At 41.8% G+C, this 144179-nt stretch overlaps 3 protein-coding genes across 6 annotated transcripts; 2 read left to right on the forward strand and 1 right to left on the reverse strand.

Annotated features, from left to right (window-relative positions):
- Positions 1-1649: 1649 nt before the first annotated feature.
- On the forward strand, positions 1650-57830 carry ACSL4 (acyl-CoA synthetase long chain family member 4). 4 transcript variants are annotated; one of them, XM_087728147.1, is made up of 16 exons: positions 1650-1728; positions 30518-30594; positions 32595-33104; positions 34743-34920; positions 35788-35897; positions 36507-36645; positions 38721-38871; positions 42952-43075; positions 43624-43695; positions 44901-45040; positions 46573-46745; positions 47735-47809; positions 49858-50049; positions 50781-50895; positions 53012-53169; positions 56900-57830. In XM_087728147.1, exons 3-16 carry the CDS (start codon positions 32754-32756, stop codon positions 57055-57057), a joined length of 2136 nt encoding a protein of 711 aa, XP_087584273.1. In that variant the 5' UTR covers positions 1650-1728; positions 30518-30594; positions 32595-32753; the 3' UTR covers positions 57058-57830. The 4 variants fall into 4 exon arrangements, with proteins under 4 accessions (XP_087584273.1, XP_087584275.1, XP_087584272.1 ...); XM_087728149.1 differs by having other exon boundaries at positions 1655-1728; positions 32865-33104; positions 56900-57829; XM_087728146.1 differs by lacking the exon at positions 1650-1728 and adding an exon at positions 2667-2796.
- Positions 57831-63779: 5949 nt separating this feature from the next.
- KCNE5 (potassium voltage-gated channel subfamily E regulatory subunit 5) lies at positions 63780-65855 on the forward strand. Its single transcript, XM_087727008.1, has one exon. The coding sequence runs from the start codon at positions 63805-63807 to the stop codon at positions 64165-64167; it is 363 nt and encodes a 120-aa protein (XP_087583134.1). The 5' UTR covers positions 63780-63804; the 3' UTR covers positions 64168-65855.
- A 4799-nt stretch (positions 65856-70654) lies between these two features.
- On the reverse strand, positions 70655-76482 carry NXT2 (nuclear transport factor 2 like export factor 2). The gene is made up of 4 exons (XM_014065899.2): positions 76256-76482; positions 73404-73490; positions 72657-72801; positions 70655-71224 (listed from the first exon to the last, which is right to left on the reverse strand). The coding sequence occupies exons 1-4, from the start codon at positions 76268-76270 to the stop codon at positions 71046-71048; spliced, it is 426 nt and encodes a 141-aa protein (XP_013921374.1). The 5' UTR covers positions 76271-76482; the 3' UTR covers positions 70655-71045.
- Positions 76483-144179: the final 67697 nt, after the last annotated feature.

A 144179-nucleotide genomic window follows, 5' to 3' on the forward strand; every position in this document is an offset into this window, starting at 1 on the left:
CCGGTTTGAATCCCTAGCGCGGTGTAATGGAGTGAGCTCCCGTTACTTGTCTCAGCTTCTGCTAACCTAGCAATTTGAAAGCATGTAAAAATGCAAGTAGAAAAAATAGGAACCACTTTTGATGGGAAGGTAACGGTGTTCTGTGTGCCTTCGGCATTTAGTCATGCCGGCCACATGACCACAGAGATGTCTTCAGACAGTGCTGGCTCTTCGGCTTTGAAACGGAGATGAGCACTGGCCCCTAAAGTCGGGAACGACTAGCACATATGTGCGAGGGGAACCTTTACTTTTACCTTACCTTATGTGTTTAAATATGTATATACACACAAACACATCCAGATGGATGGATGGATGGATGGATGGATGGATGGATGGATGGATGGATGGATGGATGGATATATGGACAGATGGACGGACAGACAGACAGGAGAGGTGGACAGCTAGTGATAGATAGATAGGAAGGATAGATGGATGGATGGATGGATGGATGGATGGATGGATGGACGGACAGATGAGAGAGGTGAATTGCTAGAGATAGATGGATGGATGGATGGATGGATGGATATATGGACGGATGGACAGATGGACAGATGGATGGACGGACAGACGGGAGAGGTGGACAGCTAATGATAGATAGATAGGAAGGATAGATGGATGGATGAATGGATGGATGGACGGACAGATGAGAGAGGTGGATAGCTAGAGATAGATGGATGGATGGATATATGGACAGATGGATGGACAGACAGACGGGAGAGGTGGACAGCTAGTGATAGATAGGAAGGATAGATGGATGGATGGATGGATGGACGAACAGATCAGAGAGGTGGATAGCTAGAGATGGATGGATGGATGGATGGATGGACAGACAGATGGGAGAGGTGGATAGCTATATATATACATTATATAGCTATATAGATAGCTAGATAGAGATAGATAGATAGATAGATAGATAGATAGATAGATATTGATATATATTGATGTATATTGATATAGATAAACAGATTAGATAAACAGATTAGATAGATAAATAGACAGACAGACAGACAGACGGCTGTTATGCAGCTCCAATCGCAGCTGATTCAACCGAACTCAGAACGGACAGACATTTCCAACGTGAAAAGAAAGAGCTCCGGAATTGCTACTATAGGTGAAGCCACACATTCTAGAAAGAAATACATTCATTTTTCCCCCACTTCCTTTCCCAGAATACTGCCCGATCACCTCATCGGATCGTTAAGCCTCGCGCCACCCGTCTTCGGGGCTTGATTGGAGAATGCCAGTCGATCCATGCAGTGGAGGATCAGCACCCCCGAAAGGTGGGCGTGTGATTCAAGGCTACCGAATCGGCGAAGGACGGGGGAGGGGGTGTTCTGGGAAGAGGAGAGAGAGGGGGCTGGGGGGGGGGGGAGAAACCGAGGCGAGGAGTAGTCGGGTGCCATCCAGCCCTGGCGATGGATGCTCGCTCTAGGCATGCCGTCCTTTTTCTGTTCTCCTGATTGGGGAGGGGGTTGCAAAACGGTTGCGGGATTGCGCTTTGCAGTAGCAGCATCTTCAGTCCCTCCACAGCGAGCTTGGAGCTCCCTGCTGGACTTTGGGGCGGCTGGCAAAGGTTAGGATAGAATAGAATGGAATTCTTTATTGGCCAAGTGTGATTGGACACACAAGGAATTTGTCTTTGGTGCAGATGCTCTCAGTGGACAAGACAAGATACATTCGTCAAGTATCGTAAGTTACAACACTTAATGATAGTCACAGGGTACAAATAAGCAATTAGGAAACAATATCAATATAATTTGTAAGGATTCAAGCAACAAAGTTACAGTCCTGCAGTCATAAGTGGGAGGAGATGGGTGATGGGAACGAAGAGAAGACTAATAGTAATAATAACGCAGCCTTAGTGAATAGTTTGACAGGAGTGAGGGAATTAATTGTTTAGCAGAGTAATGGCGTTCGAGAAAAAACTGTTCTTGTGTCCATTTGTCTTGGTGTGCAGAGCTCTATAGCGTCATTTTGAGGGCAGGAGTTGAAGCAATTTATGTCCAGGATGCGAGGGGTCTGTAGATATTTTCACAGTCCTCTTTTTGACTCGTGCAGCGTACAGGTCCTCAACGGAAGGCAGGTTGGCAGCAATGGTTTTTTCTGCAGTTCTGATTCTCCTCTGAAGTCTCCGTCTGTCTTGTTGGGTTGCAGAGCCAAACCAGACAGTTATAGAGGTGCAGGGGTGCAGTGGGTGAGTGGGGGGCGATTGCACGACGATGCACCTGGCCCACTTAGGGGTCGCCTAAGGAGGATCCTAAATAAACTAAAATAAACTAAATGCTGCAACGGGGCCTTTCTTGCATGGAGGGAGATTGCAAGGCCATCATCCCCTCCCGCCCCTCTTTGAGATGCAACAGCCGGTCCTCCCCAGCCAAGTTCTCCTCCCCACCCACACCCCCAAGTCCTTTAAACCCACCCACCCCCACTCCCCCCGCTTCGCTGCCGGCGCCTCCAATCGCCGCGGCTGCAAACCTCGATTCTTTGACGTTTGCATAAAGCCGGCTTCTGGCTCTCGCCGGTCCAGGGACCTGCCCGCCCCGCCCCTTTCTCCTCCCCAGAGGTCGGCGGGAACGTCCATCAACGCGAGCCCCCGCGGCGATTGGCCCCGCCCACCCACCTCGCGCACTGCCTCCCTCGCGCGCCCTCGCTCAGCCATTTTAAACGGCGCGAGGCGGCGCCGGTAGCGGGTGAGGGGGAAGTTTCGCATCACTGCCGCTCGAGAACTGCGCGAGGGACACGGCTTTTCCCTTCACGGTGAGTCCGGGTTTAAAGACGGAGGGCGGGCGACGGGAGAGCGGCGCGGCCGCCGTTTCCGTCTCTTCCCACCCTCGCCGCTTCTCCCGAGGTCGTCGGGATGGGGCAGCCGGCGCTCGTCCCCGCGTCTTGCGTCGGGAAAGAGCCCGGTGGGGCTCCGGCTGGAGGCCTTTTCCGGGCAGGGCTGCCTCCTTTTCCTCCCCTCCGCCTCCAGCTTCCCCGGAACCGGCTCCTTTTCCGGAAAGCCGAGCTGATTCACCTGCGATGCCGGGTCCTGGAGCGGGTGCACGTGGGGACTCGGCTTTTCTCCCCAGGGGCCCGAGAGGATCGGTGTTTATGAATGGGCAGATGAGCCGTCTCGTTCTCGGCAGAAAGAGGAAGATTCCTCCCTCCGTCTCTCTTATTTAGCATATGGCAGATGTCCCCTCTCTTTTCCCTACCTGTAGAGGCTCCGATCGCTATTAGAAATACAGGCGGGGACCACACAGGTGCAAATGCCTACAGAGGTAAAGCAGAGGGTGTGAATTGCCAGGCAAGGAAAGTGTTTGTATGCACAGTGACGTGTGCGGTTGTGTGTATTCTATTTTACACACACACACACACACACACACACACACACACACACACACACACACACACACGACATGGTGGTCCAGTGGCTAAAACGCTGAGCTTGTCGATCAGAAAGGTCTGCAGTTCAGCGGTTGGAATCCCTAGCGCCTTATAATGGAGTGAGCTCCCCTTACTTTTCCCAGTTTCTGTCAACCTAGCAGTTCGAAAGCACATAAAAAATGCTAGTAGAAAAATAGGGATCACTTTGGTGGGAAGGTGTATAGATATAGATACATACATACAGACAGACACAGACACACAGACATATACATACATACATCTATCTATACATACACAGAGAATAGAATAGAATAGAATTCTTTATTGGCAAGTGTGATTGCACACACAAGGAATTTGTCTTTGATGCAGATGCTCTCAGTACATATATAATTTATTCATGGACAAACTATCTCTGCTGTGTAGGAGTCGAAACTCCTTGATGCATTGTAATTTTTTGTTTAAAAAATTATAACTCTTTTATACGTTTAACTTTTTTTTTTTACTGTCCTGTATGCTGCCTTTCATGACCTCATGAGATGGACAGCCATATGAATTTGACAAATAATGTGTATTTATAAATAAACCTAGTAATACCTGCTCTTCTCCCAATATTTGTTTATTTTGGGTCTTTTATCATTTTAAAGCCATTACTAATACCATCAATTATCTTGTAAATACTGTTTTTATCTTGATTGTATGTGCCCAGAGTGACTTATTTATTAAATAAGGAGAGGGGGGGGGCGAGAGAGGGAGGGAGAGTGGACAGATTGGGGGAGTGGGGAGAGGGGAATGGAGAGAGGGAGGGAGAAAAAGAGAGGGAGGAGAAAGAGAGAGAGGGAAGGAGAGGGAATAGAGAAAAAGATGCCTTGTACAAAATAATATTTTATGGATGGCTTTTAACCCCTTTAGTGCTAAAAGATCTGGCCATGCTGAGGCAAATATCCATAGTTAATGAGCTGAAAGGCGTAGACTGATGTCCATCCATCTCCTAAGAGTCCATTTCATCCAGATGCAGAAAGGTAGAGAGTTTGACTGTTACCTGAAGAAAGAAACTTTTGAAAATCGGATACAGATGTTGGATCTGTTGTCTGTAGTCTATTGCTTTGCTGGTGGAGAACCTCTCCCTCACAAAGGATTTCGAGAGAGCTCAAATGTGTGACAGCCTTGGAGATATATTAGTTTTCTCTCATCACAGTATCTGAGAGAAATCTGAACCTTTTCTTGAAGGTTAGAATCTACTTGTGATAAGACATGACTTTGTAGAACTTGTTCCTGTCTGTCTTTGGAGAGCAATTTCAAAAGGGTTGAGGTATCTGCAGAGTTTCTTAACCTTGACCACTTGATGATGAGTAGACTTTAGCTTCAGGAATTTCCCACATCATCCAGCTTCAAAGGTTGAGAAATGCTGATTTATTGCAACAGAAATGTTTTAAAAAATACTGTGATAATTTAAACTGCTAATTCATCTTGGCATTAATATCCAGGATGTGCTAATGTGTTAATATCCCAACAGATCAAAATATATCTGATCATTTTGAGGGGACGCACAGTGTCAGATGTTGCCATTCTATGTATATTTTTATTTAGAATACTGTACTAGTTTTTAAAATTGGGGAGGTTTTTTTTTGTCAAAATTGTTCCTGCAGTTCTTCCCTTTGCATGCTTAGTTGAAGATAAAAGCCCCATGCAGGCAAGTCATTGACATAGTAATCTACTTATAAAATAGATCTTGCACTTACAATTTTTGGCAATATGTATAAGTATAATCTTTATTGTCATTGTACTTAAATACAACAAAATTGGTTATTAGAAAATGTGCAGATGATGTATGGGTGGTACATTCAGTGTGACAATCTTACTAAGAAAAGGGTACCAAAAAGTACAATACAATACAAGACATGAGGAGAATGAATAGGTTTGTTCTTCTGTCTTGCAATTGAAGAATTGGTGGGGAAACAAGTTTTCTGTTCCAATAGGGCATATACTTAAAGTAACAGTATAGGTAGTTCTTGACTTACAATAGTTCATTTAGTGACCATTCAAAGTTACAACAGCAATGATAAAAGTGAGTTGTGACCTTTTTTCACACCTACAACCATTGCAATCACATGATCAAAATTCATATGCTTAACAACTGGTTAATACTTATGACCGTTGCAGTGCCCCAAAGTCATATGATCATGTGACCTTCTGACAATGAAAATCAATGGGGAAGCCAGATTCACTTAGCAACCGAGTTACTAACTTGTAATTGTAGTGATTCACTTAGTGACTTTGGCAAGAAAGATCGTAAAATGGGGGGGATTCACTTAGCAAATATCTCACTTAAATTTTGTTCTCACTTGTGATTGTGATTTGAGGACTACCTGTATAGTGCACTTAAATGTCAGAGAGAAAGCTATTGTGTTAGAGTTATGTTTTATTGTTTGTTTTTGTTTTGTTTACTTTATGTCTCATCACCTGAGGCTTTCTTTTAACTCAGGAGACTAACAGCTGAGCAGGTGCCTACTTAGAAAGCAGGCCTGGCTGGTTCAGTGGCATCTGGTCCCATTGAATGGTCATGAAGTAACCAGGTGCTGGGCTCCAGGGGCCTTCATTTTTGTGTGCACCTGGGAGTAAGCCCCACTAAGCCAAGAAATGTTAGTTCTGAATCAATACATAAAATCATTTGTTGATGTTCTTACATTTTAATAATCTATTCAGGCTTTGTTATGGCTTTGAGAAGGGAAAATAAATATATGCTACCTTCATAGCAGTATGGTTGATTGAGTATTCAGGGACTAAAATAAACTCCTCCCTTGTTCTCGAAAGGGCTCTTAGATTATTTGATAATAAAGTTTTTAAAAAAACAATGATAGGAATGTTCAGTTAGAAAACAATGATGGGAAATGAGAGATGAAACAAATGGACAGACGAAGAATCTAATACCATCTCTAAAGATGTGAAAACTGGAGGAAGACCAGTTCTTTGAGAGGGAAATAGAACAAGAAAAGCAAGAGAAATAAAGGAAGGAGCAAATCTGACAAAGCCCAGGTAATCCTTAATTCATGATTGGTCACTTAGCAACCGTGCAAAGTTACAACAGACCCCTCATCCCTCCAAAAGATACTTATGACCCCATTTCAAATTTACAGGTGCTGCAGTGCCCCAGCCATTCGTCCTTATGACTGACTACGAAGAAGCTGCAATAGACTCCTGCTTATCTCCCCCATATTCTTTACCTCAGGTCCCTGCAGGCATGGGCCCTGCTTTCACTCCCTCACCAGATTTACTTAACAACCCCGCTGTGGGGTTCATTAAGCAAGGCAAACATGTGGTTGCTTCACTTAATAACTGTCACAACTTGTGACCACAATGAGCAGGCTCCATTAATACTCAAGAACTACCTGTACTGCAGGAATAGAAGATAATTGATAGTCTGAGAGAAGTAACGAGGACCAGTGTAGGCATCATATAAGGAGCAATGCTGGAGTAGGGATTGCATTTTAGTTGTAGGGGATGCCTATGATGCTCCTCCAGGATTGGTGCTGGTATTTCTAGATCTGGCACCAGCTGCTTTTCCAGGTGATTTCCTGATCATGTGTATGTGTGTATGTATGTATGTGTGTATGTATGTGTGTATGTATGTGTGTATGTATGTGTGTATATATATGGCCTTTATTGTCATTGTATAAAATAAATACAACAAAATTGGTTTGTTTGCAAAATCACATTATTGCAAGCAATGTATTCTTGTCAGTTATGAAGAACACGAGCAGATGAAGTTTAGTTTAGTTTGTTTAGTTTAATGAAATTTGTATGTTGCCCACTCCCATTGGGACTCTGGGCGGCTCACAGGCAAGATAAAAGCATTTTTAAAAATTTAAAAATAAGAAATACAATATTAAAATTAACACAACATCTATTCTGTCCAAGAGGGGCTGGATATTAATCAACAGCCCCAGGCCTGCCGGAACAGCCAGGTCTTGGTGGCTTTACGGAAGGCCGGGAGAGTGGTGAGGGTCTGGATCTCTACGATGAAACAGCTGTTTTCTTTGTGGAAGAGAAACGACATCATTATGGAAAATAGAAATTGATTGGGAAATCTTGCCTATTGCTTGTGCTTTAGATATGGCACGAAGCATGCAAATCAGGACTATTTTTTATCTTAGACCTCATTCATCAATTTCCGTGCCTTGCTGCAATAGTTATTTTTCCTTATTTTGCTGGACTTTATTCAGTTGCTTATATTTTCTTCTATACATTGAGGCAGGGTCTTAATTAGATTCCAGATTAGACCCTCCCCCTCTCCCAAAATGAGCTGAACTGGACTTCTGTTTTTTCATTCCTAGGATCTCAAGAGGGATGAACCCATTCTTTGTCATCTTTAGAGAGAGTCACATTTGTCTCAGTTCAGATGAGCTGGCCCCCTTGTGTCCTTAGTTGTTCATGGCGCAATCGCTTCCTTTTCACTCCCCCTTCCTAGACGCAACTCGGGAGGCTGGGCTCCCGGATGTGGCCTGATGCTGATGTAACAGGCTGGGGAAGAAAAAAAAAAGACCTGGAAAATGTGATTCACTTCTTAGGAGAATCCAAGGTTGTATATTCCATCTTGTCAATTAGGATAAGAAAGAACACTGCAGATTGAACAAGTGGGAGGCACTTCCTTTCTCCAAGGATAAAAGAACATATTTTCACCTTTCATTGGAAACCAATAGATTCAAGTGATATTTTTGGATCTGGCAATATAAAATTTCAGTTTAGCATACATGCTGTATTTTGGAAAAGTGGGTAGCAGCACAATAGTTTAGTTTGTGCCAGCATGTTATTAAATATACTACCTTATCTCTTGCATCGCTAATGAACAGTGTGTGTTTTTTGTGTTTTATTACTCATCTTTGTCGTCTTTAAGAAGCATCATCCAAATGTTATTAAAATAAAGGTGTATTGCAATGTAAAGACAGGCAATTGAACATGTCTTTGCAATAAACATGGTCTCCTTAAGCCAAGATAATATGGAGATGATCATATAATTTTCATAATAACCATATGGATTTTTTTTCTTGCCTCCTGGGATTCCCCCCCCCCCCCGGCTTTTGAGTGATCTATAGGATTGGAGTGTGTGTGTGTGTCCTGTCCAGGTAACAACTAAATCTCATCATTCTTAGCTTTTGGGGGGGATTCATCAAGTTTGGTTACATGTTGCTATCGAGTATGACATGAGCAGCCTGGTGGCCTAATGGGGAAGTGCTCGCCTCTCACTCAGAAGGTTGACAGCTCAATCCTAGGTAGCTGCTGATGTTTCTTTCCTAAGGGGCAAAGAAACTGCGACTTCCATGTGGGGTCAGGAAGGGCATCCGGCCAGTACATCATCCAGTTGCCCGACTCTACCTTAAACTAAGAGATTACAGGGTTGTAAAAAAAGGAGTTGCTATCTAGTATGACATGTCTCGGAACATAGGAATTAATTGCTTTAAAAAATGTTGTATTGTATTGTATTCATAGGAGTTGGAGCACCCAATATGTAAAGAAAGCCTTAGCTCTCATGTACAAGGTCCTTTCCAACTCTGTTAATCTGATTTTATGTGAGGAGAGGTGTGTTTACACTTCGGTGCATCATAAGGATATAAAGAAAAGGTTGAGAAAATCTCAGTCCTAATATATAGACATTGATACACTAGCTGTACACTGAAAATAACTTACTTGCAATACTTCTTGTGTCATTTACAGCTTTTATCTTTGCTAGCAATTTGGGTTTGATAATGTGTAAAATATGGACATAATACAGTAGCTAATTATGGAGGGAAACATTCTTTTTATAAAATATACAGATTATAAGTCTTAATTCTTCAAAAAAAAAACCAACCCGCTGTTCTCTAAACCTTTTTCCAAAACATACGTATTTTATCTCAGGATGTTGTTTCCTGTTTTGCTAGATTTTTATGTAAAATAAATTTGAGTATCAGATCCTGTAGGCAAGCTGAACTAACAATACCATTATCCTTCTCTTGTTGTTAAATAGCTGAGGTGATTTGCTTCTGGCTTGTTCTCAGTAGCCTTAACTGGTTTTGTAACAAGCTCGACTGTGTGAGTTGACAGATTACTCCTGTTTTTTCCTAGGACATGCTGAACCTGTTAATGGAAATATTCAAATGTTCTATGTTCAGGTCCTTTTGTTTCCTCTGTTGATTAATATTTTTTCTGCTCTGTGTTTGACGGACAGAGGACTTGGCACAACTGTTTTTCAGAAACATTTTTATTGAATAGCATTGAGCAGCAGGTAAATATTTGGTTAAGTTAGGGTTGCGTTCGTGTTTAAGAAAGGATGGGAGCCTTTTCAACTCTGGGTCATTACTTTTTAGAAAGTATTGCATGTATTGAAATATGTGGAGGGACAGGCCAGGAGTTTGTATAGACGTTTTAAGTTTTGATTATTTGCGCTATAGTTTTACCCTGCAAAAGGAGCATTAACATTCTAACTTTGGTAAATAATAATAAAAGAATTAAAGCGATAACAAAACCATTAACCAACACAACTAAAACAGGAAAAAACAAAGCCATAAACCATTTGGTATATTTATGATAGTTATCAGCTACTCTTACACATCAAAAGCATGGATATTAGAGTGTTGTAAACTGCAATTGAGCTCTTGAGAGAGAAAAAACCTTAATCCAACATATTCTTAAAGAGATGGATTCGTCTTCTGTCACCAAATTCTTGATCCATGTTTCCTCTGACTCTACTGTCATGGTTGTGTTACAGCACATCATATCAAAAGTTCATTGGGGCTGCAACATGCTACCAGGCTATGTGGGGCTTGTTTGGAACTGGGTTGTGGAAGCAGTCAGAGCATGTGCGTGCCACTCATGTAGAACCACCCCCAACCCGGTCCTCAAAGCTGGAAATGTTTGAGAACTCTGCATCAGGCCATGAGTTGCAAAAGGCAAGCTTGCCCAAGAATGCTGAGGCTGAGCTGAGGTACAGGTAGGCCTTGAGTTACGATCACAATTGAGCCCAAAATTTATGTTGCTAAGTGAAAGATTTGTTAAGTGAGTTTTGTACCATTGAATGACTTTTCTTGCCACAGTTGTTAAGTGAATCATTGTGTTAAGTGCAACAAAGATGATTAGGGGACTGGAGGCTAAAACATATGAAGAACAGTTGCAGGAACTGGGCATGGCTAGTCTAGTGAAGAGAAAGACCAGGGGAGACATGATAGCCGTGTTCCAATATTTGAAGGGCTGCCACAGAGAGGAAGGGGTCAAGCTATTTTCCAAGGCACCCGAAGGCCAAACAAGGAACAATGGATGGAAACTGATCAAGGAGAAATTCAACCTAGAAATTAGGAGAAATTTTCTGACCATGAGGAACAATCAAGCAATGGAACAGCTTGCCTTCAGAAGTTGTGGGTGCTTCATCATTGGAAGCTTTCAAGAAGAGACTGGACAGTCAGAAATGGTGCAGGGTCTCCTTCCTGGGGGCGGGGTTGGGCTAAATGACCTGGTTGTTGTGCGTCTGGCTTTCCCATTGACTTTACTTGTCAGAAGTTTGCAAAAAGAGATCACATGACCCCAGGACATTGCAACTGTCACCAATATGAACCAGTTGACAAGTTTCAGAATTTTAATCACGTGGCCATGGTTGTGTGAAAAACACTTTTTTCAGTGCTATTGTAACTTTGAATGGTTACAAAAATGAAGTGTTGTAAGCAGGGTGGATATAATCAATGATTTTTTTTAATGAAAAGAATTGGATTTTTAATAGTGAAATCAGATTTTTTTTTACTTTCATCAAACATAGTTTAATAAAATGCTTTTGGAATAAAAATCTATCTAAAGATAGTTTTCTATTTAAGATACATTAATAATTTAGTTTATTCAGAATGAAATGGAGCTTAGTTACATAGCATAAGGCTGTACATTCTGCAATATTTACATTTCAGGTAAACTCATTCAATGGAACCAAGCTCTGCAAGCTAACATGCACTGCATTGATACATACACACAATTTCACAGTAACAATGAGATAAATCACTAATAATAATAATAATAATAATAATAATAATGTTTTTATCAAAGTCTTAATATGATACACCAAATACATCAAAAGTGAAAAACCAGAAAAGCAGGCCACAGTTGAATTCTGGAAAGAATTGTGGGAAAATGCAAAGGACTACAACAAGGAAGCAAAGTGGATACATGACTTTGAGAAAAGCATTGGCAACAAACAAATGCAAGTATTAGAAATAACAACTGAGATGATCAAAAATCGAGTAAAAAAGGTAAAGAATTGGACATCACCTGGAAAGGACCAATTACATGGTTTCTGGCTCAAATATCTGACCAGTTTACATGCAATATTAGCCAGGCAACTGAATGAAATTTTACAAAAGGGCCAAATTGATGAATGGTTGACAACTGGAAAAACATACTTGATTCAGAAAGATCCAACTAAAGGAACAACACCTGAAAACTATAGACCAATAACATGCTTGCCAACAACTTTCAAATTACAGGCATTATTGCAGATAACATGATGGATTATTTGGAAACAAACAACATCTTGCCAGTAGAGCAAAAAGGCAACAAAAGAAGGAGCAGAGGCACAAAAGATCAGCTTCTAATTGATAAAATGATATTAGAAAATTGTAAGAACAGAAAAACGAACTTGAATATGGTCTGGATTGATTACAAAAAGGCATTTGACTCACTGCCACATAGTTGGATCATAAAATGCTTAGAAACAACTGGCATTAGCAAAAATATTACATCCTTTACTGAAAAGGCAATGAAACAATGGAGAACTGAGTTGGCAGTAGGGAATGAGAGCTACGGAATGGTTAATATCAAGCGAGGAATTTTCCAGGGTGATTCACTTTCACCTCTTCTCTTCATCATCGCAATGATCCCACTATCAGTAATCTTAAAAAAAATGAAATTAGACTACCAAACAGCCAAAAAAGCTGAAAAAATTTTGCATTTACTATATATGGATGATTTGAAACTCTATGGAAAGTCAGAAATAGAAATCCAATCATTGACAAATACAGTCCGAATATTCAGCACCGACATTTCAATGCAGTTTGGCATGGAAAAATGCGCCACTGTATCCATAAAAAGGGGCAAAATCACTGCATCTGAGGGAATTGAAATGCCCAATGGCTAACTAATTAAATGCAAAGAAAATGAAGCCTACAAATACTTAGGCATTCTGCAGTTGGATAACATCAAGCATGGAGAAGTAAAAACTATTGTCAGGCGAGAGTACACCAACAGAGTTAGGAAAATTTTGAAATTTAAATTGAATGGTGGAAATACAATCAAGGCCATAAATACCTGGGCAATACCAGTTATAAGATACACAGCTGGTATAGTTAACTGGACACAAGCTGATTTGGACCTTTTGGACTGAAAAACCAGGAAACTAATGACAATGCACTACAGTTTACATCCACGTGGTGATACTGATAGACTGTACCTGCCCCGAAAATCAGGTGGCAGAGGATTATTACAAGTGAAGCAAACAGTTGAAGAAGAAAAACATGCACTGGCTGATTATTTAAAAGAAAGTCAAGAACATCTATTAATCGAAGTAAAGAACAAAAATCTACTGAAGGCCCAACAGACGAAACAAGAATATAGAAAAGATGGGATAAAATCAAGAATGGAGAGTTGGCAGAACAAAGCACTGCATGGCCAATTTCTGGAAAAAATAAAAGATAAAGTGGACAGTGAACAAACTTGGTTATGGTTAACAACAGGTACATTAAAGAAAGAAACAGAGTCACTAATCCTGGCTGCGCAAGAACAAGCTATCCGCACAAATGCCATTAAGGCCAAAATCGAAAAATCCTCTGATGATGCCAAATGCAGACTTTGCAAAGAAGCTGATGAAACTGTTGATCACATACTCAGCTGCTGTAAAAAAATCGCACAGACTGATTATAAATTGCGGCACAATTCAGTAGCACAAATGATCCATTGGAATTTGTGCAAAAATTATAATATTAAAACAGCAACAAACTGGTGGGAACATCAGCCTGAAAAAGTCACCGAAAATCAGATGGTCAAGATCTTGTGGGATTTCCGTATACAAACAGACAAAATACTGGCGCATAATACACCAGACATCACACTGGTTGAGAAAAATAAGGTCACAATCATAGACATCGCAATACCAGGTGATAGCAGGGTCGCCGAGAAGGAACATGAAAAAATCGCAAGATACCAGGACTTAAAAATCGAAATTCAACGACTATGGCACAAACCAGCAGTGGTAATTCCAGTGGTAATTGGCACACTGGGTGCTATTCCAAAAGCACTGGAATTACATTTAAAACAGTTAAAAATTGACAAAATCACCATCAGTCAAATGCAAAAAGCCGCACTGCTTGGATCTGCACGCATATTAAGAAAATACGTTACGACGTCCTAGGCCCCTGGGTGGGGCCCGACTAGTAACCAATGCCAAATCCGGTGAAACAACTGGCCGCTGTGATACAATTGTATAATAATAATAATAATAATAATAATAATAATAATAATAATAATAATAATAATAATAAAAAACAATGGAGAACTGAATTGGCAGTAGGGAATGAGATCTACGGAATGGTTAATATCAAGCGAGGAATTTTCCAGGGTGATTCACTTTCACCTCTTCTCTTCATCATCGCAATGATCCCACTATCAGTAATCTTAAAAAAAATGAAGTTAGGCTACCAAACAGCCAAAGAAGCTGAAAAAATTTCGCATTTACTATATATGGATGATTTGAAACTCTATGGAAAGTCAGAAATAGAAATCCAATCATTGACAAACACAGTCCGAGTATTCAGCACCGATATTTCAATGCAGTTTGGCATGGAAAAATGCGCCACTGTATCCATAAAAAGGAGCAAAATCACTGCATGTGAGGGAATTGAAATGCCCAATGGCTAACTAATTAAATGCAAAGAAAATGAAGCCTACAAATACTTAGGCATTCTGCAGTTGGATAACATCAAGCATGGAGAAGTAAAAACTATTGTCAGGCGAGAGTACACCAACAGAGTTAGGAAAATTTTGAAATTTAAATTGAATGGTGGAAATACAATCAAGGCCATAAATACCTGGGCAATACCAGTTATAAGATACACAGCTGGTATAGTTAACTGGACACAAGCTGATTTGGACCTTTTGGACTGAAAAACCAGGAAACTAATGACAATGCACTACAGTTTACATCCACGTGGTGATACTGATAGACTGTACCTGCCCCGAAAATCAGGTGGCAGAGGATTATTACAAGTGAAGCAAACAGTTGAAGAAGAAAAACATGCACTGGCTGATTATTTAAAAGAAAGTCAAGAACATCTATTAATCGAAGTAAAGAACAAAAATCTACTGAAGGCCCAACAGACGAAACAAGAATATAGAAAAGATGGGATAAAATCAAGAATGGAGAGTTGGCAGAACAAAGCACTGCATGGCCAATTTCTGGAAAAAATAAAAGATAAAGTGGACAGTGAACAAACTTGGTTATGGTTAACAACAGGTACATTAAAGAAAGAAACAGAGTCACTAATCCTGGCTGCGCAAGAACAAGCTATCCGCACAAATGCCATTAAGGCCAAAATCGAAAAATCCTCTGATGATGCCAAATGCAGACTTTGCAAAGAAGCTGATGAAACTGTTGATCACATACTCAGCTGCTGTAAAAAAATCGCACAGACTGATTATAAATTGCGGCACAATTCAGTAGCACAAATGATCCATTGGAATTTGTGCAAAAATTATAATATTAAAACAGCAACAAACTGGTGGGAACATCAGCCTGAAAAAGTCACCGAAAATCAGATGGTCAAGATCTTGTGGGATTTCCGTATACAAACAGACAAAATACTGGCGCATAATACACCAGACATCACACTGGTTGAGAAAAATAAGGTCACAATCATAGACATCGCAATACCAGGTGATAGCAGGGTCGCCGAGAAGGAACATGAAAAAATCGCAAGATACCAGGACTTAAAAATCGAAATTCAACGACTATGGCACAAACCAGCAGTGGTAATTCCAGTGGTAATTGGCACACTGGGTGCTATTCCAAAAGCACTGGAATTACATTTAAAACAGTTAAAAATTGACAAAATCACCATCAGTCAAATGCAAAAAGCCGCACTGCTTGGATCTGCACGCATATTAAGAAAATACGTTACGACGTCCTAGGCCCCTGGGTGGGGCCCGACTAGTAACCAATGCCAAATCCGGTGAAACAACTGGCCGCTGTGATACAATTGTATAATAATAATAATAATAATAATAATAATAATAATAATAATAATAATAATAATAATAATAATAATAATAATAATAAAAAACAATGGAGAACTGAATTGGCAGTAGGGAATGAGATCTACGGAATGGTTAATATCAAGCGAGGAATTTTCCAGGGTGATTCACTTTCACCTCTTCTCTTCATCATCGCAATGATCCCACTATCAGTAATCTTAAAAAAAATGAAGTTAGGCTACCAAACAGCCAAAGAAGCTGAAAAAATTTCGCATTTACTATATATGGATGATTTGAAACTCTATGGAAAGTCAGAAATAGAAATCCAATCATTGACAAACACAGTCCGAGTATTCAGCACCGATATTTCAATGCAGTTTGGCATGGAAAAATGCGCCACTGTATCCATAAAAAGGAGCAAAATCACTGCATGTGAGGGAATTGAAATGCCCAATGGCCAATTAATTAAATGCAAAGAAAATGAAGCCTACAAATACTTAGGCATTCTGCAGTTGGATAACATCAAGCATGGAGAAGTAAAAACTATTGTCAGGCGAGAGTACACCAACAGAGTTAGGAAAATTTTGAAATCTAAATTGAATGGTGGAAATACAATCAAGGCCATAAATACCTGGGCAATACCAGTTATAAGATACACAGCTGGTATAGTTAACTGGACACAAGCTGATTTGGATCTTTTGGACCGAAAAACCAGGAAACTAATGACAATGCACTACAGTTTACATCCACGTGGTGATACTGATAGACTGTACCTGCCCCGAAAATCAGGTGGCAGAGGATTATTACAAGTGAAGCAAACAGTTGAAGAAGAAAAACATGCACTGGCTGATTATTTAAAAGAAAGTCAAGAACATCTATTAATCGAAGTAAAGAACAAAAATCTACTGAAGGCCCAACAGACGAAACAAGAATTCAGAAAAGATGTGATAAAATCAAGAATGGAGAGTTGGCAGAACAAAGCACTGCATGGCCAATTTCTGGAAAAAATAAAAGATAAAGTGGACAGTGAACAAACTTGGTTATGGTTAACAACAGGTACATTAAAGAAAGAAACAGAGTCACTAATCCTGGCTGCGCAAGAACAAGCTATCCGCACAAATGCCATTAAGGCCAAAATCGAAAAATCCTCTGATGATGCCAAATGCAGACTTTGCAAAGAAGCTGATGAAACTGTTGATCACATACTCAGCTGCTGTAAAAAAATCGCACAGACTGATTATAAATTGCGGCACAATTCAGTAGCACAAATGATCCATTGGAATTTGTGCAAAAATTATAATATTAAAACAGCAACAAACTGGTGGGAACATCAGCCTGAAAAAGTCACCGAAAATCAGATGGTCAAGATCTTGTGGGATTTTTGCATACAAAGAGACAAAATACTGGCGCATAATACACGAGACATCACACTGGTTGAGAAAAATAAGGTCGCAATCATAGCCATTGCAATACCAGGTGATAGCAGGGTCGCTGAGAAGGAACATGAAAAAATCGCAAAATACCAGGACTTAAAAATCGAAATTCAACGACTATGGCACAAACCAGCAGTGGTAATTCCAGTAGTAATTGGCACACTGGGTGCTATTCCAAAAGCACTGGAATTACATTTAAAACAGTTAAAAATTGACAAAATCACCATCAGTCAAATGCAAAAAGCCGCACTGCTTGGATCTGCACGCATATTACGAAAATACGTTACGACGTCCTAGGCCCCTGGGTGGGGCCCGACTAGTAACCAATGCCAAATCCGGCGAAACAACTGGCCGCTGTGATACAATTGTATAATAATAATAATTCAGGAATATTCCTTTATCCCATTGTTTTGCGAATCTTGTACACTACAAACTGTACGGTTGTTTGAAGAGAAATGCATCTGTACCACCAGGCTCTAAGTGTGAGGAGGGGTTCCACCACAAAAGCGCGTAGGACAAAATCGCGCTCGACAAAAGCGCGCTGTGACGTCATCACAGCGCGACGAAAAAGATCGAAAAAATGTAAAAATAAAGGTAAAACCTTCCCCTAACCCCCCCAAACCTAACCCTAAACCTAACCCTAACCCTAACTCTTAACCTAACCCTAAACCTAACCCTAAACCTAACCGTTAAAGTAACGAAAAACGTAACGCTAACCCTTATCCTAACCCTAACGCTAACGCTAACGCTGTAAAGCTAACCCTAACCCTTACCCTTACCCTAACCCTAACCCTAACCCTAACCCTTACCTTTATGTGAATCGGCTTGCTTTAATTTAATTTTTATTAATTTTTATTTGAATTTTTCGATCTTTTTCGTCGCGCTGTGATGACGTCAAAGGCGCGATTTTGTCGATCGCGCTTTTGTCGTCCGCGCTTTTGACGGGTCACGGTGAGGAGGAAGGCCAAGCAGTAAAAATGACAGTGTAACATTCTAAGCAGCTTATAAGTATAAGATTAAAGAGCACCTGCCATTTCAGATCCATCATAACAGCGCCTATTAGGGGTATCCACTCACCTGCTGCCTGTCACCTCCCTCACCTTGTTGTGTCACTGCCGCATCACCAGCTGTCCAACTAAAGTGAATGGGGTTGTCAATGAGTCAACAGCGGATCAGAAGAGGAACTGCTGCGGAACAGAGATGACAGTTGCTCTTTAAAAATAATCATTTAAATCGAGTTGATTTAAATCAACCCTTTTTACTAGTGATTTCATTCATGATTTCAATCATGATTTCAATGAACTTGATATAAATCAAATCCATCCTGGTTGTAAGTCAAGGACTACCTGTACTCAAAGCTACTATAAGGCCAGTTGTGTTTATGCCAGTTTTTTTAGGGAAAATACAGAACCTGACTGGGAAAAGACACTCTGTGCAGTTCCCACATCCAAACGTCACTTACAAATAAGATTTTAGCAGATTTGTAAATAGAGTTATTAAATCAATTTGAGCTAATTGCGTTACTGACTTACGGAGCACAGATGTAATCTGTGTTTAAGTTATAATGAATTGGAGGCAACATTCCAAATTGTGGCTATGCCAACTGAAGAACTATTGCAGGAATCTGTGTGGTTAAAAAAAAAACTCTTAAGAGAACAGTTATAAGGGAGGCTTTCCCCTTTTAAATGCATGTTAGTGTTTTTGCATGTGTTGCTCTGTTGATGTAATTCTACCTTTGCCTCCTTCAGTGGTGACACACTGATGCATTGTTGCATTGTCACACTTGTTTTGGCAGCCTGGCTCCACCAATCGCCCTACAGAGAGAGCATCCTTCCCTCCAGGTTTGCCCCATGATGCAAGAAGCTTATGAAGTTTCTGGAATAAACTACTTGGTTGTCAGATGTTAAGGAGATATCTTAGGTTTATAATTATAGCGATAAACGAATTCATCTTTTTTTAAGATGAATCTTTCCCTCCATAATGATGTGTATTTTCAAATATGGGAAGGTGTTCATTGTGTATTACTGTATTTCCCTGAAAATAAAACAGGGTCTTATTTTCTTTTGATCCCCGAAATAAGAACTTGACCTTATTTTCGGGAAGGTCTTATTATTTTTGAGGTGCAGGAGGTGGTGAGCGTGGTCACCTTATGGCTGCTGCTGCGTTGCAATATTTTAGCGCATGCTCTCAAAAGCTCGATTGGGCTTATTATCCGGGAGGTCTTATTTTTGGGAAAACAGGATAGTATACAAAAAAACCCTTTTTTCTTATCAATTGCTTTTTATCTAATGACTGTCATTGTTTTATTACATTTTGTAAATAGTTATAGAATTATAATTGATAAACCCTTTTAGAAATATTTAAAAAGCATCAGCGGGCCCTTGGTTTTTGCATCAGTTCCATCATAGTACAGTGTTAAATTATGATAATAAAAAACCCTCATATACCCATAATTTTAAATGGCAGTGGCAATGTTCTGTTACGAGCATTTGTCCTAATTTTTAACATATCTGTACAGTTATTTTGGTAATAAGAGGAAAGACTCCTTCCTACAGCATTGGAAGTTGGTGTGACAGTTTCATTTTCAAAGTATTCTTTTTTTAAATCTCCAAATGGATTCTTTATTGTTACTTCCTAACTGGGACAAACATTTTGTATCTTCAAAGTAGCCAAAGAGAACAGAAAGAAACTTGGAGACAATTGATACAATTATAAAAACACAGGAGGCTAATTCTGAAAGAGAGAAAGGATGGCAACTTGATTTCTTTGATATATTTTTACTGCTATAATAAAGCAAAATGTTATAATGTGAATTGGAATGAACATAGATCAGTTTCTGGGAACATCAGAGAAATAATATGCTGTTTTATTAAAAATGTGTCATGTGAGAAGGTTGCCAGAATTTCTCAGAAGAACTAGGAATTAAACCCAAGGGCATGAAATTGTTGTGCAATCTTATTGAGAAGATCGGAGTGGCAGAAACACTTTAAGGTCTACTATAAGGTGGTTTTAGTCATTCTCAGCAATATGAAATCAATCAGAACTGGAGGAAAAAGTATCTAACAGATTATTAGCATAGCAATTAAAGGTTAGTCAGATGTTGTGTTTGTGAACAGGTGGCCCTGGGGTAAAGCAATACTCTAAAAACAAACAGTTTAAAAAGATCCCTTGCCACTGGTTTAAACCATATGAGAATTCTGATCAAATATTGTTTGGGTCATGTTCATGTTATCTTGACTCTGCCTCCCAGCCTTTTAGGGAGGGCAAAGCATTCTGTCCTGAAAAAGAAATGCATCCTTCCTTTAGTTAAAGGATGCTTTTAACAATTAGAAGTATATATTGCCTACCCAGTCTTAATTTCCTTTCAACTGTTATAACATTCTTATAGTAACATCTGTTACAGATTTTGCAGCCAGAATCACTGACTGGTAGTTTTTAATTTGAATTTAAAGTTATTATTTAAAAGCATTTCCTTCTTATTAATATTGATTTCCTCAACAGGTTAACAGTCTAATTTGCCTTTGTATATTTATTTGGAAGAAAAGCTCCCTGGGTGAAAAAACTATATATGATTGCAGTTTTAATTTGTGTGTGTCATATGTACCATATATTATTGAATACAAGTGAGAAACTTTTCTTGTTTCACCCTAATAAGTGTTATTGAACTGCATTTTGAAACAAGTTGACACAAAGAACTGGAAACTTAGCTCTTAAAACAAATACACTTTTGTGGGTCACAGTGTGCTTGTGAACAGTGGGAGTTGATCTTTGCTTCATCCCTGCAAACTATACCGTTTGTGAACCATCCCATGTAATGAGCAACTGGCCTGTCTTGTTCCAAGGTTCAGCAGAAGTGACTTGTTGAAAGGAAGAAGGGGTGAATGGGTCAAGGGTGGCTGTACTAGAGAAGGTACAAGGGGCAGGTGGGCGGGCCAATAGTAAATGTCTAACTGTGACCTAGAATCATAGAATCACAAGGCTGGAAGGGACCTTGAAGGTCTTCCAAAGTCCAACTCTTTGCCCCAGGCAGAAGACCTTCAAACCTGGCAACTTTAAGACAGAATTCTGGGAGGTGAAGTCCATAAGTCTTAAAATTGCCACGTTTGGGGATTCCTGGCTTATATCATCCTGGACAAATGGTTGTCCATTCAACAATTTTAAGACTTGTGGGCTTCAACTCCCAGAATTCTGGGAGTTGAAGTCCACAAGTCTTAAAGTTGCCAAGTTTTATAAAGTTGCCTTATATCATCCTGGACAAATGGTTGTTCACTCTTTTTCTGAAAATCTCTACCCACAATTCGAAGGCAAGTTGTTCCATTGATTAACTCTTCTCTCTGTCAGGAAATTTCTCCTTAGTTCCATGTTGGCTCTCCCTTTGATGAGTTTCCACCTGTTGCTTCACGTGTTGCTGTGCTCGGGTGCTATGAAGAATAATTTGACCTCTTCTTATTTGCTTCTTAGCCCTCAAATATTAGAAGATGGCTAACATGTCACTCCTAAGCCTTTTTGTTGTTAAGCTAAACAGACCTAGTTCCCTTGAACGTTCATCATACGATTTAGCCTCCAGGCCTTTTCTCATATCTTGTTCTTCCCAGTCATTTTCTAGAGTCTCAGCATCTTTTTTTTTTTCATCTTGGTGACCAGGACTGGATACACAAGTGTGGCCTCACCAGTGCAATATAGATCGGTACTGTAACCAGTACCCAATATAGCTTAGTGCTGAGAAAGAGAAGGAGAACATGTGGGATCTGGGGCTGAGAGCTGCTTTGTCGGGCAGGGGGAGAAGGAGCATCATACTTGCCCCCTCTGGATTTTGTTTTCTCCAAATCCAGCAACAACAGAAATGTTCTGGGTGTCTCCTCAACTATGGCTGGCCGAAAAATCGTTTGTGAAATTTCCTCTTGGTTTAAAGCAGAGCCTTTTTCTCTGTTCATGTGTATCTCTTCTCTTTAATTTTTTGATGTCAGTTTTGCCAATGTGCCAATGTATGGCTGGTTTTCACAACATTGGGATGTTCAAGTTTGCATTAGCAATAGCACTTAGTTTGTAAACTGCTTAGAGAGGGCTGGAAAGCACTGTAAAACCGTATATTGCCCCCAACAATTTGGGTCCCCATTTTACCCACCTCGGAAGGATGGAAGGCTGAGTCAACCTTGAGCCTGTTGGGAATTGAACTGCCAAATTACAGACAGACAGCAGTCAGCAGAAGTAGCTTGCAGTAGTGCACTCTAACTGCGCCACCAAGGCATTGTGGGTGATTTGCCTTTCTCAGAGAACGATCTGCACCACACAAAATCTTGGCCAGGAATTCCCAAATCCCCAAAACGTGAATGATTTTAATCTTCATGTCACAAAGTTTATCAAACTTTTGTGCAACCGAAAGAGGAACAATGAACAAGTCTGGTTTTCCTGGTACAATTTCTTTGCCTGCGGAAGTTTGATATGGTTTTTAAAAAATGGTGACTCCCAGGAAGCCCTACTTCCCATTTTTTCTCTCCCCCACCTCAAATAATTTTAATAAAAACAATTCCCATGTTTTTTCCTCCTTGGCTAGACGCTGGTGTCCTGTCCTCAAACATCTTTAGGCTCCTAGATTGGGAAAGGAAAGTTGGAAATTGATAAATGGCACTTCTTCATTTAGATCTTGTTCCATCCCCATGATATTTAAGAACTGCACCAATCTCTTAATTGAGTTGCTTAGTGTTGCTCTCTTTCAACTTATCCCTGTTCAAGGTCCTTTGTGGTATGAACATCTGTGCATTCGAAGAAAGGCAGGATAAGTTGTGTATTTTTTCCTCCCTTATGTTCAGTTTTTCCCCGCTTTTATGTCAGGCTCTTTAACTTATTAATGAAAAAATTTCTGTTTTTAACTGTTGATTTTGGATTGATTCCACTCAATTGCAGTTGTAATTCTATTAAAAACAGGCCTATTGCTAATTTATGATCATATGCCATAGCAATCTTTGGACTACCATACTTTTTGGAGTATAAGATGCACTTTTTCCCCCCCTAAAAGAGGGTGGAAATGTTGGTGCGTCTTATACAACGAATTCTGCCATTTTTGGCTTCTGAAAACCCCACTCCGCACATCCTGTTTTTGTCAAAAACAGGCTTGTTTTTCACAAAAACGGGGCGCACAGAGGGTTTAGGAGGCCTACAGAGTGCTCCTAGGGGCTGGGGAGGGCAAAAACATGATGCACTGGGGGGAGGGGTGTTGGGAGGTGAAAAAAGGGCCTGGTTTTGGCCACTCAACCCCCTCCCCCAAGGGCTATTTTTGCTCTCCCCAGCCCCCAGGAGCACACTGCAGGCCTCCCAAACCATCTGCACACCCCATTTTTGCAAAAAATGGGGTATGCATGGGGTTTGGGAGGCCTGCAGAGTGCTCCTGGGGGCTGGATAGGGCAAAAACTTTTTTCCCTTTTTTATCTCTTTGAAATCTTGCTGTGTCTTATAGTCCGGAAAATACAGTAACGCGTCATTCAATGCCAAAATTCAAGCCTGTCTTAACATGCAGGCGCTTTCAGCATCTCATCCAAAGAGCAGAAATGGGGGTTATTCAAATGGGGGTTCTATGAAACCGCTGACTCCTTTCCCCTCCAAGAAGCAGGTTTTGAAACTCATCTCTGCTTTCAGAACGGTGGTGCCATCTCACCTGATGTGGAAACTGCTTCAGAAAAAAAAGTGGTCTGATTATTTTAAGGCCGCATAACTGGTTTTGCAGTTTGTATGTTCCCAGCATGTGTTTTTGACTGAAATGTGCAATTATGTGCCGTGCTGGAGTGGAGGAGAGAGTGCAAATGCAAAGAGTGAGTTGAGAAATGGTGGCGCAATCTGCATTAGATGGTTTTGTCAATTCACACATCAGTTTCCCTAAGTTTCCAGCCAGATGCGGTTGTGTACTGTTAACGAGAAACAGCGAAGCCCCAATAATGGGGAACCTCCGACATGAGAAAATGAGGGTGGATATCTCTGGTCAGAACAGAGACCTCAAGCTCCGCTCTCAGAAATTTATTTTGTACTATTTTACAACATTTGATTATTTGACTGTGTATTGGTGTAGCCGCATTTCTATCTGAATAATTTGCTTACTCACTTCCTCAGCTTGAAAGGTTATAATAGGACATTGCTAAGACACGACCGTGCAGATGGAAGAATATCATCAGCATATTGCCGGTGAACAAGTATCTAAAATTACTAGGAACAGCAGTGGGCTGTTCTAAAGAAATCTACATGCACCCTATTTTGAGTAGCCTTAATGATATCACAGCTGGATCATTTAAAATAATACCATTAATCCAAGGTTAGGATTTTTTTTTCTCAATACACAACTTAATGTACCCTCCCCACCACATGTTAACTGTTTAAAAACACAAAAGTGATAATTGTTTGCAACAAAAACAATCAAATCAAGATGCCAGATTGGACCTTTATATATATATAAAGGGGTTGTGACTTTAAGTATATATATATATATATATATATATATATATATATATATATATATATATATATATATATATATATATATATATATATATATATATATATATATATATATATTTATATATATTTATATATATATATATATATTTATATATTTATATATAGTATATATATAGTATGTATGTATGTATGTATGTATGTATATATATATATATATATATATATATATATATATATATATATATATATATATATATATACACTATATATATACTATATATAACTATAAAGCCCTAGTAAGACCACACCTAGAGTACAGCATCCAGTTGTACACACTAAAAGATGTTGAGACTCTAGAAAAAATGCAGAGAAGAGCAACCAGGATGATTAGGGGACTGGAGACTAACTCCTATGAAGAACAGTTACAGGAAGTGGGCATGGCTAGTCTAGTGAAGAGTAGGACCAGGGGAGACATGATAGCAGTCTTCCAATATTTGAGGGGCTGCCACAGAGAAGGTTCAAGCTATTTTCCAAAGCTCCTGAAGGCCAAAAAGGAGTAATGGATGGAAATTGACCAAGAAGCGATTCAACCTAAAAATAAGGAGGAACTTTCTGACAGTGAGAACAATCAACCCATGGGACAAAAGTTGCTTGCAGAAGTTGTGTGAGCTCCATCACTTGAGACTTTCATGAAGAGATTGGACTGCCATTTGTCAGAAATGGTGTAAGGTCTCCTGCTTCACTGGGAAGTTGGACTAGGTGGCCTATAAGATCCCTTCCAACTCTGTTAATCTGATGTCTGGGTGATGGAAAGTTCCCTGGATGTCCTTCTGTCAGCCTGCTGGGCCAGAATGGGGTGATGGGGTGATTAGAATCGATCTTACCTTGAGCCTGTTCCCCTTGTTCACCATCCTGGATTGTCTTCGAAAAGGCAGAGATGCTATTTTTTGATCCTTTGGTAACAACTAAACATGTATTCTGTTTTTGATCCTGAAAATTGAGTACAATTTGGATACTCTTCTGTTTATTAACAAATTAAATCAACATGACAGATTAGTTTATGCCCACCTGATGTGATTTAGATGCAATTAATGTGCGGTTGATTTTGAAGACGTGTTATTTTAGACTCTGGAACAAAGCATCAAATGCCCTATAAAAATAATGAATAAATAAAAATAATGAATCCTATGTAAGTACAATATTATGCTACTTTAAGTTCAGCTGTTCCTGAAAGTGATGAGTTTATGTTATACTAATGATTGTGCACTGTTGCTGTGACTCCAGGCATTTTAAAGATGTTGTTGCTGTTAGTTGTTTAGTTGTTGTTAGTTTAAAGATGTTGTTAAAGGATAACTTGCAAGCTGATTCTGGATTTTTGAAAGAAGGACCTCATTGCTCAATTAGAGACCTAAAACCCGCTTCAGGCCAAGCGGCGGAAGCTGAATCTGGTCTGCCCGGACAGGCAGGTAAGGAGCGCTTAGCTTCACCTGCTCAGTTTCAAAACGTGAAGCCCCATTTGACTTGGATTTTTGGTTTTTTTATTGCTGTTAGTTGCAAAGTCATGTCCGACCCATTGCGACCCCATGTACAACGTTCCTCCAGGACTTCCTGTCCTCTACCATCCTCTGGAGCCAATTTAAGTTAACACCTACTGCTTTGGTGACTCCATCCAACTACCTCATTCTCCATGGTATCGACGGGAGAGTCCAGGATGGACTATTCTAGCTTGCTGGTTTGTTGACTGAATTGAAATTCTGAAGACACGCCTCTCTTCCAACGGTCCTCCAGTCTTTCAATTCAGTCTCAGCTCTCAGGACTGGTTTTCTTGAGCTCTCAGCTCAAGTTGGAAAATTGTTGGATAATTCCTTTGAAAAACGTCAAAAATTAATTTAAATTGAAAGAGGATTGAAGCGCTGTAGTGAGAAGCACTGCGTTCCCTTCTTCTTTTGCCCTCAGTTGTATTAGGTTCTTCCCCAGTGAGTCTTTCCTTCTCATTAGATGACCAAAGTACTTGAGTTTCCTCTTCAGGATCTGGCCTTCATTTTGCTCCTAGTAGTATTTTTAGCTTTATGGCCATAAAATGTATATTGAACAACGCTATTTGAACCTGAAAGTAGGAAAAGCCAGAGTAGAAACAAAACTTGACACAAGAAAAATTGCTTATTGGGAAACTGGCTGAATATATAAATGTGTCAAACTTTCCACCGAATAGACAGTCAAGTGTTTGGCTTTTATTAGCCATCCACTATGAAATTTTTCAGGTTTTTTTTTCCTTTTCATTTGAAGCCAGGAAAGGTGCAGGCTAAGAAGTTGGCTAGGAGTTTTATTTCCAAAACATAGGCAAACTTGTTCTAAAATAATTTTTAAAAACCTGATAATATAATAGGAAAATGTTATTTACCTTTTCTGCAGACAGTTAAACGTTTTCCTTCCCGTTTTCCATAATACTTAAAGTCGTGCAGAAATAACCTTGCTTTGACGTCTTGTAAAACAATTCACATCCGTAGGTCAACTCTAAATCATTTCCCCCAAAATGTTTGTAATTCCCCACAGAACTTTTCTGAAATTGTATAAAGAAACATGTCTCTTTTTTTGCTTTCGTAGCTTCTGAAACGTGTAGACTTGCCACCCATTTGAGGAATTCCCCCCCCCCCGCTTGAATAGCTGATCTTTGTCTTCATAACCATTTGCAGTTTGGCATGAATATCCAAACATCTTTGCAGCAAAGTGTCCTGGTCACTAAAATATTCTGGTTTTTTCTGCAGTTATTGTTTTTAAAATACTGTTGGGCTATATGCGCTATGCCTTCCAGGTCATATTTTTAGCCAATTCTTGTATATCTTATAGATATATTTAGCTATTGGAAATATAAAACATCGGCACCAAGTTATTACAGGGAGTCCTCAAGTTATGACTGCCATGGTTGTAACTCACTATGCTTGTTGATTTTACCACCTTTTCTACTGTAGTCGTTCATGGCTCTTAAGCGAACAGGGGGTTTGCTATGGGCATTCCCCCCCCCCAAAAAAAACCCAAAATAAATGCCAGTTCTCCATCGGGGGAAGGGAAGAGAATCCAGGAATGGGTGTTGAGCCTGTCATCTTTTTTGGGTGACGTCTCCTTTGACTGGTGACTGCCTAGTTTCAGCTCAGTATTCAGCCAGTCAAGACGTATTTTTGGAGATTTCTGCTATTCTGACATACAACAATTCCTGGATTCTCTCCCATCTAGGCAGTAAGGAGAAGAGTGGGAGAATCCCTCGATCCCTGCTAGTTTGTTGACTGAATTGAAATTCTGAAGACACGCCTCCTGAAGACACGCTAGGAAGCAATCCGGACAGCTTTCCAGTCCGCTTGGACTGCTGCGCCCCGCTGGCTTTCCTCAAAGCCATTCCCATGCCACAGTGGAAGGGGGCTTCGGCTTCTAATAGTATAAAAATTCAGTCATATGATCGCAGGACACTGCAAACAGCCATAAATGGGGTCTTGGTTGCCGAGCGCCCAAAGTGAAATCATGTGACCGCAGGGGAAGGTGGCTATTAAAATGGATACTGGGTCATAAGTACCCCCAGGGAGGTCCATCAGAACCAATAAAGGAGAATATTTGTAGTCCAGGGTTGAAATGAGGACTCCTTGGTGCTCTCTGAGCTCGCTTGTTTTCTTGCAGACATTTTATTAATCTGATACTGATGATGTTACCTAGTTTGGGTAATGAAACATCTGCAAGGAAACAAGCAAGCTCAGAGAGCACAAGAAGTCCTCATCAGAACTTCAAACAGTTGTTAAGCAACTAGTCATAAGTCAAGGACTACCAGTACCATAGGCTTTTAACAACAAACATGTTCATGCTGTTTTAATACACGATAGAAATGGAATTAGTTGGGTAACTACACGGTTAAATAAGACACAGAAATATTATTATTGGCTTTTTGAAAAGTGAATAAACTAGTCTAGACAGCTTACATTCTGATTATTACATGCTCAAGGCAGTAAAAAGTGCTGACTCAGATGGAAAAAATGCAGTGGGATCCTGAAATGAACTTAACTTGTCAGGAGTTAGTGATTGTAACTATTCCATTACAGTATTTACAAGTGGGCAGCTGCTGAATGTCCGTATAGTATTTTTTTTCTCTTAATTTCTTTTCTCATTTTCCCATCATATGGTCTGTGTTTGTCTAATACTGCATTTATATGAATGGTTTATTCAAATGTTTGCTTGCTATATTGAATCACACTGTAACCACCAGGGGTATCAAACCTCAAGGCCTGCGGGCCGAAAGCGGCCTGCAATGTGGTTGGATCCGGCCCATGGGGCCGTCCTGGAAAATGTAAGAGCCTGGTCTACATCGCTTCAGCCTGGTCTATCCAATGCAAAGAGAAAACATGCCAGCAGTTTGGAGAATGGCGTCAAGCTGGCCATGCCCACCCAGTTGGCCACACCCACTCAGTCAGCCATGCCCATGAGTAGCATCAAGCTAGCCATGCCCACGCAGTCAGCCATGCCTGTGAGTAGCATCAAGCTGGCCATGCCCACCCAGTCAGCCATGCCCGTGAGTAGCATCAAGCTGGTCATGCCCACCCAGTCAGCCATGCCCGGCTGGCCCCCTGAGGTCAACCACAACCCTGATGCAGCCCTCAATTAAATTGAATTTGACACCCCTGACATAGACTGATCTAGTTAAACTTGCTAAGGCCAAAATTGTGTGTGTGTGTGTGTGTGTGTGTGTGTATTCCACATATATAGTTCATGAACAAGTTTTAGACGCACAAAACAAAGTGTAACACTTGACAATAGCACAATAATGTTACCAATATCTAACTTTATTGCATATGGGTTTTCCCCCCTATAATCAGGTCCATGTATTCATTTTTCTCTTAAATTGGGCCTCTAATGAACCTCTTGCACCATTTTAGCATTCCTTTCTTCCTGAAGCTGAATCTCTTATAGCTTTGCTAACTGTTATACATTGTGTGCCTCTCTGTGTTTGACAAACAGAAGAAGACAAATACAATGTTATTGTTCTTTTATGGTGCGGTGAGGTTAAATGTCATCATGACATTGTTTTAACATAGCCAGGGTTGCTTTTCCCAAGATTTGGTTTTATTTGATTTACTTTATTAACCCTAGTCATTTACTGTAACACTGTAGGGTTGTGTACTTTTCCTCTGCCCTTCTGAGTTTAGTGTTAAATTTGAAACTGAACACGGATTAGAAGCTTCCATTTCTAATCTAAGGACGGTGATTAGTGTTGTTAGTTCAGATGAGAAGTATGTGAGCATTCTCAGTTGTTCAATAACATTAATAACAAATTGGCATGTTTTCTGCTCAAATAAAGCTTGGATAAAGATGTAAGTAGAAGTCTTTAGTTTTGTCACTTAATACAGTCCTATTTCAGATTTGATACGGTCCTATACCTTTACCTTTACCTACAAGTCTTTAGTTTTGCCACTTAATATGGTCCGATTTCAGTAACAACTAATTTATATATCTTTCTGTACTTCTGGTTTCTAGTATGTTGCTGTCTTATAATTGATTGAAGTTATTTGTATAACTGATCTGATACGTGTGTAAAATAATCCATGACAGCCCTTACAAACCCTGTCTGCTGTCTACCTCACATTAATCAGTAATCTAAAATAGTGGGCAAATGGCTCCAAGTGAATTGATTATTACTGGGTAGAATATCATAGAATCATAGGGCTAGAAGGGACATTGGAGGTCTTCTAGTCCTGGAGGAGTGGAAGAACATTCCAGAAAAAGACAGTTGTAATCCTCTTCTAACCTGCTGCAAAAGAACTCCTATCCACGCATCGCCACTGAGACTCAAGGGAAATAATTTTTAATTTTGAAACTGCCTTGACCCAACATTTTCCAAATCAACATGAATGCTCAGAACAGAATGGCAAAGCCAGAAAGTTACTAACTTGCTAACAGTCAAGGCAAAGTTACTAATTTTTACATAAAACTTTTTCTTATCCTAGAAACAAATACTGCCCATTTCCTCATCCTTGCTGTGAATTGAATTTGTTTAGAAGACTTGAGTTCTCTTGGAAGCAATGTAAGTAGAATATCAGTTTTCTTTCTAATTGGAGCCTGTCTTTATTCATCTATTAATTACTCATATAACTCAGCAGTCTTGCTTTTGCAGAACATATCAATGTAATATATTGTGTTTTCTAATTTGGGGAAATGATGAAGAAAATAGGATGTTTTAAAATAGGATTTGAGTCTGTCTGGGAGCTGCTGCTTATCAATCCAAATGAATGGGCAGGGAAGCTGATTTGGAGCTGATTCTGTGAATCATTGTATTCTTGCACATTTTGCTTTTTCAGAAACTCTTAAGCGCTTTATTCTTAGATAATACTTTGTGTTATGTGTTATGTCAAGCATTGATTGTAATATTAACATTTTTCTGTGCATATTCTTCATGTGAAATCTGCTTCTGGAGTGTTGAACAAACTGGAAAACATTATCAAAATAGCATGTAAGGAGCTACTCTAAGAGAATAGCAGGCAGATTCTGGGGGCAGAGTCAAGAGAGGAATCATCCTGGAGTCCTTATGTTCCCACAAATGGTCTAAATCTAACCCCTTACATTCATTCTTATCTAGTGCCAATTTAAGGCTGACCTTTAGTTGACTAGATTCTTGTGTATAGGCATGAGCAATAAATCAACATAACTGGAACTTAGCATGTGGTCCCTCTCTCACCTGACAAATACTTGGAATGATTAAGCACAATTAAGAATAAAGACTTTTCATTCCAGTAGCTGGGATTTAAATCTCATGTCGTTGTTTTCAGTGAAGGCCAATCACTGAAGTCCCCTTGGAAACTTACAGGGTGTTAATGGTTAATGCAATAATTTGGGCACTGTAACCAAATATATAAATCTGCTGTTGTGCCAAAAATAAGTTAGTTATTTTTAACTAGTAAACAACCTCAATACTCAGAAGAAGTCTAAAACAAACCATATTTCATTATTGGGATGGGGAGAATCCAGGCTGCAACCTGTAAGTATTTTAAGATGGAACTGGTTGCCTAGACTTTAAGACAGTGCTTAAAATATTTCTTGAGCTTCATTACAGTTTCCCCCTGGAAGTGCCTTCCTGTCATATGTGCCCTCCAGATGTTTTGCCTTGTCCTTGGGAATTATGAAAATTGCAGTCGAAAAACTCTGGAGAGCATTAGATTGAAGTAATAGTTGACAAATAGCTTATTTCCCTCCCCTCCCCCTGTCCATTTGATTACCCAGCTTAGGGGAAAGTTCTAGATAACATGTCCTCCTTTTCAGAGGCTTCCTCTTCTGAATATTGACAACATGAAATACATTGATCATTGGCAGAGGGCTGAAAATAGATCATCTTGACATTATAAATATTGACATTGATTCCAATGCTCCTAATCCAACCCTTGTCTTGTCTTCGTGCTGAAGGTCTTGTCTTCCTGCCTTTTTATTAACTTTAATCTTTTCGTTTGAGCTGCCTTGAACATTTACTTAGAAGGATGCAATTTAAAAAAAAGTCGGCTGAAGTTAACTTACTAAATAATTTGTGTAATAATTAACAGATTTCTTAAGTTTGCAACACACCATTTCCCTTACAATAACAAAAATCCTGCCAATAACCAACAAAGAGGAATGTTTGTCGGAATCATAAACAGCCTTAACTAAATCTTTGTTAGCCCTTTGTGGGGGTGGGGAAAATCCATGGACTTTTGACCATAATGATGTAATGGTCATATTGTCAAATTGGATTAAAAGCATAACATTTTAAGAGCAAAATGTTTACCTAATTCTCCTAAATATTTAGAGTGGGGCAAAGATCCATTGAAGAAATATGCTTCTTTCCGATGCAGTGATTTAAATTCAATGACACTGTTTACAAATGTCAGAACTGCTCCATTGAATGTCAGGGTCCAGCTGCATGTTGAAATGAAGCCAATCAAAGACTGACGCTAACAAATTATTGCTGTTTTTCTAATGCTCTCTGATTAGCCGTGATCTTCAAATAATTTGCTGCTGCTTATTGCTGATTGTTGCTGATCGTTTCTAACCCTTTAGCGATTCTTCTAATCTTCAACCACCTAAAGCCTTCGTTTCTGCTTTTGTCTGCTGCTGCTGCTGCTGCTGCTTCCTCCTTGAGGGGGGAAAAAACTTAAGAAACTTGGATTCCCCAAAAGGACAGTTGGCAGATCTAAAAGAAAAAGAAAGCCGTCCATTATGAATCTTAAAGAAAGACTGTGGACCCTTGTGTGGTTCCCCCTGTATTTTTTGATAAATGTGTACAGTGCCCTTGTATTCATACCCTGGTATTTTCTTACAAATGTTAAGAAGAAAAAAGCTATGGCGAAGCGCTTAAAAGCTAAGCCCGTCTCCGACAGCCCCGGAAGTCCGTATCGGTCCATTTCGCATATGGAATCATTAGCCAATATAGACTTTCCTGGAGTGGACACACTGGACAAATTGTTTGAACTTGCTGTGACAAAGTTTGGGAAGAAAGACTGTCTGGGAACAAGAGAGGTCCTGAGCGAAGAGAATGAAATGCAGCCAAATGGAAAAGTATTTAAAAAGGTAAGTGACTTTTGAGCAAGTGTAAATCATCCTTCCCAAAAGATTTTCGGGAGGCATGAAAAGATAAATGCCTTGGTTTCCAACAGGACAAGAAGAAAACTAGAATTAGTTCTGAAAGAGAGGTACAATCACAATTGAGCCCAGAATTTCTTTTTCTAAGTGAGATGTGTCAGAGTTTGTTGCATAAATTCAAATCTAGAAAGCACACACAGATAACTGATTCGGCTGGATTCATTAACTTCTTTATATACATAAGAATAGATGAATAGATGTACAATACCAATAGGTGGTTCTTCCAAGTAAACACAAGGCAGGAGAGTTACAGGCAAACACAAGCAGTTAGCTTTATTTCAGCAGACAAGCACAGACAGACTGCTAGTTTACTTCTCAGAGCAGCAGACTGCTTAAGTTTCTGTTTCAATTCTCTGCACAGACTCAGATCTGTTTAAGCTCCCATTGGCTGGCTTAGTTGCTATGCCTATTCATTGGCTGACCTTGTTCCCATGTTGCTCCCAGTCATGAATATTTTAACAAGATGGTTGCTATGTTTTGCCCCATTTTAAGGCCTTACCTGCCACCGTTGTTAAGAGAATCACTGCAGTTTTAAAGTTAGCAACATGGTGGTTAAGTGAATCTGGTTTCCCCATTGAATCTGCTTGTCAGAAGGTCGCAAAAGGGGATCACATGTCCCCGGGACACTGCAACCATCATAAATATGAGTCAGTTGCCAAGAATCTGAAGTTTGAGCCATCTGACCATTGGGCTGCTGCAACAGTCGTAAGATGAAACACAGTCATAAGCAACTTTTTTCAGTGCCATTGTAACTTCAGACGGTCTCTAAGTGAATGGCTGTAAGTTGTAGCTGACCCATTTCCTTTTGAGCATTTCTCTGTTCCCAGTGGCCATCATGAAAATATGGATTTTAGATTTCCCTTTCATTATTACTTTGCACTGCTAATACAGGCAGAGTGCTTTTAATCACACCTTCTAGAGTAGTTGTCCTCTAGATTGGAAATGGGCCATTACATGATAAGAGGTTTACCATATTTTTCGGAGTATAAGACGCACAGAAGTATAAGATTGCACCAAGATTTTGAAGAGGCAGACCTCCCAAAAAAAGGCCTGTTTTTTTGCGAAAAAAAGGGCATGCATAGCCTTTAGGAGGCTTGTAGAGTGCTCCTGGGGGCTGGGAGGGGCAAAAACTAGCAAAAAACAGCCTGCTTTCACTCATTTCTGCCCTCCCCAGCCCCCAGGAGCACTCTGGAAGCCTTCTAAAGGTTATGCATGGCCATTTTTGCAAAGGGGGCGGGGTTTCAAGAGGCAAAAAATGCTGTATTCAGTGTATAAGATGCACCCAGATTTTTACCCTCTTTTTTGAGGGAAAAAGGTGTGTCTTATACTCTGAAAAATACGGTAAGTGCTTCGGGGGAGGGATTCCTTTTATTGAACCAAGTGAGTGAAGCAGAACAGGGAAATCTAGGGTGGCTTGGACAGTTTCTTAAACAATAACGAAAACTGATCCAGAATATAAATTGATTTATATCAGCGATGGTTAAACTGTTTAGTTTTTAAAGTCGTCTTTCTTGTTTTGATCTCCTTCCTTTAACACTAACTGATCAACTGTTTAATCTTGACCAGTTAATCCTAGGGAACTATAGGTGGCTGAGCTATGAAGAGACTAACCAGAAGGTGAAGCACTTTGGGAGTGGGTTAGTGGCGCTTGGATTGCCGCCCAAGAGCACTGTGGCTGTATTTTGCGAGACGCGAACTGAATGGTTTATTGCCGCCCAATCTTGCTTCCTTTACAACTTTCCCCGTGAGTATCCGTGCTGCATTTCACCCCCCATAAACAAGGGCCATAGTCCTGATTCTCTGCAGTGAGTCACCACTCCTAAAAATTGCTTGCCCTCAGTGGCATGTCATCATCCAGCACAAAGATATCTTAGAAACTGGTGCCTGTGTTGAATTAGTGACAATGTTTATACATATTGTTCAACTATATACAACATGAAATAACAAAATGATTTGTTTTAAGACCAAGGAATTTATTAGGGCACAAATCTTTACAGTTGTAACAGTGTATTCTACTTCTTACGTTGTTCATCTTCTAAAAGTGTTGGTACACAGGGAATCCTTGACATAATTTTCTGTTGCTAAGTTGTTAAGTGAGCTTACCACAGTTACACTGTTGTAATAGTGTATTTACATACTTTTAAAAATTTGCAAAATCCCCATTCCTGGGGGAAGGTTACTGCAAAATCCCCATTCCCTCCTGATCAGCTGGGACTCAGGAGGCAAAGAATAGATGGGGGTGGGGCCAGCCAGAGGTGATATTTGCTGGTTGTCCAAATTACGCAAAATTTCTGCTGCCGGTTCTCCAGAACCTGCTGAATTTCACCCTGATATGATCTCAGGACATTGCAACCATCATAAATACATGCCAGAGGCCAAGCCATCCAAATTTTGATCACATGACTATAGGGATGCTGCAGCGGTCGTAAGTGTGAAAAAATGGTCATAAGCCCTCGTTTTTTTCCAGTCCTGTTGTAACTTTGAACAGTCACAAATGAATTGTTGTATGTTGAGGACTTCTGTACACAAAACATAAAATGAACGTGGAATATTTATTGCTTCAGCTGAATTAGTTTTTGAGCTACTTACTAACTTCTTGCTTTTTAAATAGTTGTTACACTATACGCAACCCTTGGAGAAGAGGCGGTAACCTATGGATTAAATGAATCCGAAGCATCATTTCTAATCACTAGCTTAGATCTTTTGGAAGGCAAACTGAAGGTAAATCTTCTATAAGCATGATAGTAAAATTAAATATTAGATCAAAGTAAAATTAGATCAGAGCTGACTTTTACTAAAAGATACAGGGAATAATGGGGTCTAACATAATTTAATCTGTAAAGTAAGCCTACATTTTATTTTTAAAAAAATAATATTTGCATTATGTATAGTACATCATAGATTCTATTGACTAAAGAAGATTAACATTTTAAAGTTCATTAGGCTGAATTTCTGAGTACACTATAAAGGTGTAGTCAGTGGTAATTTGCAATGAGACTGTAAAATATGTATGGTCATACCCTTAACAATTATTTGAAAATTGTCAGAAATTAATCATCGCAGACAAACAACTTGCCCAGCAGCTATAATTTCTGTATTTAATTTTGAAAACCAGCCATTTTATTTTGCATGAAACTTCTTTGCCTTGGAAATGTTGTACCTGTATAAATAAGATTTCCTCACATTTCGACGGTTTTTGAACAGTCAGAAGTAGGAAGAATATATTATTACAACAACAAACTTTCCCAATCATGAGAAGTAAATATGCCATGTATTGAACATTTTTGCTTGGGTTCCTACAATCAACTCTCAACTATTTTTGTTCCTCAGAATGTACTGTCAAAAATTCCCTGCCTCAAATACATCATTTATGTGGATAATAAGACTATCAATAAAGCAGAATATCCTAAAGGGCTGGAGATCCATAGCATGCAAGCAGTAGAAGAACTTGGAGCCAAACCAGAAAACTGTAAGTAGTGTCAGAGTTCATTGCATAAATTCAAATCCAGAAAACACACACAGATAACTGATAACAGTCCAAGTTCAACCCCTTTTGAACTCCGTTGATCCTTATCTGGCGTTGATTTGAACTTTATGTCAGGGTTCCAACTCCTTGACTTAATGACCATAATTGAGCCCAAAACGTCTGTTGTTAAATGAGACATTAGTTAAGGGAGTGTTGCTTCTTTTACCACCTTTTTTGCCACAGTTGTTAAGTGAATCACTGCAATTATTAAGTTAGTAACATGGTGTCAGGCTTCTAAGTAACAACCCTGAAAGTTTGTCTCCAAGTCTTGAGTTTCCTCAAAGTTCCATTTTATTAGAGATGTCATTTTGATACATTTGGGGAAACCCGAATCTGAAAGTTTCCAGATTTTCCCCACCCAAAAGAAAGTCCAAGTCCCTGCCCAGCACCCACATCCCATGGTCCAATCAGATACTGTCCAAAAATGGAGATGCTTCCCAGTCATACTATCACAGCTTCAGGGCAAAACGTCCTTGACTTTCTGAGAAAGGAATATTATTAAGACTATATATCTCCCATACTCCATATAATTCCCCCTCCCATTTTCCCACAGCAGAAAATGTAGTAGGCCTGAAAGCCCAATGTAAAAGATGGCTTCCAGGCCTGACACGCGATTGTTAAGTGAATCTGGCTTCCTCATTGACTTGTCAGATGGTCACCAAAGGGGATCACATGGCCTTGGGACACAGCCACGATCATAAGTATGAACCAGGTACCAATCACCTGAGTCTTGATCACTCAATCATGGGGATGCTTCATTAAGGTCGTAGCTGTGAAAAATGGTCATGTCACTTTTTTTAGTTTCCACTGTAACTGAACGGTCACTACCAGGCTGTAAATTGAGGACCTCCTGTAGTCTGCTTCTCTAGAAATTTGCCCTGAATTTTAAAGGGAGCTGACCCCAGTCAAAGGGCTTCTCTGTCTTCTTCAAAGACAAGTTGGGGATGTCATAACCCACGGAAAGAGCAGCTGCGGCTTTTGAGATTCTGTCTCTAATCTCCCTGGAGAAACAAAGTGGAGTGTGGCTACTGATGAGCAAGAGAGAGAGAGAGAGCTTATCAGCAGCTGTAATCTTGCTGTGCCACGAGGGTGTGCATCATCCTTGTGTTTTGAGACTGTCTGGAATGAGAGAGTTCTTTCAAGGTGCATCATCATCACCACCACCACCATCATAAGCTGCTGATTCTCATTTGCCAGCACTAGAAGTGAATAGGGTAGAATAGAATAGAATAGAATAGAATAGAACAGAATAGAATAGAACAAAACAGAACTCTTTATTGGCCAAGTGTGATTGGACACAAGGAATTTGTCTTTGGTGCAGATGCTCTCAGTGTACAAAAAGAGACAAGATACATTCGTCAAGAATCATAAGATACAACACTTCACGATAGTCACAGGGTACAAATAAGCAATCAGGAAACAATCATTATAAATCGTAAGGATACAAGCAACGAAGTTATAGTCCTACAGTCATAGGTGGGAGGAGATGGGGGATAGGAACAATGAGAAGATGAATAGTAGTAGTAATGCAGCCTTAGTGAATGGTTTGACAGTGGTGAGAGAATGATTTGTTTAGCAGAGTGATGGCATTCGGGGAAAAACTGTAAATATACAGTTTTTTTTACAAATAACCCTTGGCCTTCTCCATTCAAGGATTTTCATAGATGATGAAACTTCCAACTTAATGGAAAAATCTTAAGAATTTTTGCTGTCCGACACAAACCACAATGATGCTACAAGGATGTAAGTGGCACAACTGTGTCCTGATCACACAGCCACTGAATACCTAAGCCCCATAGCTTCTTTTCTCAACAGTGATCACATTTCCTCCCCCCCCCTCCATTTTCAACATTTTACTGTAATGTGAGCCACAAGGCTTAGCTCTGCTTGGTTTTCAAGTCTGTTTGCACTTAGCTGTTTTCCCCCCACAGTATAAAACTTTTTATTAGTTTTAGTCTCAGTTTTATTTTCTTCTCAAAATTCTAATTTAACTGTTTTGCCTCCTTATCTTTATCTAGTGAGCATCCCTCCCTGCCGCCCTCTTCCTACAGACATGGCCTTAGTGATGTATACCAGTGGCTCCACAGGAAGGCCAAAAGGGGTCATGATGGTCCATAAAAATCTCATAGCTGGAATGACTGGACAGTGTGAGCGAATTCCTGGCCTGGGGTAAGCGATTCCGGCCATTAAATGTATGCATTTGTTTATAATTCAATTTTTTTCCACTAACACGGGGAGATGGGCTAAGAATACTCATCTCAAATGGTCTAAGTGCCAGAGCCCACTATTACAACATTGCAAAAAAGGCATTAAGAGTTGTTAACCTAATTTTACATAGCTTCTTCTCCAGTAACATTGTATTGCTAACTAGGGCATACAAAACCTTTGCTAGACCAATTCTTGAATATAGCTCATCTGTCTGGAATCCACACTGTATATTGAACTTTAATACGATCGAGCTGGTCCAGAGGTATTTCATGAGAAGAATCCTCAACTCCTCTGCTCACAATAGAATTCCTTATGCCACCAGGCTTGAAATTTTGGGCTTGGACAACCTAGAACTACGCCGACTAAGGTCTGACCTAAGCGTAGTACACAAAATTATCTGCTACAACATCCTACTTGTCAACGACTACTTCAGCTTCAACCACAATAATACACGGGCAAACAGTAGATACAAACTCAAAGTAAACCATTCCAAACTTGATTGCAGAAAATACATCTTCAGCAACAGAGTGGTCAATGCCTGGAATGCTCTACCTGACTCCATTGTTACAGCCTCAAACCCTCACAGCTTCAACCTCAAACTGTCTACCATGGACCTCACCCATTTCTTAAGAGGTCCATAAAGGGGGGGGGCATAAGCACACCAGTGTGCCTACCGTCCCTGTCCTACTGCCCCATCTATTTGTATTCATTTCTTTTGTTCATATCCATATTTATATTTATACCTGCTATCTTGTACATGTTTGACAAACTAATAAATACAAATAGAGAGGATGCAGCAGGTGACATGTCTATGGAGATTCTCAATCATCCAAGTCATGGTTGTCCCAAAGATGCTTTTTCCAAAAGGCAACTGGGCTTTCTTACTTTTTTTCTTGGAAATGTATTGATTCTCATCCAAGAAGCTTTTAGAAGTTACAACTAGAAGTTAAAACTGAAGAAGCTCCTGGATGGGAAGCAAAAGATTTGCAAAGAAAAAAACCAAGAAAGTCCGGTTGCCTTTTGGAAAAAGCACCTTTGGGGTAGCCGGTGAGAGTCCAACAGGTAGAAACCCAGGACCATCCATTCCCTGGTGGATCTTCCCAAATATGTGCTACCTTTTCCAGCTACGAGTGTTCATGTCCTGTAAACAGAATGAAGTTGCAGAGATTAAGCTGGCCCAATTCTTTTATCATCCTCCCTGATGCTTGGCAGTGACGGCAATATATGCGAAGAGATTAAATCAGGGATGGAATATTGCCATGTTCCCACGAACCTGTTGGACCTATAATAATGCCAGTAACCCTCCCCTTCCCATTCGTTTGGTGTGATAATGTCACAAACATTGGTCTTCCGTGCAAAGCCTTAAGATATAATTGACAAATCTTTTGTTATTTTTGACCAACTTGCATAATTTTGAGGAAATGGGCTTGGATTGTGGTTAGGACACAATAACATCTGGTACTAGGAGGGTTATGTATTACTGGATTAAGGTCTTGTGATCGTAATTGCATTGAGGGAACTTGTTGGTGCTCTTGTTTGTTTCCTTGTGGATGTTTCGTTACCCAAACTATGTAACGTTATCTGTGCTGATGAAGTTACTTAGTTTGGGTAATGAAGTGTCTTCGAAGGAACAACCAAACTCAGAGAGCACCAAGGACCCCTCGTTTCAAGCCTGAGCTACAAATATTCTCCTTTATTGGAGCCTTGGCATTGATCCATATTGCTATCTAGCTCTTTCTTCCCTGTTTACACACCACTATCATATCCTGCCCAGCCCATGCAAGAAACTTTGTGGTGCTCATTAATGCTATGAAGAATGCTACTCAGCATGTTCAGAACTTAATCAATGACCTATACCTTAAATACTGATCTATAAACTTAAACTGATTAATAATCAAGATTAGAAATAAGTATATGTATCTCGAAGAGATAACAAGGTTCACTTGCTTTGGAGACACAGCTTATTCTCTTCTTGGTAATTTGCTTCCCGGGGAGAGTTTCTTCCACTCTTTGAGCAATAAAAGCAATAAGGTTAATCTTTATATAGCGGTAAAGATAAGTCTTCCCCTGTTTTTGCTGCTGCAAGAGAAGCAGAAATATGCAGTTACACTGCTCAAGGAGTGGAACAAACTCTTCAAAGCTGTACTCTACTTTTATTGTTTGATTCAGTGCAAATCCACGATGGCCTTTCAAGCTTTACTAGGCCTGTTAATTACACAAAAGTCAAGCAGAGAAAGCATTGGTGCTCTTGACTGCTAGAACTTGGAGGCTGGAGTGAGTTAGTGTGTTTGTGCACAACTTATTCCTGGATTGCCTGCTAACTTCAACTTTGAGCATTGTACACAATTGTTTAAAGTATAATCTATAGAGGCTTCAACACAAAATAATATGAGCATTCGGGATGGTAATGAATCATAATACGGGTAGCTGTCAACGTACGACCACGATTGAGCTTAAAGTTTCTGTTGCTAAGTGAGACATTTGTTAAGTTAGTTTTGCCCCGTTTTACGACATTTCTTGCCACACTTGTTAAGTGAATCCCTGCAGTTGTTAAGTGAATCTGGCTTCCCTATTGACTTTGCTTGTCATAAGATCACAAAAGGGGATTGCATGACCCTGGATATGAAACCGTCATAAATATGAGTCAATTGCCAAGCGTCTGAATTTTGATCACGTGACCATGGGGATGCTGCAATGGTTGTGTGAAAAATAGTCGTAAGTCACTTTTTTCAGTGCTGTTGTAACTTTGAATGGTCACTAAACAAATGGTTGTAAGTCAAGGTTTCAGGGTTCCAAATAACATCCAAAAATAAATCAGAGTCCAAGGCAAAGTATTGCTCAAAGTTCCATTTTATTAAGAGAGTCATGTTGGCACATCTGGGAAAACCCAAATCTGAAAGCTTCCCGGTTTTCCCCACCCAGTTGAAAGTTCAAGATCTTGCCCCCACACCCACAAGTCTATCACATGGTCCAATCTCCCACTGCCATGCTGGCAGTTCCATCCATCCAGTTCCAGTCAGGTGCAGAGGTGCAGAGAGAAAGAATGACCTTGGCTTTCTAGAAGGAATTTTGTTTTGGCTATACAGTAGATAACTACGTACAATCCCCACTCCCATTTTCCCACAATAGAAAATGCATAGTAGAATAATAGAAAATGTGGCAGGCCAAAGATCCAAAAGAAAGCTGCAGGCCTGACTGACACAAGGACTGCCTGTATAATAAAGTGTAGCAGTAGAATAATCTGGGATTTTAACACACCAAAATATCAACGTATTTCAAGTATCTGGGAGACAAAAAAACTGCAGGATAAGCTCTAAGCAAACCTCTCCCAACAGACCATTCTACAGACTGGAGCCCTCACTCCAGGACTGACCTATTCTGGCTTGAATGACATAAATTGCATGTAGAACATAACGTTTCTGTTACCCTAGTAACTAAAAGGGACAGGTATAAGGTCTGTCAAAGCAGATGGAGACAACAGCCTTCTTCAATCTGGGAGTTGTCCAGCTGCGTGGACAGCTTCATCCCTGGAAGCTTTCAAGAAGAGACTGGACTGCCATCCATCAAAAATGGTGTAGGGTCTCTTGCTTGAGCAGTGGGTTAGACTAGATGATCTACAAGGTCCCTGCCAACTCTGTTAATCTGTATCCGTAACTGAGCAAGTTGAGATCCTTACTTCTGGAGGTCACACAATTTATCTGAAGTTGCATTTTAACTCAGTTGATCCAAAGTGATGTTTTGTCAACCTGAATGTACAGTAGACCAGCCTCCAACCTTGGCCACTTTACGACTTATGGCTTTCAACTCCCAGAATTCCTCAGCCAGAATTCCTCAGCCTCAACCAGGCTGACTGAGGAATTCTGGGACTTGAAGTCTACAAATCATAAAGTTGCCAAGGCTGGAGACCCCTCCACTAGACTGCAAGGATTCAGTTGTCCCCGGTTAAGAGACAAAAACCCAAACCATGCTCTGTGTTTATTTAGACCAAGATAACCCGTGACTGCCATATTGAAACAATTTACCATACATTTTCTCCCTTAGACCCAACGACACGTACATTGGTTACTTGCCTTTGGCTCATGTATTAGAACTGACAGCAGAAATTTCCTGCATTACTTATGGCTGCAGGATTGGATATTCCTCACCACTCACCCTGTCAGACCAGGTAAGTCAATGGATGGGAGATGCTTTGTATATTGTTTAGGAAGAAACATGTTCAATTAATGCCAAACATTGGATAGAAATTCATTTTTTTTGTTTGTTTATTTTTATTCCACCCATCTCCCCTACAAGGTGACTCTGGGCAGCTTAAAAATTGTAAAAGAAGTAAAAGGTTATTACAATATTAAAGCATTAAAAACAGCACAGATTAATATACTATTGTATAACCTTAAAGTGAGAAGTAAGCTTGCCACTACAATAATCTGAGCCAAAGTTATGGGAACAGATAAGGACATCTCAAAACTGTATTCCTGAAACATTTCTAATTTTCTCGATTGCAAGTTTTCCGTGTTCTCATCAGCTTTAGAATCTGATCAGCTCTTTGACCCTCAAGCACTGAAATACAATCAATGCTCTGCCTTTCATTCCTTCGGCTTATTATTTCAATTTGCAAAATTCAATCGCCCTAAGCATCTTTGTATAGTTTTATTCTTCTGTGAAAATAATTGAAATTGAAATTGGGTTCTTGCTCCCACCCTTTCTTTCTTTCAGTCCAGCAAAATTAAAAAGGGAAGCAAAGGAGACTGCAGTGTTCTGAAGCCCACCTTGATGGCGGCTGTGCCAGTAAGTATCAGTAAAGATGAGATACTTGTGAAATTCTGCGTATTCCATGCGGTAACTTTATTAAAAATGGCTTAAATTTTAAACTTTAAAAAGTATAGTCACTTATTTTTCCCAATAGGTTTATATAGATCACCCATCTTAAACCCACAGGTCAAAAAAAACAACCTACATGTTGGATCTTTTAATAACTAATTTCAAAATTTTATTAGTTTCTTAAAATATAGTATATATTATTATATAAAAGTAAAGTTGAACTTTTATGCTCTTACCTTATTTTACTGCACACAAAGGAGTCGGAAGTAACACTTTTTCCTTCCTTGCCTTTAGGTTTTTTTGTATATTATATTTTGAGAAACTAATAACATTTTGAAATTCGGGATCTTATAAAACCAATTGCAGGTGTGCATATATCTACAGCTTTGTTTGCTTGAAACAGTCATCAATGCTCATGTTTCATAATGCACATTTTGAAAATCTGTTTTCTTTCCACCTTCCCTTGTCAAACCCTGTTAAGTGCATCCAATAGTTAAATAAAATGCAACTGGCTACAAAAAAATTAATTTTATTGATGTGTGTGGGTGAGAAAGAAATCTAGCATATAATTTGGCAAGAAAACAGATGTTTAGAACATTTGAGAACATCTTAGTTTTGTCCTCAAGTTCCCAGACTTTTGACTCATTCGATAGATTCCTGTTATCCTTTTGCTCACATGATGAGAACTCTATTTTAAAATGTACAATCATTTTTTAAAATAGCTTTTATTTGTATAATTAAATAGAAAAGAAAGCAAAATCTCATACATGTACATAAAGTTTCATGCTATGGTTTCAATAAAGATGACCATACTACATTACAACCATCCATACGTAAGCTATAAGTAACTTCGGCATAAGTTGTGAGTAGCGTCAGATCTTCATTTCACTGAGTAAATGTGGCCACAGATTTTTTTTCCTGACATTGCAATGGGTCAAAAGGAGAGGGGGCTCAATATTTCCATTGCTTTCCGCTGAATGCCTACGCAAATAACCCCCAGCTAAAATTGACCGCCAATAGATTAGCCCGATTACATATTAAGGATTATACAACTAAGGAAATAGCTAGCTATTTAAAATGAAGGAATTTCTCCTTCCTGTTATCCTTACTCACAGGTCTGGGCTGGTATGAACCGGTTCAGGAATAAAATGTTTCCTTTAAATCGTTTGTAGGAAATCATGGATCGAATTTATAAGAACGTTATGAGTAAAGTTCAGGAGATGAACTATTTCCAGAAAACTTTATTCAAGATAGGATATGACTATAAATTGGAACAAATAAAAAGAGGTTATGACGCACCTCTCTGTAACTTGTAAGTATAGCTGATGTATTTTAATAATTGTTGCAGATATGATTGGGGATTACATTTGAGTAAAAAAAAACAAAAAAAAAACAGCCAGGGGTTCAACAGAATTGAGCGGACTCTTTGTCTAAATCCTAACCTTCCCTTCAGGTGTACATTCATTCCTCATGGAAATCAGTGGTTCTCAAATGTAGGTTTTGAACTGCTTTTTAAATGGCTGTAGTGAGATCATTTATCTTGGGGTGCTTTCTAAACTAACCTTTGCCAGACTGCTTGTTGTTAATATATTGAGCACCAGCTCCCAAAATTCCTGGCCATTCAGACAATCACCATGCTAGGTGGAGATCATGAATGTTGCAGTTCAGGTTATCTGGAGGCTCCTGGGTTTATCTTTGAATCTTGCCATACAATTAACCCTTGGGTTAATATAGAATATTTTATCCTATAAAAAATTCAGCTCCTCATCAACAGAGTCTCAGAAATATCTGAAAAATATGGCTGGAAGCTTAACATCTCAAAAACCAGGATCTTGGTCAAACAACCCATTAATTTACCACTGATAAATTCAGAAGGAATGCCACTAGAAAAAGTTGAAAGGATCATGTACCTCGGTTTTAATTTGCATGAAAGCTGGGACATGATCATGAAGTAAAGGATAGGGAAAGCTTGAACAGCATTCTTCAAAATGGAAAAGGCCTTCTGCACTCACGACATGAGCCTGACTGAAAATCAGGATTGTCAGATGTTACATCTTTTCTATCCTGCTCTAATGAGTAGAGAGTTGGTCCCTGACAGAAAGCAACTTGAAGAAATTAAAAGCATTTGAAATGTGGATTTATAGGCAGCTGTTACATATAAGGTGGGTTGACAAAATCAGAAATGAGGAGGTGATAAGCCCCCTGGAAAAGCCAAGGGAAATCATCAAGGCCATTAAAAAGCGAAAGTTAGAATATTTTGGACATGGGATGCAACACCCAGAAAAATACGGCGTCCTTCACTTAATCCTCCAGGGAAAGATTGAAGGCAAACGAGGTCCAGGCAGAAGAAGAACATCATGGTTTCAAAACCTAAGGGACTGGTTTGGACGAAACTCAGCAGCACTTTTTCATGCGGCTGTTGACAAAAATAGGGTTGCCAACATGATCGCCAGCGTCCGACGACAAGAAGATAAAAATTTCCTGAACTTCCAGGGAACCTCTGATGGATATGTTCAGATCTCCCTGATTTGTACCTAATCGGATTTGAACTAAACTTCTCTGATCTGAAAGAGATCCATATCTATTATTTGGGGGGGGGGCAATCATTTCAACGAGTCTACTGCAACTTCAACTGAATCTAGAACCCGCACATTGAAAACCAGGTTCTTGTTCACTTTTGAACAGAGCAGAAAGACAATCAGATCTATAACCTTGGGCTGAATCCACAGCAGGTGGATTAATAGGTGTGTCTGGGAGGGGCCAAAGAGAGTCATGCACCTGCTGTTTATAAATCCTCTTAGGGTGCCCTTCCATTATGTCATTGTGGAATTCTTTTCTTTTAAGACTGCTATTTAAAAAGGTGAAGGCCCTGTTGGGAGGGAATGTCCGTATGATGCTTTCCGGAGGGGCTCCTCTCTCATCTCAAACACAGAGGTTCATGAACATCTGCTTCTGCTGCCCTGTTGGCCAAGGCTACGGCCTGACGGAAACCTGTGGAGCAGGCACCATTACTGAAGGTAATCCTTATTTGGGGTTAGCTCCAAATAATGAAAGGTGTTTTGGGTGGAGCCCTTGAGAAACAGCCTGCAGTGCTGTCTAATCCAGTCTGCAATTACAGTAAAAGAACTTTAAAAGCATTTCTATAGAAGAGTAGGCAAAGCTGGGGCGGTAGAGTTAAGCATGTCATCAGTTTAGAGTAGTTACATTGCCAAAAACAGGCCAAGTTAAACCCCCGTTGAATTCCATTGACCTTTGATCTGGCGCCGACTTGAATTTTATGTCAGGGTTCCAAGTAAGATCCCCAACGAAAGAAGACTCCCAGGCTTAAGTTTCCTCAAAGTTCCATTTTATAAAGGATGTCATATTGGCACATCTGGGAAAACCCGAATCTGAAAGTTTCCAGGTTTTCCCCACCCAAAAGAAAGTCCAAGTCCCTGCCCAGCACCCACATGTCCATCCCATGGTCCAATCAGGCACCAGCCAAAACTGGAGATGCCTCCTAGTCACACCATCGCAGCTGCAGGGCAAGGTGTCCTTGACACTCTGAGAAAGGAATGTTATTTAGACTATATATCACCCTTACTCCATATAATCCCCCCTCCCATTTTTCCTCAGCAGAAAATTTGGCAGGCCTGAAGGCCCAATACAAAGATGGCTTCCAGGCCGGACACCTTAGTTGACTAGATTCCTGTGTATAGGATTGAGGGATAAATTTTCTGAACTGCAGCTTAATGTATGATCCTGTTCTTTTTTGCCTGACATTAATGTAGCCGCAAAAGATCACGACCCTACATTAAGTTGCTCAAGCCTATACACAATGATCTAAATTTTAATACTAAATGAGTGCCAAATAAGGGTCAGCAGAGTTCAAGAGGAATTGGACCATTTGTGGCCACATAACAACTCTAAGCTGATGGCATGCTTAATTTCACCCTCAATTCTCTCTGCTCTTCTCTTACAGTTTGATTCTTATCCCATTCCTTGTTTCCTAATGTTTTCTATCTAGTAACTGACTACAGTACTGGAAGAGTTGGAGCTCCTCTTATCTGCTGTGAGATTAAACTCAGAGACTGGCAAGAAGGTGAGAAAAATCCCATTATTCCAATATACTTTAACCTGTTTCCATGCTGAAATAGGAGTGTGTATCATGCCCGTGACAAACTAGATAAATATGTGCTTGTTGGAAAGTTATTTCATCTCTAGGTTTTTCTCAAGAAGACTTTTGACCCATCTCCAGCCATTTCTCTTTTTTGGGGGTAAGAAAAACAGACCCATCTGGGAAACCTGATTATTTTTGGTCCAGGGTGTCCCAGTTCCGAAACTGGTTTCCCCTTGTGGCGCGCTTATGGGATGAATGGTATCCCATAGAAAATAATTAACCTTTAAATCGGTTGGCTTAAGAGGCCAATGGCTATAGATACATTTAACTAGTATTGGTTAACCCAGGGCATTTCAATATTGGCAACTTTAAGACGTGTGGACTTCAACTCCCAGAATTCCCCAGCCAGCATTGGAAGTCTGGGAGTTGAAGTCCACACAGTTGTCAGTGTTGAAAAACTCTGTTAATTTGATCTGTTAGGTGTATCTATTTCCTAATAAATTGCATTAATTGGCTGAGAGAAGCAGCAATCCTGTATTTGCTTGACTTTGGGAAGAAGCCCGCTACATTTAGTGGTATTACCTCTGAATTACCTGTAAGGGACGCGGTGGCTCAATGGCTAAGAGGCAGAGCTTGCCGATTGAAAGGTTGGCAGTTCAGTGGTTTGAATCCCTAGCGCTGTGTGACAGTGTGAGCTCCCATTACTTGTCCCAGCTTCTGCCAACCTAGCAGTTCGAAAGCATGTAAAAATGCAAATAGAAAAATAGGAACTACCTTTGGTGGGAAGGTAACAGCGTTCCGTGCGCCTTTGGCATTTAGTCATGCCGGCCACATGACCACGGAGACGTCTTCAGACAGCGCTGGCTCTTCAGCTTTGAAACGGAGATGAGCACCGCCCCCTAGAGTTGGGAACGACTAGCACATATGTGCGAGGGGAACCTTTACCTTTTAGTTATATCAGAACTACAACTCTCAATATACCTGGGCCAGAGCTGGTCTGTAGGTCTCCTTCTAGCCACGACTAGATTTGCTGTACATGAAACAGAGTCCTGACATAAGTTTGATGGCTATCAATAAAATAGGGATAAATAATGTAAACCACAATCTCTACTATGTTTAATAGCATTTACTCTGAAGTTACTATCTTAAATGCTGAAGCGAATGAAACGGAGATGAGCACCACCCCCTAGTGTCAGGAACAACTAGCACATATGTGCGAGGGGAACCTTTACCTTTACCTTACCTCTGAGTTGTTTGTGTCTCATGCGTACCTGTTATGGTCCAGCATGATCTGGTTGAGCTGCTGATGGACTTGCGAGGAAGCATATGAGTCTACCAGGAAAGATGTGGAGGACCCTGGGCAGGGTTCAGACTCAGAGCAGGGACCAGAGAGGCTGGTTGGCCACCAGGAGGTGCCTGAGGCATGGAGCACTGGGGAGGATCAAAGGCAGTTTGTCCCTAACGCAAGATTAAGAAGGGCAGAGAAATGGAAGCAGCAACTCCGTAGGCAGACTCATAGACGATGATTAAACCCAGGTGGTTGTGGCTTGGCCCCTCCCAAGAGAGTATATAAGTGGAGAAGTTGGGAGGGGGCATTTGCAGGAAACAACCGTATTGGAAAACTCTTGTCTGTCTTCTATCCATGTCTGTTGGATTTGGGTTGCTGCTAACTATTCTTGCATGTGAGCCTTCAGACAAAGGAGTCGATAACTCCATCCAACCTTGGCAACTTTAAAGCTTGTGGACTTCAACTGCCACACTGGCTACAGAATTCTGGGAGTTGAAGTCCACAAGTCTTAAGATTGCCAAGGTTGGACACCCCCATTTTAGATTAAAAGGTTTTTTTTTAGTCCTCAGAGTTTGTGGTCCTAGTTGGACCTAATGCATCAGACCATTTTTCAGCCCATATTAACTTAGTGACCCAACATAATTAATTAACATGATCCTGCCATTCTTTCTTGATGACCATTTTGACTTGATTTAAAGGAATTGTAGCCACCAATCGATTTTTTCTTTCTGCTTTTTTTCAGGAGGCTACACAACAAGAGACTTGCCCCATCCCAGGGGAGAGATTATAATTGGAGGGCCCAATGTCTCCATGGGATACTTCAGAAATGACGAGAAAACAGCCGAAGATTTCATTGTCGATGACAAAGGCCAGCGATGGTTTTGCACTGGAGATATTGGAGAATTTCATTCTGACGGCTGCCTCCAAATCATAGGTTGGCAGAATATTTTGGTTTGCTCACCAAGAAACCTGTCCCTGCTTTATAAGAATAAGCTATTTCAAGCACATAACACTTAACAGCCATGTAAAACAGTTGCCTTATTTTATAACAGTCTTCACTTTTTGTAACTGCATTTTAAAATTTTGGTTCTAACAGTTGCAAAGGTAGAAGACGTTATCTCAGCAACTGGTCTTGCATGAAAACTGGCATCATTGTGTCTAAACTAGAAGTTCAGAGAATGCCGACTGAGGGTTCCTTCTGAGGAAAGGAGGGGGGCAGTCTCTCAAACCCCAAATTGTGTGTGTCAGGCCTGCAGCCATGTTCCTTTTGGATTTTTGGCCTGCCACACTAATATTCTATTCTACAACACTGTTGCATTAGTGGGGAATTGGGAGGGGGGATAATAAGGAGTAGAATGTGAAGTTGCCAAAATAAAATTCCTTTCTAGAAAGCCAAGGTCATCCTTCGTCCTTGCACCTCTGCATCTGACTGGAACTGGATGGGTAGAACTGCCAGCATGGCAGTGGGAGATTGGACCATGTGATGGACTTGTGGGTGTGGGGACAAGATCTTGAACTTTCAACTGGAAGCTTTCAGATTTGGGTTTTCCCAGATGTGCTAACATGGCTCTCTTCATAAATTGGAACTTTGAGTAATACTTTGCCTTGGATTCTGATTTACTTTTGGATGCTATTTGAAACCCTGACTGTGATTGTTTCCCCCAGATCGTAAAAAAGACTTGGTGAAGTTGCAAGCTGGAGAATATGTGTCTCTTGGCAAAGTTGAGGCAGCCTTGAAAAACTGCCCCCTGATTGACAATATTTGTGCATATGCGAAAAGGTGAGTTTACATCTATGTGATCTTTCATACAATTTCATGGGAGGTTTTTTTTAAATGCCAACTTACATCAAACAGGTTGGAAAGCAAGAACCTCGTGCTCCACTTTCTAAAGTCATTGATCCGGCAGGATTCAAATTGCTGGAACTATCTAGGCCCATTCCAGCAGGTGTGATATACATAACTCAGTGCTTCCCAACCTGAGGAATTCTGGGAGTTGAAGTTCATGTATCTTAAAGTTGCATATGGTGGGAAGCATTAGGTGCTATAAGGCAGCGGTCACCAACTGGTGGTCTGTGGACCACTGGTGGTCTGTGAGAAAATTTTGGTAGTCTGCAGAAAAATCTTTGCATTTTTTTAGATTGCACTAAATCAGGGATCCTCAAACTATGGCCCATGGGATGGAAATGGCCTACTGAGGCAATTACTCCCGCTCGCTGATGGGATGGTGTCCTTCAGGCACTTAACTTGGCTGCTGTTTAGTAACTCCAGCCCTTCCCTCCCTCCATGGGAGTCCAGGCGCTTCAGTGAGCAGTGGGCTAAAGTTTGGCCGGGCTCTTTGAAAGATAGAGTTTGCATGGGGCCGATCTAACACCCGGTTATAAGACAAACATTCATTCTTGGCAGTATTTGAGATTCCTAGCTACAATGGACAGCAAACCTAAGGTTGATCCCGGACGCTTCTCTCCGCTAACAGGCGGCCAAGTTAAGTGCCTGAAGGACCCCATCCCAATTCATATTAATAGTCCAGGGGATTTAAAATAATGAATGTAGTGGTCCATGAGATCCGAAATGTTGGTGACCGCTGCTATAAGGGACCCAAGAGAAGGTTGCCCTATATATCTTGAGTGAGGGAGCTGACCAGCCTACAGATGATGCTGAACTGCATTCTGTACCTCAGTAAACCAGTCATAGTAAAGGACACTTGGCATTTCATTCAGAAACCCTTTGAGGGTCACAGGTATATGCCCACATTGCTAAAATCATTCTAGATCTAAATATTCGTACACTAGGTACAACAGTATTCTTTTGGTTTCGTCTAACCTTTTAGCTATTATCTATCTATATACACATCAAGTAACAAGTAACCATAGAGATATGGTGCTGCCTATCAACTTGCCTGCTGTTTTATGGAAGTCCCAGGGATCAGCTTCTGAAATCCCCCTGCGGGGAGACCGGCAAGCTTCCTTGGGCAGTTGGTTGGCCACTGTGAAAGCAAACTGCGGGACAGATGGGCTGGAGGTCTGACCCAGCAAGGCATTCTTAGGTTCTTATGATCTAAGTATACGTAGTTGGAGCAACCTTTCTCATATCTGTTTTTATTGTGAAGGAAATAAATTGAAATAATGTTCAAGTCTCTGGGAACCTCTGCATAAAAGTTACCATATTTTTCACAGTATAAGACGCACCTCCCCCCCCCCTTTAAAGAGTGTGAAAATGTGAGTGCTTCTTATATACCACCTTGCAGCAAACAGGGAAAATGGGGCTTGTGGAGGCTGCAATAGGTTATAGCAATCCCTGCAGCCTGAAACAGCTGATGATCGGGAGGGTGCTTCAACTGAAAGTTGCTGGGAGGCAAAAGTGTTTTTTTTTTCTTGTGCTAATCAGGCTGTTTGCTGTTTGCTGCAAGGAGGTAAGTCAATAATTACAAATGCCTATAGAATGTTCAAATTATTAGACTTATTTTTTAAAGATTGCTTTATTATTGTTCAAGACAGGTTAACAAAATGAAGATGCTTTTTAAAATAAATGTTTGATCTGAAGAGACCCAGTGCTATTGTATTTTCTTTTAGATACCAGAGAATAAGTATACTTCCAGAAAGCACATCAATTTTAACAGCATCTGTACAAGTATAGTCTGAAATGTAACAACACAAACAGTATATATCATCTGTACTGTTTGCTGTTTGTTGCAAGGAGGCAAATTGCTGGGAGGCAGAAGCAGATTCCCTCTTATAGTCTGCAGCTAGCACATGAAGTACATCCCCCCCCCCCTAAACGCAATTTCTCCCAGAACCCCAATTGTAAAAGGCTGGGCTAGAGTAATTTTCAGGGTAAAAATTTTTGCTTGTCAAGGGTGACTAAAAAGTAAATTGTGTTTTCTTGTGTTTCAATCTAGCAACCAGTCTTACGTTATCAGTTTTGTGGTTCCCAATCAGAAGAAACTAATGGCACTTGCTGAACAGAGGGGCATGACTGACAGCTGGGTCAACATCTGTAACAATCCCATCATGGAATCGGAAGTCCTGAAAGAGATTAAGAACACGGCTAACAAAAGTAAGCAAATGAAGCTTTTTCTCTGAACCGTGGTAGTTACAACTCACGTTCTTATTTGCAGCAGATACTCTGCTCGAATATCATTCAGTATCTCACTAAAGAGGAAAGTGTTCACAGCTTCTGCAACCCACTTCTCTGTGACTGCATCCCCCCCCCCTTTCTCCTATAGTGCCTGGAAGGCAAGAGGAATTTTCAAAAAGGTGGCTGCAGGCACATGATCCAAGTCCCATCCCGGGTTTGTTTTGCTCATGTGATCCTAGGCCAATGATGGTTAACCTTTACGGCACCATGTGCGGAAATTGGAGTGCAAGCGCACGCCAGAACACTGGAACCCGGAAGAGAGCAGCTGGCCGATACACATGCATGCCGGACCACATGTCTGGTGCGCATGCGCGAGACATAACCCGGAAGAGAAGATGACAACGTGCCCACAGAGAGGGCTCTTACATAGCACATACAGCATTCCATTCCTTTAGAAAGCAGGAGAAGGGCTTTTTTTATGTACGGCCTGGGCAAAGATTAACGGCACATGGCCCGTCCTGCTTCGTATGGAATTGTATGTCGTAGCATATGGTTACTCGACCTTAGAATTCTCTGGCTGGCTGGGAGTTGAAGTCCACACATCTTAAGAGTAGCCAAGGCTGGGAAACCCTGCCGTATCATCTGGGCCTGAGAAGCTAGCATCATTTAGCCAGCTATCTGATCTTCATAGGTAACCTCTTTATAAACTCTGGTACTGTGGAAGAGAGGAAAGCAGTAGCTCAGTGACTAACCCGCTGAGCTTGTTGATCAGAAAGGTTGGCAGTTCAGCGGTTCGAATCCCTAGTGCTGTGTAACGGAGTGAGCTCCCGTTACTTGTCCCAGCTTCTGCCAACCTAGCAATTCAAATCCCTAGCGCCGCATAACGAAGTGAGCTCCCATTAGTTGTCCCAGCTTCCGCCAACCTAGCAGTTCGAACGCATGTAAAAAATGTAAGTGGAAAAATAGGAACCACCTTTGGTGGGAAGGTAACAGCGTTCCGTGTGCCTTCAGCATTTAGTCATGCCAGCCACATGACCATGGAGATGTCTTCGGACAGTGCTGGCTCTTGGGCTTTGAAACGGAGATGAGCACCGCCCAGTAGAGTTGGGAACGACTAGCATATATGTGCAAGGGAAACCTTTACCTTTACTTTACTGTGGAAGAAAAGAAAATAAAGAGTATCATAAAACATCAAATGTTCAATAATGCAAATATAGATTCTGACAATTTAAAACCCCCATCCTCTCCTCAAGTATTAAGGAAACATTTGCCACGTGCGGAGGATTTAAAGGTAGGCAACAAGTACTTTGAGTAGATTCAGGGAAGTATTTTCAGATAGATGATGATCTTAAAGGCCTTGTGAAGCTCCATTTGTTATTGTACTGCCATCTGCAGGCCATGAGGAAGAATGCACTTGAGAAGAGACAGAGCACAGGGTATCTTATTAAGAAACACGTTTCATTTAGGGACTGTTCAAAGTTACACTGGCATTGAAAAAAGTGACTTACGACCGTTTCCCCACACTTATGACTGTTGTAACATCCCTGAAGTCATGTGATCAAAATTCAGACGCCTGGCAACTGGTTCAGACTTACGGCGGTTGCCGTGTCCCCTTTTGCAACTGTTTGACAAGCAAAGACAATGGGGAATCAGATTCACTAAACAACTGTGCCACTAACTTAACAACTGCAGTGATTCACTTAACAACGGGGGAAGGTCGTAAAATAGGCCAAAATTCACTTAACAAATGTCAGCTAACAATAAAACGTTAATTTTGTTGCATTGTGGTCCTCGACTACCTGTATTTAGATTTGAAGCATGAGGGGTCTCTGTCAGGCATGAAAATAGCCTTTTCTCCATGGTATCGACGGGCGAGTCCCAGATGGATGGGTTATTCTAGCCTGCTAGCCTCTTGACTGAATTGAGATTCTCAGAAAATAAATTTTTATTTTTTCCCTTTCATATTCATTCAGAGATATACATTCTTATAATTGCTATTTAACATTTATCTATTCATCATTAATCTCTATACTCATTTTTACACACACACACACACACACACACCAGTTTGGATCACTTTCTTGCCACCCTGTGCCTCCATCTTATTTTGCAGCAACCTTACTCCTTCCATTTTCTCAACCTCCCTTCTCTGCCTTCTTCTTTCCTCCTCTCCTTCCTCCTTTCTTCTTCCCCTCTCTTCCCCCTCTCCTCTTCCTTTCTCCTCTTTTTTACCCTCTCTCCTACTCTTAATTCCCCATCCTTACTTTCTCTGCTTTACCCTTTCTTCTTTTCCCTCCTCATCCCCCCCTCCTTTCCGTTGTTGCCCTCTCTTATTTACTTTCTCTGACGGGTTGTTGAGGTAACCCTAGTCCCTGGTAACGCTCTTCAGTCTTTCAATTCAGTCTCAGCTCGCAGGACTGGTTTTCTTGAGCTCTCAGCTCAGTGTTGCTAGAAAATTCGTTTTATTCCCTGAACTGATTGATTTTGCCACTAACAAAGAGAGGAGTGGAATTGCTTCTTTGTGCCATGAGTAGTGCCACAGCCATGGGGCTTTTTAGGCACTTTCCAGCATTTGACAGACTTTGCACCTTCTACTGCCTCAGATAATTCCTCCTGAACTTGTTTGGAGGTTGGGGCAGGTTTGAACAAATGTGCCTACAGGTAGTCCTCAAGTTACAACTACAGTAGGGACCAAAAAAGTTGTCGTTGAGTGGCACAGTTGTTAAGTGGGGCATTGCACGACCACACCCAATTTTAGAAGCTTTTTTACTGTGAACATGAAGCGAGATGTCACACAACTATGACCTTCCCTGCCACCTTCCCCCTTGGCTTGGCGGAAGCCAAGTAGAAGGTTGCAGATGACGATCCCATGACCTTGGGACACTGCAGCCGTCGCAAGTGGATGGTGGTTGCCAAAGGCCGGAATGACAACCCTAACCCCACAGATGCTCTGATGGTTGTTAAGTGTGAGGACCCAGCCCTAAGTCACCACGGTAACATTGAGGAGTCTCTAAATGAATGGTTGTAAGTTGGAGAATCCCTGAAATGGAAAAGTGAGACTCTGAAGAATTTAGATCACCGGGGCTTATTATCCCTTTCATTTCGCAATGAAAAGCAATCAAAGTAATCCATTCTTGATGTTCTGGATTTCAGTGGTTGATAAGTCAGGTTTTCCAAGCATGGTCTGGAGAGTCTCTAGACAGTAGCAGTCCTGCAGAACTGCTCTTGTCCAGTTGGTCTTAAGATCATAGAATAACAGAGCTGAATTGGACCTCGGAGGTCTTCTAGTCCAACCCCGTTGCTCAAGTAGGAAACCCTACATCGTTTCAGATGAATGGTTGTCAAATCTCTTCTTAAAAACTTCCAGTGTTGGAGCATTCACAACTTCTGGAGGCAAGTTGTTCCACTGGTTAATTGTTCTCAATGTCAGGAAATGTTTCCTTCGTTCATAAGTTGCTTCTCTCCTTGATTAGTCTCCATTCATTGCTTCTTGTTCTACCCTCAGGTGCTTTGGAGAATAGGTTTGACCCCCTCTTCTTTTTGGCAAAAAAAGAGATTTTGAACAGAAAAAAACCCCAAGCCTACTGCATTTGTATATAAATGAATAACATTTGTAGGTTGTGTTCATCTCCCTGGCTCCTCTCTCTTCAAATCCTGATCTCTGTTTTCTTCCTTCTTCACCCTCACCCCACCCCTGTTGGTCTTCCAGTGAAGTTGGAAAGATTTGAAGTGCCCATCAAAGTGCGTCTGAGTCCAGAGCCCTGGACTCCCGAAACAGGCTTGGTCACCGATGCTTTCAAACTGAAAAGGAAGGAACTGAAGAACCATTACCTCAATGACATCGAGCGGATGTACGGAGGGAAGTAAGGCCTCCCAATCACCCTGCGTCAGAAACCCTGCGTTGTCTCCTTCTGGAATTGAATGAGGAATGAATTTCCCAAAAGCTGTGTTTTCATAAAACAGTTGAAAATTTTCTCTCGGTTATCCCAGAAGAAACGGCTGCGCTGGCTTTCTGGCCTGCAGTTTTCCAAGATGCTGTCAAAAACACCGACCCACTGCCATGGTTTCATGAGACCACTTCCAGTTCCAAATGGCTGCGTTCGTATGGACACTCCCCCCCCCCCACTAGATAAACCAATATTTCTACCTTTCTCTTCCGGCATCTCTCTCTGATTTGAAAGCTGTGAGATTACCTTGACTGAGTCCAGGGCGATGTTTTCGAAATGAGTTAAAGAAGCCGGTTGCAAAGGTGACACGGAAGAGGTGTTGGAAGAGGGTGGGGCAGAACCGAGCCCTTTCCAAAATGCTGCTCCGGAAATGGCTCTCTCAGGTCCTTTGCTTGAATGGCTCATTTGAAGGTGACTGTCGTTGGAGGCACGGAGAGAGGAAGAGGGGTTTCTCTTGTGAAAACGGTACTTTCACCCAGCCGTAAAAACTGACAGTCCAACGCAACAACACCCAATCGGGTCCTTGAACCACGTGCCAAGTTTTTCCTTCCTTTCTGCAAGACCATCCTGCCCATCTCTGCCGTGAAATTATTCCTGCAATTTCTGATTATTATTTTTTAATTACTCATTCCAGAAAAAAGGCACTCTAGCCCAGTGTTTCCCAACCTTGGTGACTTTAAGTCCTGTGGACTTCAACTCCCAGAATCCCCCAGCCAGCTATGGGGGCTGGGGGATTCTGGGAGTTGAAGTCCACAGGACTTAAAGTCACCAAGGTTGGGAAACACTGCTCTAGGCTGTTTGGCCATAGTTTCCACTGCTCAAGAGATTACTTGGCGGTACTTTAAAAGTCACATTTGCTGCTGCCTTGGGAGTGGGGGGAAAAACACCCTTTCACTGCCATTGGTGGCCACAGATAGATTCTCTCATATTTATTTTTCTTTCTTTCAAACGGTTGTGTTCCATACAAAAAGAGGGAAGAAATGGCTGGTAGTATTAAACGTTTCGAGTGCCTAAAAAAAAGAAACTATCCTCGCAGACGATCAGAGGTAAATTAAGACATTCCAATCAAAACATTTCAAGCCGTCTTTTGGAAGAAGACAAGGGGATGACTTTGGCCGTGTCTAGCATCACTTTGGCTTGTACTAAGAGCGCTGGCATTACTGCCACCAGTAAGCCGGCATCTTTTCTGATCATTTATTTATTTGCACTCATTACCTAAAAAAAAAAAAAATCAGTGGAACAAAACAAGTCCTGTAGCTAAAGTACTCTCTGCTTTTGCAGAGTGTTCTGCTTTTTGGGATGTTTGCGCCGCGTCTCTAAGCACATCCCCACCACAGATAAAATATTTGGTTATTGTTGTTTGTTTGTTTGTTTGTTTGTTTTAAAGGGGCATTTTAATTTATCTTTTGACTATATCACATAAAACAAAATCTTATATTAAAATGAATTTCTCTTCTATGCGAGTGATGGACGTAGCCGTGGCAACTTTGTGTTTTAAAGTGTTTGCAAAGGGATTTTTTTTTTGTCTGCTATTTTTATTTAAAAACTGGAACTCCTCGATGTACGGCGAGCGGGAGGGAGCAGCAGTCTGCTCTGTTGCTGTGTGCATTATTCCACAGAATGTCTCTTGTGCACTGGGCTTCTCTATTCATGCTAGTAGTTCACACTTGAAACAAAAAACGAGAAGAGCGTGGCAACGATGGGACGCTGTTCTACTGTGCACTTTTGATCTTTTTCTGTGTGTGGCTTCCATTTTTGTACAAATGTGGCTCTCGGGTGCATTGTGTTACCTTTTGGTGGCTCTAAAGTATTTATAAAATAGATTCTCTTTTATTCATTATACTTTAATGTGTATATTACGGTTGAAAAAAGAAAAATAATTGGATATTATTTGGAGAATGAAGGAATTTTGTATGAGATGTTATTCAATACACAGCGGTTTTAAATGCGAGTTGGAGACTTTTTTTCCCCTTTTGCAAGGTAGCCATGCGGGTGAGCCAGCTTCTACAGCAACAACAGATCATAATCCTGGTGAATCTTACTGCCTGATCAGAATTGGTTGTGCATGAGGAGCCATTTTTAAGCCATGAGGAGTATTTTTGAGATTCTGTATTTTTCGGGGTAGAAGACGCACCAAGATTTTGAAGAGGCAAATTTAAAAAAAAGGTTTTGTACTCTGAAGACCTCCAAAAAACGGACCGTTTTTCGTGAAAACAGGCCCATTTTTTTGTCAAAACGGAAGAGGCTTGTAGAGTGCTCCTGGGGGCTGAGGGAGGGCAAAAATGAGCAAAAAATGGCCAATTTTTCACAAAACAGCCCTGTTTTGGTCAGAAAAAAGGCATGAATAGCCTTTAGAAGGCTTATAGAGTGCTCTTGGGGGCTGGGGGGGGGGCAAAAAGGAGCAAAAAACGGCCTGGTTTTTGCTCATTTTAGCCCTCCCCAGCCCCCAGGAGCACTCTGGAAGCCTCCTAAAGGCTATGCAGGGCCATTTTACAAAGGGGGCGGGGCTTCAGGAGGCCAAAAATGCTGTATTCAGTGTATAAGACGCACACAGATTTTCTCCCTCTTTTCTGAGGGAAAAAGGTGCGTCTTATACTCCGAAAAATACAGTAGTTTCTGGGCACGCCTATTCCTCTCCTTTTGACTGAAAATAGAAACATTCAAAACAAGTCCAACCACAAGAAAATACGGTCCCAGAGAAATGCCTCTTAAGAGCTCAACCAATCACAGATCCTTATTTACAGAAGCAACAAATGTTCTCCCTACCATTTATTCCCTCCCTCCCCCGCCGCCAAACAAGTTCATTCAGCATGGGATAAAACTCTGAGATAAAATGATATTTTGATTTAAAGCATAACAAAAGGTTAAACAGAAAATGCAGAGGAAATGCCGAAGGTGAGATTTCAGCAACTCACACTTCCTTTATGTATCTGCATTCAAGGTACTGCCGCCCTGTGAGATCTTTCTCTTCTTGTTTCTTAACTAGCATCATTTTCAGACGGGGCGCAGGTGCTCTCGGAACAAACTTTCCAAGATGGCGGATGACCTCAGTAGAGAAGGTCAACAAAACATGTTTTCTTCTCTTTATTCACATGGTCATTAAGATGGTAATTTTCCAGGATTTTTCCAAGTCTAAATATGTGTAGTTCATTAGTTAAAGTACATTGCTGTCCCATAAGTAAGCTAGGTCAGTGATGGCGAACCTTTTAGGCACCAAGTGCCCAAACCGGAATGCACATGTAAGTGTGCGCATGTGCGTGTGCCAGAAACCTGAAGACCAGCTGGCTGGTGAGCACATGCCTGTTTTCAGTTTATTTTGGGGGGCTGTTTTCAGGCCGTTTTCCGGCACTCCGGCACCCACGAAGACCAGTTGGCTGGCGCATGTGCCTAGAGAGAGGGCTCTACATGCCACTTCTGGCACACGTACCATAGGTTCGCCATCACAGAGCTAGGTTATACAACCATACTCTTACTGTGGACAAGTTTTCTAGAACTGGGAATCACATCTCTGCACACCAAGGCGCCTGCCTTTCATTCTCCTATCGGAACAAATTAATACCACACTCTCCTATCAAGAGATGCTAAGCAACAACTAGAACAAGGAAGTCATCCCATTTCAGAAAAGCTAGAACGGATTTCAACTTTCAGGTTAAGTTAGAACTTCCTCATTTTCAGTTAGAACAAGTCAAGAAAGTACCATACCTTGAGAAAATATCCTGTGTGTCTCCTCTCATGAACTAGTTTCTCAGGCAAGCAGGACTAAGGATCTAACTATAATATGTACAAGTGTGCAATTCTAAGATGAGCAACAAACTTATTTGCATAAATTCACTAAGCCCGACAAGAAGTGACTTCACTGGCCATACTTTTTTTTTAATGCCACCTTTATCCCAAACACCAGTTTTATAAGAGCCATGATTGCACAGTGATTCGAATACAATATGGCAGGCTAACTCTGCCCACTGCCAGCAGTTCGATCCTGACCAGCACAAGGTTGACTCAACCTTCCATCCTTCCGAGGTTGGTAAAATGAGGAGTCAGATTTTTGGGGTCAAAATGCTGACTCTGTAAACCACTTAGAGAGGGCTCCTTTAAAGCACTAGGAAGCGGTATATAAGTGCTATTTTCATCTTGTGCAAAGTTTTAAAACGTAACAGTTGGGCCAGAATCAGACCTGGTATTCTTTGCAGTTTGACTAAAACAAGATAGAATGGATCTAGGATCATCTTAAAGCAGCCTGGAAGTTGCTTTCTGGAGACATCTAACAGATCATATACCTTGTGATTCACAAAGAAGAGAAACTACCCCAAGGACTTTTAAAGCTCTTGTGTAATTGTTCTGTGGGAAATGGCAAAACTCTTGAATCTTCAGCAGTGCAATTTTGGAATAAAAATAAAGATGGAAATGAGAGTATTTACTGTTTATGAGGGATGTGGTGGCTCAGTGGCTAAGATGCTGAGCTTGTTGATCAAAAAGTTCAGCGGTTTGAATCCCTAGCACTGCATAACGGAGTGAGCTCCTGTTACTTTTCCCAGCTTCTGCCAACCTAGCAGTTTGAAAGCACGTAAAAATGGACGTAGAAAAATAGGAACCACCTTGGGAAGGTAACAGCGTTCGTGTATCTTCGGCGTTTAGTCATGCCAGCCACATGACCACGGAGACGTCTTTGGACAGCTCTGGCTCTTCGGCTTTGAAACAGAGATGAGCACTGCCCCCTAGAGTCGGGAACGACTAGCACATATGTGCGAGGGGAACCTTTACCTTACATTACTGTTTGTGAGGCCTCACTCCTCCCAAATAACTTTGCCTGAAGCATCCATAAAATAAGATTTCCTGCTTGCTGTCAACTTTTGTCAACATGTCCTTGGCTCACATCTCTTACTCTTGCTGAAACAGGGTGGCTGATTGCCAGTCTCATCTCTAAAATGTATAATTAATAACGCAATCCCATCTATATCTAAATCATCCAGAGTTGAAAATATCCCTAAAAGACTGCTGAGCCTTTCTGTGATTGTGGCATCAAACCATCATCCACCTCCATTATCCAGTGTGGAGCCACTTCAGGCTCAGTTCCTGTTTTGGAAGCCGGACAAAATAAAAACCCACAATTGTGTATTCGGATTAGCTCAAGAAAGATGTCATTCCTTATAGGAAACAGATTCTAGCATGTTTTCAGCCTGAGCCTTTTTTGGTCATTCTGGGTTACTTGTTTTGAGTGGAACAACTCTGAATTGGTTGACGGAAAACAGATCAAGCTGACCTGTTCTTCTTTGATCATGTGCTCTAAAAATCCCACCTCTCTTCTACCACAAACATACCCAGACACCCCCCCCCAAAAAAAACGATTTCTCAAAGGAAAATACGGGGATATTACCCAATTACATCAGTAAAATCGAAGCCACCACTTTCTGTTGAAAAGTAAAGGCATCCAAAAGTTTGGTGGCTCTTCCTGCATTGCTTCTCAACTCCAGGCAGCCCCCTTAAATTTTTATTGCCTTTTAGTTATGTCGGGGGACAAGGTGGCTCAGTGGCTAAAACACTGAGCTTGTCGATCAGAAAGATCAGCAGTTCGGTGGTTTGAATTCCTAAAAAAAAACCATGGTGCTGAAGAATCAACTAAATCTTGTTTTACAACATAATCCTTTATCATAGTTCCCATTCCAATCCAGCAGCTGTTCCCAAACCAGGTAAAGGTTCCCCTTGCACATATGTACTAGTCGTTCCTGACTCTAGGGGGCGGTGCTCATCTCCAGTGGTGTATTAACCATTAAGCACGTGCTTAGGGCACCAGGCCCAAACGGGGAACCACAAAGTTGAGAAAGAAAGAAAAAACGCCAATGAAGATTTGTACAGTTTGTACAAAGGAGGGGGACACCCAAGATTTGTCAGTGCTTAGAGCACCAATGAGCCTTAATGTGCCACTGCTCATCTCCGTTTCAAAGCTGAAGAGCCAGCTCTGTCTGAAGACGTCTCTGTGGTCATGTGGCTGGCATGACTCAAGCACCGAACGCTGTTCCCTTCCCACCAAAGGTGGCTCCTATTTTTCTACTTGCATTTTTTACATGCTTTCAAACTGCTAGGATGGCAGAAGCTGGGACAAGTAACGGGAGCTTGCTCCATTACGCGATGCTAGGGATTCGAACCAATGGTGAAATTCAATTTTTTTTTACTACTGGTTCTGTTGGCGTGGCTTGGTGGACGTGATAGGAAAAGGATACTATAATCTCCATTCCCACTTCACTCTGGGGCCAGCCAGAGGTGGTATTTTCTGGTTCTCCGATTTTCCCGCTACCAAGTTCTCCAGATCCTCTCAGAACCTACTGAATTTTCCCCCTCATTCGAACCCAAACCAACTGCAGCGCTGCTTCAGGCTCCTCCTGAGACACCCTCCCCCACAGGACAAAGCCCAGATGGCATCCCGCCCCCCACCCCAGCTTTTCTTCCAATTCCTCCTTGAGGAGGGGGTCAGAATCCCTCCCAAAGCAGCTCAGGTTTCAGGATTTCCCATTAAGGAACAAAGGCGCCTCCAGGAGGCGGAGAAACACCTCCCACCCTCCAAACCCGAGGGAAGGAGGGGGCGCGCCCTCGGCTCCTTGCAAGCCGGCAAGCGCAGCATCTGCAGCCTTTGTCTCCGACGGAGGAGGAAGCCCCAGGCGCTGCAGGAGTCATGCAAGAGGAGCCGGAGGCCAACTGCAGCGAGACCCGGCGGCTGCAGCGCCTCTTGAGCCGCCTGTGGCAGGAACTGCGTGGCGGGGGCGCCGGGGGTCCCAACCCCGTCAGCAGCGCCCCTTCCAGCCCCGCCGCGCGGGCCCCGGGCGAGGACGACGCCTACCTGTACATCCTACTGATCATGATCTTCTACGGCTGCCTGGCGGGCGGGCTGATCCTGGCTTACACGCGCTCGCGCAAACTGGAGTCCAAGCACGATCCCTACCACCTCTACATCGAGCGCGACTGGGAGGCAGCCGGGAAGGGGGTCCCTACCAGCCCGAGCGAGCGCAGCAGCAGCGGAGAGAGCGATCCCCAGTGAGAGGGCTTGGGGGAGGCAGCCAGGCCAGCCCCCCTGCCCACCACCCACCACCCCGGCTGGAGGGGACCAGCCTTCCTGGGTAAGACTCCGACCCCTTGCAAAGGGTGTGGGGCTTCAGGATTCAACAGGACTCCTCGGTGTGGAGAAGGCGGCCCCCTGGCTTTCGAAGCCCCCCACCCAGGAATTGCAGCATTAGAGAGATTGTGTGTAAAGAAGACCAATAGGTTGAGTTGAATATGGCTCTTGCAAACACACACACAAACACCTCCACCCCACAAACCATGGGTGGCTTAGAAAGAAGAGACCCTCCCCCCAATTCTGACTGCTTCCCACCCAACCTGCTTGCTTTGTCTGGCTCTGCTCTGCAAAATAGGTGAGTTCTCTAACTAGCACCTTGCTCATCCATCCGTTTGGGTTTTTAAGGCACCTTGTCTGCCAAATGTATATTCTGCAATGAATTTTGGCTAAGGAGGAGAAACAGCACTAAAGTGGGCGACTGAGGCAATGGAAGCTCGCTCTTCTTCATCCCTGCCAAGGCTGGATTTTGTCAAAGGAGGCAGAAAGAGGCCATGGCTGCATCCAGAAACTGGGTGAGAATTCAAAGGCTCACCTTGCAAGAGAGCGCAGAGCCTTACGGTTCCAAAGGGTGCCATTGTTTTTTCTGCTTTCACAATCGTAAATCAGTGCGCCTCCGTCACAGGATGTAGGGCAGCATCTATTTAAGGCAAGAGTGGGCCAGCTCCAGAGCTGAGGATTTCAGAATGCTGTAATGCTGGCTTTCATCAAACTCAATCGTGCGAATGCTCTCAAATCATCAGAAAAGGACAATCTCAAGATCTCAGGATAAGACTAAAGCAGGACTCTTACACCTGGTCTTAAGAATTGCCTCAAGCCTCATCCACAAGTCCCCTAATGGATCCAGTTGGCTTCTCATTGTTTTTAAGAGGAAAAATTTAGGTATGGGAGGACAAACCCAGGTGGAAGGATCTGTTTGAAAAGTAGGGCTGATCCAAAGCCGAATATTTAGGATTTTGTGTCATTGGCAGTGCCTTACCTGTTTTCTTACTTTAAAAAAAAACAACTTTAGATGATTATCAAATCCCATAAGCAGTATTTGGTTGGAGAGGCCATTTCTGTAATGAACCAATTGTAATCAAATAGAAATCTCTTGTTGTTTAATTTAGCAAAGGTGTTGCCTAGATGTTGCCTCAAATAAAATAAATGCTATCACTTTGTTAACTAAGAAGTCGAGCTAATGAAAACAATCGCCATCTTTTAATTATTTTTGAGAGGTAGATTTCCAGTATAAATAAAATAATGTTTAAATGAACAATTCTTGTTTCTAGGGTGCGATGAATCTTATGCCGATAGGACCATGAGGTTGAATCTATGGCACATGTGCCCAAAATGGCAGCCAGAGCCATGTCTCCTGGCACGGGCAGCCTTGTCTGTTTGTCTTCTGGGCTTCTGACATGCATGTGCATGCGATGATCAGCTATCCTTCACCTGTACAGCACTGCCAAAAACCAGCATGCACAAGCTGATTGTTGGGTTTTCATATGCGCCAGGACCTGGAAGTTCGGCTTTTCTGGAGCGTGATCCCTTTGCGCACACAGCAGTGCTGAAAACTGGGGTGCGCATGCACGCCAGCTAGCTTATCGGGCGTGCGGGCGCATTAGAACCTAGAAGTTCGGCTTCTCTGGAGAGTGGCCCTGACAAGCGGGTGCACACGAGAGCAATGTTTCCACATGGCCGTTCGCCATCACGACATCCCATGTTCTTGGGAAGGGTTTGATGTGTATGAAGGTAACAACAGTTAAAGAACTGGTAGTTGTGATTTGCAGTCTTAAATATATTTGTGCACTTTTGTGGTGATCAGGTGCTTGCTCAAGTGCAGAGTGACCTCTCATCACTAGCACTGATGATGTGACCCAGTTTGAGTAATGAAATGTCTGCAAGAAAACAACTTCAGAGAGCACTAAGGACCTTTCCCATCCCTGTTAGAATAGCAAGTAGGGTCTTCTGAGAGGCAGGTCCCATTTTCATCCATCCACAAAGGGCCTTAATATCCCTGTACAAATTTCAAACCCCGCCAACAAAACTTCCTTTGCAAATGCCTCTAGGTGGGAATATTTATTGCAATGCAGCAACATTTGATACGCTACTCTCCCTTCTAAATGTTTCCCTTCAGCATTGATTAATCCCAATATTACAGAATAAATTTCGACCGGAATGGAAAGAGGCCCCTTCACAGTTGAGCAGATGGCTCAGAACATGTTTGCTTTCCCAAGATTTTTTTAAAAACATTACAACTTTTGCCTTCTTTAGACCTATTTTGTTTTCATTTTAGTAAGGATGCTTTCTTCTTGCACCTTCAAAGGCATTCAGAGGGACACAGTACAATTTCTACATAAGTGCTGTCAGTGGTGGGATTCAAATAATTTAACAACTGGTTCTCTTCCCTAATGATTTCCTCCAACAACTAGTTCACCCAACTGCTCAGAAAGTTAACAACTGGTTCTCCCAAAGTGGTGCGAACTGGGTGAATCCCACCGAGTAGGGTATATGAACATATGGCAGGGTGGTGGTGGTGGTTAAAGATTGTAATAGCTACACACTGGAAATAAAACCTTAAAATGTGCCTGCAAAGATCTCTTCATGGACTGAGTGGAATCCACTGGTAATAAATACCTGAGTGGTTTATAGTTGCTGGAAATTCTACCAACGCCCGGGGATGTCTCCCAAAGCTCATATTGGCTGATTTCAGAAAGCTTTCAATGCAGCCCATTACCAATAAAGCTTTGCTGCTTTGGAGTAAGGATGGGATATGAAATGATATTTAGGTATTTATTGCCCTCAGATCTTTTTTCCTGTTAAGAGTAGCAAGAACTTGAAACCTCTGCTTGGAATGCAGCTGAGGTCAGTGATGGAGTTTCTATTTAACTATCACTCTGTATTATGTGCCCTTCCTCTCCATGGACTAATCAGAGCAGGTGTCTCTTTTGCTGTCTTTCTGCATGCCTGCTTTCCCTTTACCTGGTATGTGGATCTCTGAAAGTTGTGCATGCCAGGAAGCACTACCATATTTTTTGGAGTATAAGACGCACCAAGATTTTGAAGAGGGACGTTTTTGCACTCTGCAGGCCTCCCAAAAACAACCTGTTTTTTGTGAAAACTGGCCCATTTTTTTTGTCCAAAAAAGGGCATGAACAGCCTTTAGGAGTCTTGTAGAGTGCACCTAGGGGGTGGGAGGACCCAAAAATGAGCAAAAAACAACCCATTTTTTGTCAAAAAAAAGAGGGCATGCATAGCCTTTAGGGGGCTTATAGGAGGCTTCTGGGGGCTGGAGGGGCACAAATCAACCTGGTTTTTTTGCTCATTTCTGCTTTCCCGAGCCCACAAAAGCACTCTGAAAGCCTTCTAAAGGCTATGCATGGCTATTTTGCTGAAGGGGATGGGGTTTCGGGAGGCAAAAAAATGCTGTATTCAGTGTATAAGACACACCCAGATTTTCAGCCTCTTTTTTGAGGGGAAAAATCTGCGTCATACTCTGAAAAATACGGTAATTGTCAGATGCACTGCTCTGGGTCATGGGGCTGGGGCTTAGAAAATGATGGCAAACCTTTTTGGCACTGAGTGCTGAAAAGGGATTGTGCGCATGTGCACTCATCAGGGATGTGCCCCGAAAGAGAAGCTGCCAAGTGGGCCGGCGCATGTTGGGAAATGAACGTCCAGTTTCCGACACACGCATGTGCATCAGCTAGTTTTCTGGTTACTGGCACGCATGCAAGTGCAACAATCAGCTGGCATGCGCACAATGGAAATCGAAAGCGCAGCTCTTCTGGTTTCTGGCACTGCCACAAAAAACAGCTGATCGTTGCGCACACATGCGGCAGAAATATGGAAGAGGAACAGGCGACACCGTGCCTGCCAGCTGATGTGGCTCCAGGTGCCACTTCGGGCACACGTGCCATAGGTTTGCCATCACAGTCCAGCAATATCCCAAGATACTGCACAAATAGCCTACTCTAAAGAGAAGCCCTGTGGATCTACTTCCTGTATAGCCAGGGGTGGGATCCCACCAGTTTAACAACTGGTTTGCTACGCGCATGTGTGCAGTTTTGAGAAGACTTACCTTCCGCATTACTGCTGGGGAGGAAAACTGGAGGCGCGGCAATCTACTTCATTGCACCACTCGGCTGAGAAGATAAAGGTCAATAAAACTCAGGGACAAGCAGGCGGGCCCAATTGATTGTCGGAGGAAACTGGTTTGCTCCCAGTTGATCATCGGAGCTACCAATTCGCCAGAACCGGTAGAATCCCACCCCTGTGCATAGCCCCCTACCAATTTCAGACTGGGACTTTCCTTAAAGTGTTTCCTTTCCTAAAGCGTTAATACCACTTTATAATGCCCTGGTAAGGCCACACTAGGAATACTCTATCCAGTTTGGGTCGCCATGATGTAGAAAAGATGTGGAGACTCTAGAAAAGAGTGCAGAGAAGAGCAACAAAGATGATTAGGGGACTGGAGGCTAGAACATATGAGGAATGGTTGCAGTATGTCTAGTTTAATGAAAAGGACTAGGGGAGACATGATAGCAGTGTTCCAATATCTCAGGGGCTGCCACAAAGAAGAGGGAGTCAAACTATTCTCCAAAGCACCTGAGGGTAGAAGAAGCAGCAATGAGTGGAAACTAATCAAGGAGAGAAGCAACTTAGAACTGAGGAGAAATTTCCTGACAGTGAGAACAATTAATCAGTGGAACAGCTTGCCTCCAGAAGTTCTGAATGCCCCAATGCTGGAAGTCTTTAAGATGATGATGTTGGATAGCCATTTGTCTGGAATGGTATAGGGTTTCCTGCCTAGGCAGGGGGTTGGACTAGAAGACCTCCAAGGTCCCTTCCAGCTCTATTGTATTGTATTTTGACGGCTTTCCTCCCAACCTAATTTGATTCTGTTCCCGTTTTGTTTTGGGTGAATTGCTCACTGGTTGGACAGTGTACCAAACCCCTTTAAATAATAACTTCTCAAGATTCTGTTGAATTGGAAGGCATATAAAAGATAGGCCCTGCAACTATGAAGGTGTAGACACAGCCTTACGTGAAACATGTTTCTATGGCACTAATCAGATTAATTCAGAACTTCATTTTGGGAAAAGGCACTTTGCAACTGCATGTTTATAAGTGCCATGGAAACAGTCCAGCATCCTCTTCAGAAAAGCACCAGTGCGTCTGAATAAGATCCAACCACCAAAACAATCTGGATCTTATTTCCCAGTATGACCTTTGCACTACAGGTAGTCCTTGACTTATAACCACAACAGAGACCAGAATTTTCCATTGCTAAGCAAGATGGTTGTTATGTGAGTCGTGCTCATGCCACCTTTTTTTTTTTTTGGCTACAGTTGCTAAGCAAACGCCAGTTAAGCGAATATGCAGTTGTTAAATGAATCTGGCTTCCGCCATTTGTTGGAAGATCACAGATGACAATCACATGACCCTGGGATGCTATAACTGTTGCAAATACATCCCCAGTTGCCAAGTTCCCAAATTTCAAACATGTGACCATAGGGATGGATGCTGCAGAGGTCATAAATGCAAGGACTGGTCATAAATTGTATTTTTCAGTGCTGTCGTAACTTCGGATAGTTGCCCAATGAATGGTTGTAAGTCGAGGGCCACTTGTACATAGGGATGAATGAAGAGTCTTAGCTGATAAAATCGCAAGAGGCCTAACAGATTCTAGTGGAAAGCTTTCAGTGTTAATTTTCTTCCTGTAATGCTTCTTACCATTCAAATTTGTGGCAAGAAGGGGGAGAATTAATGTTTGACATTTCAAAACATTACACAGGAAGCTCTTAACCAAGATTGTCCCATTGTCAAAGAGAGCGAAGAAGATTCTGGGATGCCAAGAGAAACATTTTCAAGGAGAAAAAAAAGTCCAGTTGAAAAGCAACATTTGGGACAACCATGACCAAGATTCAAAGCCACGACTGGATTTGGTCATAACAATGTTGTGGCATGGGAGAGCAGCAAAACAAGTATTGGGCACATTTCCTACAGATTGGGAAAAACTGGGGAACAAATGCAAGATTGAACAGAGTAACGTGGGGTATTTCCTATCCCATTAAATTTATTTATCCCTAACTGCTCAGAAATGTTCTGACTTTTCACTGTGAAAAACGACAAACGAAGAACGTTTTAGAGAACAAACAAACAAACAAACAAAAAAATCCCTGAGATGGATTTCCCCTTTTAATAAAACCTTTTCTCTCTCCCCGAATATCGAAACCTGAAGCAATTACTGCTATGGAATAGTTGAAAAATGCAAACATGTATAAAAACAGCATAAACACAGAGGGAAATCCCACAGGAATAAATCAACTACATGCTCAGGTTTCACCCAACCTGTAGCAAAATTCTTGTACTTGTTTTAGCAAGGCCCACAAATTCCAGAAGATCTCATGAATCACAGATACAATCTAGGTCTCTTCCCACCATCATTTTAATTCTCACTGAAATAAACAAAAATTTTGCCTAATAGCATTTCTCCCAAAATATTCAGAGGAGAAGAAAGGTCCGTCATGTGTTAAATCTAAAATTTGTTAAAGTCGGAAAGTGCAGAGAATGCTTATAAAAATGTGTCCATTACCACCTAGAGGTAATCAAGTAGAGTTAAGCTTGGCTGTGATGCAGCCTAATGAAATCTTGAAAACAGGAAAGTTCTTTCATTAATAAACAACATATGCTATAACTGTGAAACATACAAAGAGATGCGCAGGGACGGGTGAATTTCCATACTCAACAGGCTCACCCACAAAACCAAGGCTATTAAAAATAACAATAATAATCCAGAAGAAGATATCTTGCTCCTCTCTCTAATGAGGGGCTTCTTGGAAACGGAAAGAGTCACTCATGACTTTCCAGACTGTGTTATTATTTGTGGTCTGTTCTGTTAGCAAGAAGTTCTGGTTGAAGAAATGTTGCTTGTTGCCATCAAATTTGACAGTCCCGCTGGTCACAACAAGAACAGTAGTTTGATTCTGGGTCGCTTGCTCTTGAAAAAAGAAAGAGAAAGATGCTAGAACACAATTGCTCCTCAGGAGTCTATTTGTAAATACAAGCATGGACATTTCTAAGAAAAGGTCTTTTTTAAAGGCATTCAATCTCATTCCAAATCTTTCCCGGCACTTAGAAGTCATCTATTTAGCAGTTCAAATGCATGCAAATGTGAGTAGATAAATAGGCACCACTTTGGTGGGAAGGTGATGTCATGCTGGCCACATGACCGTGGAAATGTTGGCCTTGAAACACAGATGACTACTGTCTCCTATCCCGTGTTTCCCTGAAAATAAGACAGGGTCTTATTTTCTTTTGATCCCGAAAATAAGCACTTGGTCTTATTTTGGGGGAGCTCTTATTATTTTTGCGGTGCAGGAGGCGGTGAGCGTAGTCTGCTTCTGTATTGCATGGCGCTGGGCCTGCCACTCTTTTTGCGGTGGCCATTAACATGGCAGAATAGGCTAGGGTTGCGGGAGCGGCCATTAGGTAAGGGTGTGTGGACTGCATGGAGCTTGTTCCCCCTCACTCCAGCCTCGCCGCCTTACCTCGTGTTGTTTGTGCGGCAAGCAACCAGAGGAAATGGCAGGGACCGGCTGCACATGTATTTAAATGTTTTGGGTGAGGGCTTATTTTGGGGGGGGAGGGCTTATTTTAGCGCATGTGCTCAAAAGCCTGATTGGGCTTATTATCTGGGGAGGTCTTATTATCAGGGTAGTTGGCAATGACCAGTGGAGTAAAATCTACAGGGATTCCCTTATCTTTACCCTACCTACTTAGAAGAAAATTCAGCAGCTTTTTTTTTATCACATTATTCATCTGAGCAAAGAGATGTCTACATTGCAGCATACATAGGGACGCACCTACCCAATTGCCTGCCTTTTTAAAAAATGCACCCCCACCCATAGGTGCTGCTGGTATCCCCTGCCTCTTTCGTTCAAACCTATCAAAGTACATCGAAGCTAGCAATTCTGTTCTGCAACTGCAAGCATTTTGTGACACATTCTTGAGAACCAATAGTTCAAACCACATGCTGTTAACCTTCAGGCAAACTGAGGAAAAGAGGATTTCCACTGCGGACAAAGACTTATTTAATTTATATGCCGCTCGTCTCACCCTGCCAAGAGACTCTGAGCGCTATGAGAAAGTTCGTTCCTCAGTTGGAGCAACATGCAGAATTGGAGGCTGCGTTCAAAAGGACTAAGCAGGAGGGTAGTCTACTACGCTACTTTCTAAAATCTAAAAGAATAAGTAAGAATCACACTAATGATGTGGAAACATTCAGACAGCTCCTACCTATACAAATTCAAATGTTTTAATTGCATTTCAGAGTAGAGCTATTTGTCCTTCAGGTTATGGAAAAGATTACCCATGGTACTGCATATTAGTAACTTTGTGGATAGTAGCACTCTCTTCTTAAGTTATCTTACCATGAACAGGCTGGCAATCAAACGTGTTCAGTTGAAAGTCACTAGATGGTAACATCTCAAAGAATTTAGCAAGGGCTTCTTGGCCAGATACGGCATTCCCATTCCAAACTAAAGTTGCATCATCAGTGTACAGTCTGGTTAATACCTGCAGAACATTAGAAAACATGTGAAATGCCAGCTGGATTTGCCTTTTCCAGTTGCAAACCCTCATTGAAAAATCTGCTTTGTCTTACAGTCAACCTATTGCCTTTAAAAAAAAAAACATTCAAAGAATTCTTAAAGAGGTTCTCTGGGAAAACTCTGCTCAGTTAAACATCTGCCCCCAATAAACTGATAGATAAGAACTATGCAACTAAAGATAGGAAGTGTGCAAAATGTTTCTAAATTAGAACAGGTTGTTTCAATTTCAGAACATCTCCAGTAAAAAGAGAACCGGACACTTCAACCGATTTTTAGAGATGGCTTGGATGAGTCTCTGCATTTTTCTTGGCAAGGTTTTGCCATCCTTAGGGTTGAGAGAAAGTGACTGGTCCAAGTCACCCAGCTGACTTAGTGCCCAAGATGGGACTACAATTCATGGTCTCCCAATTTCTAGTCTAATGCCTTAACCACTACATCAAACTGGCTCTAGTTGACTCTTAGTTTAATATAAACAGTGAGGCATTTCTAAAAGTAATAAAGGAAAGGTAAAAACATATGAATCCATGCATTCCTAACTCACAAAATAGCTATTAGAAATCTACATACCCTTCTTCTTTTATCCATGGTTTCATAATAAATATTTGCAAATTCTTCTGCTGCTCTACATGCTTGATCCACATAGACTTTGAAGTCCTAAAATAAACCCACAGAGTGAAATGAAATTATCCTCAAGGGACATCAATAGTATGCTAGTCAGATTTAGCCATTCTACTCTGCCAAGTGCTACCTGACCCGCGTTCAATTGTCAGAGGGCATGTGGGCCTTTGTGTCACAATTTGACTCGCGTGGGTACAGAAACCCCGTCACTTACTAGCTTGTAGCCAACATAGGCTGCTCTGTTGCCAAAAAAGGCCATTGCAACTGTTCTGGAAATTATCTAGATCCTAAAATGGGTTCCAAATGATCCAGCATACTGAACCTGGTACAGATTGTGACCTCGTTTTCTGCTACTAAGAAAGAGAGAAAACTCCCATTTTACAACCCTGTAAAAAACAAATATATATAGGTACAGTTGTGATGCACACACCTTTGAAAGAGCAAATTACGGACACATCATCATGGAGAAAACCTATTTATGTGGGCGCTGAAAATTTACACCAACTTGATGGCATATAATCAATAAAACCCCTTCATGGATTACTGCCTTCTTGTGGCGAAGGGGCTTATGTAGCTCAGTGAAGCTATGAGCTATGCTGTACAGGGCCACCCTAGACAGACAGGTCATAGCAGAATTCTCTGACAAAACATGATCCACTGGAGAAGAAAATGGCAACACACTCCAGTATCTTTGCCACAAAAACCCCATGGACAGTACCAAAAGGCAAAAAGGCCTGGAGGAACGTTGTCCATGGGGTCACGATGGCTCGGACACGACTTAGCAACTAACAACAACAAATCAGTACAAAAAATCAAACAAAATTAAATGATTGCAACATAATGGGTTTTCTGGGTGATTCTTAGTGGGTTTTCCCCCATTATGGTTTTTATATAAGATCGACCTTAAACAATTGCTGGACAATCAAGGCAACAGTGTTTTCAATGCAACCAGACTGCATTCCTAGATCCCATCTCCTGGGATCTGAATTTCCATCAGGTACTCCAAAGCGGGTGTTGGTGGAGAGAGAATGATAACTCCTACCAATAAGGTTAGTTTGAGATCACCATAGATTATTATAGACATTGCTGGGTCAAAGTCAAGGGATTCCCTGGCAGTGTCCCTTCTAACCACTTGTGAGGCAGTCTTTTTAAACTTTTGAACCTGCCGAAGGTTAGGCAGATGCTGCCACCTACTGAAACCCTTAACAAAAACTGTTTGAAAGTTTAACATGGATGAGACCTAACCAACTACACTGGAACCTCTGGTCACGACCGTAATCCATTCCAGGACTTCTGTTGCAACCCAATTTGGTCATGATTGGGAGCAAGACTAACTGCGCATGTGTGTAAAAAAAAATGTCATGGCAGGGGAAATTGACGGGGCTGTGTTTGACTGCACTCGATTTGGTGGTGGTCAGAAGCGTTTGTGACCTGAGGTTCTACTGTACATTCCTCATATTATTAACTGTTTTTGATATCCTGTTTTTGAAATATCATAATCTATTTTCCTCTCTCCTTTAGCCATCCTTTGCTTCTTTACTACATTCCCAATCAATGAAAAGAAAAACTGCAATGTAAATATGTATAATTTCAACACTCTCCTCCTTCATTTTTAGCTCCAGCACCATATAAAAGTTGTAGAAAACATTCTGATTCTTTTCACACAAAATCCAACATTATTATATAATTTCATCATTTTCTGAACTCACCATAATTTTGTGGCTCAGTACAACACACACACACACCAGTTTATTAGATTGCTTATTAGTAATCTATGCCAATCAGTAAGTGTTATACTTTAGGATTTTTGACGAATGTATTCTATTTTATTTTTATTTATATACACTGAGAGCATATAGACCAAAGACAAATTCCTTGTGTGTCCAATCACACTTGGGCAATAAAGAATTCTATTCTATTTTTGCTGGAAAAAATACATTACTTCATAAAACAGATATTTCTATGTGCTGGAGAAGACTCCTGCGAGTCCCTTGGACTGCAAGGCAATCCAACCAGTCAGTCCTAGAGGAGATCAACCCTGGCTGCTCTTTAGAAAGCCAGATGTTTTATTGTTTATTTTTTTATTCACGTACTGTCTTATGTTTTGTCTTGCGCACCCCCTCCCATGAATTGTAAGCCGCCCTGAGTCCCCTCAGGGAAAAGGGCGGCCTATAAATAATAAATAAAATCTAAAAAAAAAATATCTAAAGATCCTGAAGAGGAAACTCAAAGACTTTGGCCACCTAATGAGAAGGAAGGATTCCCTGGAGAAGAGCCTATGCTGGGAAAGATGGAGGGCAAAAGAAGAAGGGGTCGGCAGAGAATGAGGTGGCTGGATGGAGTCACTGAAGCAGTTGTCATGAGCTTAAATGGACTCCAGAGGATGGTAGAGGACAGGAAGGCCTAGAGGAACGTTGTCCATGGGGTCACGATGGGTCGGATATCACTTCGCAGCTAACAAAAACAAATGTTTTAAATATCTTTATTTTTTGTAAAACAATTTTAAAAAAATTAAAAAATAATCTAGAGAGAGCGAGAGAGCTGAAGAAGCTTCTTTGGAGGAGAAGCGAAACGTCTTAAAAGAAAAAAAACCAGAAAGTCCAGTTGCCTCTTGGAAAAAAGCCCTTTGGGAGACACGTATATAATAAACATAATATATGGAAGACATTTCATCAATGAAAACCCAATTTCGCTCCTCCCGACCTTCGCGCTTTCCCCCGCTACTTCGGACCACAAGCCCATCCTCCGCCCCCCCCCCGGGGAAGATGGGCATCGTAGTGCGGCGCCCGGGCTTCTCTTACCACGAAGGCAGACATGACGGCGGCGTCTCCCCGGGCGGCCGCCCACAAGCGCCGTCAGAAGCCGAGCGGCCCTCAGGTCAAGCGGGAGAGGCTCCCCAACGAATCTGCTCCCCCTTCCGGTCCGGCTCCCAACGCCTTCCGGTGAGCCTCAGGTGCCCACTCCGACAGTTCCGGCTCGGCTTCGAACGCGCAAGATAGATTGAAACAGCCTCAACGCAGAGACCGGAGCCACGGTCCAGCAACTCTGCGTAGGATCCGGCGAATAACGAGCGAACCGAGCACGGTATCTCCTGGCTTCGGAAGGAAAGAAGGAAGGAAGGAAGCGGTTCCGCCATAGAGTGCTGAAAGCTAGAGCGACGACGCTTGGAACTCCTGGCGGGCCTTATGACCACGGCGACTTCCGGCAATGGGCGGAAGTGGGAGCCACGTGTCGCTATGAAGGCTGGTAAGGAAGGGCGCCCCCCCCCCCAAACTCAAGAAGGGCCTGGCCTCTGTGTGTGTGTGTGTGTGTGTGTGTGTGTGTGTGTGTGTGTGTGTGTGTGTCAGTCATACATACATTCTTACATATACATATGATATTTGCATACACACACACATATAATATGTGTATATGTCATATACGTATGAGTATAGTCACACGTATACATGGAGATGCTGAAACGGTTGTGTGAAAATCCGTCTTCAGTCACTTTTTTTCAGTGTCATAAGGTCAAACGGTCACTAAATGAACTTGTAGGTTGAGGTACATTTCTCCCTCTCTCTCTCCCCTCCCTCTCTCTCTCCCCCTCCTCCCCCAAACCATAACTATGTACATATAGTCCTTGACTTGGAGTCATAATTGCACCAGAATTTCAGTTGCTAAACAGGGCAGTTAACTGAATCACACACAGTTTCATTGCCCTTTTTGGCCACAGTTAATAAGTGAGTCACTGTGTGGTCATTAAGTGAATCCTGCTTCCCCCATTTACTTTGCTTGTGCAGGTGGTGATCACCTGACCCTGGGAAGCTGCAACTGTCATAAATACAAACTGCTTGTCAAGCAGCCAAATTTTGAACATATGACCAGGCGATGCTGTGATGGCTATAAGTGGGAGGACTGGTAACTTTTTTCAGTGCTGTTGTAACTTCAAATGGTCGCTAAATGAGGAAGGACTTGAAGTGAGATGGAAGGATTGACAGTGTAAAATCCTTCTAAAAAAGATGTAGAAATATTTTTGCATGGTAAAAAAATGACATGTTATAGGATGTTCTGTATCCGCTGTGGGCAGTAAAGAAGTCAGTTAGTCTTGACAAACAGCATAAATGCAAGATTTTCTGCTTGTTTTTTTCGTTCAGTGAGTCCTAAAACTCACATTTATGAGTTCCATGTTTAACTGGGACTTCAGTTGCAAACTGGCACTTCTGCAGAATGTTTCCATTCTTCCCAGTGCTTCAAGGTATAAGGCTACCATGTTTTCCCGAAAACAAGACAGGGTCTTATTTTCTTTTGACCCCCGAAATAAGTGCTTGGCCTTATTTTCGGGAAGCTCTTATTTTTGGGGTGCAGGAGGTGGTGAGCGTGGTCACCTCATGGCTGCTGCTGTGTTGCAATATTTTCGGGGAGGGCTTATTTTAGTGCATGCGCTCAAAAGCCCGATTGGGCTTATTATCCGGGTAAGTCTTATTTTCAGGGAAACAGGGTAAAAAGCCGACCACCTGCATTTTGATTTATGTGAAACTGAAATCCAGATGTAGAGATACGGAGCTGTAGATTTTTACATTCCACCTCAAGTAACTAGTTTTTTTACTCAGTGCTCTGAGTAATTCAAACAATACCTTCTACATGAAAGTCCCTGTTTGTTCCTTAAAAAATTTCCACACTGAGAGACCTAAATTCTGCCATAAATATGGACATTTCCATTTACCCTTTCGTCATAATATAAAATAATCATGCAGTGTTGTGTACAATTGCTATAATAGAAAATGTGTCCCATTTGCTCGTAGAAATTAAAATATGCTTGAATTTTTCCTTTTTCAAAACTTAAAAAATATTTTCACCCTTTCCTTATTTTATGGTACACTTTTCTATTTCTGCTTTACAAAAAGCCTGCAGGGGGAGCACTCTTACTCTTATTGAACAATAAATGCCTTAAAGTGATCCATTTTAGCTTAAACCACAGTGGAGAATGTGATTCTGTTGAAATTCAAAACTGCCTAATTAAAAGGAACAGGAGCAGAAGTGATCAAGTTTGAGGTAATATCTGCTTTCCAGTCCTTTGTTGCTGGAATTGCCCACCTCTTATTCTTGATCCTTTAATTGTGATTTGATTTGCAAGAAATAATCTATGAATTATTTGATATAATTGGCTTGTTATGATTACTGTTACTAATATTCCAACAACCACAGACCTTTGGTCCTCCAGGTACAGTTAAACTATAATTCCCAGCATGCTTTGCTATCAGTCAGGTTGGCTAAGAACTGTGAAATGTGTAATAGGAAGATGACCATGGATTCCTTATCTTTACTCAGGCCAGAGCCAGACAGATGTGTTAAAGTGAAAAACATCAGTCCTTGAGAAAAATATCCAAGCTCCATTCTACGCCCAGCTGAATCCATCTGCCTTAAACAGGAAGGCAGGCAAAACTTTAGGCTGTCAAGGCACTTAAATAACTGCCCTAAACTCTGAAAAGCCCCAGTACAAGAGGATCAGGGCTGCTTAAACAGCTACAAGTCCTGTAGAATAATGGACTGAGCCAATATATTATTTATTTGCATCCTGCCTTTATTGTTTATGACAAAGTGAAAAAAATAGTGGACCAGAAGAATGCCATTGATATAATTTATTTGGACTTCAGTAAGGCATTTGATAAAGTAGACCATTACTACTAGATAAAGTAGAAAAATGTGGGTTAGACAGCATCACCACCAGATGGATTCCTAACTGTCTGACCAACTGCACTCAACATGTAGTCCTCAATGGAACTGCATTTACATGGAGGGAAGTATGCAGTGGGGTACCCCAAGGCTCTTGTTTTAGGCCCAGTACTCTTCAACAGCTTCATGATTTGGATGAGGGGATAAATGGGGGAACTCATCAAATTTGCAGATGACACCAAGCTGGCAGGAATAGCCAACACTCCAGTAGATAGGCTTAAGATACAGGAGGATCTTGACAAACTTGAACATTGGGCACTATGTAACAAAATGAAATCCAATGGTGAAAAGAGTAAGGTTCTACATTTAGGCAAGAAAAACGAAATGCACAGGTACAGTATAGGTAGTACCTTACTCAATAGTAGTAACTGTGAGAGGGATCTTGGAGTCCTAGTGGACAACCATTTAAATATGAGCCAGCCATGTGCAGCAGCTGCCAAAAAAGCCAACACAGTTCTAGGCTGCATAAACAGAGGGATAGAATCAAGATCATGTGAAGTGTTAATACCACTTTATAATGCCTTGGTAAGGCCACACTTTGAATACTGCATCCAGTTTTGGTTGCCATGATGTAAATAAGATGTTAAAACACTAGAAAGGGTGCAAAGAAGAGAAAGAAAGATGATTACGGGACTTGAGGCTGAAACATGAAGAATGGTTGCAGGAACTGGGTATGTGTAGTTTAATGAAAAGAAGGACCAGGGGAGACATGATAGAAGAGTTCCAATATTTCAGAGGCTGCAACAAAGAAGAGGGACTCAAGCTATTCTCCAAAGCACCTGAGGGCAGAACAAAAAGCAATGGGTGGAAACTAATCTTGGAGAGAAGCAACTTGGAACTAAGGAGAAAAGTCCTGACAATGAGAACAATTAATCAATGAAACAACTTGTCTCCAGAAGTTGTAAATGCTCCAACACTGGAAGTTTTTAAGAACATGACTGTTTGTTTGAAGTGGTGTAGGGTTTCCTACCTAAGCAGGAGGTTGGACTAGAAGACCTCTGAGGTCCCTTTCCAATTTCTCTTCTACTCTACTCTACTCTACTCTATCATGTAAGCCACCCAGAGTTGGCTAAATTTCGTAAAGTAACTACAACAGCAGTGTTGCCAGGTTTGTTCTGTTGGAGGGGAGGTTTTATTTTAAAAGAAAATCTGCCCACCGTGCTAAAAACAATCTGAATCTGGAAATGTAGGATGGCTGTAGAAAAACCCAATGTTTTTTCTTCCGATGGCTGTGTTTCGGGTTACATTCTTGCAAAACGAAGGCAGAAAAACAGCGTTGTCTTTATTTTAAAGAAATTATTATCTCACCGATCAATGAAGCCAAGGGAGCCGTCCCTCCGCACAAAGGCATCATAGAATCTCAAGCTGGAAAACTTATTAGATCATAGTTTGCCTCCCTCCCAGCAGGATAGCCTTGTTCCTGACAAGAGATGAATAGTACCAACCACCACCAAGGGTAAAAAAAAAAAAATGAACACATGAGCCTTTCTCTTGGGCCCTCATACTGTATTTCAGAAAGTGCTGTTATCTAACCAGAGGATGCAATGGGTTGGGCTTTGTCCTCCCCCACCGCTTCCAGCCTCATTTTGATATCAAAAGTAAGCCTCAACTCATGTACATGTTTGATTCTGACAATAAAAAGGCATTTATTTTAACATACTACAAAGATAAAGGAGAATATTTGTAGTTCAGGGTTGAAATAAGGGGTCCTTGGTGCAATCGACATAGAGATGGGCATCAGAGGTGGGATTCAATTTTTTTTACTACTGTTTCTGTGGGCGTGGCTTGGTGGACATGGCAGGGGAAGGATATTGCAAAATCCCCATTTCCTCCCAATCAGCTGGGACTCAGGAGGCAGAGAATTGATGGGGGCGGGGCCAGCCAGAGGTGGTATTTACAGTTCTCTGAACTACTCAAAATTTCCGCTACCGGTTCTCCACAACTGGTCACAACCTGCTGAATACAACTTCTGAATGGCATAGATTAATACCGCTAAAGGTCAGACCATCAATTCAGAAGTAAACAATAGTACAATCAAGAAACTGCCAAACAAACAAACCTAAATCGCCCAACCAATTGCCATTGGGGGAGTAGAACCTCCAAGACCACTCCCACTAATTCTACCAGGTGAAGCCACTAGAACAGTGTTTCTCAACCTTGGCAACTTGAAGATGTCCGGACTTCAATTCCCAGAATTCTGGGAGTTGAAGTCCAGACATCTTCAAGTTGCCAAGGTTGAGAAACACTGCACTAGAATAATGATGGTGAACCTTTTCAACACCGAGCACCCAAACTGGAACGCGTGTGCATGCATGTGTGCCGGAACGCCAGAAACCCAAAGACCAGCTGGCCGGCGTACACATGCCTGTTTCTTCTATGGTTTTGCCTGGTTTGGGGGTCATATTTCGGGCTGTTCTTTGGGCCATTTTAGGCTGTTTTGCAGGCCATTTTCAGGCCATTTTTTGTTTTTCCGCTGGAGCACCAAAAACAGCCTAAAAACAGCCTGCAAAATGACCAAAAATGGCCTGGAAACAGCTGGAAAAGAAACTTGGACTCTGTACTGTGTTTCCCTGAAAATAAAACTGGGTCTTGTTTTCTTTTGACCCCGAAATAAGCACTTGGCCTTATTTTCGGGGAGGTCAGAGCACTTAGAAGTCATCTATTTAGCAGTTCAAATGCATGCAAATGCGAGTAGATAAATAGGCACCACTTTGGTGGGAAGGTGATGTCATGCTGGCCACATGACCGCGGAAATGATGGCCTTGAAACACAGATGGCTACTGCCTGCTATCCTGTGTTTTCCCAAAAATAAGACAGGGTCTTATTTGCTTTTGATCCCGAAAATAAGTGGCAGAATAGGCTAGGGTTGTGGGAGCAGCTGTTAGGTAAGGGCATGTGGGGTGCATGCAGCATGTTCCCCTCCACTGCGGCCTCACCGCCTCACCTCGTGTTGTTTGCACAAGCAACCAGAGGAAATTGCGGGGACCGGCTGAACATGTATTTAAATGTTTTCACTGAGGGCTTATTTTGGGGGGAGGTCTTATTTTAGCACATGTGGAAGGCGATCGTGGTCACCCCATGGCTGCTGATGTGTTGCAATATTTTCGGGGTGGGCTTATTTTCAGGGAAGGGCTTATTTTAGAGCATGCGCTCAAAAGCCCGATTGGGCTTATTATCTGGGGGAGTCGTATTCTTCTTCCTCTGACGATGCAAATTGCATTAATTCATTTTATTGTATTAGATGGGCACATAACCAACAGGATGCCAACAGTTACTTTTGGGCCAAATCATGCTTGAATGCAACCTCTGAGTGGTTATAGGTCTTCTGCAAAACTACGCTCGGCTAGGATTATAGAATGATTCCTTGGTGACATGGAAGCCCAGGGCCCAGAGAGGAGGATTACCTCCTCTCGACCAATTAGATCCCATAGATTAGGCCTCCTCTGAGTTCCATCAGCCGGTCAGTGTCGACTGGCAACCACGCGGAGGAGAGCCTTCTCGGTGGCAGCTCCGACCCTATGGAACGATCTCCCCGTGGAGATTCGTACCCTCACCACCCTTCAGACCTTCCGCATAGCCCTCAAAACCTGGCTGTCCTGACAGGCCTGGGACTAAAGATCTCAACCCACCCGAATTGTATGAATGTTGTATTTTTTAACGATGTACTGTCTCATGTGTTTAATTTGTATGTCCTCCCTTCCTTTTGAACTGTAAGCTGCCCTGAGCCCCCCCCCCAGGGAAAAGGGCGGCATATAAATAAAACTACCTAAACCTAAATCTATTTTTCCCAGTCTGGGGGTTGTCCATGGAGATCCAGTAGGGGGGTAAGTCATGAAATGTGCAGGGATCCTTGGTGCTCTCTGAGCTTGCTTGTTTCCTTGCAGACGTTTCATTATCCAAACTAAGTAACATCGTCAGCGCTATTAAGGAGTGGGGTTTGCCTGGCAGTTTATATTCCGTGCGTGCCATGATTGCGAACCTTTGGCACACCTGCCAGAGGCGCCATGCAGTGCCCTCTCTATGGGCACGCGTGCTGTCACCAGCCGCTCTTCTGGTTTCCAACATGCATACACACGCTCCGACTACCTGGTCTTCATGCATACCGGACTACCAGAAACTCAAAGACCAGCTTGGCCAGTGCGCATGCACACTCCAGCCACCTGGTCTTTGGGTTCCTGGCATGTGCGCCAGCCAGTTGGTGTTTGTGTGCGCTGGAGCAACAGAACCCCGAAGATCAGTTGGCCATCGCGCACATTGCACCGGCCTGCTGGTCTTTGGATTTTGGTGCTCTGGCACATGCACATGCATGCACGCACGTTCCGGTTTGGGCACTTGGTGCTGAAAAGTTTCACCATCACTGACCTGTAATTTACCAAGACTCTTTGGGGAAACAGAGGAATATCTGGTCGTCCTGCCATCTAACAGAAGTCTCCATTTGAACAATCACTGATAGTTTTGTTTCCGTGATTTTTAAGACTATGTAATCACGAAGAGTTGCAATCTACTGAAGTCTGTCCTCTTGCTTTGTTACTGCAGATAGTTTCTTTTCATGGCTTCCGAGATAAGAATTGCCTGCATCTTCTACCTGATATCATTGGTTGTCTATAGCAACTGCATATAATAACAATAATAAAGAAAAATGCCCAAGCATGCCATTTTTAAAAGCTTCGTATAGGCAAGAAGTGACTAAGATGCTGAACTTGTTGATAAGAAAGATCGGCAGTTCGGTGGTTCGAATCCCTAGCTCCACGTAACAGAGTGAGCTCCCATTACTTGTCCCAGCTTCTGCCAACCTAGCAGTTCGAAAGGACATAAAAATGCAAATAGAAAAATAGGAACCACCTTTGGTGGGAAGGTAACAGCGTTCCGTGTGCCTTTGGCATTTAGTCATGCCGGCCACATAAACCACGGAGACGTCTTCGGACAGTGCTGGCTCTTTGGCTTTGAAATGGAGATGAGCACCGCCCCTTAGAGTCGGGAACAACTAGCACATAAGTGCGAGGGGGACCTTTACCTTTATAGGCAAGGGGACCATAGATTTGCAGTGACCTAAGATTTCTGCAACCAAGTCCCCCTGGCCTTTCTCTAGGACAGTGATGGCTAACCTTTTTCTCCTTGCAAAAGTGTCCATACACACGCCCATAATGCAATGTCCCCTGTACCCCGTGCATGCGCACACGACCCCCTGTGCTCCCCCACCCCCTGTGCCCTGTTTTGGGCCTAGCAGACCTCCCTGAAGCCTTCTGTAACCAAAACCCCCCAGCTCCCCCTGCCACCCTGTGCATGCGCGCACACACACCCGCGCATGCACACCCATATCCCACATGCCGGCAGAGACCCGAATATCAGCTTGCCGGCGGGAGGCACGAACACATGTGCGGTGGAGCTGAGCTGGGCAACGGCTCATGTGCCCACAGAGAGGACTCTGTGTGCCACCTGTGGTTCACCATCACAGTTCTAGGATCAGGTCAGGCAGGAGCTGAGTACGGTAGAGCTCCCTGTATTCCAGCCGCCTTTTTAAATAGGAGCTGGCGCAGCTTAAATATAAATTAGTTATATTTGTGCCATAAGGATAAGCACCAAAACTCTTTCAAGAACATAAAGTGCAGTCTGTTCTGTTCATTAGACACATTGCCCGGGATTGATTGAAAAGCAGTCGACTTTTATTGGCAAAAGAAGGGCAGCTAATTTTATCCATTAAGCCATGTGTGAAAATTGGAGGGAAAGTGGGAGGAAGTATCTTATGCCTTTCTTTCCTTCACCTGGTGGTTTGCTCATCTATAATCTGGAAATTTTAAGGAAAAGAAAACACCTTCTTTTTCCTATAAAGTAGAATATTTGTAGCTCAGGTGTGAAAAGAGGGGTCCTTGGTGATCTCTGAGCTTGGTTGTTTTCTTTCAGAAGTTTCATTACCCCAACTAGGTAACATCATCAGTGCTAAGAGGGAGAGGGGTTTGTAGAGAGGAGGAGGAAGAGGAGGAGGAGGAGGAGGAGGAGGAGGAGGAGGAGGAGGGTGGGGTCCTTGGTGCTCTCTGAGCTTGGTTTTCTTGCAGACGTTTCATTACCAAACTAGGTAACATTGTCAGCACTAATAGTGAGTAGCACTGATGTTGTTACCTAGTTTCAATAATGAAACGTCTTCAAGGAAACAACCAAGAGAGTGTCAAGGACCCCACCGTCCTCCTCCTCCTCTTCCTCTCTACAAACCCCTCTCCTTGTTAGCACTGATGATGATACCTAGTTTGGCAATGAAATGTCTGCAAGAAAACAACCAAGCTCAGAAAGTGTAAAGGACCTGATCCTTTCCCTTTTTTCATCTGCCAGCATGTATAAGGGAGAAGGTTTTGCATTCCCCCCCTCTTTTTGCCATGTTCTTATTTAGAAAGAAGAGACACAGTGGCTCAGACTCACAGCTTGTCAATCAGAATGGTTGGCAGTTCGGCGGTTTGAATCCTTAGCGCCACGTAATGGAGTGAGCTCCTGTCACTTGTCCCATCTTCTGCCAATCTAGCAGTTCGAAAGCACGTAAAAATGCAAGTAGAAAAATAGGAACCACCTTTGGTGGGAAGGGAACAGCGTTCCCTGCACCTTCGGCGTTGAGTCATGCCGGCCACATGACCATGAAGATGTCTTCGGACAGCGCTGGCTCTTTGGCTTTGAAATGGAGATGAGCACCGCCCCCTAGAGTCGGGAATGACTAGCACATATGTGCGAAGGGAACCTTTACCTTTTACAGCATTTCTTGTCACAGAGAATCACTATAATGGATAAGTTAGTAACTCATTTACTAAGTGAATCTGGATTCTCCATTGACTTTGCTTGTCGGAAGGTCACAAGAGGGGATCACTTGACCTTGGGACACAGCAACGGTCATAAATACGAACCAGTTGCCAAACATCTGAATTTTGATCACATGATCACAAGCAAGCTGTAAAATGTCATAACTTTGAAAAACAGTCATAAGTCCCTTTTTTCAGTGCCGTTGAAACTTTGGTCACTAAGCGAAGTGTTGTAAGTCAAGGGCTTACCTGTACTGTCTCTTTGCCCATGTGCAGCTGATCTGGAGAATTGCCGTATTTTTCGGAGTATAAGACGCATGTTTTTCCCTCAAAAAAGAGGGTGAAAATCTGGGTGCGTCTTATACACTGAATACAGCATTTTTGGCCTCCTGAAACCCCACCCCCTTTACCAAAATGGCCATGCATAGCTTTTAGGAGGCTTATAGAGTGATCCTGGGGACTGAGAATGGCAGAAATGAGAGAAAAACAGGCCGTTGTATGCTCAATTTTACTCCCCCCTACTCCCAGGAGCACTCTATAAGCCTCCTAAAGGCTATCTGTGCACTTTTTTTTGATAAAAAACGGGCCCATTTTGGCAAAAAATGGGCCTTTTTTGCTCCTTTTGCACTCTATAAGCCTCCTAAAGGCTATTCATGCCCTTTTTTAAAAAAATGGGCCCGTTTTCATGAAAAATGGGCCCTTTTGGGGAGATTTGCAGAGTGCAAAAACTTTTTTTAAAAAAATTTCCTCTTCAAAATCTTGGTGTGTCTTATACTCCGAAACATATGGTAAGAAAAGTTTCAGAGCCGCCTAAAGAATTGCTAAAAAGACTCCAAGAGGGGCTGTTGCGACAAGAAAAAACGGATTGGCTTCCAGAACTGGGCACCTGAGCTTGTTGACTGCGCAAACCATTCCATCTGCGGTGACAGCTGTTTGCTCAGAAGCATTCAATCACAAACAATCGCTTGCTCAATCTGTAGTCAAGCAGCCATTATTTGGGTTGAAATATTGAAAAATGTCATTTTGTGAGCTTGGATCGCCAAGACTGTTGCCTTCTTGGTTAAATGTTTGGGTTCCAACCAGGAGTGGGTTTCAATTTTTTTTTGACTACCAGTTTAGTGGGCATGGCTAGAGGGGGCATGTGACTGAGTGGGCATGGCCAACTTGGTTCCACCACAAAACCGCGCTCGACTAAAAGGCGCTTGATGAAACCGCGTAGCTGACGTCATCACAGCGCAACAACAACGCGGAGAAAAAAGCACGCTGTAAACGCTAAACCTAAAATTAACCCCTAAACCTAACCCCCCTAAACCTAATCCTAAACCTAACCCTTAACCTAACCCTAAACCTAACCGTTAACCTAATGCTAAACCTAATCCTAACCCTTAACCTAACCCTAACCCTTAACCTAACCCTAACCCTAACCCTTAACCTAACCCTAAACCTAACCCTAAACCTAACCCTTAACCTAACCCTAAACCTAATGCTAAACCTAACCCTAACCCTAACTCTTAACCTAACCCTAAACCTAACCCTAAACCTAACCCTTACCTTAACTTGAATCGGCTTGCTTTCAATGCGCTATTTAAAGCGCCCTTCTTTCTCCGCGCTTGCTGTTGTCGCCCTGTTGATGATGTCAGCGATGCAGTTTAATTGGGCGCGCTTTAGTCGAGCATGGTTTTGTCATGCCACGGGCCAACTTGACATCACTCGCGCACACTCAGTCACATGACCGCCACTTACCAAGCCATGCCCACTGAAACAGTGGGGGCTCCAGCCTCACCACAGCTACGGGAGTGCCTGCAAACTACCCAGTAAGAATTTTTTTTTAATCCTATCAGGCCTGCAGTTATATTCCTTTTTAGGATCTTTGTGCTGACACACTCTCTTATTTCATTATGCTGTTTCATTAGTGTAGTAATTGGGAAGGGGAATAGTAAGGAGTAGAATTGTAGAATGTGTTGTTGTCATTCCTTTCTAGAAGCCCAAGGTCATCTTTTGTCTCCGCACCTCTGCATCTGACCAGAACTAGATGTGTGGAAATGCCTGCATGGCTGAAGAAGATTGGACCATATGATGGATTTATGGGTGTGGGGATAAGATCATGAACTTTCAACTGGGTGGAATCCCAGGAAGCTTTTAGATTTGGGATTCCACAGTTTGTTGCTAACATGTCTGTCTTATTAAATTGGAACTTTAAGGATAGCTCTGGCTTGGACTCTGATTTAATTCTGCATGATATTTGGAATGCTGACATCCTCCCTGGCCCCCAGGAATACTCTGCAGGCTTCAGCGGGACTGGGGGAAGACAAAAATGCCTCCCATGTTTGTAAAATACGGCCCATCTCTGGAACCTCTCTGGGACTGGCATGTGCACACTTTCCCATTAAAAGGGGAAAATTACATTTTTTTTCAATGAAGATTGTTCTGCGCATGTACAGAACAGAAAATAAAGATGGTGGTACCCAGGATAGAACCGGTATGGTCACATATCCGACCAAGTTACTACCTGTTCCGCCGAACTGGTCCAAACTGATAGGAACCCACCTCTGATTCCATTTCCATCGTGGTCTGCTTATGAACAGTGGGTTCTTTCTGAAGGACACCTCAATGTTTGAAATGGAAAGGTCTTTGAGTTTATTCTGGGGGTGGAGTCAAAAGAGGGATCAACCTAGAATCCCTACGTAGCTGCAAGTGGAGTAAATCCAACCCCCGCTTGTGTCCATTGACCCTTATTGAATACCTTTTAGGGGCCAACCATTCCTTCTGAAGATGCCTTCGTAGGTTTAGCAATAGATCAGTTTAATTGGACCTTCATTTTTGTGGACCTGGCTTTTCCAGATTGGCAATTTGCATTCTGATTTCTTGTGCCTTTCAGCACAATCAACACAAACCCTAAAAAGAATTACACTTGCCATACATCAAGAATATCTCAGAAACCACCAATAGACTTCTACAACCACATGGAATCAATGTAGCCCACAAGCCAACTAAAACATCCTAAGCAAACCAAAAGACCCAGCAACCCCAGAAGAAAAAATAGGAATCATTTAGAATAGAATAGAATGGAATGGAATGGAATATGGAATGGAATAGAAAGAATAGAATAGAATAGAATAGAATAGAGAATGGAAAGGAATGGAAAGGAATGGAATGGAATAGAATAGAATAGAATTCTTTGTTGGCCAAGTGTGATCAGACACACAAGGAATTTGTCTTTGGTGCAGATGTTCTCAGTGGACATATCTACAACATACAATGTAAGAACTGCAACAACTACTATGTAAGAGAAAAAGGCAGAAGACTGGCAGAATGCATCCATAAACACCAACTAGCAGTCATAAGAGATGATGAAAATTCTTTAATTTCACAACATATAGAAATATTTAACCATAGTTTCAATTGGAAAAATGTGACCATCCTAGACCAAGTCAAGTCCAAAAGTGCCAGGGAATTTCTAGAAGCCTGGCTCTCTGACAAATCAGCCATCGACAGACACATAGACATCAACAACATCTATGGAAAAAAGAAACAATCAACCAGCCCAAAAAGGAACAAAAAGGCCCAAGCAGATCCAGCCAGCATAGATTAACTCCCAGGTTAACATCGGGCCAACAATCAAGTAAATAAGATCCCAATCAAGAAACTGCCACATCTATAAACAGCCCAAGCAAAGAACCTCTAAGATTGCCCCCACCAATACTGCCAGGCAAACCAGCAGAATATAAACTGGCAGCAAACAGCACTCCCTACTAGCCCTGATGATGTTACCTAGTTTGGGTAATGAAATGTCTGCAAGAAAACAAGCGAGCTCAGAGAGCACTAAGGATCCCTGCACATTTCATGACTTGCCCCCTCCCCCCTCACTGGATCTCCATGGACAACCCCCATCCTGGGAAAAATCCTTCTCTCTGGGCCCTGGGCTTCCATGTCAGCAAGGAATCATTCTATAGTCTTAGCTGAGCGTAGTTTTGCAGAAGACTTATAACCACTCAGAGGTTGCATTCAGGCATGATATAGCCCAAAAGTAACTGTTGGCATCCTGTTGGTTATGTGCCCATATAATACAATAAAATAAATTAATGCAATTTGCATTGCCAGAGGAAGAAGAAAGCTGGAGACATGATCCCTACTTAGATCAGACAATCCTGCCAGGAAATAGAGGCAGTTGGCTAGGGTTACCACGTCACTCCTTGTACAGTGTAGAAGGAGGAGGAGAGGGGTAGAAGAAGAAGAGGAGGAGGAGGGACCATAAAATAGAGAAAGTCATAGAAAATGAAGAAGATAAATTGCTCTGGGACTTCAGAATCCAGAGAGACAGGCACCTGCCACAAAACACCCTTAACAGTTGTCGATAAAAAAGACAAAAATGTCTGGATAGTGGATATGGCAGTGCCTGGAGACAGCAGAATAGAAGAGAAAGAACTGGAGAAGATAACAAAATACAAGGACCTACAAATAGAAACAGAACGACTATAGCAAAGGCAAGCAAGGGTAGTACCAATAGTCATATGTCCCTTCGATGCACTGCCAAAACAACTGGAGCTCCACTTGGACATCATTGGCATTGAAAAAATTGCCATCAGTCAATTGAAGGAGGCGGCTTTATTTGGAATTGCTTCCATTCTGCGACGATATCTGTAACACCATCAAACATCCAGATTTTCCTATCCCAGGTCCTTGGTAAGGAGTCGATAGGTAGACAAAAATGCCAAACCCAGACTGAACATATGGTTGACTGTGCGATTATTATTATTATTATTATTATTATTAATAATAATAATAATAATAATGATAATAATAATAATTAACAACAACAATAATAATGAAAAAAATTATAATATTAAAACAGCGACAAACTGCTGGGAACATAAGCCTGAAAAAGTCACTGAAAATCGGATGGTCTAGATCTTGTGGGATTTTCGTATACAAACGGACAAAATACTGGCGCATAATATACCAGACATCACATTGGTTGGGAAAAATAAGGTCACAATCATAGGCATCGCAATACCAGGTGATAGCAGGGTCGCTGAGAAGGAACATGAAAAAATCGCAAAATACCAGGACTTAAAAATTGAAATTCAATGACTATGGCACAAAGCAGCAGTGGTAATTCCAGTGGTAATCGGCACACTGGGTGCTATTCTAAAAGCACTGGAATTACATTTAAAACAGTTAAAAATTGACAAAATCACCATCAGTCAAATGCAAAAAGCCGTACTGCTTGGATCCGCACGCATATTATGAAAATACGTTACGACATCGTGGGGCCCGACTAGTAATCAATCCCAAATCTGGCGAAACAACTGGCCGCTGTGATACAATTGTATAACAACAACAACAGCAACAACAACAACAATAATAATAATCAAACTTGAACATTCTGATTCTACAAAAAACCACCCTACTTGGAACAGCTTATATCCTCCGATGTTACCTTAACAGTTCCTAGGTCCTTGGTTAGGACTCGAACTGTTGAGCTATCAACCAGCCCCAAAGGATGTGAATCTCACCAAATATTAACATAACAATAACAATAATTCATTAACTTCTTTGCAAAGTCTGCAAAATCCTCTGATGATGCCAAATGCAGACTTTGCAAAGAAGTTGATGAAACTGTTGATCACATACTCAGCTGCTGTAAAAAAATCACACAGACTGATTATAAATTGCGACACAATTCAGTAGCACAAATGATCCACTGGAATTTGTGAAAAAATTATAATATTAAAACAACAACAAACTGGTGGGAACATAAGCCTGAAAAAGTCACCGAAAATCAGATGGTCAAGATCTTGTGGGATTTTCGCATACAAATGGACAAAATACTGGCGCATAATACACCAGACATCACACTGGTTGAGAAAAATAAGGTTACAATCATAGACATCACAATACCAGGTGATAGCAGGGTTCGCCGAGAAGGAATATGAAAAAATTGCGAAATACCAGGACTGAAAAATTGAAATTCAACGATTATGACACAAACCAGCAGTGGTAATTCCAGTGGTAATCGGCACACTGGGTGCTATTCCAAAAGCACTGGAATTACATTTAAAACAGTTAAAAATTGACAAGATCACCATCAGTCAAATGCAAAAAGCTGCACTGCTTGGATCTGCACGCATATTACGAAAATATGTTACGACGTCCTAGACCCCTGGGTGGGGCCCGACTAGTAACCAATGCCAAATCCGGCGAAACAACTGGCCGCTGTGATACAATTGTTATAATAATAATAATAATAATAATAATAATAATAATAATAATAATAATAATAATAATAATAATAATAATGGAGAACTGAGTTGGCAGTAGGGAATGAGAGCTACGGAATGGTTAATATCAAGCGAGGAATTTTCCAGGGTGATTCACTTTCACCTCTTCTCTTCATCATCGCAATGATCCCACTATCAGTAATCTTAAAAAAAATGAAATTAGGCTACCAAACAGCCAAAAAAGCTGAAAAAATTTCGCATTTACTATATATGGATGATTTGAAACTCTATGGAAAGTCAGAAATAGAAATCCAATCATTGACAAATACAGTCCGAGTATTCAGCACCGATATTTCAATGCAGTTTGGCATGGAAAAATGCGCCACTGTATCCATAAAAAGGGGCAAAATCACTGCATCTGAGGGAGTTGAAATGCCCAATGGCCAACTAATTAAATGCAAAGAAAATGAAGCCTACAAATACTTAGGCATTCTGCAGTTGGATAACATCAAGCATGGAGAAGTAAAAACTATTGTCAGACGAGAGTACACCAACAGAGTTAGGAAAATTTTGAAATCTAAATTGAATGGTGGAAATACAATCAAAGCCATAAATACCTGGGCAATACCAGTTATAAGATACACAGCTGGCATAGTTAACTGGACACAAGCTGATTTGGACCTTTTGGACCGAAAAACCAGGAAACTAATGACAATGCACTACAGTTTACATCCACGTGGTGATACTGATAGACTATATCTGCCCCGAAAATCAGGTGGCAGAGGATTATTACAAGTGAAGCAAACAGTTGAAGAAGAAAAACATGCACTGGCTGATTATTTAAAAGACACTCAAGAACATCTATTAATCGAAGTAAAGAACAAAAATCTACTGAAGGCCCAACAGACAAAACAAGAATACAGAAAAGATGTGATAAAATCAAGAATGGAGAGTTGGCAGAACAAAGCACTGCATGGTCAATTTCTGGAAAAAATAAAAGATAAAGTGGACAGTGAACAAACTTGGTTATGGTTAACAACAGGTACATTAAAGAAAGAAACAGAGTCACTAATCCTGGCTGCGCAAGAACAAGCTATCCGCACAAATGCCGTTAAGGCCAAAATCGAAAAATCCTCTGATGATGCCAAATGCAGACTTTGCAAAGAAGCTGATGAAACTGTTGATCACATACTCAGCTGCTGTAAAAAAATCGCGCAGACTGATTATAAATTGCGGCACAATTCAGTAGCACAAATGATCCATTGGAATTTGTGCAAAAATTATAATATTAAAACAGCAACAAACTGGTGGGAACATCAGCCTGAAAAAGTCACCGAAAATCAGATGGTCAAGATCTTGTGGGATTTCCGTATACAAACCGACAAAATACTGGCGCATAATACACCAGACATCACACTGGTTGAGAAAAATAAGGTCACAATCATAGACATTGCAATACCAGGTGATAGCAGGGTCGCCGAGAAGCAACATGAAAAAATCGCAAGATACCAGGACTTAAAAATCGAAATTCAACGACTATGGCACAAACCAGCAGTGGTAATTCCAGTGGTAATTGGCACACTGGGTGCTATTCCAAAAGCACTGGAATTACATTTAAAACAGTTAAAAATTGACAAAATCACCATCAGTCAAATGCAAAAAGCCGCACTGCTTGGATCTGCACGCATATTACGAAAATACGTTACGACGTCCTAGGCCCCTGGGTGGGGCCCGACTAGTAACCAATGCCAAATCCGGCAAAACAACTGGCCGCTGTGATACAATTGTATTATAATAATAATAATAATAATAATAATAATAATAATAATAATAATAATAATAATAATAATAGATAGGAATGATCAGTGTCACCAAGTAAGTCTAATCCCTTAAATATTTCCTCACCATTCATTCATTTATTCATATCTGATTGAATAAGGATTCCAGGAATACCTGTAAATTTTGCTTTGATGTGGTCTCCTGGATGTTTTAAGTCAGATTTTGATTACTGGAATGCATCATCCCTAAGCAATTGTAATTTTTTTCTGGGCATAGGATGAGCTGGACTGAACACTGAGAAAGCATTCTTAACTGAGATGGTAAAATATACTAAGCTTGATCATCAAACTGAATAATTTTCTGAGATGGCACAATTAATATACAATCCATTGACTAGACTGCCTGGAATTGCTGGAATAGGACACAAGAAACTCAGTTTTACAGCTGTTTGGTCTATACCTGTGCTACTCCTGTCTTATGAATGGTGTTCTTATCTATATTCTAAAACAATAATTATTATGATAATTAAGTTATCATAGGGACCTTTGAAGAATGTTGGAGAATGGCAGGGTGGCCCTAGGGGTGATCAGCTAAAGATTTCATGACCCTGGAAGTTTGTATGAATTGGAACTTAGAGGAATATCCCTGTTATTTTCCCTAAGTTTTACCTGGGCAGTGGTAGCTTTAGGGCAGGAATGACTAACCTTTTTGTCCTCGCATCCTGAAACATGTGCACTTGCATGTGAGTACGTCGTTGTGTGCCCGCACCCATAATGCAATGCGTATGGGACACACACACCCCATGCGCCCCCCCACGCATGTGACTTACTCCCCCTCACCCATTTGTTTTGCTTCCAGGTTGGTGCAGGAGGCTTTCCAGGCCCAAAACAGGGTGTGTGGGGGGGGAGAATCGTGCAGCACCCCGCGCCCTGTTTTAGCTTTGAAAATGCAATGTGAGCACTCCTGCTCATCCGACCCACCTCTGTGTGCATGCTCACATGCATCTCCCACATGCGCCCCTCTCCCATGCATGTGGGGCAGAGACCTGAGGACTCGCTGACTGGCAGGAGGCACGCAAACATGGGCAGTGGAGCTGGGCTGGGGTGACGGCTTGCATGCCCGCAGAGAAGGCGTGCCATAGGTTTGTCATCTTGGCTTTAGGGTCTTCCCAGAGGCCCTCCCAGTGAGCTCCATTCTCACAAGGTACTCAACAGCTACTGAACTGAATACTGACCAGGTTTGCCCATTGAATGATAAATTAAGCGAACGGCTGGGTTTATTCAATGCCACTTCAGATTTAAGACTGTGCAGATTTAAGACTGTCTCACCTGTAAGCCAGGAAGAAGAGCTGAAGAGGTCCAGCAGGAGGAAGAGGCCTCCAGCCCATCAATGTGTTGTCTTCAGGTGCTCCTGGGGAAAGGTTGCTAGTGTGGCTATACAGGTAGTCCAGTTGTGGGATTCAATTTTTTTTACTACCGGTTCTGTGGGTGTGGCATTAGTGGCCGTGGCAGGGGAAGGTTACTGCAAAATCCCCATTCCCTCCCCATCAGCTGGGTCTCGGGAGACAGGGAATAGATGGGGGCAGGGCCAGTCAGAGGTAGTATTTACTGGTTCTCCAAGCTACTCAAAATTTCTGCTATCGGTTCTCCAGAACTGCTCAGAAGCTGCTGAATACCACCTCAACTTACAAGCCCCAAATTTCTGTTGCTGAGTGAAGCAGTTGTTAAGTGAGTTTTGCCCCATTTTATGACTTTTCTTGCCACAATTAAGTGAGTCGCTCCAGTTGTTAATTGAATCATGCTGTTGGTTAAATAAATCTGTCTTCCCTCAATGACTTTGCTTGCCAAATACATGCTTGGTGCCAAAACACTGAAAAGTTGGTAAGTGAAAAATGGTCGTAAGTCACTTTTTCAGTGCTGTTGCAACTTCAAGTAGTCACTAAATGAATGAATACATGAATGGCTGTAACTTTTGGTTGTAATAGTTGCAACTTTTCTTTATTTTTTAATTTTTAAACACAAATAATGCAAACAGTACATATACAACTGAATACAAAAAAAGAAAGAAAAGGAAAAGGAAAAAAACTCATATATTACAGTGAACTCCCACCTCCTGGAGACCTTTCCCCCACTTATATTTCTTAGATATACAATATATTCCAATTGTGCCCTTATCCCCTCCAAAACAACATATATTCTCGAGTAGGTTTATTCCCTTTTCCTTCTACCAACACTGATTTTATAAAATTCCCCCCATATTTCATTATAATTATTTGCTTTAATCATCCCTTTTTAAAGTTTAATTTCTGTTGTTCATTTATCATTTGTTGCCTTACTCCAAATTCCATTATACCGCTCATTTCTTTGAATATCCCAATTTCATCCTCAATTTTAAAGACACCCTCTCCGCGGATGTTCTCAGGGCTTTAAAAAAGTTCCAATTCTCACCAAGAGGTGGCAGGCTAGCAACGGTTGTGAATGCCTATTGACGTGTTCAGCCAAGTGGAAACACGATGTACTGATAGAACTTTTGAAGCAATTTCTCCCTAGGTTTATCCCAGCACCAGCATTCTTAGACTACCAAACTATCCCTGTTCTGGAACTGGGGCAAAGTTCAACCAACACTACCTAACACTGAGTCATCATGCGTTGGCCAAAGTCTAAAGGCTAGTCCTCTGTCAATTTACTTTCCACCTCAATTCCTCCCCCTCCTCTTGGTTAGACCTTTGGTTTCAACTTTGTAAAAATCAGGAAGAAGTTACAGGAAATTTAGTGTGGGAACATCCTTGATAAGTTCTGAACCAGTCGAAAAGCAGAAGAAATATGAGCTCTGCCACCTTTTGAGTGTGTCAACAAGGAAAGCGTTTATTGACACATTGACATGAAAATACATAACTTTGTCGTAAAGGGAAGTGCCGAGACTTCACACTTCTGAAGTCAGCTGCCCTTTTTAAAAAGGGGGACGTATGGATTAAGATAACTGGCTTATTAAAATGGTTGAGAAATAGCAACCGATACCAAAATAACAATTTATAATTGAAGGATTCTTCAAGATCATGTTGCTGAATTATGCTTTTCAGCTAGTATTGCTTTCAATAGTTTTATATCCCACTGATCCAAAGAAAGAGATACTTCAGTTTTTCAACATTTTACAGTACATAGACTGACAGCTGCTACAAGGAAAAAGTAGTTTATAAGTCCCGAGACTGACTGGTTCCATATGAGTTTCATGGTTTCATATGAACAACTCCGTGATTGAATTAATTACCTGGGATATTTTTTAAGTAATGTTCTCAGTTTTCTCTTTTATTCTTTTTTGAAAAGAAATGACTCATTCATCTTTGCCATTAGAGATAGTGCAGCCAAAGAGGTGTGGTAGGATTCATCTTCTAGGTCTCTACTATATTTTTGGAGCACTATTCTAGTATCCTCCAACATGCAAGGGGCAACCAAGGGTCAGGACCTTTTAAGAAATAGCAAACATTTTGTCAAATGGCCTGCAGTACTCATTCCCAGTGACTGACCCAAATTTGATCTCACATCATTATCCTGGGACATGTATATTTGTCTTCATTTGTGAGTAGCAATAGCAATACCACTTAGACTTATATACCACTTTACAGTGCTTTACATCCCTCTCTAAGCAGTTTTACAGAGTCAGCATAATTGCCCCCAACAATCTGGGTCCTCATTTTACCCACCTTGGAAGGATGGAAGGCTGAGTCAACCTTGAGCCTGGAGAGATTCGAACTGCCAAATTGCAGTCAGCAGAAGCAGACTGCATCATCGTGGCTCAGTATTTCCCCCCATCATATTATAAGAGCTAGAACAAGACTAGGTAGCTGTATCTGCCAGATGTTTGGAACTCCAACGAAGCCCAGGCTAAAGACAAAAACTGGGGGCCTAACAATCTAGAACATTTGAAGGGTTGCCTGACCCCAAGAATGCTGGATTCCTCTCCTTAAATTAAAAATGTTAATTGACCCAGGCGTTGCATTTAAGGTCCTCCAAAACAGAGAAAAGAGTGCAAGGAGCAGGAGGGATTCTAGAAAGATTCTAGAAACAAATGCAAGTTTCACCCATTCAGCTGCTTCTACCCTCCTCCAAATTCAGAAAAGTTCTTAAAAAGTCAATCCCTCCCACTTTAAGGGCCACAAATGATTCTAAAAGCCATGCTTGCTTTTTAGAAAGCAAAGTATCTTTCTTTTAAAGTCCATGAGACAAACAAGATGGGAGTGAAGATATACTCAATTGGTGTTGAATTTCATTTGAGGAAACATCAGAAGGGTGGAAAACCAAGGAGAAGCCTTGAAGTGTGGCTAGCTACTGTAGGAGCGTAAAACCTGAGCTGTCAATGCTCAGGGCACTGCAGATCAGGACCAGTGAAGGAATACATGAGCATTCTCTGAAACCTGGAAAGCAATTTGCTACAAGGTTGGGTCTGCTGGTCAGGAGAAGGGAATGTTTCTTAGTTCCCTCTTCAATTGGCACCCTGATTTCTCTTCCAGTACTTACTTATGGGGAAAGCCTGGTCAAAAACTGAAGTTGCTCTAAAGTAGTGCTTCCCAGCATCACCATGACTACTTCACCACCACTGTCCATGTCGTAGGTTCTGGAGGTTCACCTTCACCAGCCTTGCACCCTTCCAAAGTATTGGGACTGTGACTATCGGAACGCCCAATTAGTGTATCTTTTGGTCCCCTTGTCTCCCAAAAGCATTGGAAAGCATTCTAATATTTATGTGATTTGGTATGCACCTGAACTGAGACAAACATCTTCAACCAGAAGTTCTGCACTGTCCCTTCCATTATCCTTGTATGAAAAGCAATTTGGTCAATGTGCAGCATTGACTGTCTTTAGCAGTTATCATTCTTATGGCACCTATTCATTTACTTACTTATTTTATTTATTCATTTATTTTGTCATTCATGTACAAGGTAACGGGAATAAGAATAAACATGAATAAGAACACAGGACATGGGTACAAATAAATGGGGACGGTAGGAATGCTGGTGCGCTTATGCATGTCCCTTACAGACCTCTTAGGAATGGGGTGAGGTCAACAGTAGACAGCCTAAGGTTAAAGTTTTGGGGCTCTGAGGATGTAACAACGGAGTCAGGTAGAGCATTCCAGGCATTGACCACTCAGTTGCTGAAGCCGTATTTTCTGTAGTTGAGTTGGTATCTATTGTGTGCTCGTGAATTGTTGTGCTTGAAGCTGAAGTAGTCATTGACAGGTAGGATGGGACATTGTAGCAGACAATTTCGTGTACTCCGCTTAGGTCGGACTGTAGGTGGTATAGGCCTACATATTGTTATGTTATGTTATGTTATGTTATGTTATGTTATGTTATGTTATGTTATGTTATGTTATGTTATGTTATGTTATGTTATGTTATGTTATGTTATACTATACTATACTATACTATACTATACTATACTATACTATACTATACTATACTATATTATTATACTACTATATTATACTATACTATACTATATTATACTATATTATACTATTCAATCATTCACCAATGCATAGGATTTCCAACCTCGCTCATTTTCTTTCTTTTATTCCTACCGTAGCTGCTTCTAACTTCCTTTTATTTAAATTTTTAAATTCCTTCCTTCTCCAGAGAGCTATTAAGAGATTTCTCAAGAATGCTCATGCAAAATATGACATTTGAGAGGAAATCCCCTGAAAGTTTATTTTCCTTTTTCTCTCTCACTCTCTTGTTCTTTGCTGCAAAAGAATCATAACAATAAAAATGTGCAAAGTAAATTCAGAAGTAACCCAAGGAGGGGGGGGAGGAAGAAGAAGAGGAAGAGGAGGAGGAGGAGGAGGAGGAGGAGGAGGAGGAGGAGGAGGAGGAGGAGAGAACTATTATGTTGGGTTTATGATATTTGAAAACTGAAAGCACAAATTTTAGCACGATATTAATTCTGACTTCTGAAGATCCTTAACAGGAACTCCTGCTATTTCTCCTATTTAAAGAACTGATCTGACAAACTTTCCACCTGTCTTTTGCTTCCTCAGCCAAGATGGATTCTAAGAGGAAAATGCTGGACGTTAAAAAAAAATCACTGCTGTACATAAAATACCACTTGCTTTCCTCTGTTGAAGCAACTGTGACGTTTACTCTTCTTGCTTTTTTTGAACTCCATCACCTGGGGGATACAAGTTGGTTGGCCAAGGGGTCAATCAACCCAACCAGCTCTCAGGGGGATTCTCCCGTTGTGGCAAAGAAAGCTGTCATTCAAGGAGGAAGTTGTGTTCCTTGATTTCAGTTGCACGCACATAGGCCAAATGACACTAATACTCAATTTATTGTTTAGGGAAGTCATTTGGCGTTTAACCACATCTTTATGCAGCCTGGAAAGGAAACTAATTAACAATTCACAAGGCTGAATGAGACTTTTGACACTTCCTGTAACACTGCACTATGTTTTCAATGAAACATTGTCTTCTCCATGACGATAGTATGTATTTGCAGAAAGAACTTTTCCACCTCTCCTTTTCATGAATGGCATCCCATTGCATGGTTAGGCTGATTAAAAAATATATAGCTTGGAATAATTTAGCAAATGTAAACTTATTTCTCTCAATCCTGGTGTGCTGTTCAGAGGTTATACATGTTCTGACCTAGGCTTCCCAAGAGCATGAAGCAAACTCCTGGTCCCGACAAAAAAAAAAACCCCTTTTATTAATTTACTGTGAATTTACTGTGAATTCTGCTCATTCACATCCAGCAAAGTCTTTCAAAGGAGAATTTACAGTCACAGACCTTATCTGACTTGGAGAGCTGCCAGGCTGATATCTGCAAAACTTGGCAAGGAGTCTGGGAGAGTCATAAACCAATTAAACGAACTAATTGTCTCCTGCAAACTCCACTCTCCTTTCGTTACTCTTTTATTTCCTCTGGGAGGGGCCATTGATTGTCCATCTGTGGCCTGTTCTTTAGCTATTCCCTTCATCTGGCAACCTCTCTCCTCCTCTCTGTGGCAGCCCCTCAAATATTGAAAGACTGCTATCAAGTCTGCTCTGGTCCTTCTCTTCACTAGATTAGCCATGCCCAGTTCCTGCAACCGTTCTTCATATGTTTTAATCTCCAGCCCATAATCATTTTTGTTGCTCTCCTCTGCATTCTTTCTAAAGAGTCGCAACATCTTTTTTATATTGTGGTGACCAAAACTGGATGCAATATTCCAGGCGAGGTTTTGTTTGTGTATATTTAAGCTCTAATTGAATTAGACATTTGCATTTCGTGGGCCATGCTTAGTTTCACCTTTAAGCCTACACACCCACTAGAAAATGCTTAGCCCATCTTTTTAGTTCATCATTCCACACAGCATGGATGTGTTTGGCTCTGAAGAACTGCTTTGCTAGTATGGCTAAAAGAAAATAGAAACCAAATATGAACAAAGTCTTAATAAAGGATTATGCAAAGTTCTGCTTTTCAGTCCCAAAGGCGCTTTTTCAAGAGGCAACTGGACTTTCTTGTTTTTCTTTGAAGAAGATAGTGAAACGTCTTCAAGGAAAAACCAAGAAAGTCGAGTTGCCTCTTAAAAAAGCACCTTTGGGACAACCATGACCTGGATAACTGAGAATCTCCATAGACATTCTGATTTTTTCCCCCATCAATGATATTTCTCATACTTTTAAATACTATTGATGTGAAGACACCTGTCAGCACCTCTCCATTAATCAATTAGGAAAGAAAGACCACAAGACTCCATGTGTGGAAATCAAGTGTACTTTTACTAATTAAGAATGATTAAAGGCATAGCGAAGCGAAATCTGAATATTTAGGCGCGAAAGCGATTGATATATAGAATAGCCCATTCCCCACCCCTTGGCATCACAGTTCCAGTCCAATCATAATTCTTCCAAGTGTCAGGTGTGAGATAACTTCAAAAGGGATCACAAAGATGGAATGTCGGTGCCGTTAGTCCTGGCGGGAAACACCCACGCATGCGTAGTCCGATCAGCCGGTGAACTCCAGAACCTTCCTCCAGCACAATGAGTAACCCCTCCCAAATACCATGCCCTCCCTCCCCGTTTCATGGCAACCGAAGCAACAGCAAAGCAGAGGCTGACAACACCTATAGTCCCTTTTTCTAATATTTTGCTGTTAATATACATCTGACTATTGACATCCATCACCAACAAAGATTAATTTCTCATATTTCATTGTTTTATAAGATCAGGGAGAAACAATCAATAAAGTTATAGTCAAATTAATTATCAAAGATTACTTGATAAAATAATGTAATAATTAGAGCAGGTTCCTCTGATTTTTCAGTTGTTTGGCTTCAGACAAACCATTCTTCAAATACTGTTCCTATTCTTGATTGATATAATCTCACTAGATGACTGCACTGTTTCACTTGGAATCAGGTGGAACTTCTGACCAATGCTTTTACCAGGATTGGTTTCCTGTCTCTTAATTGTATTAACTCCTCTCTCTTCCATTGCTCTTTGATGTTTCTGTTGCAAGTGGGTTACTGCTCCCCTCAAGAAATTGACTAGACAGGTTCCCCCTTGCAAATCGGATATATTTCAGAGGCCAGGCTTGCAAATTGGATCAGTCACCAATTCTTGACTCATGGCTGAATCATGTATGCAGACAAAAGCCTTAACAAATTCTTTATGTCTTAATCTGTTCAGCGCACCTAAAAAAGGCTGCTTTACAACTGCAAAAAGTAGGGGAAAAAAGAATAGGGGGAAATAATATATTTTTAAAAAAAAGACAAATGAGATCATTAGATGGTCAGTAGCACTTTTCAGTGAGAACAGAATTCAGCATTTGGGGGTGTTCGCAGGAATAACCTGGGAGACTTATACAAATTCACACATAGAATGGAACAGGTAGATGGTGTGTGGATTCATAGTCTCACAGTGTTACATTTTGGGTGCTCCATTAAAACTGAATGATGGAAGGCTCACTATCAATTAAAAAGGTAAAGGTTCCCCTTGCACATATGTGCTAATCGTTCCTGACTCTAGGAGGTAGTGCTCATTTCTGTTTCAAAGCGAAAGAGCCATCGCTGTCCGAAGAAGTCTCCATGGTCATGTGGCCGGCATGACTAAACGCCAAAGGCACACAGAAATTTTGAGTTTTGAGTTTTATGAGTTTTATTTGGCATTTATAGGCCGCCCTTTTCCCTGAGGGGACTCAGGGTGGCTTACAACTCGTAGGAGGGAGTGCAAGACAAAACATAAATGTGAATAAAATAAAACAAAACAGTAAAACACAACATTCATTCAGCATTCGGGCGGGGCGGATTAAAATCTTATCCCCAGGCCTGACGGGATAGCCAGGTCTTGAGGGCTGTGCAGAAGGTCTGGACGGTGGTGAGGGTACGAATCTCCACGGGGAGATCGTTCCAAAGGGTCGGAGCTGCTACTGAGAAGGCTCTCCTCCGCGTGGTCGCCAGTTGGCACTGACTGGCGGATGGAATTCGGAGGAGGCCCAATCTGTGCGATCTGATGGGACGGAGGGAGGTAATCGGCAGAAGGCAGTCTCTCAAGTATTCAGATCCACTTCCATGGAGGGCTTTATGGATGGTAAGTAGCACCCTGAAGCGCACCCGGAGATCAACAGGTAGCCAGCGCAGCTCGCGGAGGATAGGTGTTATGTGGGCGAACCGCGGTGTGCCCACGATCACTCGCGCGGCCGCATTCTGGACTAGCTGCAGTCGCCGGATGCTCTTCAAGGGCAGCCCCATGTAGAGCACATTACAGTATTCCAGCCTAGAGATCACAAGGGCTCGAGTGACTGTTGTGAGGGCCTCCCGATTCAGGTAGGGCCGCAACTGGCGCACCAGGCGAACCTGGGCAAATGCCCCCCTGGTCACAGCTGACAGATGATGGTCGAAAGTCAGCTGTGGGTCCAGGAGGACTCCCAAGTTGCGAACCCTGTCTGAGGGGTGTAAAATTTGACCCCCCAGCCTGAGTGATGGAACATTGGCCAAATTATTGGGAGGGAAACACAACAGCCACTCGGTCTTGTCTGGGTTGAGTACCAGTTTGTTAGCTCTCATCCAGTTCTTAACGGCCTCAAGACCCCGGTTCATCACGTCCACCGCTTCATTGAGTTGGCACAGGGCGGACAGATACAACTGTGTATCATCCGCGTATTGATGGTATTTTATCCCGTGCCTCCGAATGATCTCGCCCAGCGGTTTCATGTATATGTTCATGTTACCTTCCCACCAAATGTGGTTCCTATCTTTCTACTTGCATTTTTACATGCTTTCAAAACAGCTAGGTTCTCAGAAGGTGGGAAAAGTAACGGGAGCTTACTCTGTTATGTGGTGCTAAGGATTTGAACCGCTGAACTGCCAACCTTTCTGATCGACAAGCTCAACCTAACTGAGCCACCGCGTCCCCTATCAATTACATGGTCTTTAATTCAATCACTACTACAGCTATCAATTCTATAATGATCTGCAACAAATGGTTAAATTAATAAACACTAGCTCATTTGGTCCAGCAGTTAAGGCACAAGACTAGAAAACGGGAGACCCTGAATTCTAGTCTTACCTCAGCATTGAAAGCAAGCTGGGTGGCTTTGGGCCAATCGCTGCCTCTCAGTCTAACACACCTCACAAGGTTGTTGTTGTGGAAAACGTAGGAGAAATAAGGTGTGGTGGATATGTCCACTCACTGCCTTGAGTTATTTGTAAAAATAATAAAGGTGCACTATAAATAAATAAAATTAAATAAAAGTTATAGATTTAATGAATGTTCTGGAGCACCGATGGCTACAAAATGTAGATGGAATTGAGAATCAATTCTACAGATTCTTGGAGGATTGATTTACCCACCGATAATAACCTTGATCATGCTTTGTTATCTGTGGAATCATGCAGAGCTTGGATACCAATTTTTGCCGTCCCATTCATATTTACATATTTACTTCATGAGTCCTTTGCACGACAAAGAAAACCAAACAAGATTGCCTGTTGGTTGGATCCAACAGGAGTCTTCTAACTTCTTTAGTTTTCTTAACAGTTCTTCCTGATTTTGGGGGTGCTCTGATTTGAGAAACATCAGATTAACAGAATTGGAAAGGACTTTAAAGGTCACCCAATCCAGCTCAAGCAGGAAACCCTACACCATTTCTGACAAATGGCAGTCTAATCTCTTCTTGAAAGTCTCAAGTGATGAAGCTCCCACAACTTCCATTAATTTACACCAACACGTGCTCCTTTCCAGGGACAACCAAATCTGGAAGTGCTTGAGGTCATCACTCTTCCTTTGTACGAGAGGGACATCTCAAACCTTCAGGACGCAGCAACTGACAATCCTATTTGAATGCTTTAGAAATTGTCTTGCCAAACCCCCACCATTCCGTGTTCCTTTTTAGTATGACAGGATGTGAAAGCTCTTTTGTTGCTAAAAATCACCACAATATTTGAATATATTCAAGGATGCTCTTGTGGATAATGTCCTAAATACAGCTGGTGATGATTCAGAGACACGTGCAAAGAAGAAATATTAGTTTAATGTGCTCCCTACCATCACCAACTTCTAAATCTATTGATTGAAAGTAAAATTGTGGTTGAGTTAAAGGAAAGTGTGTACACTGTGTATGCGTGAGAGAGGGGGCGGGGTTGGTTGGGAAGAATAAGGAAAAGGTAAAGGTTCCCCTCACACATATGTGCTAGTCGTTCCTGACTCTAGGGGGCGGTGCTCATCTCCATTTCAAAGCCAAAGAGCCAGCACTGTCAGAAGACGTCTCCTTGGTCATGTGGCCGGCATGACTAAATGCTAAAGGAGCACGGAATGCTGTTCCCTTCCCACCAAAGGTGGTTCCTATTTTTCTACTTGCATTTTTACGTGCTTTTGAACTGCTAGGTTGGCAGAAGCCGGGACAAGTAACGGGAGTTCACTCCATTACGTGGCGCTATGGATTCGAACCGCCGAACTGCCAACCTTTCTGGCCAACAAGCTCAGCGCCCTTAGCCCCTGAGCCACTGGGAAGAATAGAAACCGTCTTTATTCAAAACAGGAGAAGTTTTGATTGCATGTTTCTGGTCACCCATCATGACTTTTAATACCTCCTGTTGACACCCTTGTGGATAAGGAGAAACTATTTTTCTTATCCCAAAATACGAGGACCGTGAGTCACCCAACAATATTGAATCCTAAAAGAATCAGGACAAATAAAAGGATTTTTAAAACAACAACAAAATGAATAATTTAACTATGGAGTTTGCCACAAGATATTGTGCTGGCTACCAAGGGTTGGACCAGAGGTGGGTTCCTACCAGTTCGCACCTATTCGGTAGAACCGGCTCGTCAAATCTACCGAACCGTTTAGAAGAGGTTCCACCAGTGGACCTGGAAAGCAGGCCACACCTACAGAAGAGGTTCCAAAATTTTTTGAAACCCACCATCAGCAAGGATCTTGTAACTTGACAGCTTTAAGACTTGCATGCTTCAATGCCAGAGTTTCTGAATAGCTACTTGGACCGACCTAAGTACTAATTCATAATTTCATATCCGGTCACGTGGGCGGCAAGCCACTCCCACAAATGAGGCCACACCCACAGAGTAGGTTCCAACAATTTTTGAAACCCACCACTGGGTTGGACCCAGGGGTGGGTTCCTGCCACCACTACTACCAGTCCAGCGCCCAAAAAGTTTTGCATAATGAAGCTTCTGAAGGCAACTTCTGTTCCGTTGGTTGATTGTTCTCACTGTCAGAAAGTTCCTCCTTGTTTCTAGGTTGAATCTCTCCTTGTTCAGTTTCCATCCATTATTCCTTGTCTGGCCTTCAGGTGCTTTGGAAAATAGCTTGACCCTCTCCTCTCTGTGGCAGCCCCTCAAATATTGGAAGACTGCTATCCTGTCTCCCCTGATCCTTCTCTTTGCTAGACTAGCCATGCCCAGTTCCTGTAACCGTTCTTCATATGTTTTAGCCTACAGTCCCCTAATAGGGACGCGGTGGCTTAGAGGCTAAGACGCAGAGCTTGTCAATCAGAAAGGTTGGCAGTTGGTCAGTTCGAATCCCTAGTGCCGTGTAACTGAGTGAACTCCTGTTACTTCTCTCAGCTTCTGCCAACCTAGCAGTTCTAAAGCATGTAAAAATGCAAGTAGAAAAATAAGAACCACCTTTGGTGGGAAGGTAACAGCTTGCCGTGGCCTTCGCCATTTAGTCATGCCGACCATATGACCATGGAGACTTCTTTGGACAGCGCTGGCTCTTCGGCTTTGAAATGGAGATGAGCACCACCCCCTAGAGTCAGGAACATCTGGCACATATGTGCAAGGGGAACCTTTTACTTCTAATCATCCTGGTTGCTCTTCTCTGCACTCTTTCTAAAGTAAAACTTGACCTGATGAACTAATTTTACTTAAGTGTAAAATGTCATAGAATATTTCAAGTCTGAAAGTACAAATCTCTCCCTCCTCTTCTATACAGTCCAAAAACTAGGGAGGGTCCCTTAGCATCTCAGCATAGAGTAAAATACAGGATATTCCCACCCTTCCTTGGCAACCTCATCAGCAAATAAATATCAAAACACAGGTGAATAATTTGTGTGAGAGCATCTTAAACGCAGACAAGGCTGCTTGACATTAGACTGAATGGCGGACTCACTCCACGAGAATCTGCAAAGCAAAATTTCAGGAGCAAATTCTGTTTCGAATTCAACCAACGTTGAATAAGAATTGGTAGGAAACAATGCAAGAGAATTTCTCTGCCCAATGACAATCCTTTTAGGAGCAGACCTTTTACTTTCATCCTAACACAAAGGAGGCAGCTTTTAAGTAAGTAAAATTAAACCGTCTATGTCATTTTTAGTTTCAGCTGCTTTGTTTGAAAGATCCATTAATCGCATCCACCGACAGGACTCTTCTTTCCAAAACTGGTTGAGTTTTCTCCATATTTGTACAAAGATAACCACAGCTACACTCTGTGCGCCCAAGGTAGGGGGGAAAAATCAGCACGCATTAGGTAATCCTGAAATTTGCATGGATATGACTATGTTCTGGGGAACGCAATGCAGCGGCAAAATTAAGACATCTAATGATTACTCAGTGACAAGAATGAGGACAAGGTGAGGTCTAAAAATGGGCTGGGAAGAGTGATGGAATGAAATAGCTGGGAGGGGACGGAAGAAAAGGAAAATCAGATGGGAGGGGAACTTAATGACTGGACAAGGAAAGCAGAAATGATGTCCAATACAAAGATAAAATTGCAAATAGAAGCATTCTGTGGGCCTGTGGAAACTTTTACATGGCTGCTCATAATCATCAACAAAAATGAATACAGGACACTATTTATAGCTCAGGGTTGAATTGTGAAACCCTTGATGTTTTCTGAGCTTGGTCGTTTTCTTGCAGACGTTTTATTACCCAGCTAGGCAACCTCATCAGTGCTAGAAGAGAGTGGGGTTTCTCTCTGTTTATAGACAGCAGCTTCCCCTGTCAGCGATGGAGGGAATGTTCTTGGTGGTTCCTTGATTAGCCTCTTGATTAGGCTGTTGTTAATTTGATGGTTTGCTGAATTGGTAGTTCCTTGAATGGGTTATTGTTGCATAACTACTGACCTATTATTAATCTTAATTTTAATCTTTGCTTATCTAGTTATTCATTGCTGATGAGCAGCACTGATAATGTTACCTACATTTGCATGATGTCAATACATTTTGAGTATTAACTAAAACAAGGATTAAGACACTGAGCTTGTCGATCAGAAAGGTTGGCAGATCGGCAGTTCGAATCCCTAGTACCGCGTAATGGAGTGAGCTCCCATTACTTGTCCCAGCTTCTGCCAACCTAGCAGTCCGAAAGCATGTAAAAATGCAAATAGAAAAAAATAGGGACCCCCTTAGGTGGGAAGGTAATAGTGTTCTGTGCGCCTTTGGCATTTAGTCATGCTGGCCACATGACCACAAACAGCGCTGGCTCTTCGGCTTTGAAATGGAGATGAGCACTGCCCCCTAGAGTCAGGAACGACTAGCACATATGTGCAAGGGCAACCTTTACCTTTTATCTTATGCTTATCTAGATATTCATTGCTGGTGAGCAGGGTTGGTTTTTTGAGGGGGTCTTTTTGTTTAGCACTGATAATGTTACCAACATTTACATGATGTCAATACATTTTAGAGGATGTCTAACAGATGCACCCAATGCCCTTTCCAAATACTTCAACCTTAAACATTTCGTGACATGGATGTTTTCAGCAGCGCTTGTTCCAGGAATCCCTATCAGGAAGTATTCTGCACAACGGGGAAACTCTGTTGAGAAATGTTTCCACATGCAAATCCACCCATCACGTCTGCTGAGTGTCTGCAAGGACACATTCTTGTCTCTCCGTTGAAGACAACAACACATTCCTCCTTGAAGGTAATTCCTTGTGCAGCTTCCTGGTGACACGAGTTGGGTGGGTAGACCTGTCCCCTCACAATCTAGCAATTTTTGACTCTTTGACAAACTCAAGGAAAGTAAAAGAAAAGAAAAGATAGGAATTAATACCAAAAATGTCCTGGTAAGACTACACTTGGAATACTGCATCCAGTTTTTGTCGCCAGAGTGTAAAAAAGATGTGGAGATTCTAGAATGTACAGAGAAGAGCAACAAAGACGATTAGGAGACTGGAGGTTTAAAAAAATGTGAAGAATGGTTGCAGGAATTGAATTTGTCTAGTCTAATGAAAAGAAGGACTAGGGGAGACATGACAGCCTTATGTCACCCTTAGCTGTAGTGTGGTTAAATAGTATGTGTCTCTTATTGTAATTATGTTCTCCTTATTTTGCAGAGAGAGCTAGTAAAATGGTTAGGCTCTGTCATTCCTTGCCCTGGGGGCAAATTAGGGATTGCAGGAACTGGGCCCAAAGCAGGCTTAACAGAGTTGGAAGGGACCTTATAGGACATCTAGTCCAACCCCACGCTCAAGCAGGAGACCCTATGCCATTTCTGACAAATGGTAGTCCAATCTCTTCTTGACAGTCTCAAGTGATGAAGCTCCCAAAACTTCCAAGGGCAATTTCTGTTCCATTGGTTGATTTTTCACACTATCAGAAAGTTTCTCCTTATTTCTAGTTTGAATCTCTCCTTGGTCAGTTTCCATCCATTATTCCTTATCTGGTCTCCAGGTGCTTTGGGAAATAGCTTGCCCCGCTCCTCTCTGTGGCAGCCCCTCAAATATTGGAAGGATGCTATCATGTCTCCCCTGGTCCTTCTCTTAATTAAACTAGACATAGTCAGTTCCTGCAACTGTTCTTCAGATGTTTCCAGTCCCCTAATCATCCTGGCTGCTCTCCTCTGCACATTTTCTAGTGTCACAATATCTTTTTTATCGACAGAAGCAGAAGTAGTTATCAAATTTCATTCAGATTTAATTTTCTGCCAACTGAAGAAAGGCAGACCTCTGGTTGCAGTAGTGAGGGCCATATAATAGTGGAGAAGAAGAGGATGAATTCAGGAGAACCCCAAGTTATTGACATTTTGTTTATTCTTTAAGCCCTTTTGCCCCTGCAAAAACAGGAGAGGGCGTTAATAAATAAGAAGGACGCAGTGTTCTTTTGCAGGCGTTGAAAAACACAGACGACAAACATCAGGTGAGGCTCGGCTTTGATGTGGTTTCAAAGGCGGAAGTTGGCGTGATAAACTCAGTCTGAAGAGGGCATCAGATCAGCAATGATGATGGTGGTGGACTAATTACTGGATTCCTTCCCCAATAGGCTGCTTGGGCCCTCTTAGGTTCAACAAGGTGCATATTCAAATCATACTCTTTCTTCCTTCCATTCTCCTTCCACTCTTATAGAAAAATGAAAATGGTCTGAAGGGTGTAATTAATTTGTTAAATGTTCTTCTTCTTCTTCTTCTTCTTCTTCTTCTTCTTCTTCTTCTTCTTCTTCTTCTTCTTCATCATCATCATCATCTTCATCTGTCATCGGACGTTGGCGATCATGTTGGCGATCCTATTTTTGTCAACAGTCGCATGAAAAAGTGCTGCTGAGTTTTGTCCAAACCAATCCCGTAGGTTTTGAAGCCATGATGTTCTTCTTCTGCCTGGACCTTGTTTGCCTTCAATCTTTCCCTGGAGGATTAAGGGAAAGATGCCGTATTTTTCTGGGTGTCACATCACATGTCCAAAATATTCTAACTTTTGTTTTTTAATGGCTTTGATGATTTCCCTTAGCTTTTCCAGGCGGTTTATCACCTCTTCATTTGTGATTTTGTCAACCCAGCTTATACATAAAGTTTTCTGTAAATCCACAGAGCAGGATAGAAAAGATGTAACATTTGACAATCCTGATTTTCAGTCTTAGGCTCATGTCGTGACAGCAGAAGACCTTTTTCATTTTAAGAATGCAGTTCGAGCTTTCTCAATCCTTGTCTTTATTTCAGTAGTCATGTCCCAGCTATATATATATATATATGTTATATTTATGCTGATAAATAAATAAAGGGAGACTAGTATAGATCTATTTCAAGCTATTTAGCTCTCATCAGCTAGCCATACCCAAGTTTGGGAATCGAATCGCTAGCTGATGAGAGCTAAATAGCTTGAAATAGATCTATACTAGTCTTCCTTTATTTATTTATCAGCACAAATAAAAACACAAATATAACAAAGGCAACAGTAAAAATATTGGGTTTCTGTCTGGATGGACTCTTGTGACGAGCCTAATGACAGAGAGTGGAAGTGTGACCTTCCTCCCACACTTGGGCATACCAGGGGTTGTGACTTTAAGTATATACCTCCCACCCTGGCTGGCTGATAAAAGGAGTCGTTCTCTGTAGCTCAAATGGTTAACTCCCTGCCTGGGAAGCAATAGAGCACAGGTTCGAATCCCAGTAAGGATATGGCTAGCTGATGAGAGCTAAATAGCTTGAAATAGATCTATACTAGTCTTCCTTTATTTATTTATCAGCACAAATAAAAACACACACACATATATATATATATGATTTTTTACAACCCCTGGTAAGCCCCAATTATGGGAGGAAGCTAACTGCTTCCATCATCTGTCCTTCGGCTCGTCACAAGAGTCCTTTATTTATTTATCAGCACAAATAAAACACACACACACACACACACACACACACACACACATATATATATACATACATACATACATACATACATACATACACACACACTATATAAATATAAATATAAATATAAATATAAATATAAATATAAATATAAATATAAATATAAATATAAATATAAATATAAATATAAATATAAATATAAATATAAATATAAATATAAATATAAATATAAATATAAATATAAATATAAATATAAATATAAATATAAATAATATAAATATAAATATAAATATAAATATAAATATAAATATAAATATAAATATAAATATAAATATAAATATAAATATAAATATAAATAATATAAATATAAATATAAATATAAATATAAATATAAATATAAATAATATAAATATAAATATAAATATACATACACAATGATAATGGCCTAAAAGTAGAAAGGATCTATAAATTAAGCAAAACTAATTCTTGCACAGGGGAATTCAAAATCAATTTCGTAGAGTTGTAGGGCTAGAAGGTCCCTCAGAGGTCTTCTAGTCTGACCCCCTGCACAAGGCAGGAGCCTTAGATTATCCCAGTCAAATGGTTGTCCAGTCTATTTTTTAAAGCCTCCAGTGATGGAGCACACACAACCCCAGGAGGTAATCTATTCCATTGATTAATTGTTTTCATTGTCAGAAAATTTCACCTTCTAGGTTGTATCTCTCTTTGATAAGTTTCCACACTTACCTCTTATCTTGCCCTCTGGTGCCTTAGAGAAGAAGACAACCCCCTCTTCTTTGAAAACCTTGAAAACCTATTTTGATATTTCAGCTTTCTCCAAAGCCCTCAGAGTGGGCCTTCCTTGTCCTAGAGGGGGAGCTATTCCATAGGATGGGAGGCCTACAGAATGTCAAATATAGCTGTACTGTTTGCTGTATAGAAGACACCCAAACCAATTGTTTAACATTAATTATTTCATTTTATTTATTTATTTCATCAAGCATGCATCAGATTACAGATATAAGTATAAACATGATTATGAATACAGGAAATGGATACGAATAAATGGGGACATTAGGACAGGGACAATTGGCACATTGGTTGGCAAGCTGGTGCGCTTATACACGGCCCTTGCAGACCTCTTAGGAATGGGGTGAGGTTGACAGTAGAGAGACTAAGGTTAAAGTTTTGGGGGTTTGGAGAAAAAAACCACAGAGTCAGGTAGTGCATTCCAGGCATTGACCACTCTGTTGCTGAAGTTGTATTTTCTGCAATCGAGTTTGGAGCAGTTCACCTTGAGTTTGTACCTATGGTTCATGTGTTGTTGCGGTTGAAGCTGAAGTAGTTATTGACAAGTAGGACATTGTAGCGGATAATTTTATGTACTATGCTCAGGTCAGACCAAAGGCGGCGTAGTTCTAAGTTGTCTAAGCCCAAAATTTCAAGCCTGGTGGCATAAGAGATTCTGTTGCAAGCAGAGGAGTGGAGGACTCTTCTCATGAAATTTCTGTGGACTCGCTCGATGGTGTTAATGTCCAATATGCAGTGCGGGTTCCAGACAGATGAGCTGTATTCAAGAATTGGTCTAGCAAATGTTTTGTATGCTCTGGTTAGCAGTTCAATTTTACCAGAGAAGAAGCTATGCAATATTAGGTTAACAACTCTTATTGCCTTTTTGGCAATGCTGTTACAGTGGGCTCTGGAATATTAATTTAAAAATTTTAAATTAATTAATTTTAAAATTAAAATTCATAAAATATGGGACATGTGAGAGGAGAAAGAGATGGTGCAGGGCAGAGGTGGGTTCCTACCAGTTCGCACCTATTCGGTAGAACCGGTTCGTCAAATCTACCAAACCAGTTAGAAGAGGTTCCACCAGGGGACCCGGAAAGCAGGCCACACCTACAGAAGAGGTTCCAAAAATTTTTGAAACCCACCACTAGTCCTTGGATATGATTATTCTACACTATCATGCTCATATTTATAAAACTCAGTGCCTCTGTGAAAGGTAAGGATGACTGCTGCGTTTGTGGTGCAATCAGAACATTGCATGTGTTGAAGTTGTTTTAACGCAAACCAAAGATGCCTTTTAAAAAACAAGTTTACATCATATTCTTATGCATGCCAGTGCTGTGTGTGAGGTAATTTAAGGTGGTTCTGACTAGTGTCGTCGGCATCTTCATATCCGGTCAGATGGGCGGCAAGCCACTCCCACAAAGGAGGCCACACCCACAGTGTAGGTTCGAACAATTTTTGAAACCCATCACTGGTGCAGGGACTATCAAACAGAACATGGAGAGAAAGAATCAGGAAGAGAAACTGAAAGGTAGCACAGCCAAGAATTCTTCAGGATGATTTCTGAAAACATCCACCATCCCAGCAATGCCACCAACCATATGAGTCATCATTGATTTGATTTCGTACACAATGGTGGGCGTAAGCCAATTTGGTCTAGTGGTTGAGGCACCAATCTAGAAAATGGGAGTCTGGGAGTTCAAGTCCCACCTTTACCATGAAAGCCACCTGAGTGACTTTGGGTCAGTCACTCTCTCTTACACCAACTCAGCTCACAGGGTTGTTGTTGGGAAATATAGGAGGAAGAAGGCGGGGGGGGGTATTCAGCTGGTTCTGACCAGTTCTGGAGAACCAGTAGCGGAAATTTTGAGTAGTTTGGAGAACTGGTAAATACCACCTCTGCCTGGCACCGCCCCCATCTATTCTCTGCCTCCTGAGTCCCAGCTGATTGGGAGGGAATGGGGATTTTGCAGTAACCTTCCCCTGCCACAACCACCAAGCCATGCCATGCCCACCAAGCCACAACCACAGAACTGGTAGTAATATTTTTTGAATCCCACTACTGGAGGAAGGTGTGTTGGATATGTTCACTGCCTGGGTTCGAGACTCGATCACCATGCAACAGGGTGAGCTCCCTGTTACCTGCCCCAGTTCCTGCCCACCTAGCAGTTTGACAACATGCAAATGTGAGTAGATTAATGGGGACCACTTTGGTAGGAATATAACAGCAGTCTGTGCACCTTTGACCTATAGCCATGCTGGCCACATGATCACAGAAATGGTCTTTGGACTCCCTTGGCCAAGAAACAGAGAAGAGCACCGTACCTTAGAGTCAAACATGACCAGATAGGAAAACTTTACATTTACAGACAAACAAATAAAATGCGAACCAAAAGAATGAAATATCTTATGGTAGAAATCCATCTTTGCTATGACCACTCCATATGTTTTTTAAAGCATCAAGGCAAAATTTGTTGGGTTCCTCAGAAAACTGTTTGTCTTTGGATTTGCATAAGCCATTACTCTCCTGCAAAATAAATGTAGTTTTCAGTTCTTTTACTGCTATTATTATAGTGTTTAATTGCATTCTTATTTTTTTTTTTGGAATTAAAGATTCCTATTCACAACTCAGAAATGTATGTATGTATGTATGTATGTATGATGATGATGATGATGATGATGATGATGATAGGAAAACATGGACTAAAATGCATAAACTCTTGAATATGTCTCACACTTTACATCCATGAAATGACATCAACAGGTTGTACCTGCCAAGAAAAATAGGGGGCAGGGGGCTATTGCAAATCCATCAAACTGTAGAAGAAGAAAAACGAAGTTTGAATGATTATGTGAACCAAAGTACAGAAAAATTGCTGCAGGCTGTGAAAACGGAGAACAGCATAAAAACAACAGAAACAAAGGCAGAATATAAAGAAAACAGATGGATGACAGATTAAATAGATGGAAAACCAAAGCTTTGCATGGACAGCACTTGAAAAACATTGAAGGAAAATGTGATGACAACTTGACATGGACATGGCTTAACATGGGAACTATCGAAAGAAATGGAAGTTTTAATACTTACTGCTCAAGAAAAACCACTACAAACTAATGCCATGAAAGCAAAGATACAAAGTTGAAACTGTTTCACATTTAATATGTGAGTGCAGCAAAATTGCACAAACTGATTACAAAGCTAGAGACAACCGAGTTGCTAAATTAATCCACTCATCATTATGTAAAAAATACGACTTACCTGTATCCAAAAAGCAATGGGAGCACAAAGTTGAAAAGTTACCGAAAATGTGAAGGTGAAGATCTTATGGGACTTTCGAATACAGACGGATCGTCATTTGGAACACAACACAGCAGATATTACGGTTGTAGAGGGCCAAAGCATACCATTTATTGATATTGCTGTTCCTGGAGATGCCAGAGTCAAAGAAAAAAAAACTGGAAAAAATCATGAAATAACGCGAGCTGGCCATTGAAACTTCACAGCTTATGGATGAAGCATGTAACAGTGATACCCATTGTCATCGGGGCACTTGGCACCATGTCCAGGAATTATATAAGATACATCAATAAATTGCAGCTTCCTGCAATAACACCAGGGAACTGCAAAAAACTGTGCTGCTCGGAATATCTTATATTTTAAGAAGGTACTTGGTTGATACCTAGGACGCTGGCATCAACCCATATCAACCATTAGCACATGTATTTGTGATGCATTTTTGAATGTTCAGTTGGCTGAGTTTCATGTTTAATGAATAAAGTATATAATAATAATAATACCAGGGGATAGTAGAACAGAAGACAAAGAATTGGAAAATATTACAAAGAATTAAGTTCTGAAAACTGAGGTTGAAAGATTGTGGTGGTCCTTTGATTATTGTCACACTGGGTGCCATATCCAAAAAATCTTGGACAGCTATATTGACAGAATCTCCATCTTTCAATAGCAAAAGGCCACAATGCTTGGATCTGCACTTACACTATGCAAATTCATTGCCATTTCCTAGGTTTGGGGTAAGAACTAAATGCACACAATGTGAAGGCCAAACCCAGCTATAGAACAGCACATTGTTGTGTATATAATAACAAAAATACAATATAAAGACTTGTAAATAGAAGTAAAATGGCTATGGCAAAAGAAAGCAAATATAATACCAATAGTATTGGCACCTTGGGTGCAATCCCAAAACATCTGGAGCACCACTTCAACACCATCATCACTGCCAAAATCACCATCGGTTGATTACAAATAACAGCTTTAGTTGGAACAGTTCACATTTTGTGATGATGCCTTTAACACTGTCAAAAACCATCTGCCTATTCCAGGTCCCTGGGTAGGGCTTGTCAGGTGGATCAAAATGCCAAATCCAGTCTAAACATCTGGCTGACTGTGCGACAAATCCATAGTAATACCATAATAATAAATGCACTGATATCATTGCCAATTTAAATCTTAAAAACCTACTGTTCCCAATAAAAGAGACTGTTTGTCGCACTGAGATGTTAACTAGTTTCAGTAATGGAGTGTCTGCAAGAAAACAGTAAGCTCTAGAGAGCACTAAGGACCCCACAGTCGTCGTCGTCGTCCTCCTCCTCCTCCTCCTCCTCCCTCCTCCTCCTCCTCCTCCTCCTCCTCCTCCTCCTCCTCCTCCTCCTCCTCCTCCATACCTCACTCCCTTCTAGCAGTGATGGTGTTACCTAGTTTGTGTAATGAAACACCTGCAAGAAAACAACCAAGCCAGGGGTGGGCTGCTGGGGGTTTGGGAGAACCTCTAGCTAAGATTCGATGCAGTTTGGAGACCCCCCCCCAAATCCTACTCCTGGCTGGCCCCGCCGACCCCACCATGGCCCTATCGGGAATCCCCATGCGACCCGTTTTGGATGCAGGTAAGTGCAGGGCACTTACAGAGGCTTGGGGAGGGCAAAAAATGGGCCTACCGAAAGTTTGGGAAGGCCTGAAACAGGCTGTTTCTGGCCTCCAGAGGGTCTCCGGAGCCTGGGGAGGCCATTTTCACCCTCCCGGAGGCTTGAAGAAACCCTCCGGAGCCCAGGAGGGCAAAAATGCTCCCCTGACTGTGGTGGAGGATGCTGACTAAGCCACACCCACCATGGCCACACCCACCCAGCAACCGGGCAGGGAACCCCTTGCTAAAACCTTTGAAGCCCACCCCTGAACCAAGCTCAGAGAGCACCAAGGACCCCACAATCCTCTTCTTCCTCCTCTATACCTCACTCCCTGCTAGCACTGATGATGTTATCTAGTTTGTGCAATGAAACATCTGCCAGAAAACAGCCAAGCTCTGAGGCCATCAACCTACTATTTCCTTGTTATTTTCAAGAGTGCCAAGCAGAGGTGGATTCTGGCAGCTGCTACTGCAGGTACACTCAGGGATGTGCCGCGCATGCATGCACAGTGCTAAAAAAAATACTTCTGTGCATTCGCAGAAGCAAAAAACAAGATGGCGGCGCCTACAGTGCTGATGAGCGAACCGGTTCAGGGGCGTGGCAGGCCGAGTTACTACCTACTTGGCCAAGCCGAGCCGAACTGGTAGAAACCCACCTCTGGTGCCAAGGGGATTTTTGTGCATTTTGCGAACCAATTGCTCCAATAAGTGCCAGAGATCCATCATCCAGAAGAGAGAAGCTTTTCTAGGCATGTTCTTATACACTGTATGCCTGACATGTAAACCACAAACTGTTCATTGCTATACAGATTGCCTCATAAATTTAGACGGGCATTGCTGTGTCATCTGATTCAGGTCATGTTATTGGGGGGGGGGGAAAAGAGAGGGATTAGCTGCTATAACATGCTGTACTTTAAAGGTCACACAGAACAGGACTCTGATAAATCAGGTTTGACAACCACACTGTGAGTCGATGATAATAAAATAAGATGCCTTAAAAGACGTAAAGAGCACAGCAGATCTGTAGGAGTAAACAGAACTCCTATATTATTTTAGATAGATAGACTGAGGAACACTATTTAAAAACCAAAGGTGCCTTCAAAAGTTTTTGTTTGATCTTGCTGTGAAGCAGCAGCACCTCCAGGAGATTCTTGAACCTTTTGTTCCGATGGAGAGACACACAACACACTAGTAAAAGGTTTGGGTAGTTTATCACCCATCCCATTAGGGCAACCTAGCCAGTGGTGGGATTCAGCCGGTTTGCACCTATTCGGAAGAACCGGTTGTTAACTTTCTAAGTAGTTCGGAGAACTGTTGTTGTTGGAAGAAATCTCCTTTTGTTTCTTTCCACTTTACAGGGCTAATCCTGTAAGGAAGGCAGGAAGGAAACATTCTGGTGTTGTTTCTAGCCTCATCTTTATTGCCCTACTTACAGAAACTGCTTCTCCGGTTAACCCTTATTACATTGTTACAGCTAAGGTGATCTTAGTGATGTTGAGTTGACCACACACACAGTCACATGATCACCGAGCCATGCCTACCCAGCTGGTCATTTAGGAAGAGAACCGGTTGTTAAATTATTTGAATCCCGCCACTGAGTTACCTAGCCATCATTTTAGAATGTTGTGGGATCATGGATGTCTTAAGCCATCATATGTCAGGCATATCGTGGACAACTATGCTTTCGTAATGTAGGTTAAGGGTTATATATCTTGGATGAATAATACCCGACATCAGAGGACTTGCTGGTACTATAGGTAGCTTTTACGATTGAAAGCTTTTCACCAGTCTCCCATTCTTGGGTATATCTCCCATAAGGAAGGTTTAAGTGGTTCTTTTCCAGTTAAAGTGGACCCTGGAAATCTTAATTTAAGGTTGTGTATCTGGTTTGACCTTTGGATTTAATTTCTCAGTGGAAATAGCTGAAATATGGCAAGTGAAACTATGGACTGAGAACATTCTCTTCAAAAGTTTTTTAAAAACATTTAGATTTGCCTTGTTTATTTATTTATTTATTTTATATCCATCTTTACTATTTGTATAAATAACTCAGCAGCAAACTCCTTACTTAAGGTAAAGGTAAAGGTTCCCCTTGCACATATGTGCTAGTCGTTCCCGACATTGGGAACGGTGTTCATCTCTATTTCAAAGCCAAAGAGCCTAGCGCTATCCAAAGACATCTCTGTGGTCATGTGGCCAGCATGCCTTAATGCCAAAGGCACACCAAATGCTGTTAGCTTTTCACCAAAGTGGTCCTTATTTTTCTACTTGCATTTTTACGTGTTTTCGAACTACTAGGTTCGCAGCTCACTCCGTTATGTGACGCTAGGGATTTGAACCGCCAAACTTCTGACCTTTCTGATTGACAAGCTCAGCATCTTAGCCTCATCAGGAGGTTCTTGAATATTGTGGTGTCATGACATTTCACCGCAGACTAGCACAGACCAAGTGAGAAATAAGCCTGGTGCATGTATTTTGATTACGTCAGAGGCGGGATTCAGCAGGTTCTGACAAGTTCTGGAGAACCGGTAGCGGAAATTTTGAGTAGTTCGGAGAACTGGTAAATACCATTTCTGATTGGCCCCGCCCCATCTATTCTCTGCCTCGAGTTCCAGCTGATTGGGAGGAAATGGGGATTTTTCAGTATCCTTTCCTTGGAGGGGTGGGGGAAATGGAGATTTTACAGTATCCTTCCCCTGTGACATCCACCAAGCCATACCCCCAGAACTGCTAATAAAAAAATTGGAATCCCATTACTGTTTTACGTCCTACTTTGCAAACACAAGACTGGTCTAGTTTATTTTTAAAAAAGTAATAATAATCATGGCCACCCTCTAAATTTCATAGGAAATCTGGGAGGAGGGGGGTGGATTCTCAATTGGCCACTTGAGAGCCTCTGCCAAGACTGATAAAAAAAAAGATGCATTTTAAATGAAATCCTTAAAAAGTTACATCTGTTTTGTAAATACCACCTAAACGTATTTGGAAAACCAACCAGCATCCAGCACTTATCTACTCAGAAGTAAATGCCATTATATTCTTTGGGGTTTCTTGGGGGGTTAAAGGATTGAAATGTAAACTTGTGGTTGATTTGGCAAAAAAAAAAGTGGGGGGTGGAAATACAATCTTCACTAACTTTATGGACCAGTCTAAAGTGCTGTGAGTAGATCATTCTGATCTCACACCACCAGTGAGCTGAAAGCTTTCAGCTTAGTGCGTGCGTGTAATTTCTGGGCACTTGAAAGCTCCCTAGGCAATTTCTAATTTTCATTTAAGACTTCCTTCTCCTTGTTGAAAGCTGAATGATTTCCTTCTGTGGTTTTATCAATGAACCAGGACTGATAAGATTGCTTCCTTCCTCTGCTCCGTGCGCTTGGACTTTTGCCATCCATGATGAAAAGTAATATATCTGCCTTCCTGTCTTGAGCTACAGCTAGCTGGAGTGGGAGGCAGGCGATGTAAGTGCCTTCATTCAGGAAAAGAAAAAAAGGCAGCCACTCAAAGGAACAAAAATAGACTTGCATCCAAACAAATTAGAAAATTATTTCTTGTATTTTTAAGCAATCTTTGACGGCGTAGGTAGGAGAAGGCATAGACAGCTGTCTGGCTCCCATTTCTGTCTCTCTTTTTGACATAGGAGGACATCAATTGGGAAAAGAGTTTGTGTGTGCCCTACTGTATGATAAAGATATGGACCAATCTTCCACTTTGCAGTGGGGTTAAAACTCCTCAGGAATCCTACAACAGAAGTAGGGAAGTAGGAACAGAGAAAGAAGAGCACCTAAGAGGATTAAGGACCTGGAGACAAAAACATATGAAGAACGGTTGCAGGAATTGGGCATGCCAGTCTAGAGAAAAGAAGCCCTAGGGGGGGAACATGATAGCAGTCTTCTATTCTTAACCTGCAATTAAGGAGAACCTTCCTTAACTGTGAGAACAATTAACCAGTGGAACAGATTGCCTTCAGAAGTTGTAGGGGCTTCATCACTGGAGGTTCTGGAATCTGGACACTCACTTGTGTGAAATGGTATAGGGTCTCCTATTTGAGCAGGGGGTCGGACTAGATGACCTCCAAGGTCCCTATCAGCTCTATTCTGATTGATTGATTGATTAAAGCAGAGAAGGAACTACATGGTATTCTCGACTTTTCACAATGGGGAAGCCAGACTCAGTTAACAACTCTGTTACTAACTTAACAATTGCAATGATTCACTTAAGCTGAGGACTACCATTACCCTAAAGCGACACGGTGGCTAAGATGCTAAGCTTGTCTATCAGAAGGTTGGCAGTTCAGCGGTTCGAATCCCTAGCACTGCGTAATGGAGTGAGCTATCGTGATTTCTCCCAGCTTCTGCCAACCTAGCAGTTTGAAAGCACGTAAAAATGCAAGTAGAAAAATAGGAACCACCTTGGTGGGAAGATAATAGTGTTCCATTTGCCTTCGGCATTGAGTCATGCCGGCCACATGACCACGGAGACGTCTTCGGAAAGCACTGTGGCTTTGAAACGGAGATGAGCACCGCCCTCTAGAGTCAGGAACGACTAGCACATATGTGCGAGGGGAACCTTTACCTTTACCTTACCATTACCCTACATAAATAGTTTGTAAGATACCAGAGGTTTCATAAAGAGGGTTCTCTTGGTCAGTTGGGAGACATCCAGAAGCTTGCAATATGTTTTAATGCTTTTGTTAGGATCAGCCAAGAATGCAACAAAACTATAAGCAAAAAGCATGGAATTTTCCGAACTCTCTCAAGCTGGAGACAGTTTCTGGGTGTGTAGAACATTTTGTTCACCTGCTTGTTCATCTATTCACACAGTTCTTCCTTAAGCTTCTATAAAACTCTGCTTGGGCGGCCACATGACAAAAATATGCTTTTTAAACAAATGAAAGAAGAACCACAAATCTACAGTTCTACTAAAAGCAAGGCAAAGGTTGTAAGGACTGAGACACTATTGCTACAATAAGTAGTTCTTAACACCAATGAAATGGTATAAAGGAGGTGAAGAGACTTCCTTAACTGGAAAGAAAAATCCTCAATGGAGCATACTCCAAAAGAAGCCCCACCAGAGATTTGGGTTCTATTGCTGGCAAAGGAAGTTTGCCAGGGGTTGGACTAGATGACCTCCAAGGTCCCTTCCAAATACTGTATAAAACCAAGAACAGGCTAAAAATGGCTTGGAAATGACTGTTGACTAAAGGAAAGACTGTGACCCTCAGATGACTGCAGGAGAGATCTGTGCTGCAAAATTTCAGAACATCAGTTTACTCATAATATTCGTATTAGACTTGATGAATCTACTGTCTACCCCAGTGATTTTAAGGTAAGGATGTGTAATTGGCATGTGGAGGGGACAAAAAATATGTTTGATCTTCAGTAATGTATTGGAGCAGTAGGATTTGGCCATCAGAAAAAAACTGAATTTGATGTGATTTAATTTACATTTGCTTAAAATTAAAATTGACATATGTGACGGCTATTCTGCCAATTAATAAATATTAATAATTACAATTCAGTTTTACATTGGGATGGAGGGTCTCAGTGACCACACCCTGACCATTCAAAGTTTAGATAGTTTAAATGGTGGAATATTCTGGTTTCCCGCCCTTTAGCCAGAGATGAGGAATTTATAGGACTCTAGGGGTTGAACCATCCCATTAAACTTCACTCTTGTGATTTTCATGCAAGTTAGAGGTGAATTGTAATTATTAATATTTAAAAGATGCATTATTAATTGCAAGAGCAGCAGTCACATCATCACATTTAAATTTAATTCAAATTTAATTTTAAGCAATGTAAATTAAATCACATCAAATTCATTTTTTTTCCTGTTGGCCAAATCCTAGAAAAGATGCTTGATTTAGGCTTTCAGCCCAAAAGAAATCATTTTATTCTGCAAGTTACATCCAGTCCCAGCAAATAGAAATGCAGGTAGTCCTCAATTTACAACCACAATAGAGCCCAAAGCTTCTGTTGCTAAGCAAGACAGTTGTTGTGGGTTTGCCCCATTTTACAACATTTCTTGCCACAGTTGTTAAGTGCATCACTGAGTTGTTAAGTTAGTAACATGGTTGTTAAATGAATCTGTCTTCCTCATTGACTTAGCTTGTCAAAATGTCGCAAAAGAAGATCATGTTACTCCCAGAACACAGCAATGGTCATAAATACTAACCAGTTGCCAAGCATCTTAATTTGGATCATGTGAGCATGGATTGTTGTAAGGAAATCACTTTTTTTCGGTGATGTTGTAACTGCAGTCACTAAATGAACTGCTATAAGTTGAGGACTATTTGTGATGCATCCTATAAATCAGTGGTCTCCAACCTTGGCAACTTTAAGACTTGTGGACTTCAACTCCCAGAGTTCCTTTGCAAAGCTGGCTGAGGTACTCTGGGAGTTGAAGTCCACAGGTCTTAAAGTTGCCAAGGTTGGAGACCACTGCTATAAATTACAAAACCTTAAAATGTCTTCAGGTTTTGAAAAGCCTCATGCTGATCTCCCTTCAGCCTATTTTCCAGCTTTCCAGGAATAAAATGTTACCTGACATTCATCCAATCATCTTCTCACAGTTGTGGCTGAAAAACCAACCACATTCCTCACTTATGATTTCGCAAAGCTGGAAAAGGCTCCCATCCTTGTTAGGAAATTTAAGAGATGGAGTCATAATACAGACTAGTTGCAGCTAGAAGAAAAACTCCTGCACTGATAAAGCTGACAAAAATCTAAATTATCAGGGTGTTGAAGCGATTAGCCTTCAATTGTGCTTGTTTTTTCAACTGTTCTTTGTTCACCATGGTGTTTAAGAGCTGAATTTTAAAACCAGAGTTTAAATACTATAATGGCTTTCTATTGCAAATCCCTCTGTAACTTAATTGCTTCACCAGAAGAAAAATGCCTTTCTAGTCACTCTATTGCTCAACTTCAGTAGCTTCACCAACTTGTAAACTGGGGGATTCTGGGAGTTGAAGTCCACTCGTTTTGAAGTTGCCAAGGTTGAGAAATACTTCTTTAAATAATACTGCTGTGGTAGCTCAATAATGTAAAAAAGTGATCACAATATACTGCTGGTTTTAGAAAGCTGTTTGATTTTTTTGCAGTTTTGCAACTGCAAAAAAATCAAACAGCTTTCTAAAACCAGCAGTATATTGTGATCACTTTTTTTACATTATTGAACTATCACAGATACAAAGAAGACTGTTAGATCGATCTATGAAGATGTCTTACAGTGGTTCATAACCACCTATCATTATATCAATAACCGTCTATCAAGGACATTGGCAAGTTCAGGAGAAACGTTTACTCTATCAGTAACTTGCCAATGTCCTTGATAGACAATTATTTCTATAACTTGTACTTTCTGATCCTGTTTAGCTGGAGACAGCTGGAGGAAGGAGATCTGATGATTCTGAAGCTAAATTAAGCTGAAGTCTCTCTTAATCAAATATTCTTTGTCTCACAGTTGCTTCGTTCTGTTTTTAAAACATCTAAATTTGTGGTCATCATTCTTGCCCATCATATCCTTTAGTGGCAATACATTCTACCACGTTTCCCTGAAAATAAGGCCTCCCTCGATAATAAGCCCAATCGCATGCGCTAAAATAAGCCCTCCCCCCAAAAAAGCCCTCCCCGAAAATATTGCAACACAGCAACAGCCATGAGGTGACCATGCTTGCTGCCTCCTGCACCTCAAAAATAATAAGACCTCCCCAGAAATAAGGCTAAGCACTTATTTTAGGGGTCAAAAGAAAATAAGACCCTGTCTTATTTTGGGGGGAAAGTGGTGTGGTTTAATGGGACATTGGGGAAAATGTTTGCTTTTAACTGTCTTTAGTCTCCATCCTTTAGCATCAGTAGATAAACCTACATTTTAGTTATGTGAGAAAGAGAGAAAATTCTCAATGCTCTATCTGTCCATCCGTCATCAGTCTGCCTGCCTATCCATATCTATCCATGTCTATTATCTATCACTTCTTCCATTACCTACCTTACTCCTAGAATAAAAAGGCAAAAATATTTTAAAGATAAAGTCTTGAGCAAATTGCATTCCTTGTTATACTTCTGAGCTATGGCCCATTCTTCACAGTATCTGTAAATGGTTATTTTGACCCCCATAACATGTAGAACAGCACCGGATAGAAAATTCCCCTCCCCAACAATGTCAAAGTTTTGGAAAACCATCTGCATTTGACCAGGCCTGTGTAGTATGACAATACTGAACCAAATTTGCACTGGCCATGATAGATATGCAAATGCCGTCTATAGGTGGGGCAAAATACCATCACCAAATTGTGATTGTATGGTCGAAAAACAAACAATCCAACACATAGTGGCAGAGTGTCAAAACAGACCCTTTAATAGCGATTGTACTGAGTTTCTCACTGTGACAAGTGAGGTAAAAAAATTATATTTGCAACTTAAATATAAGTTTGTAATCTTCCTAAATCCATTATGTTCTATGTTTTGCATTTTACCCCACGTTCTTGTTCTGAAATATGATGTGAGGGTGCCATAAGATAAGTAAATTATTGACATCACTCATGCCCACAAAGAAATCCGTGCACATAATATGGATCACACCAGAAGTTCTGATGGGTTCTGGAGAACAGGTAGTGGAAATTTTGAGTAGTTTGGAGAACCGGTAAATGCTACCTCTGACTGGCCCCACCCTCATCTATTCTCTGCCTCCCGAGTCCCAGCTGATCAAGAGGAAATGGGGATTTGGCAGTATCCTTCCCCTGGAGTGGGGAAGGAATGGGGATTTTGCAGTATCCTTCCTCTGGAGTGGGGAGGGAATGGGGATTTTACAGTATCCTTCCCCTGGAGTGGGGAGTGAATGCAGATTTTACAGTATCCTTCCCCTGGAGTGGGGAGGGAATGGGAATTTTACAGTATCCTTTCCCTGGAGTGGGGAGGGAATGGTGCAGTATCCTTCCTCTGGAGTGCGGAGGGAATTGAGATTTTACAGTATCCTTCCCCTGGAGTGGGGAAGGAATTGAGATTTTACGGTATCCTTCCCCTGGAGTGGGGAGGGAATGGGAATTTTACAGTATCCTTTCCCTGGAGTGGGGAGGGAATGGAGATCTTACACTTCCCCTGCCATGCCCACCAAGCGATGGCCACCAAGCCACACCACACCCACCTAGCCATGCCCACAGAACCAGTAGTAAATTTTTTTGAATCCCACCACACCTCAAATGAGAGGTACCATAGGTGCAGGAGATTCACCCTGGAGCGAATCTACTGTGGTTCCCTGTCCTTAGTTGTGCTCCTGGAAACTTGACCTTATAATGATTGTTGCAACTTCTTTTAGTTTCCATTTATTCATTCCTTTCAATGCATTTTAGATTCCTTTAAAGTATTAACTTGCTTGAGAGAATAATTTGATGCCAGTTGTCCCTATAGGAGCTAAAAAATGAAAATGTCAATGTGACACAGAAAAGAATGACTAAGTATTATTAATGAGAACGATAAGAAGGGAGAAAAGGCTTGACCAAACTTCCAGTTCCTGCTTGATTATTCATACCTGCATGTACAGGTTTTGTTAGAATTTAGAACAACAGATGTGGGATCTGTCATTTTTTTAATGATTCCCTCCCAACAAGTTCATGGCATGAATTTTTCCACTGGATGGAAAGAGAGAGAAATTAGTTGGAACTGTCACAGTAATCAAGAGTTCTGGTGGCTATAGAGAGTCCACTGTATCTAGAAGATATCAAGCTGGAGAAGGCTATTCAGGAAGGATCTCCCTTCTTTTCATCAAAAATATGTGAACAGCTTAAGAGAGAGAATTGCTGAGAACCAACCTTAAGCTATGTAGAAGAACAGCAAATAATGTGGTTGGCTCACCTGGAGACAATGTAATTGGGATTACATTTCATATACAAAAACGAGAAGGTCAAAGAACATAAGGGCAGAAGAACCCAGAAGATGATGGAGAGACAACAAGAAAGACACACCACAAAGCAAATAACAATGTTTGAGGTTGTCAGAAGTTCAAGAAGCAGAACTTTTTATCCCTTGACACCTGAAGTAGAGGAGGAGGAAGAGGAGGAAGAGGAGGAGGAGGAGGAGGAGGAGGAGGAGGAGGAGGAGAAGAAGAAGAAGAAGAAGAAGAAGAAGAAGAAGAAGAAGAAGAAGAAGAAGAAGAAGAAGCTCTGATAGTATTAACCATATAGTTAGGTGCAGATTTCCCTATCTAGTATCTAGGCTAACTTTTCTAAAAAAATAATCCCCCCCCCCCCCAGTATAAACATACATATTTTATGGACAGCACATTGACTGGGTCAAGTCTTTTTTAAGCCACTTAAACAATAGTAATACAAATAAATATGTATACTTCAAATCTTTCAACTTCAACAATTTTGGTCTCTTTCCATAATCCTTTATCATTTTTCCAATAGTTTATTTATTTGTTTTATTTATTTATTTATTTATTTATTTATTTATTTATTTATTTATTTATTTATTTATTATTTGTCAACAAGTACAAGGAAACAAGTATGAAAACACATGAAAAAATGGCACAAATAAATGGATATAAATAAGCAAAACAGCCATAAACACTTAAAACACTTAAAAAGGGTACATATAAATGGGATGGTGGGACAGGGATGGTAGGTATGCTGGTGCGCTTATGCACGCCCCCTTAGGGACCTCTTAAGAAATGCATAAGGTCCACAGTAGACAGCTTAAGGTAAAATAATGTATTTATGTATAAACATAAATAACATTTCTTTTTTGCCGTATATTTATAATTCCCTACTAAATGATATCATTTAATAGTTTTAAAATTTTCTCATTATTCCACCATAACTTCAATGTCCCGAATGTGTTGGGATGCTAATATTGCCAATTATTAACAATATTTAATCAATCCGGGGAATATATTTCAAACTCCCCATAATTTCTATTCCTTATTATTTTAAATTCACAATATACTTTAACACATTATTAATGTTATTCATACAATTACATTATCTAATCCTAAATTCCCACCTACTAATCTTCACCTATTGCGGTTATAAGTATCCAGGCTAACTTGATTAATCTTGATAATGTGGAAACAAAAGGAAGCCTACCATCACGAGGATAATGGTTCATATTTATTGGGAAGGTAGGTACCAAATGACTTTAGTATACCGTATTTAAAAACACATTTCATACATAATCTTTACAGTTCCCTAGTTCCACTCTGCTGCCGCTTCTGGATGGAAGTAGGCAACTGAAAACCAAGAGTGATACTTCTAGTAGAGTCACCCAAAGTGTGACAGTCATTCTCAGCTACCCAACTAAAACAAACACGGATGCGATATAGGAAGAAGCTGCAAATGGATGATCAATAAAGGACAATATTTGTAGCTCAGGACTGAAAGGTGGGGTCCTTGGTGCTCTCTGAGCATAACTCACTGTTTTCAGTGCTGTTGTAACTTTGAACGGTCACTAAATGAATTGTTGTATATGCCTGTAGTTCAAAGTTGAATTGTAGAGTCAACCAAACAAGAAAGAACCCAGCACACTTAAGCAACATAATCATAATAATAACAACAAGCACTGGGGTTAAACCTCAGTTGATCCCAATATTTGGGTAAAATGCACTCAAGGACAGAAAAATATCAACATATGCAAGTTTATGCTTCAAGCACTGTTGCAGAAGAAGAGGAGCTGGTAAGTTTTATGGTCAGGTTCAACCTGAAATTAACAGCGGACCCTAGTAAGATGTTTCATTTGTAGTTGGTGACTTGAATACCAAAGTTGGAGAAAAATAAGCATTCAACGACCTACAAAACAGAAATGAAACAGGAGAATGGTTTATCCATTTCTGTCAGTCCTATGATTTCTTCATTGCTTATGCATTCTTCAAATAACCCAAAAATGCCTGTACGCATAAAGGTCTCCAGATGAAGCACACAGAACTCAGATTGTTCACATTTTGGGGGCAAAAAGGTAGAAGACCTCAATTATCACAGCAAATGGCCAAAGGCTAGCTGTGGAGATATTACAAATGGCACATTGTCTGGAATTTCCAAGCCAAGTTAAAGTGGAAGAACAAAGCCAAACAGTTTCCACGATATGATCTTGAGTGACAGCTGCTATTTTCAAGGAGAGCTACAGAAACTCCTTCAGAGTCTTGAACTTCCTTGATGGGAAGGCAGAAAACGCAGATGGCATGCAAATAGTCAGCCACTTACAAACATAAATAAAGCCAGGAATAACAACTATAAGTTGTGCCAGTTGTTAAGCAGGTCATCATGTGACCACATCTGATCGTAAGTCATTTTTTGTGAATAGCGTTAAATGAGCATGGTTATTAAGTGAATACAGCAGTCTTTAAGTGAATCCATTGCCCACAATGTTGTGTTTTCCTCCCCAAACTGGAAGTCAACCCAAACTGGAAGTGAGCCATGGTGGCACAGTGGTTAGAGCGAGTACTGTAGGCTACTTCTGCTGACTGCAGTCTGCCTGCAGTTCAGCAGTTTGATTCTCACCAGCTCAAGGTTGACTCAGCCTTCCATCCTTCCAAGGTGGTTAAAATGAGGACCCAGATTGTTGGGAGCAATATGCTATGTAAACCACTTAAGAGAGGGCTGTAAAGCACTGTGAGGCAGTATATAAGTAAGTGCTATTGCTATTAGTGCTATAAACACCAGTTTCCAGCATAAACCAATTTCATTGTATTTAAGTACAATGACAATAAAGATTATTCTTATAAAGGTCATAAACCAAGGTCACATAACTGGATGCTACAAATGGCTGTAAATGGCGGCCAATTGCCAAGCGCCCAAAGCACATTACCAGAATGAGGACGGGCAGTTGTCAGAACATCGAATCTGGGTCATAAGTAAGACCCTTTTTGAGGGTCTGTCGTAACTTCAAACAGACTGGGTATTCTCAGGAGTCTTCTTCAACCACCAAAGTTGAGTAGTTGTAAGTTGAGGACAACCTATTATGTGTCCATACTTACCAAGATCAGAATTGTGCAGTCCATTGGGCTCCACCATAGAAGAGAAAGTTGAACTTTGAAGAAGCCGCACAGAAAGAGTTTTAATGCTTTTAGACTGGTTTTGGGGAAGATTCCTGGGAACAACAAGGAGACCCATGGATCACAGAACAAATAAATCCAGTGTTTTGTTTTTATTTCTTATTTCTTTTTGTTTGTCAAGCATGTAAGAGAAAGCAAGTATAAGTATGAATATAACATGTAAACATATAAGTATAAGCAGGCATACGTATATACAAAGGAAATGAGTACAAATAGCAATAGCAATAGCAGTTAGACTTATATACTGCTTCATAGGGCTTTCAGCCCTCTCTAAGCGGTTTACAGAGTCAGCCTCTTGCCCCCAACAATCCAGGTCCTCATTTTACCCACCTCGGAAGGATGGAAGGCTGAGTCAACCCTGAGCCGGTGAGATTTGAACAGCCGAACTGCAGAACTGCAGTCAAATAAATGGGGACAGTAGGACAGGGATGGTAGGCACACTGGTGAGCTTATGCACGGACCCCTTACAGACCTCTTAGGAATGGGGTGAGGTCCATGGTAGAGACAGTTTAAGATTGAAGTTTTGGGGGTTTGAGGATGTAACAACAGAGTCAGATAGTGCATTCCAGGCATTGACCATTCTAATTGTATCTTCTGCAATTGAGTTTGGAGCAGTTTATTTTGAGTTCGCATCTATTGTTTGCCTGTGTATTATTGTGTTTGAACCTGAAATAGTCACTGACAGGTAGGACGTTGTAGCAGACAATTTTGTGTACTAAGCTTAGGTCAGACTGTAGGCAGCGTAGTTCTAGGTTGTCCAGGTCCAAAATTTCAAGTCTAGTGTAATAAGGCAGGGGTGAAATTCAGCAGGTTCTGACAGGTTCTGGAGAGCCGGTAGCGGAAATTTTGAGTAGTTTGGAGAACCAGCAAATACTACCTCTGGCTGGCCCCGCCCCCATCTATTCTCTGCCTCCCAAGTCCCAGCTGATGAGGAGGGAATGGGGATTTTGCAGTAACCTTCCCCTGCCACACCCACCAAGCCACGCCCACAGAACCAATAGTAAAACATTTTGAATTTCACCACTGGCCTAAGGTATTCTATTGCGAGCAGAGGAGTGGAGGACTTTTCTTGTGAAATATCCCTGGACTCGCTCTGTTGCTACTGAAGGCACCAATAACCAGGAATCAAGCTAAGCAATTTTGGAGAAATTGTGGGAAGACTCAGCTCTCTCGTGACGTCCATGACACTGGGAAAGATAGAAGAACAAAGAGGAAGAGGGCGACCAGCAGCAAAGTGAACAAATTTGATCACTGCAGCAAAAACACAGCTGGGAGAATCAAAGGGTCAGGTTGCTGACAGATTGTCTTGAATAGGGTCTATCTATAGAGTTACCAGGAATCAACACTGACTTACTCAATCAATCAATCATGACAATTGAGATGTACATTTTGTAAATAAGGGCTTTTTTGGGGGGACTGTCTGAGTTGTTACCATGGCATTCTGTTAAACTGCATTTTACTGATTTCTTGGAACCGTGTCAAGAATATAATTATCATTTATTTCCACCCACCCCTTTTCTTCCTCTTCTACTAATTTCTTCTCTCTGAGTTCCTACTTAATGTATGATTACTGCTACCCATTTGGCTGCCCTTTCACTGTCCTGATTCACACAAGTCCAAACCATTTACATGTCAGAGCCACTTTGGTCTAGTGGTTAAGACATCAGGCTAGAAAGCCGGAGACCATGAGTTCAAATCCTGCCTTAGCCATGAAAGCCAGCTGGGTGACTTTGGAAAAATCACCAGGAGATTGGGAGTTCTAGTCCCATGTTAGACATGAATATAGCTGCATAACGTTGAGCCAGTTACTCTCTTTCTCTCAGCCCAACTCACATCACAGGATTGCTATTATAGGAAAATAGGAGGAGGAAGGTGTGCCTCTGTAAAGTGGCAATGAGCTGGCTACACTAAGCAGATGCTCAGCACAGTGGTGGGATTTAAATTTTTTACTACCGGTTCTGTGGGAGTGGCTATGTGGGCATGGCTTGGCTCGGTGTGCGTGGCTTGGTGGGCATGGCAGGGGAAGGATACTGCAAAATCCCCATTCCCTCCCAATCACCTGAGACTTGGGAGGCAGAGAATAGATGGGGGTGGGGCCAGTCAGAGGTGGTATTTACCAGTTCTCCGAACTACTCAAAATTTCCACTACTGGCTCTCCAGAACTGGTAAGAACATGCTGAATACCACCTCCAGCTCAGACTGATCAATGAACTCAAGTGTTGAATTGCACATGGCAAGAGACCAATCAAACAACATCCTTCTTTCTCTTCCATTCATTCTGGAGACAACTGAATGACTGAACCAGATGATCAACTTGGGCGTGCTGCTCCATCCTTTATCCTGCACAGATTCAAAGCTCCTGTGTGTATGGAGCCTCTGACATTCCCTAATGGGTTAGGCTGCATTCCTAGACAAAACTCCATGCCATCCCCACCCTCCATGAGGTCACTTCATAGGACTGGGAGCCTTAAAGGCTGGCTGGAACAACATCTTATGGTGCATTCCACAAACTGGTGCCATCTGGTTTAGAACAGAAGCTTCCCCTCAATTGTTATTCTTTAAGGAAGTGGAGGTGCACGAACAAGACAATCAGGTCTTATGGTTTGACATGAAAACCTATGTCAGTTTTTTAGCTAATATTCTTCACTCCGGGTGTTCACAAGAAGAAGAATCTGAAAACCTCAGGGTAAAAGAGTTAGAACCAGGAACTTGCTTTTCCCAAGTTCATTGAAAGCCTGAAGGGCTACTTTCATGGCCTCCAGGATCAACGCCAAGGTAGATGCCATCGTAGCAGGAATTGTCTCCTGCCCTTGCTAAAGATCAACAAGCTCAAATGTCTTCTCCTAGGTCTTTAGTCTGAGATTCTGGAGGCTTTAAAATAAGATCCAGGTTTTCCTTGCCCAGTCATGTCTGACTCTAGGTGGCAGTGGACATCTCTGTTTGCTAGCCGAGGAGTCAGCATTGCCTGAAGATGATTCCATGATCATGTGGCCAGCAAGACTATATGCCTGTGATGGTGAGCCTATGGCATGGGTGCCAGAGATGGCACGCAGAGCCCTCTCTGTGGGCATATGCACCGTCGCCAGCTGCTCTTCTGGTTTCTGGCCACCTGGTCTGCGCGGGTGCTGGAGTGTTGGAAAACATCCAAAAACAGGTCATTTTGGGGCTATTTTCAGGCCGTTTCCCAGGTCATTTTTGGCCCAAAAAACGGTTGGAAAATGGCCTGGAAAATGGCCAAAAAAGCCCAAAAAACAGGCATGTGTGCGCTGGCCAGCTGGTCTTTGAGTTTCCAGCATTCCGGCATGTGCACATACACATACATGCAGGTTTGCCATCACTGTGATAGGCTGATGCTGGAACTAAAAAATAAAGGAGAGACAGAATACTATGAGATTTGGAATAGATTTTAACAATGGTTGGGTTTGAGGAATAGAAGTCAGAGCGGAAACAAACAAAGATGTGTAGATCAAAAGAAGTTGTAATATATATATTATGTAAATGTAACATTGATAAGGGGTTAAGTATGTATATATAATTAGTAATATATGCGGTTGCACCATGTCCAACTTTTATTTTTAACAATAAAGATTTTTTTAAACATATTTTAAAAAATAATAAAAACCCAATATACAAACATTAAAAACAATAACCTCCCACCCGGGTGACGACAATCAATCAGACAAGCCACTTGGTGGGCTCCACCCCACTCCGGGTTCCCCAGGCAAAACCAGGTCTTCAGGGCCTTGCAAAAGAGTGTTAAAATGGGAGTCCAGAGCCAGTAATCTCTGCAGTGATGCCCTTCCAAAGGGAGGGAGGCCCTTCTCCTGAGTCCCACCAGATGTCCTTCCTCAGGAGACAGGACCCCCAACATTTCCTGTCTCTCCAAAATTTTGAAGACACATTTCAGCACATTGTTGAATTATTTATTCGCTTGTTGTTTATATCCCATCGTTCCTCAAGGACCACCAATTGGCAATCAAGCAGAACTCCATTTTGGTCATTGGCTGATAAAAATACAAGGATCATCAACTGTACACTCATAACTGTCCCCTGAGCTGGTTTTCACACTTACTACTACACTTACTAGGGAAGTTATAAAAGTCAAGTTGGCTGTCAATCTAAGCCAATGATGGCTAACCTTTTTGCAATTGCATGCCAAAAGCAAGGGGCACATGGGGGGTTGTGCACGTGGGTGTCTTACTCCTGCGCATGTGCACGTGTCCCCTGCCCTCTCCCTTGCTTTCGCCACACGATGGTACGGTGGACCCGTTTTTCGCCCTACCCAGGCTCCAGAAGCTTTCTAGGAGCCTGGGGAGGGCAAAAACAGCTTCCCTTGCCCCCCGCAGGCCCTCTGGAGGCTGGTAACGGGCCGTTTTCTGACTTCTGAGTTGCCCATCAGGCCGTTTTCCGCCCTCCGGAGGCTTCAGGAGCTTCCCTGAAGCTTCCAAAGAAGAAAAACAGCCCTATGGGCAACCTAGAAGTCCATCCCCAAATTTCTGGGTTGCCCATAGGGCCATTTTTCTTCCTCCGGAGACTTCAGGGAAGCCCCATGAAGCATCTGGAGGGCGAAAAATGGCTGAAAATGAAGGCCAGAATCAGCTGGCCAGCGCAGGAATGCACACTGGAGCTGACAGGGCAATGGCTTGCGTGCCCTAAGAAATGGCTCCATGTGCCACCTGTGGCATGCGTGCCATAGATTCGCCATCCCGGGTCTATCACATTCTGCACAGTCTAATACGTTCTTTACTATTTCCCTTTCTAGAGGTATGTTCTCACTCTTCCATTGTTGGGCATGAACTATTCTTGCTGCTGTTATGATATGTAATGTTAAATATATTAACCCTTTACTTTGACCTCCTTTTATAATTCCTAATAAGAATAGTTCTGGTTTAAATTCCAACCACATTTGAATCTTTCGTCAGTAGTTTTTTGCCTTTCTAAATGTCCACCACATGTGGTAGTAGGTGCCCAGGATTTGGTTGCATTTCCAGGTTATTGTTTTAATGTTTGTATATTGGTGGTGGTGTTTTTTTTGTAAGCCATCCAGAGTCATTGTGACTGAATGGGAGACCTTACAAATTTTCTTCAGTAACTAAATAAAGATTTTCCCAAGTTTCCTTCCCTTATGGAGAACTGTTTTTTCTACTAGGTGCTCTATCCTTGCTTTGAATTTTCTCTTGGCGTTTCCAAGTGTGTCCGGCTTTGTTAGCGATGATAACAAGTGTGCCACTTGGGTTGTTTACTATGATTCATCCTTCCATTAGTTTGCAGCCTCCCTGGCTGCTGACACTTCCCAATCTGAGCTAGCTGCGTGGGAGGAGTTCCCTCTTAATGCTTTTTGGATTTAATTAAAATGTGGGAAGGCAGGAATTCTGCAGACTGTGGGAGAGAAGATTGCAGAGAGAGGGGGAGGGAGGGAGGGAGGGAGGGAGGAGAGAGAGAGAGAGAGAGAGAGAGAGAGAGAGAGAGAGAGAGAGGGAGAGAGAGAGGAGGTTCTCACACACTCCCTGTGGCCACCTCATCACCCAGGAAGGGCAAAAAGGCCACACCTGTCCATGAGAATTTCAGCTTAAACACTCTTCCCCTTTGGGAGGATTTGAGGAAGGAACATAAGGAGAGTGGAAAGTGTCTGCACCAGGGGTGGGTTGCTGCCAGCGTTACTTCTGGTTCGCAACTGGCACGCAATGCGCTTGCCAGACATGCGCTGTGCATGCATGCATTGTTCAATGTAAATTCTTCTTCGTCCATGCACAGAACTGCAGTGAACTGCACACCTGCAGCCCCTAAAAACCAAAATGGCAGCAGCCCAGCCGTGGCGAGGGAGCCAGTTCAGGGGCACGGCCAGCCTGTGTCGCTGCCGGTTCAGCAACCCAGGCCTGAATTCAACTACCGGTTTGGCCGAACCGGCAGCAACCTACCTCTGGTCTGCACAGAACTAAAAGAAATTGCAGGTACCCCTTGACTTATGACCACAATGGATCCCAATATTTCTGTTTTTCAGTGGGACAGTTGTTAAGTGAACTTTTCCCCATTTTATGACATTCCTTGCCACGGTTGTTAAGTGAATCACTGCAATTGTTAAATTAGTAAGACGGTTGTGAAGTGAATCTGGCTTTGACTTTGCTTGTCAGAAGGTCGGGACACAGCAAAGACCATAAATGTGAGACAGTTGCCAAGCGTTTGAATTTTGAGCATGTGATTATGGGGATGATGCAGTGCAGTGGTTGTAAGTGTGAAAAACAGTGATAAGTCACTGTTGTAAGTCGAGGACTACCTGTAGTTTTGAGTTGAGAGCAGTGGCTCAGAGGACAAAGTCCTTCCATACATTATATTTCATAATTTAACTCCCGTCATTCCATAACCAAGTCTTCTGACGCTAACCAGGAAAGGTTGTTTCAGCTCTTCTTAGTAAGTTCAAGGTGAAAATTCCTCACTATTGGGTTGAGTCTCTATTTGAGGTCCTATTTTGGCCCGCCAATTGCCAGTGGAGCTGGCAGCAGATTTGGAGACTGAGAAGGTTAGGGAGGAACCTGGGCCAGTCCTGGAGTCTGGGGAAGGCTCTGATGAGGGCTCTGTGTCGGAGGCAGAGAGGGGGCCAGAGTCATATGCCAGCTATCAGCTGCCTTCAGAGTCAGACATCAGTGAGGCAGAGGAACAACTGGAGCCTGTTCCCAGTGTGTGCATGCGCAGAGTGGCCAAACGAAGGGAACAGATAAAGAACAGGGGTCGACTTGGGAGTAACGCCACAGGGGGACGATGAATGGCCCCTCCCAGAGGAAATAAAAGAGGAGCAAAAGGAGAGTGGAGTTTGCAGGAGACAATTGCTTTGTGACTCTCTGAGACTCCCTGCCAAGTTTTGCAGATATCGGCCTAGCAGCTCTCCAAGCCAGAGAAGGTCCGTGACTGTAAATCCTCCCCTGAAAGACTTTACTGGATGTGAATGAACAGAATTCACATTTAAATTAATACAAGGGGTTTTTGTTGGGACCAGGAGTTTGCTTCAGGCTCTTGGGAAGAAGCCTCAGTCAGAACAGATCCATCTGTTCTTTCATTGAAAGAAACAATGAAAGAAACCTTCAGGAGCGAAGCAGCACCTGGCAACAGGAGGCTATGCCACCAAGTCATATCCCAGCTGATCAAGAGTCCAAACTACCTTGCCTGAAGTGGACATTATGTTTCCGTTGACAATAATACAGCTTCTTGGAGGTGAGGCTTCAGAACAAGTTGTCCTGGGATCTCTGCCAAGCCACATGACTCATTCTTTTCTTCTGGGATTCCAGAGAAACACCACAGGTCAATTTTCCACTCAGGTGGTATGAAAGGCAAAGGTGCCCAATCTCAGGGTCCTCATGACAGGTTGCAGAGATGGAGAAGGGAGGTTCTCCCATCGGATATGAAAAGCGGTTGTAGTAATTGGGTATGACTGGTCCAGGCAAAAGAAAGACCAGTGGAGACATGCTGAAGGAGTATATGAATCAATATGAATCAATATTGGCTCTTTGCTTTTATTATGAATTGCTTATGTTACTATATAATCGTTACTGATTAAACCAACATTTGCTGTTTGCTTCTGATATGATATACTGCTAAAAATCATTTATTAAGAATTAAGCTTTGTTATTGGCTTCTGCTTATAATATTGTCAGTATACTGACAGAAATTAGTTGTTTTCTAGCCAAGCAAATTGTAACCTTAATACTTGGTGGCATTACTGCAAATGTTATCTCACTGCTGTGTCTAGCTCAGTGTTTCTCAACCTTGGCCACTTGAAGATGTCTGGACTTCAACTCCCAGAATTCCCCAGCCAGCGAATGCTGGCTGGGGAATTCTGGGAGTTGAAGTCCAGACATCTTCAAGTGGCCAAGGTTGAGAAACACTGAGCTAGCTTCTATTCTTGGCTTCAAAGCTAGGCATATTCTTGAAAACGTAGAAGAAATTGTTACATGGGAATATCAGGCCCCATGGATAAAGGAACCAAACTAGGGAGTTTTCCTGCCTCATAAATCCTTAAAGCATTCTGCTGAAAAAACAACTTGGCAAAGGGGGGCTGCTATAGGAATCCTCCATAGATAAGGTAGACAGAGACAGGAGCTTGAACAAAAGAATCCTTTAAAGATCCTGTTGGTAACAAATCTTGTTTCTTTCTTTGTTGGATTTGTACGCCGCCTTTCTCCCAAAGGACTCAGGGCAGCATACAACATTAAAAAACCACATATTACAAAAGTTAAAAAGAAAATTAGATAGAGTATCCAAAAACAATCTTGGTCTCTGATTGGATAAACTTTGTTTCTCTCTGCCTAAAATGTATATAATACTCTGGGCCACTCTTTTAGGAGTGTGGCTATTCCTTACATGCATTTGTTTGTATGTTTTGTCACCCAGCTTTTGCTATGGCCATCAATAAAAGCTGATACTTTTTGCAAGCCTAGTCTGGAGTCTCACTCTCTTTGGCATTTCAGTGGCTTGGCGGAAACTGCTGGAAGCTTACACAGCGTTTCAATATTTAAGGGCATGCCCCAAAGAAGAGGCGGTGGAGGGGGGGGGGGATCAACCTATTTTTCAAAGCAGCAGAAGGCAAGACCAGAAAGAACGGATGGAAGCTACCGTAATGAAGGAGAGCAGCAACTTGGAACTCCCTAACAGTGAGAACAATTAAGCAGTGGAACGGTTTGCCTTCAGAAGTTGTGGGGGCTTCATCTCTGGAGGTTTTTAAGAAAAGACTGGACGGCCACCTGTCTGAAACGATATAGGCCAGTGACCGAGTGCCGAAAGAGCACAAGTGCATGCAAGCATACACACACAATGCAATGCGCGGGTGACTCCCCCGTGTGCCTGCCGCATGCGCGAGTGACCCCCTCACTTGCACCGCATCCCCCATGCATGACCCCCGTACATGTGTGTGAGACACCCTGTGTGCACTTCACCCCCTGAGTGTGCATGTCTCCCACATGAGCTCCCCCCCTCATGTGTGGCAGAGACCCAAAGATCTGAGCTGGGGTGGCGGCTTGCATGTCTGCAGAGAGGGCTCTGCGTGCCACCTATGGCACGCGTGCCATATGTTCGCCATCACGGATATAGGCTCTCCTGCTTGAGCAAGGGGTTGGACTAGAAAGCCTCCAAGGTCCCTTCCAGCTCTATTCTGACTGATGGATTGAGATCTTATAGCTGGTGCTTCCTTTGGCCTCTCCCTCCTTGGGCCGGCATGAAAGAGCAGCCTGCTTCTCATAAGTCCTGTGGGCAGAAGGCTTCCCAGTCATTTCTTTATTTTATGGGGCCGAGCTGGCACAGTGGATAGATGCAGTACTGCAGACTACTTCTGCTGACTGCCGTCTGCCTTCTATTTGGCAGTTCAAATCTCACCAGACTCAAGTTGACTCAGCCTTCCATCCTTCTGAGGTGGGTAAAATGAGGACCCAGATTGTTGGGGACAAGAGGCGGACTCTGTAAACCGCTTAGAGAGGTCTGTAAAAGCATTATGAAGTGGTTTATAAATCTAAGTGCTATTGCCCTTCCTTCCTTCCTTCCTTCCTTCCTTCCTTCCTTCCTTCCTTCCTTCCTTCCTTCCTTCCTTCCTTCCTTCCTTCCTTCCTTCCTTCCTTTAGAATCAAAATGTCCCAGCTTCTGCCAACCTAGCAGTTCGAAAGCAATAAAACATGCAAGTAGAAAAATAGGAACCACCTTTGGTGGGAAGGTAACAGTGTTCCATGCACCTTCGGCATTTAGTCATGCCAGCCACATGACCATGGAGATGTCTTTGGACAGCGCTGGCTCTTTGGCTTTGAAACGGAGATCAGCACTGCCCCCTAGAGTCGGGAACGACTAGCACATATGTGCGAGGGGAACCTTTATGCTTAGTGGAAATTCTGACTTTTATTAAGAACAATAAACAAACTGGAAGCTTGAAAGCTACCTGAGAAAGGATTGCTCTCCACAACGTTTACCCCTTCGGAGATTGACTGTGTCACTGCCAGGCCTTGGATCTGTGCTATCTTAGCAGTGCAGATATCCCAAATATGAACATGAAAGTGGCGTGGAGAGCTGTACTTGTGAGCAGCAGATTGCAAAATAATCGTTCAAGGTTAGCAAAGAGATAAAGAGTATTGCATTGCGTCACAGCACATCACCATATTTACAAGCTCCCTCGGCAAGTGGGCCACTTGGTTGTGTTAAAGTTTATTTCTCTATAATGTTCTCTACAACTCCTGCTGTTTAGGAGAAGGTTCAGACTGTGTTCCTTGTGCAGCTTCGTCTGACCATAGAATAAGAAGGTGAGAAGGAAACACATGTGAACGGGCTTGGATGCCAAAGAGAAGGCCCCATTTCCAAATTGGCCTCCTGCAGATGTGTGGGGAATGGGATTTCCTCAGTGGTGGGATTCAGCTGGTTTGCATCTATTCGGGAGAACCGGTTGTTAACTTTCTAAGCAGTTCAGAGAACTAGTTTTTGGAAGAAATCTCCTTTTGTTTTTTTCCCCACTTTACAGGGCTAATCCTGTAAGGAAGGCAGGAAGGAAACATTCTGGCATTGTTTCCAGCCTAATCTTTATTGCCCTGCTTACAGAAACTGCCTCTCCGGTTAACCCTGATGACACTCACAGCTAAGGCGAAGCACGGCTATTGACGTGTGTGACATTGAGTTGGCCACACCCACCCAGTCACATGACCACTGAGTTCCGCCTACCCAGCTGGTCATTAGGGCAGAGAACCAGTTGTTAAATTATTTGAATCCCATCCCTGGGTTACCTAGCCATCGTTTTAGAATGTTGCGGGATCATGGACGTCTTAAGCCATCATATGTCAGGCATGTCATGTGCAACTGTGTTTTCCTAATGTAGGTTAAGAGTTATGTATCTTGATTGAATAATACCCAACATCAGAGGGCTTGCTGGTACTAGCTAATCTTTGTTGCCCTGCTTACAGAAACTGCCTGTCTGGTTAACACTTATGACATTGCAACAGCTAAGGCGAAGCGCCCATTGACGTGCGTGACATTGAGTTGGCCACACGCACACAGTCACATGATCACCGAGCCACACCTACCCAGCTGGTCATTAAAGAAGAGAACCAGTTGTTAAATTATTTGAATCCCACCCCTGGGTTACCTAGCCATTGTTTTAGAATGTTGTGGGATCATGGATGTCTTAAGCCATCATAGGTCAGGCATCTCATGTGCAACTGTGCTTTCCTAATGTAGGTTAAGAGTTATGTATCTTGGTTGAATAATATCCGACATCAGAGGGCCTGCTGCTACTATAGACAGCTTTCACGATTGAAAGCTTTTCACCAGTCTCCCATTCTTGGATATATCTCCCGTAAGGAAGGTTTAAGTGGTTCTTTTCCAGTTAAAGTGGACCCTGGAAATGTTAATTTAAGGTTGTATATCTGGTTTGACTTTTGGATTTAATTTCTCAGTGGAAATGGCTGAAATATAGTGGAAATAGCTGAAATATGGCAAGTGAAACTCTATGGCCTGAGAACATTCTCTTCAAAACTTTTTTTTTTAACATTTAGATTTATCTTGCTTTATTTATTTATTTCACGATTGAAAGCTTTCCACCAGTCTCCCATTCTTGGGAATATCCCCCTTAAGGAAGGTTTAAGTGGTTCTTTTCTAGTTAAAGTGGACCCTGGAAATCTTAAATCTTTCTAAGCAGTTCGGGGAACCGGTTGTTGCAAGAAATAAGTGAGTTTTGCCCCTTTTTATGACCTTTCTTGCAGCAGCCATTAAGTAAAATCATTGGAGTTGTTTAGTGGCAGGGCTGTGAAGTGAATCTGGTTTTCCCATGGACTTGGCTTGTGAAGGTCACAAAAGGAGATCACGTGACTTTGGGACCCGGCAATGGTCATAAAGATGAACCAGTTGGCAAGGATCTGAATTTTGATCACACAATGCTGTGAAGGTCGTAACTGTGAAAAAGGGTCATAAGTCGCTTTTTTTCCAGTGCCGTTTGAACGGTCACTAAATGAATTGTTGTAGGTCAAGGACTCCCTGTATAGTTTTATGACATCCTTTTTCCCTGCTCAGTGAAGCAACCGTTGTGATTTTTCTAAAAGCACCCCTTTCGATAGGAAGTTCGGCGGTTTGAATCCCTAGAGCTGCATAATGGAGCAAGCTCCTGTTCCTTGTCCCAGCTTCTGCCAACCTAACAGTTCGAAAGAACATAAAAATGCAAGTAGAAAAATAGGCACCACCTTTGGTGGGAAGGTAACAGTGTTCCGTGTGCCTTCGGCATTTAGTCATGCCAGCCACATGACCACGGAGACATCTTTGGACAGCGCCGGCTCTTTGGCTTTGAAACGGAGATGTGCACCGCCCTCTAGAGTCGGGAACGACTAGCACATATGTGCAAGTGGAACGTTTACCTTACCTTTACCCCTTTCAACTTAGATACAATAAGTACATAAGATTATTATTTATCCACAAACATATTTCCGTACTCCAGCTAGCACAGAACGAACAGACGGACGGATGAAAGAATGAATGAAGTGGAAGGAGGGAGGGGGAGGGTTGAGTAAATCAAGATTACACAACAAGCCTTGGATAAAGGAACGGAATGATGAATGTCTCTGCCTGGACAGAAGGAAGTGATTCAAAATACCCGATGCTTTCAGCTTATATAATTGCATCAACTGCTTGAACATAATCTAATTCCTTATCTTATTAAAAGACTAAGTGCAATTCTATACTTCCGTATCCAAAAAAAGATTCCACTTGGGTTTAGTGGAGCTTATTCTTGAATGCAGGCAATCCCCGACTTACTACCAGGATTTCCTTTGGTATGCCAAGGTGGCTGTTAAGTGAGCCGCCCCCAATTTTAGGATATTTTTGCCATGGTTATTAAACGAATCACTGCAGAGATTGTGAGTCATGAAGTCCTTAAGCAAAATATCCAGGTTTCCCACTGACTTTCTTGGTCAGAAGTCAGCTGGGAGAGTTTCAAATGGGCATCACATGACCCATTGCAAATACCTGTCAGTTGCCAAGTGTCCAAATGGGGATTACATGGGGATGCTGCCATGGTCATAAGTGCAAGGACTTGTAATGAGTCACTTTTTCCATTCTTGTTATAATTTCAAACGATTGCTATGTAAGTGGAAGTTACCTGTAGTTAGCCAAATATCTTCTGCTTAGGATCGGGACCAAAACATCAAAATTGCCAACGGATTGCTACCAGCTGTTCCTGAGCCTTAAAGTTCCCCCAGTTGGTATCAGCAGCAAAGCTGTGTCTGGAATATACGAACCCCCCCTGAGCAGAATTAAAGGAGGAGGTGGAAGTTTGCATGTGGTTCATTTATTTTGGGTTTCAATACAGGGTGGGTGGCCATTTCCCACGAACTGATGTTCCTGGTTTTCTGCCAAGGGACTTTCAGCAGACTCAGAAAGGGATGTGGGAAAAATATTTTCTTCCTTGCTGATGTTTTCAAACAAATGAGCTCTTGGGGGAATCCGATGCAT

The sequence above is a fragment of the Thamnophis sirtalis genome, unplaced genomic scaffold, assembly GCF_051295495.1.
Source record: "Thamnophis sirtalis isolate CommonGarterSnake01/CBP01778 unplaced genomic scaffold, rThaSir2_p1.2 scaffold_13, whole genome shotgun sequence".
In the NCBI taxonomy this organism is placed as follows: Eukaryota; Metazoa; Chordata; class Lepidosauria; order Squamata; family Natricidae; genus Thamnophis; species Thamnophis sirtalis.

Coding starts and splice junctions, on each gene's coding strand:
- KCNE5 (XM_087727008.1), top strand. CDS start 63,805: ATGCAAGAGGAGCCGGAGGCCAACTGCAGCGAGACCCGGCGGCTGCAG.
- NXT2 (XM_014065899.2), bottom strand. Junction 72,802..73,403: donor CCATGGATAAAAGAAGAAGG/GTATGTAGATTT, acceptor AATGTTCTGCAG/GTATTAACCAGACTGTACAC. Junction 71,225..72,656: donor TGATTGCCAGCCTGTTCATG/GTAAGATAACTT, acceptor TCTTTTTTCAAG/AGCAAGCGACCCAGAATCAA.
- ACSL4 (XM_087728147.1), top strand. CDS start 32,754: ATGAATCTTAAAGAAAGACTGTGGACCCTTGTGTGGTTCCCCCTGTAT. Junction 46,746..47,734: donor AGCAGGCACCATTACTGAAG/GTAATCCTTATT, acceptor TTTTCTATCTAG/TAACTGACTACAGTACTGGA. Junction 50,896..53,011: donor ATTTGTGCATATGCGAAAAG/GTGAGTTTACAT, acceptor GTTTCAATCTAG/CAACCAGTCTTACGTTATCA.